This window comes from Pleurodeles waltl, chromosome 4_2 (assembly GCF_031143425.1).
Source record: "Pleurodeles waltl isolate 20211129_DDA chromosome 4_2, aPleWal1.hap1.20221129, whole genome shotgun sequence".
Taxonomy (NCBI): Eukaryota; Metazoa; Chordata; class Amphibia; order Caudata; family Salamandridae; genus Pleurodeles; species Pleurodeles waltl.
The window spans coordinates 1,039,611,783-1,039,755,961 of NC_090443.1; the positions used below are offsets into that span (position 1 = coordinate 1,039,611,783).

Below are 144,179 nucleotides of genomic sequence, written 5' to 3' on the forward strand. Positions count from 1 at the left end.
ACTCAGACGCTTCACGAGGCGATGAAATCAACAGACCAAGTGGATCCATAGACTCCACAGTCTCAAGAGACTGATAACCATCAATTGAGTGATGCTGTGTCCTCCTAAGGAATCCTAAAGCCAATGTAAAAGGGGGAATGCGTAGATTCTCAGCCCTGTCTAAGGATCATTAATAGAATGGAGGGATCTACAGACTACGGGACCTCTATACAATCTACACAATCGTGTTCAGATGACGGGTTTTGTATATAACCACAGCATCAGCAGACGTCTGCAATCCAGAGTGCCAAAGTGCAGAAACATCACAATTGCAAGCCTTCGGTGACAAAATGTCATGGAACTGACCTGCAAAACTAAGAAGATAGAAAATTACCTTATAGGGACCCTAGAGGACACCACCGCTGCACATGATCCATCCACCATAAAAAGAGAGACAAGCAACCTTCAACTCTAAATACTTTCTATAGCCTCTCAGAAAAAAGAATTCCCAACACTACAGTTGCAAGAAAACCATGAAGATCACATTTAGATTCAACACCTTCAAACAATTGTAAAGACGCCCTTCCCACACCCTGTGCAGGGAGGTAGCTAGAACCTTACTACAGAAGACGGTTCGTTCTACTCAAGCTGAAAACCTCCTGTCTATGTGACTCAGGAGACTACAGAGTAATGTCAAATGGTCCATTACAAGAAAAAAAATGGAAAGAGCAGTGTTTACTCATCTTTCAAAATTGACAAAAAACAATTACCACATCTCAGACCAGCAATCAAGCCTCAGACCAGGCAGAGACTCAGAATCAACCATCATTTCAACTTGGAGTGACCTAAACCTCAGAGTGTACAAGAATCGAGAGGGCATTCTATTGCTTCTGGAACAACCAGCAGCGTTTGACGCTGTCCACCACCACACGCTACTACGGAGACTCCATCCTTTCAGAGCAGGTGAAAATGCTCTAAAATGGATTGCTTCTTACCTCGAAGAAAGACAAAGTGTGATACCTACCACCTTAACATCAGCTCCTAACACCGAACACTGCAGCATTCCTAAGGGGGGGGGTCATATCTCCTCTATTATTCAACAAATGGATGGCCTGAAGACCTCTACAACTAAAAACTCAATGATTGCCATTGTACCATAAATACATGGATGATGAGTAACTAACTAAAGCTCAACACCGCAAAGACAGACAACCACAAAAATACCAGCCTACTACAAATGGCCCAAGGATCTTGAGGTGCCCCTACCCCCAACATCATCAAGACAAGTTTGAAACTTAGGGGTAACCATAGATTCAGAGCAATCCTTGATACTACACGTCAACAAGGTAACGAGGAGTACCTGCTACACAGTAAAAACACTAAAACACTGCAACGCATCTTCCCATGACTTGGACACCAACAAAAGCTACGACCTTTCTCACACTGAAAAATTCTGAGCTTGACTATGCAAACAGCCTAAATCTTGGTGCATCCAGTTCCATTACACAAAAAATGCAATTAATCCAAAATGCTGCCGCAAGACGTCTTGTCCACCCTGACCTGAGAGAACGCCTGACTCCAGTCTGCAATCCCTCCAGTGGCTACCGGTAGCTAGAGAGGCAATGTTCAAGGCCCTCTGCATCGTCCGCAGAGGAAAAGGATCAACATGTCTACAAGTTAAATTCAAGCAACACAAACCAACAGGACACTGTGCTCTGGGCTTCCACTACAGATCGTCACACCACCTTCCTACAAAGAATCTATGAGTCACTCACTGCTTTCTCAGCACAAGCTGCCAACCTCCGAAACTCGCTACCAGCCAAGATTTGAAGCACTCAGGAGCATGTACACTTCAGAAGAGAGTTGAAAACATGGTTATTTCCAAGATAACTACATCATCCTACAGCCCTGGAATCGAACCAGGAAAGATAATTGCACCTTGAGGTACAATATACAGTTCCCAGCCCACCGATATGCAGACGCCCACCCAGCATTCTACAATCTATATCCAGGTACGTTAAGAAGTGCGGACCTATGGCTGGCTCAAATGTAACACCACGAAATAAAATGATGGATGGTGTGTTGAAACTTTTAAAAAACTCACCCCCAGTCACAGATCTAGGTTTAATCCATCGTTAGTTTGCTTGCCACGTCACCTCAGTGTGGACCCAGCCACATGCAAATCAGTCTTGACCCTGCTCCCCATGGGAACAGTCCAGCCCGCACTGCCAAGCCAGGTCCTCCCTGGACTGGAAACAAGCATCCTGGGACTGGTTTTGGGGTATCACCCTTTATCAGCCAGGCTAGCTTGAATCCAGTGGCACAGCAAGCAAGGGACCCACGTCTGGGCATACCCTAGCCACTTACAGCGCACATAGCAACACCACAAAATAAAATGATGGACGGTGTGTTGAAACGTTTCAAACACTCACCCCCAGTCACAGATTAGGGTTTAACCCATTGTTATTTTGCTTGCCACATCACCCCAGTTTGCAAATCAGTCTTGACCCTGCTGCCCATGGGAATAGTCCAGCCTGAATTGATAAGCCAGGTCCTCCCTGGACTAGAAACAGGCATCCTGGGACCGGCTTCTGGGTACCACCCCTCATCAGCCAGGTGTAGCATAACATAACATAGCATAGCATAACATAGCATAACATGGCATAACATAGCATAACATAGAATAGTATAGCATCATAGCATAGTATAGTATAGCATAACATAGCATAACATAGCATAGCATAGCATAACATAACATAGCATAGTATAACATAGCATAACATAGCATAGCATAACATAACATAGCATAGAATAGCGTAACATAGCATAACATAGTATAGCATAACATAACATAACATAACATAGCATAGCATAGCGTAACATAACATAACAACATACCATAGCATAAAATAACATAGCATAGCATAGCACAGCATAGCGTAACAAAACATAACAACATAACATAGCATAGCATAACATAGCATAACATAGCATAGCATAGCATAACATAACATAACATAACATAGCATAACATAGCATACCATAACATAACATAGCATAGCATAAAATAACATGACATAACATGGCATAGCATAAAATAACATAGCATAGCATAGCGTAACAAAACATAACAACATAGCATAGCATAGCATAACATAGCATAGCATAACATAGCATAGCATACCATAACATAACATAGCATAGCATAGCATAGTATAAAATAACATGACATAACATAGCATAGCATAAAATAACATGACATGGCATGGCATAACATAACATAACATAACATAGCATAGCATAGCATAACATAACATAACATAGCATAACATAGCATAACATAGCATAACATATAACATAACATAGAATAATATAACATAGCATAACATAACATAGCATAACATAAAATAGCGTTACATAACATAGCATATCATAAAATAACATAACATGACATAACATAAGTTCATTGAAGTGAATGAAGTGGTGGCAAGCCCTAATCACTGATGGAGGCAGCTTCCTTCCACATTACAGAGCTCAGCTGCATTGGCTCAGTCCTCCCTCTGGGCCTGCAGTTGTGAGTGGAGTGAGAGAGGCACAGGCTGTGCTCAGAGGAAGAGGAGCCCCCTTCTTTCTGCCACTGTCATGCAGTGTGACAAAGGATGCCATAGGATCCCATCCCAGCCTCTCTACAGGAGCAGATCCACTTACTAGAGCTGAGGGAGAGGCAGGGACTGTCTGACCTTCATCCTCCCAATCTCCCACAATGAGAGCAGCTCCCGGGGCTTGCACTCTGACTTCCAGAGCAGAGAAGGCGGAAAGTGTCAGTCATTGGCAGCTTGGTCTGAGCAGGCAGTGACTGCCAGGAGCTGCCTGTCTTTGAAACCTCCTGGGTCTCTTCTGGAGCCTACTTTCAGTTCACTCATCTCATCCTCATTCTGCAGAGTGCTTCTCTGGCCTTGGAGGGCTAGGCCAGTCATGAACGTCCAGCTCCATGTTTAGTGGCCCTTCAGGGCAGATAACGCGGGTGCATACCTGTACCGTCAGTACTGCCCTTCGTGGTGGGTACAAGTCCACATAAAAACCCTGTCCCAATCCATTCTGTCCACAAGAACTACAGTTCCCAGCAGGCAGAGCGCATAACATCCTGTGCCTCTGGGTACTCTCTCTGCCCTGGTTCATCAGTGAGCAGCTCTCTCTCTCTGCCTACAGCTGGTCAAAATATACTGCCCATGCCTCAGGGCATTGCCATCAAGCAGATCATAAAATACAGAGATCCGCTGAACCTCAAACCAAAGGATCTACTGAGGATGTCTTCTCATCACATCTTAAAACTAACATGAGATACCTGCAGTCTCGATGGGGCATATTTACAAGAAAGCGGCGTATCGGTCCCAATGCGCCACTTTTCTTGCGTCGCCCCTGTCCCACCTAACGGCGCCACGGTTGCCCGTATTTACAATATGTCGCACCATGTTAGTCGTTAGGACAACAGTGTCAGAAGTTTTGATGCTAATGTCGTGCTTTGCTGTGCTATTGTCAAACGCTACACAGCAAAGCACGGGGGCCACTGATTAGATTGGGTGCGTCGTTTCCACACCTGCTGTGAGCAGGCGTTAACAATGATGGAAAAATTGGCGAGGTGAAATGTAAATTTCACTGTGCCGTTTTTGTGGCCTCCCTGCGTGGGAACGCCCCCCCCCCTGCATACATTATGCCTGGCACAGGCATAATGTGGCACAAGGGTTTACAAAGTGGCGCAATGCATACATTGTGCCACTTTGTAAATACGGAGTGGGAGAAAGGCCTCCGTAACACCACCTTTGCTTAAAGAAAAGTTACCCTAGGGCGGCACAAGGTGGCACTAGGGGCTTGTAAATATGCCCCAATCTTTTCTAAAGACCCAGGAACCTCTTTCAAAGTAAACAAAGTATGGGCACTAATCCTCTCACAAGACTAGGAGGGCAACACAGAAGGGAGAGATTTCTAGACACACCTTGCCCTCCAATCACCCTGATTTCAGTATAAAACACAGAGACTGTGGCTGGTAGTCTCTCTCATGAAATCATGAAACCAACATAAAATAGAAGAATCTATGGAGAGGGAACTCTCTCATGAGACTGAAATAAAACTAAGAGGGTGGGGTCTATAGTAGGCCTTGGGGAACTTCAATTATAATCTGAGTTATTACGGTAATTCTGTATTACTCTTTGACGCAGAATTAACGATAGCAACACAACTACTCCTCATTTCATTGTTAAGAGTAATTTAGGTGAAAAACTCCTACCGCAAGAGCACATTTAGCAAGTGTGAGTGTCCATTTGTGCTCGCTATTCGTGTTCTGCTGCATTTAATGCTATTTCCTAGTGTAAAATGCATCCTTGCATCCATTTTGGACATGAGGGTGCATTTTGTGGTAAGAAAATAGTGCTAAATCTCTGGGAGTAAATTAGGAGGAAAATTCAACTCCAAGAGCACATTTAGTTCACACGAGTGGCTGCTCACGTGACTGGTTCCTCACATGAGTGGCTGCCCACGCTCGCTATTTGAGTTCTATTGCATGTAGCACTATTTATCAGTGAAAAATGCCTCCTCACGTCCGTTTTGGTTGTAGTATGCATTTTTGTGATAAGAGACACAGAATTACTCTTCTCACGTAATTCCGCGTAATCCTACAGAATTCTAAATTCCACAGGATTACACACACAAAATTACTCGAGTTATGCCCACCCCTAGTCTAGAGACTCTTTGTGACCTCGCAAGATCAAACAAAAAAACCCAGAGATCTATAGATCCCGTATCCTCTCACACACCCATGAGGCCACGGTAGAAGCGAGAGATATAGAGATGCTGTGTATTTCAGTGAGACCACAAAATCCACATAGTGCAAAGAGAGCAAAGTATTTTAGATATCGAACAGACAGATCTATAGATCCCATGACCTCCCGCACAACCATGAGGCCAATATGGAACAGATCTAGAGATATTGGGCCCGATGTACGACCATCCAGATTGCGACTCGCAATCTGGAAAGTACAACAGTTTTAATCTCACTGTTTGCGATTCCCAATGGGATCGCATATGATCTACCTCATCAGTATTAATGAGATAGGTCGCATTTTGCGACCCCATTGGGAATGGTCGCACTCACAGAGATGGTGGCCTGCTGGAGACAGCAGACCACCATGTCTGTGACTGCTTTTTAAATAAAGCAGTATTTTTTTTAAATGCAACCCATTTGCCTTAAAGGAAAACTGGATGCATTTCAAACAAAAAAATTAAAAGTTTTATTTTCCTTTTTTCAGAGTAGGCAGTAGTTCCTGGGACCACTAACTGCTCAGAAAAAATATTTTTGCTTCTATTCAGAAAGGGGAAGGGATCCCATGGAGACCCCTTCTTGTTTGAGGATGGATTACCACCAATTTAAATTGGTGGTAATTGCAGTTGTTTTGCGACCGCAATTGCGGTCACAAAACAATTATACATGCCACTGTGACTCGCAATTAGGAAGGAACTCTCTTAGAACGCCCCTTCCTAATTGCAAGTCGCAAGCTTTATTTTGAGAGTCAGTAATTGCATGCCGGCTCGCAAATTAGGGATGGTATATTGGAAAAGACCATTCCGCAGTTGCAAAAAGTAAAATTCGCCTTATGCGATCACATCGTACATAAGGCCTGTTGTGTCTTTCAACAATACCATAAGGCAATATAGAGCAGCATGATCTAAAGATTTTATATCCCCCTAATTAGACCATGAGGTGAACATAGAACAAAAAGATCTATAGATTTTATACCACCTAATAAGAACACAAGGTCAACCTGGAACTGGTAGATCAATAGATCCTCATAACCTCTAACTGGTCTATGAAGCCAACTGACAGCAGATTAATCTATAGATTTTGTGTTCTCTAACAAGACCTTAAAGCCACCATAGAACAGAGGTCTTTAGAGCGAATATCCTCTGAGACCCCAAGTTCATCAAAGAACTAAGCAAGCTGTAAAACCTACGTCCTCCAGTAAGACCATGAAGCCAAAATAGAAGCGAGATCTGTAGATTACACATCCCCTCTCATGTCCATGAGGCGTCTACAAGAAAGAGTGATTCATAGACAATGTACGCCTCTCAAACAATTATTCCAGCATGAAAAGGGAATGAGTAATGACTCTCCTTGCCCTAAAATGACCATAAACTGAACACAGCATATCTGTTGCAGAGTTTCGGAAACTTGTAGAATGGACTCCAGTCTGGGTGATTTGTGTGAGAAGTTTACAAGTGAGTTTATTTAATACTTTATTAGTTACTGAAAGTCAGTATGAATATCAGAGATCTTTATTAAACAAGTGTGCTATTTACTCAGCAATGCATGACAATGTTACTAAATTGGAAGATGACATTTTGATAGAATTGTGAGAGTTAGTTATGTAGACATTCCTGCTGATGAGCTAAGGTTTGCCTTTCTGAAAGGCCTTAATCAGTGGTTTAGTGCTCAAGGACAGTGTTAGGAGGGAAATGCTCCCTACATGGCTTTGGGATCATGAACCCATGTCCTAAGTTACTCAACTGTTAGTTTCTACCGTAATCCTGATTTTTTGTGATCAGCATGTGCGACAATATGCGAGAATCCTGAGGCCTGCTACCAGTAAAGGTAATGAGATCCAGAGCGGGTCTGGAGAAGCTAACCAAGGGTGTCTTCCTTAATGCATGGGACTAGTGTCCCTGAACTGGCCTCTAGCCTCTTAGCAATGGTGGCAGCAAAGCATTTCTGAATCAGTAGTACCAGGCAGGACCTCTGTCCTTGCTGCTGGTGGCAAGTAAATAAGCTACAGGTTTGGTTAGTAAAAATTCCATTAAAGCGCTATGACTGGGTTCTTGTGCTGACATTCCGTGTGCGTGGCATGTGAGTACAGAGAGTACAAGGTGACCAGTGAGACTGGGCTGCATGGCAGGTAAGTGACAGTGGGATCAATTTCAGATTGCGGAAGCAGACACAAGATGAAGGCCGGACCACTGCCCCGCCCAAGTAGCAAAGTGTATTGCTGGCCTTCCTAGGCTTTGAGATGCACTAGATCCATGTGCAAGGTCTTTACTCCTCATTGTGCTCTTGCTTGGGGGCCACACTTGCAAACGCCCCTCATCATTCCCTGCTGTGGAACCATCACCAGTGAATAAAGATGGCGTCTGCCCTGATTAAACTTCCTCAAGCCAGTTCCAGAACAGTGACAGTGGGATCAGCATTTCCTGTCTAGAGAACTAGTAGAAAGGGACTCAAACCGCCAAAAGAGGATTCAGAAATCTTGAGTGATCTGAGGTGGCATTCCACAGAGTGTAGGGAATTCTTGTGATCCAAGGCAGGTGATGCTGACAGTAATTATCCCATAGATGAGGGGACATCTCCTGGAAGCCTGCATCTGCTGCATGAGGAGAGTTGGGAGCCCCCCTTGGTGTGCTGAGAGAGCAGGGTGTGTTTGTGCCTCCATAGCTCGCTGCTGTATCTAAAGACCATTCGCAACACCGAGAGCATTCCTGGCCCCATTAGGAGAAATGTAGGGGACCTCAGGCAGCACGCCATGGCGAGGATCTCGCACCGGGTTCGACTGCCATGAAAGCAGGTAAACCGGAAGTGATTTGGGTCTAAGCTTACATGTGGGCCTAGGACTGAGGGATAACTGCAAAGTGAACTGAGATCAGGTGCCCCTGGACACTGACCTACACATCATAGATATCACATTTTCGTGTACTTTCACCATAAACCTGCACATGTGTACACCTTTTTGTGTAGTATTGCATAGTGGATAACAATGGATCTTTCTGATCTATATAAACACTTGATTGGACAGCTGTTAATTTGCTATATTGGGAGATTGTTGAATTTGGACACTAACTGCATGAGAAGCCTGCTTGTTCCTCCACTGTGAGGGTCAGTAGCTGAAGAGGATTCTTGGAACCCAGTTTTAAGCGCTATAGTAGGTCTGGTCATGGACTAGCAGTTGTAGAATGCCCCACCCACCATGACTGCCCCCAGGACCCACACAAAAGGGTTCTGACAAACCATAGCTCTTTCCAACTGCACTTGCCAAAATGGATCACAAGGTCACATCCTTCTACCAACTTGTACAACTCCCAATAACTTTTGGTTCTTTCTTTGCAGCCTTGGGCCAGTGCCACACGTCGCTGTGCCATCTCCCAGAGTGCGTTTTCCGGTACCCGAGACCTTATCTTCATCGACTATCTTGATCTTGTATGTAGACCTCAGCCCGTCAACGGCGACTTCTGATACTGTTTCTGGTTACTAACTTTTTATCACTTCTGTGTTTAGCTCTCGCTTGTGGGTAGCTTTGTAGGATGTTACTACCTCAAACAGTAGGAGGGTACTACAATGGGACCAGATGTGATGTAGGTTGTGCTCCTCCTGCACTACTCAAATCAACAATGCCTACACTGAAATCTTTTATGCTCCCCTCGGGTAATATTAATTTTCACCAGTAGCTTGTGATAGAAGTGATAGAAAGTGTTGATTATATATTACTCTCGGCTCTCACCTAGTATCAAGAGGAGTAATGTCAACAGATGTAGATACAGCGATAGCTAAGAATAACCATGAAGACCTGGTCCACTCTAGGATGTCAGGATGGGAATATGAAAGCTAGAATAAGTTCACTAGAATGGTGAATTTCACAGTGAACAATCCTTCTGGCATCTAGAGGCTTTGTATACCCAGAGCTGCGGCTAAGAGAAATTATTGATGAATGGATGAGCAATGATGGATGATGGATGGGGCGATGGATGACAGATGACGAATAATGATGGACTAGGGAAGATGGATGAAGAATGATGGATGATAAATAATGAATGATTGATGATGGATGATGATTGATAGTGGACAATAGATGATGCCTGAAGAATGATGGATGGTGGACAAGAAACGATGGCTAGGTCATGAAGGGCGATGGATTAGCAATGATGAATGATAGATAGTGGATGACAGGTGAGGAATGATGGATGTGAAATGATGATGGATTAAGGATGATGGATGAAGACTGATGGATGATGGATCAGGGATGATTGATGATGGATAGTGGATGATTGGTGATGGACCATGGATGATAGATGATGAATTAGGAATGATGGATTGTGGACAAGGAACAATAGACATATCAAGAAAGATGACGGATGAGGAATGAAGATGGACTAGGGACGATGGATGAAGAATGATGGGTGATAAATAATGAATGATTGATGATGAATGTTGATGGATGATGGACGATCGATGATGAATGATGGATGGTGGACAAGAAATGACGGATATGTCACAAAGGGTGATGGATTAGCAATGATAAATGATAGATGGTGCATGACAGGTGAGGAATGATGGATGTGAAATGATGATGGATTAATATTGATGGATGAAGACTGATGGATGGTGGACCAGGGATGGCTGAGGATGGATAAAGACTGATGAATGATAAATAATGAATGACTGATGATGGATGATAGATGATGGATCATGGATGATAGATGATGAATTAGTAATGATGGATTACTGATGAAGTAATGATGGTGGACAAGGAATGATTGATATAGCATGAAGAATGATGGATGAGGAATGATCGATGTCATAAAATGGATTCTGAACTGGAGAACTGGCAAGTACCCTGCTCTATGCTAGTGATGCAGCCCTACTGTCTAAACCCCAATCTCACAAAACCCTGTGTGACCTTTAAGAGAGATGCATTATCTTCAGCAGAGAGAGAGGTTCTAATTACTTAACGTTAAGACTACATATATTGCTGACAGGCCCTACAAGCCCTCCATGTCCAATATTCACCCCACAGAGAGGATGTCTGTTTTTGATTTCCTAGGGATGTGATTAGGGTTGACACTAAGGTGGTCATTCCGACTCTGGCGGGCGGCAGTTGCCGCCCACCAGGCGGGAACCGCCATTTGGCTGCTCCGCGGTCAGAAGACCACTGCCGGCATTCTGACCTTCCTGCTGGGCCGGCGGGCGCTAACTATGTTAGCGCCCGCCGGCCCAGCGGGAAGGAGGGCCGCAACACAGAAGCCGGCTCCGAATGGAGCCGGCGGTGTTGCGGCCGTGCGAAGGGTGCAGTTGCACCCGTCGCGCTTTTCACTGTCTGCTAGGCAGACAGTGAAAAGCCGGCCGGGGCCCTGTTAGGGGGCCCCTGCACTGCCCATGCCAGTGGCATGGGCAGTGCAGGGGCCCCCAGGGGCCCCAAGACACCTGTTCCCGCCAGCCTCTTCCTGGCGGTGACAACCGCCAGAAACAGGCTGGCGGGAAGGGGGTCAGAATCCCCATGGCGGATTAGCCCAGACGGGGCAAAATCGGCGGGAAACCGCCGGCCCCGGTTTTCTGACCACGGCTTTACCGCCGCGGTCAGAATGGGCTAGGAAGCACCGCCAGCCTGTTGGCGGTGCTTCCGTCATTCGTGGCTCTGGCGGTCTTAGACCGCCAGGGTCAGAATGACCCCCTAAATGTTTCAAACTATTCATTAGGAGTTATTGTAGATTAACAGAGTGGGAGCAACTTTTAGAAGTGTCTATTTAGACTACCTACACATACATCCCCACAATTACCCATCTTTTAAAGAGGCCACCAGTCATTTGCCTCGTTGGTGATGGCTGCTGTCTAGGAGGAATGCCAAACTCTTTCATTCATAGTAAAAGTTTCCTTTTGAATCTTGATCCATTGAAATTCACTCAATGTATTTACCAGGGTTTCTGGTGGTTCACAAGGTACTTCCTGTCCCTCCCATGGAGCATAGCATGTTTACCATCTCTCTGACTGGCTGGCTTTTTATCAGCCCTTGCGTGCATTTTTCTTTTTGATTAGGAATTCCCTGACAGTGCGTGGCTTTTCAGCTCTCTCCCTAGTATGCTTCCCATCACCAAATAATGTTGCTGTTTCTTTTGTTTTGAAGCTCTCTTTTGTGTGGTTCTCCCCCCACCAAACACCTGCCTGACCCGCGCTCTCTGTTGCTCATCATGCTCATGTTTTTTATCTCCCCGCTGTGTGTTGCTCTCTTGTGTGCTGCTTTATTGCACCCTTTCCGCTCCCTGTTGCTCTACCCACCTGCGCTTCTGTTGCTACCTATGCCCCCAGTCTTGTTTTAAATTTTTTTGAGTGGGAGAACCAGGTAACAAATTACTGCTGCCCCCTACATTTAAAAAAGGCCTTTCACACTACTTCTTTTTCATTTGTTTTTATTTACAGATCCATTTTGGATAGTTAAATAACAAAAAAAAAATCTGCCTGTGTCATTTTGGAAGCGAGCAAGCATAATGACCCGTGGGTATGCATACACAAAGTCATGGCTGATGTTGTACAGCCGTGGTTCCCAATCTGTGGTCCGGGGCCCCCTGGGGGTCCGCGGAGCCTTCTCAGGGGGTCCGTGACTGCTTAGAAAATAAAAAAATATTAACAGATTAGGTCCCCAGCTTTAAGTAATGACTCAGTGGGGGGTGGCGGGGTCCCCGAATTCCAATAATGATTCAGTGGGGGTCCCTGGGTTCCAGTAAAGATAAAGTGGGGGTCCACAGAAGTGAAAAGGTTAGGAACCACTACTGTACAGCATTGCCAAAAGATAATGGGAGACCTATTGGCTTTGCCAATGCTTATTGTTGGTGTGCAGGTGTAGCGGGTAGCGTAAGGGTTGAGGTAAGTGTTTGAAGGTTATAGGGAAGTTATTCAACAGTCCACTTTAAGGGGATTGGAGGTTTCCATCTGAACTTTCACTGCAAAAATCAGGTCCAAGTTCAAGGCCTTGTTGAGTAGGAGAGATATAGGGGGTCATTCTGACCCTGGCGGTCTAAGACCGCCAGGGCCACGAATGACGGAAGCACCGCCAACAGGCTGGTGGTGCTTCCTAGCCCATTCTGACCGCGGTGGTAAAGCCGCAGTCAGAAAACCGGGGCTGGCGGTTTCCCGCTGATTTTGCCCCGTCTGGGCTAATCCGCCATGGCAGCGCTGCAAGCAGCGCTGCCATGGGGATTCTGACCCCCTTCCCGCCAGCCTGTTTCTGGCGGTTGTCACTGCCAGGAAGAGGCTGGCGGGAACGGGTGTCTTGGGGCCCCTGGGGGGCCCTGCACTGCCCATGCCGCTGGCATGGGCAGTGCAGGGCCCCCCTAACAGGGCCCCGGCCGGCTTTTCACTGTCTGCCTAGCAGACAGTGAAAAGCGCGACGGGTGCAACTGCACCCGTCGCACGGCCGCAACACTGCCGGCTCCATTCGGAGCCAGCTTCTGTGTTGCAGCCTCATTCCCGCTGGGCCGGCAGGCGCTAACATAGTTAGCGCCCGCAGGCCCAGCAGGAAGGTCAGAATGCCGGCAGCGGTCTTCTGACCGTGTAGCGGCCAAATGGCGGTTCCCGCAACGGTGACAAATATCCCGTCCACTGTAATTTAAATCCACTTATATCCGTTGTGACGAAGTGACCTGTCTGCCAATATCTATGCAGGCCCTTAATCGCTTTGCATGTATTGTCACTTTGTGCATACGGACAAACCCCGCACCACACACCCGCATGCTCAGTTCTATCTAAGGGGAGAACGTTGTATCCTGGTGGTAGGATCACAACAAACAATATGATGGCAGATGGCTTGAGCCAGGTTTCTGTGACAGCCACAGCTTCACGTTATGGTCCTGAATATTGTCAGATATGAAGACGGCGCTGGGAACGTCGCGCCTTCAGCTGAGGCAACAGCTTTAATGTCCTGAGAGGGTTCTATGTCTCTTGTGTAAGAGGAAGTGATGCTTGAAAGAGAGGGATCTCAGAATCCGGCTGGGGCATCTCTGCTTCTTCGGTAGGTGGGAATGGGTTGTTGCCCGAGGCCCAGCTCTCCCCGGGCTGCTGCACAGCTCTTGCTCCTGTCTTCTTGCTTTTTACCTCACCTTTCCCTCGTTTTCCCTGCTATCTCCTTCCTTTTTCCCTGTTTTTTAATGTCTTCTCCTTGCTTTTACCTTATTCTTCTGACGGGAGCTAAAGACCTGGCTATTCGAATAAGTCTCCGTGACCTGCAAGCACCTGGATACCCTGTTGGGTGATTACCTGTGCTTTAGAAATCCAGATTGACTGCTTGATTGATTGACTGTAGTAGTAGGCAGTTCAGGTGTGAGTAGTGAGCGGCAGTTGTGTATGTACGTGGTGTGCTCAGAGATGCCAGAGTGGGCCAGTAATGACTGTCAGAAGGTCGGCTGTGGCACAGCTAGCAGCCGTCGAGTCAGAGTCTCAGAAGGAATCCTCCTGATGTAAGTCATGACATCACGGACTGGGACCCGGGTGATACTTGTCTGGTCCGGCTTCAGAGCCCAGCGGGTGAGCCGGAGGTAGGAATCATCACCCTCGCTGACAGACTTCAGGAAGAGACTCAAGACCTGGCTCTTTGGTTAAACCCAGCAACCCAGCGCCTGGATACCCTCCCGGGTGATAAGCTGTGCTTTACAAGTACTGAGTGATTGATTGATTGGTTGATTGATTTGGGTGTGGGGGGAAGGACATTGAGTTAGTGATGCTGTCATCAGACACAATGGAAGACATTATTTCAGTGCTTGTTTCCTGCGGTCCTGGTGAAGGCTCTCGGGGCCTTGAGGGCGTGAAACGGTGCGGTGTTAATGAGTAGATTTGTAACAGACCGTCTCATTAGCATATAGGTATAGATGCAGATCACGTGTTGTTGTAGTCAGTGAAGGGTAGTTTATGGCCATAGCAGATTTTAAAGTTCTTTGTAACTAAGAAGGAGCACATTGTATTTCATGCCACAAATGTGTCATTTGTAAAAAAAAAAAAAAAAACAGTAAGTGAGTTTTTATAGTGCCCAATTTAGGACGGTGGTATTTATTTATCACTGTGGTATCAATCTTGTATTTATAACCTGCACAGTTCATGTGGGGTGTCCTGAGACTGGAGGTAATGGCTCTCACAGGATGGCTGTTACAGAATCGCTCTCACAGGACAACTGTCACAGGGCGGCTGTCACAGGACCACTGTCACAGGATCGCTCCCACAGGACGGCTCTCTGAGGATGGTTCTCACAGGACTGTTCTCAAAGGATAGATGGCTCTCACAGGATTACTCTCAGAGGACGGCTTTCACAGGTTGGCCCTCACAGGGCAGATGCATCTCACAGGATCAATGTCACCGGACATCTCTCACAGGATGGATCTCACAGGACTACTGTCACAGGATCGCTCTCACAGGACGGCACTCTGTGGATGGCTGTCACACAATGGCTCTCAAAGGATAGACAGCTCTCACAGGATTACTCTCACAGGACGGCTCTCACAGGGCAGATGTCTCTCTCAGAATCAATGTCACAGGACAGCTCTCACAGGATGGCTCTCACAGGTTCACTCTCACAGGATCTTCCGTCCACAATAATGCAAATGAAACGAGAGTTTGAAAATATTTTTTTGATGTCCTTTCGAAGTATATCTGCCTCACATCTTGTGCACTCTGAGGCTTTTTCACGGTTTGTATAATTTTCTCCTATATCAACACCAGCTTTCTTCATAGCCCTACATATGGTTTCCATATCTGAGAGTGGCTTACCTTGTTTTGTAATTAGGTAAGCATTGTTAAACAAGACGTCTCAGTTTCTTTCTTTCTCTCTCCTTCAACTTTTGCAGTGCTTGCATGATGAGGGGCTGCTCTGTAGGGGGACTGGAGTTTGAGGTACTCGCCCTAAGAGTCTGAGACTGCAATGCCGTTTCTTTCATTTCCTGGGGGTACCACGAAATACATGTCATATGTGCCTTGCTAGTTTCATGAGCTCTAATTGGTTCAATGCGAAACTGGTCACATCCACTTAAGGATGCATTTCTACCTGAACCTAAATAGCTGACCGCTACAGTAGGATATTTTTGGCAAATAGTGCGGAACATATTTGGTCCTTCCCTTTCCTGGCTTTCCTTCAGGGCTAGCCAGGGCCAGGATTCCACCCAGTGAGCCTGAAAAACTTGTTTTCTTTTTCAGCCTCATACTGTTTGTTCTTGTTTAGGTTAGGATTATGTGGGGTGGTAGAACACCGAACCGCAGTTGGTTCTTTTTGGTTTTCTTTTCCTGGCTTTTCTTTATCAGTGTCTTTACTTTTTTTGAATCCAAAGTTGAAAAGACTTTACTGAGACATATTGCCTGTCAGCAGGACAAAGTGATCAAGTCTGAGAGTACTCGATTCAGTTTTATACTCACAGTCCAGAAATGTAGAGCCAGTTGCAACAAGCCTTTCACATAGGAGACACCAATAAATCTAGAGACAGTTTTCCAAACTCTCTGAGAATAAGGGGCCGAGGCAGCCTGCTGCAATGAAGCTTTATGCTGCTATGGTTCGTAGTGATTCTGTTTCCTGCCAAGTTGTGAGAAAAGATTTACACTAAGAGCAAGGATGTGGGCTTTGGAAAAGGACAAGGTTACCTAAATGGGATTGAAAGCTACCATCCATGTTACTATAAAAGAAAATTGGAAAGATGAGGGTGGTAGTGAGGGAATCCGAGGTGGTCATGGGGTGAGGGGAGCAAAAAAGTCTGTCGCACAGGGCATCACCAGTGCTAAAGCCGGCCCTGAACTGACATCACAAGATGAACGACAACAGTGCAGACAAGGTCAAATGGAGGCAATTGAGCAAATCCCAGCAGCACTCTCTGCTCGGATTTTCACATTTCCTGACATTCGTCATTTCAAATGTGTGCGCAAGCCCACTGTGATGTAAAAGGAACCAAATTTTTACATAGCAGAAAAATAGCATTAATTATTCAATATATAAGCAGAGGCAATACAAAACGGACGCTGAACAATCTTCTCTGTGCACCTACTTGTTGGAACAGTTTACCATATATTTTATGTCCAAGATGAAAGGCTGAGTCGGGCTTGCAGGAATTTGAAACTTTGACTTCCAATCAGAGACAAGCGGGCATCTCACTGAGCAATATCTGTAAGTTAACTCTGTCTGAGAGCCATAGTTCTCTTGTCTGCAAAAATAAGGAGCGCTTAGAAGCTGGGTAAATGATTCTGTGTTAAAAAACGGGACTTGTTATGTATAACCCAGAATGGAATACCAGTTATAACCATAATGGACAGAAGCACCAGGGGGAAGTGTCCAGCGCCTCGACTGCTCTTTCTCATCTACTTCCATGTGTTTGGGCCTGATGCTCGTTCAGCTTTGTCTCCCTCCGCCTAACATAGTATATTCAGGATCCTCTTTTATATCTTTTTCTGCTTAAAAGAAATGAGCAAAATCATAGTATCTCCTAAATGTAACGTCGTTTTTATGAGGGTTGTACACAAATTACAAATGTACTGGTGGCGCTAATGACTGGGTTTATCAAACATTAAACCACACCAGTAGATTAAATCAAAGTGTATTTAAAGTAGAAAATAGTTTGCAGCTTTCTGTTTTAATGAGACGGGCAGTAGCTGCCTTCGTAGAGTGTTCTAGCCTCCCTGCCCCATGAACAGGAGACTGTATGATGCTCAAAGGAACATTATCCAAGTGGACGCATACGTTTAAACTAGGGTCTTGCTGCCCATGTGATCGCTAGGCGGAGCAGGCCATCGGCATTACACATATGTACTACTTGTAATGACGATGGCCTGCCCTGCCTGATGCTCACACAGGCAGACAAGTAAAACACAAACAGCCTTCTTTTTTTCCACTCTCCCTGCAGCCGTTACCTCAGTCTCCTCTGGTGCGTTGCTTGGTCGTGGCAGCCGCTTGCTCTGTTCCTGTTTACCCGCGGGGGTGGGGCCACAGATTATTCGAGCGCATCCCCGTGGGGGGAGGGCAGCGCAGATTGACAAAGCCCGGGCGCTCACAGCTAATTACTGATTTAATGTCTACTTGTCCGTCGAACAAAATAGACATTAGATCTTATTGCCCGTTGTAAAAATCAACGTGCTCGGGCGATATGATTTCCCCATCCCTGCCTCTTTACTGCAGATATGTGCATTACAGACACTGACAATAACTGATCCTCAATCTGTGCCCATAAGAATAAGATTATCCTTAGGACTAGCCCCGACGTCCTAGCAAAGGTGGCGTCTCATCTTGATGTCAACGAACTGTTGAGCTGCTCCTCTTCCCACACCCAGGCCATGGAGCGGATAGGTTATTACTTAGATCAGATGTTAAGAGGTTGCCAGTGTAGTATTTTTATGGAACCAAGTCCATCTACTCCTGCTAGGCCTCACATGGACACTCCATCTCTGAAGCTGGTATTGCTGGGGTATGTTGAGTACATCAAAACCTGCTATGCGAAAGCTAAGCGCACACTACCTGTGCCCCCCACCACCCAAAAGCACATTCCAAATATTAAAAAAGCACCACTATTGGCTTCTTGACAAACATCACTTTAGCAGACATTAGCAAAGCTACCACTTGTTCAGCATCACACACGTCGTTTGGCAGGCTATTACGAACTTTGCTCCAAACATCTGCACTATCTGTTCGTTAACCACCGCATTTGGTGGATGGGGACTGTTTTACAGTCTGTGCAGAGCATGTGTATCTACAGCCACACGTGCTAGGAACAGGAAGTGTTACCCTGTAAAAACGTGCAGCGTGTTGTGCTACAGATTCACGTGCGGACAACCACCACTGTGTAAGTCAGCGATAATTAGAAGTGTTTTTCTTCCAGCGTCACTAGGTTCCACACTGCACATTTTATGCAATCTTTGCCTTTGACACTCCACTGACTATCCACCTGCTGAGTGGAAAACAATCTCTGGTGGAGACTTTGACCTGGTGCATTCTGGATCGGAGGTGGAGCCGCAACATGATGTGCGACTCTGAAACTACTTTTAAGAAAAACAATTTGCAAACATTCAGGCCCAATGACAGAGATGTGCAGTGCAACTAAATTTACTACACTAGACTGTAACAGAGCAACATTTTTATTTTCATGCAAAAAGCACTTCCTGTTTGGATTCCTGTCTTACATCTTGTCCCTCCTTGGACCAGCTGATTTGTCAAATTTCAAAATGTTTTTCAAAGAATGTTTCTGATTTTGGAAGTGAAGGTTCACTGTTGAAGGATACAAAAACAGGTTTTTGATCGGAATGTTGTGTCATTCTTTCCAAAGGTAATTAATTACTGCATATTAACTTATGTGATTTTTTTCGTTCAGTTGTTTGCAATTCCCAGCCCACTGAAAATCAAAGAGCACACGCCCTTGTGCTTTTCTCAGTACTATGGGAAGAGCGCAGCAAGTGATATGAGAATCAGAGCCCTCTCCTATCACTGTTTGCTGTATCACATGGCCTGCCTGGCCGTCACAGAGAGAGAGAGAGGGGCCAAGGTTTGAATGAGCGCCAGCACTGAAATTATTGTATGCCTTTGAAGCAGCACATCTTGAATTAAACCAACTGGTAATTCATTTTCAGGGATCAGTTCTGTGACCCAAAAACAGAAACACTTTAGCCTGAAATGAATAAAAATACAGTTCTTTATTTTAAAGCAGAATACATTGAAACTTGATTGTCTTATTTTCATGAAGTCATCTCAAATATGGAAGGTCACTTTTTCATTTATCAAACTGTGGAAGGCTGATGTGTGTCATTAACTTAAATATAAGGCGTAGGTAATGGAAAGACAGTAGGAGGAAGTTGCACACATCCCCTTAAATGCTGCACTGCCTTAAATGTGCACTCGTGCCCTGATTTACTGAGGGCTTGCGTTGCCCTTATGTCACGCAAGGCGATGGAAGGGCAAGGCAAGCCCTTAAGTGAGATTTACTATACCATGCAGAGCCACCTTGTGTGGCATGGTAAATCTGGAGTAACACAAGTTGCTGCCCTGCGCTACTCTGCCCTGAGAAGGCATTCTATGGGTGGAGTGTGGGTGTTTCCACTCATCCACCCAGGGTTTTTGGCGCATTCCCAGATTTACTAACAGTAGTAGTCTTGGGAATGGAGATGTTCCTTCCTGCACAAAAACAATCCTGCCTGCAACACAGGCACCCTTTCAAGGGTGTCTGTACTGGCGCTTGCCAACCACGAGTGCATCAGCACAGAGAGAGAACAGGAATGTGCCATGTGTTAGCAGATATGGCGCATTCCTACCCTCTCCGTTTGACGCAGCACAGGAAGTTCTCTTGCCGCATTGCATCAAATGTTAGTAAATCTTCCCCAGGTGCATAGGACACCATTTTCATGTCACACAACTGTACTTCACTTCGTGCCTCGAAAGATCGTAAGGCACGCAGGAATGTGCACTTTTATTATGAGAGCTAGTGCTGCCTCATGTCCAGTATTCTTTTAAAATGCCCCCTCATAAACCCATAAATCCGATTAATAGAAGCCCGAGGAATGGATGCTGTAAAAGCCTTGGTCAACAAGGCTTCCTGTTTCTTCCAGGATAATATTTTAAAATGGCTGACACGTGGACATTCCTCCCTGTAAACTATTTTAAAATGGCTGACCTGGGGCCATTTTATATTTTTAAATTGGCTAACCTGTCTACTGTTTATTGCCATGATTATCCCTGAGAAGAGGGCTGTTCAATTTTCTTGCATCAACTGGAGAAAAAGCACCTTGTAAAGTTATACCAACAGAGATCGGTGATGTCAGCAGAGATAGCCATCGCATGCACAGTGCACAGAAGTGTTATTTTCAGCGGTCTTGAAAGCTTTTCATGGAAGTTGCCCTCATGAAATCTTGAGGTGCGAGAAGGGCTTCATCTCACTAGAGTTTTGCATAGATAACTGCAGTTTGTTGAATACTCAATGAGAGAGCCTTTAATTTAGGGCAGATCTCACTTCTTGTTACTCATCCTGGTTGCTTTGTAAGTGGATGGCTGGAAGATGCTGAGACAGTACCTGATGGTAGCTGTCCATGTGCTCCTCATCTAGCCTTCTGTTTACTGTTGCTTTGTTTCTTGCTTCCATTCCACTCCGTCCTTGATGCACTTTGGCACTTTCCCTCAATTTATCTCTTCCTCTGTTCATGTTCTTCTCCCTCTTGCCAATGAAGTCACAGCAGAATACTTTTGTTGTCTGGTCTCCCTACCCTGGCTCTGGTCACCTCATCCATGCTTCTCAGATATTCCACTTAGTAAAGTTCCTGCTCCTTTCTTTCCTGTTTTCAAACTATATCCCTCGATCTAGGTGGCCACCTATTCTCTCCTTCAATTCCCACATCTCTCCTCTCCTTTACTTTTCCTTCTGCTTCAAGCTCTTTCCTGTCTCCATTATTTTCCATGCACCTTTCATTTTGTGTGTGCATTCTCTTTCTTGTGTCTCCAAGTCCTTCTTTCTCTGAGGGATATAGACACCCCTCTTTTACCCTCCTCTTCTTCCTTTATTGTGACTCCCCTGCCACCTGTACCCCATCTTCCCAGACTGCACTGCTGTCTGTCCGCTTTCCCACCTAGTGGTTTATTATATGGTCGGTCGGGGAGTATTCAAGGTCCCTATCAGTTCCCCAAATAGCGGCAAACCTGTTAAGGACACCTGCCCACACAAGAAGCATCCTGCATGACAGTAAGCTTTGAACTCAGTCTTTCTCTTGCTTGGCCACCCCCTTTTCTCATTCTGCCCTTAGGTGGAAGCTTTTGGTAACTGTATTGTAGATCTCCTGTATTCCTTCTCACAGACCCCCTTTATGTGCCTATTAGCAGCTGTTTGTTACTGTGGTTGTGGTCCAGTTCTCTTAGTTTTGTCTGTACCCCAATAGTCCATATGTATTGCAACCCTGAGCGGTGTGTTCCGAAGGGCAGCAGGGGTCTCCCCTCTGCAGTGTCTCCCAGATTAGTCCAACTTTAGTTGAATATCAGGGATAGAAAACACTTTCTTCTCCATTTTGGCGAAGGCGATTTTCTTCTCGTAGTATGCGGCCTCATTGATGAAGGCAGGGTAGATGGTTGAGTCGCCTTCGTAGACCACCTCGTTCCCATCCAAGGTCTGGAAAATGGGGTCTCCGGGGTTCAGAGGGAGGAAATCCTTATCCTGGAAACCAAACATAATGAGGAGGTTATTTCTTCACAAATCTTAAGATCAGCTCAAAGAGAGTTAGAATTGGTTTTGCAAGGAATACAGCCACTGCATCAGTGCGTAACAGGAAGTGACATCATACACCAGTTTCAGTAGGTAATGTAATGTAACATGGATTTGTAGAGCGAAAAGCTTATCCCCTGTGAGGGTATCCAGGCACCGAGTAGGTGACTTATTTCCTGTTTCAAAGAAGCTATAAACATTACCCTGCCTTACCTCACTAATTTATTTAGGGCAGCTAGAGGCTACAGGGAGACGTTTTGCATTGCATTTTTGTAAATGTCTGAAAGCAGAACGTACCCTACGACCTGTCAGTCGTGTCATGGGTCTGCACATGGAAATGATAGTTGCCTGTGGTAAAGACAAGTTCCCCTTTGGGTGGAGCCCTTTCTCCAAAAGAGAGAGCACTTATGGGGAGTGATATATCCCAGAAACTTTGCAGAGCACCCAGAAACTTTCAAGAGCACCTGACGGGACTTTTGAATCGAGTTCCATGAGGAAGAAAAATAAGTGGGTGTTCACAAGTGGTTAAATCAGGAGCTGCAATGCAGAGGGTTGCTGCATTCAAGACTTTCACCCCTACACTTCAGCTAAGAAATATGAGCTACAGCCCTAAATACAGTCTGGGTGGGATGTGTGTCCCAATAAAGTAATCTATAATGTTGGCCATCACTATAGAATATTATTCATGTTATGGGCTGCACTGATACTTTGCAGCTGGACTGCATCGCAAGAGAAGTCCTCTGGGATCTAGTTGGCTCCTTTAAATGTTGTAGTGGTGCGCGAGATTCAGATGTCTAGGTGGCCTGGCACAAACTATCTCAATTTAGATACAGGTTGTCACTGTGAGACAGAATGTCAGTTCACTTTTCCAGTTTGACCTAGCTCTGTCTGCTAAGATAAATTGATTGTACTAGGGACAGAACTTTATTTCTACAGGTCAGCCGTGTACTCTAGGGCTGAGGAAGAAAGTTTGCTGGCACACGGATCTGAGGCCAAGTTTGCAGCCTAATTTGTGAATCTCAAGAAACGTCAAGGCTTAGCTACTCCGGGATGAACCACTACCATTTGGATAATTAACTGAAAACCTGTACCTACTGGGCAGACTTAGGGGGTCATTCCGACCCTGGCGGTCCATGACCGCCATGGCCGGGGACCACGGAAGCACCGCCAACAGGCTGGCGGTGCTTCCAGGGCCATTCTGACCGCGGCGGTAAAGCCGCGGTCAGAAAAGGGGAACCGGCGGTTTCCCGCCGGTTTTCCCGCCATGGGGATTCCGACCCCCTTCCCGCCAGCCTGTTTCTGGCGGTTTTCACCGCCAGAAACCGGATGGCGGGAACGGGTGTCGTGGGGCCCCCTAACAGGGCCCCATAAAGATTTTCACTGTCTGCTTTGCAGACAGTGAAAATCGCGACGGGTGCCACTGCACCCGTCGCACCCCTGCAACTCCGCCGGCTCCATTCGGAGCCGGCTTCCTCGTTGCAGGGTCTTTCCCGCTGGGCCGGCGGGCGCTCCTTTGGGGGGCGCCCGCCGGCCCAGCGGGAAAGCCAGAATGGCCTCCGCGGTCTTTTGACCGCGCGGCAGCCATCTGGCGGTTCCAGCCAGGCGGGTGGCGACCGCCGCCCGCCTCGGTTGGAATGAGGCCCTTAGTGTGCTTTTCTTAAAATGCTGCCTACCAAACTAGCTTGAACGCGATGATTCCCATACATCTGGTGACTGTACCATCGCTTATTTTGTGGAGCAGACCAGTGTGTAAGCAGTTCATCACAATCTGCATTAGTGTTCCTTGAGTGTGGAAACCAATGCCTTTAAGAGCTTCACCTGTTCGATAAACCTGATGGGTATGCCTGATGCTCTGACCATATGCGCCCAAGCCTGGCTTTCGTAACCAGAGAACTCTCACCAGACGTGCAGGTTTACCACTGTCGCCATGACATCAGAGACTGCATATTCCAACACTGATGCCTTCTTGGAGCACAGTCCTATCTCCATCTGTGAACCATTTGGACTAACAGACCTAAAACAATGATTTGCGGGTAACAGCACCCAGTTGTCCAAGCTCCATATTAGTTCCCACTGAGCGACAATATAGGTAGAGATACTTCAGACTGACCTGCAGCTTGGGGTGGATGATTCCTGACATCTCTCCATCTGCGTTTCGAGGGTAGTCCTCACGGCTGATGAGCGTGTGTGCTTCAATGTCAAAGGCTGGGAAGGCTGAGCCTGGAAAAGGGATCAGAGCAAAAGAGACTTATTAAATGGTAGTTGGAAAGGTGGGGGGATGAAGACCGCGCAGGAGAGGGAGTGGTAAAGACTGGGAGATAGCAAAGAACTAGGAGAGTGAGATGCTATAGAAAGAGAACAGAAAATGGAGATGGGAGAAGAGCGGGAGGGAGTAAATGGGAGCGCAAGATGGTTGGAGAAAAACAAGACAAGAGTTTAGGAAATCCTTTTTTATACGTTATCACCCCAGATTTTTCACCTTTTTCTGGACCCTATATTTCTGCATTCTTTGCTGGCTTTGGAGCTCTGCATTTTACCCCTGCTAAATAGGAGTAAAGTGCCTGTACTCTCCCTCTAAGCATGGTTTAAGGGGAATATTCATAATCTGCATATTTAACTTGCCAATAAGTTGACTGGAGTAGGGTACAAAGTGTAGCTAGGGCTTGGACGTTAAAGGCCACCAGTGGACTGCAGCACCTATTGTCCCATTGACGACGGTGACAATGCAAACACAGCTGAAGCCAGCCCTATGTAGCCAAACTGTAGCAGTGTAAAAACTGCAATTTGATCTGTCAAAATAAACCCTTGTGACATGTTGCAACTTCCTTTGTAAATAATAATGTCACCCCTGTGTGGGCCTTGTAGCCCACAAAGCACGATGCATGGTATTTAAACATAGGAGGTGTAGAAATTCAACTTGAAAGTGTCCTTAAAGTGACTAGCATCCAAAACTTGTTTTCACTGTCGCAGGCCTAGCTGTCCTATGTAGAAAAGCAGAATACAAATTAAAATTCTAAATCTGTATCTCAGGAATGGGACTAGATACAAAATAACTATTTTTAAGAGTTGTTGAAAATCCAATTCAATTCGTGAAGTCAGATTTTTAATAAATATTAAGGAAAACTAACTTTTAGAAAATTACCTTTTCTGTGCCTGAAGTTTTTGGGGGTTCATTTGCATTTTCTCTTCCACTTCTCCCAGCCAGTGATGAGCATTTGAATAAGTGTGATTGAGGTTAAATTCCTCGCGGGTGCTACACAATACGTCACTATGATTTACAGGTTCACCTGGATAGGCGGAGGTGACTCCGCTGAACCTCACAGAATATGCAGGGTTGGAGCTGTGGGCAACCTTTTGGGCATTAGAGTGTTGATTCCTACTGTGGTATCAAATCCTGCATGACAGGTCTGCTGGGGTTTATATATAGCACTTGTGGGGCACTTGAAAGGAAGGAAACAGACTGCCAAGACAAATTTTTTGTATGGTTGCTGGAAAACCCTGATTTTGCCCTACTAGACTTCTGTCCATGTTTATTGTGGGGGTTGTGGGGGGTGGAGGGAAAAGGTGGTTGCCACAAACTGGAGTTAAGTGGTAGATTTGGGGGGACTCTAGGAATACTATAGTGCACTCCACACACACATCCTCAGCCCTCAGAATCCAAGTTAAGTGTGGCCGAAAACTTTATCCATCTTGAAAATGCGCTAAGTAGATAGGGGTAGCAAGGGGAACTTTTACCCCATGGGTTAGGGTGTGCCCAGGAGTCTTTCACGTCCTACAGCCCTTGCGAGTCATAAATGTTGCATTTCCAGGCACTTCAGAAAACTCCTGGACTTGAGAAAGAACCGAAGAGGAGTGGCCTGCTCTCTGAAGGACTGGACCTGCTATCTCTTGTTCCAAGGACAAAGAGATGGATTTCAAGGGTCATAAGCCTGACCTCATGTTCAGGCTACATGGATACTACAAGCCACAAGAGACCTTTCCTGCAACTGACAAGTGGCAATTGGACCTGGGCTATACCCTGCTGTTGTCCTCTGCCTGACAGCCTGTGAGTGTCTATGTGCCTCTCCTGTGAGGCTTTACTCCTGTGATGGATTTGGACTTAAAAGACTCAAGTCAGTGGGTAACATCTATGACCAGGGTGTACCTGGTTGGTGTATCTGACCTGCTCTCCTTCACGGTCAGCCTCAAACCGCAGGTAGGTCCAATCTACTGCGACCAGTGAGTATCATTGACCCTTTGTCCTTTTTGATGCTGTTTCTACTTAAAACTTCATGTGTCCGGTTCCTCATATCAGATTGTTTTGATGTTGTTTTGTTTGTTGCTTTTAACGCTATTTTTCTAATTCAGTTTTGATTTTTGTTGGTTAGGGTGTTGGCTTTGTTACTGTTTTGGTACTTCATCAATACTTTACACTTTGCCCGACGTTGGACCTTTCTACTCTGTCCTACAGATACCCGGGTGTTCAGCCCAGGCTCATTAAGTGACTTCCAGGGCTTACTTTAATAAGAGTTGTGATATTTCCTGGAGGTGGGGAGTCACCCACCCTAATTAATAATCTAATTTCTTACAAGAAGCCATCAAACTGTAGGAAAAAGAGGTGGGTAAGTGAAAAAGAGAGTTTGGGATACATTTAGATGGAGATTTTGCCAGAGATTTTGTCGCAAGGGAGGAATAGAGAGGTAAGGGAGAATAGAGTGGAGTCAGCAACAGACAGCGGAGAAAAGAATGGAACGGTGCATAGAGTGATGAGTTGTAAGAAGAGCGAGGGGAATAGAGAAGCACAAGAGCAGTGCCAGCATCATCTGCATTCTGACAGTTCTCCTCCTCTGGGACCTTTCTTTCCCGGGCCAATGGTTGGTGATCCAGTGTTTACTCCTTCGGTGTCTTTCTGTGGTGTTTTGCTGGCTACTTCCCACCATCAGGAAGCTCCACATTGGCTATTCGGTATACAGCGCTGCCTAACTTCTGTACCGGCACACTGCATCTGTGACGTGCACTTGTGAAGGTAGGGCTGGGGCGTGAGTGGAAGACGGGCACTGTCCTAAGTGGCACCAGGTTCTGAGTGGACCATGCCAGGGAGGGGCATTGTTCCAGTTGTTTCCTCCTGGTGCAAATCACACCATGGTAAGGACTCTCGCCCAGTGCACGCGGGGCTGAGCGGCCGCTGGGGCACTGCCAAGCATCCAGAACCTCTGCTGTGGAGAAATACTCTCTCCTCAGATCAAAGTTCAAGTACTTAGGCCTAGGAGAGTCCTCCTCTGCTCCAGGACAAGGTGCAGAAAGAAGGCAGCCTGCAGTGTTGATGTTCTGATGTGAAGGGATTTAGAAGCAGAGGAAACCAACACTGACAATAAGAGGGCGACAGCCTATGCATGGGTATAGACTGAGGAATGACGTGTAAATCCCTCTTGATGGCAGGTTCTGGTGTCTGTAAGAAACATGATTACCAAAATTACTCCGATTACTCCAGCGTAGTTAAATTATGCCCGGGCCTAGTCTGGACTTGCAAGTCTATATTAGGAAAGCCCGGACCAGTCCGACAGCTGGATAGTAGCTTGGCCATACAGATCATCCGAACAGCATAACATGAGATCCAATTCATATTGAAAGTAAGTCTCTTGGGGTGGAAGGAGCTTTGTTCACTCCACCTCCCAACTTAGGAATGGACTGCCTAAGTACAGAGGATGTCAATCCAATATGACGAGCCTTTGGAAAGATCTGAAATCCTGGCTGTTTTCTCTTCCTTTGTAGCCCTCAATCCCCCCACGGCTTCAGGTCAGGGAATTGGTAAGTGTTAGCGCCAGGATGTCCAAGGGTATAAAATAAATCAAATTCATCTAATTAGAAGGTTGATTCGCCTTCTGACATCTCCACCGTGAGTGCCTATCTGGGTGCCATAGAACTCTAAGCTGCATCCTCGCTAGTAAAGCAATGTTAATAAGAGCATTCTCACTCATGACCTCAGATGACTCTTTTTATGTCCATGGAAGTTTAGAAAGAGTTGTAGTTCAGAATGAGTAGTAACATACTGAGAGATCCTTCCCTCTAAGGAGCAATGAGGACAAAGTAAACATGCTGCTATGGATCTCTCCTCTGCTGACTTTGACTGATCTTAGTTTTTGTTGTTTCACCTGCAGCTGCAAGGACGCTGTGTGATCTGCCTTTCAGGTTAGCTGCTGGCTCCGGCTGGGATTATGATGTCACAACTCTACTGTAACATCTTATTACAGGTGACTACAGACGTCATACCTGTACTGCCATTTGATAAGTTTTGTTTTGACCAATGACTTTGTGTTTCACCACTGCGCATATTAGTTGCTCAATGTTCACATTGTATGTTTTGTTCAGTTTAGCCGCCTATGGGCTTTGACATTGCATTAGTCATTACATTCTGTATTCTGCCTATTGGCTTTGACATGGCATTAGCCATTACTTTCTGTATTCAGTTGAGCCGCCTATGGGCTTTGACATTGCATTAGCCATTACATTCTGTATTCTGCCTATTGGCTTTGACATGCTGTATCCAGTCTAGCCGCCTATTGGCTTTGACATTGCATTCCTATTGGCTTTGACATGATGTATTCAGTTTAGCTGCCTATTGACTTTGACATGCTATTAGATATTCTGCCTATTGGCTTTGACATGATATCATATATTACATTTTGTATTCAGCTCCGTTGCCTATTGGCTTTGACATGATATCATATATTACATTTTGTATTCAGCTCCGCTGCCTATTGGCTTTGACATGATATCATATATTACATTTTATATTCAGCTCAGCGGCCTATTGGCTTTGACATGATATTATACATTGCATTTTATATTCAGCTCAGCTGCCTATGGGCTTTGACATGATATCATACATTGCATTTTGTATTCAGCTCAGCTGCCTATTGGCTTTGACATGACACTAGACATTGCATTTGATATTTAGGTTAGCTGCCTATTGCCTTTAACATGACATTGCATTTGATATTTAGGTTAGCTGCCTATTGCCTTTAACGTGGAGTTAGACATTGCAGTTGAGAATCCAAGCTGTATTTTTCCAAGCTGTGTTTTTGCACAAGAGAACCAAGATGTTTTTCTCACAGTAGACTAGACCTGATAAGAGAGGGTACATGGGTGTTGTTTTTCTTCGCTTGAGCTTGGGAACAGGAGTAGTCTTGGAGACCTGGCCAGTCTCCAAAAGGCTTGCTCAGTTTCCCAGGTCTGAGAGGAGGGGGCACACCGTTGTAACAAATGTAACAGGCTGCAGAGATTCAGATTCGAATCTGCCGGACCTCGTGCTGGAGCTTGGCGCCAGCTGCCAGCAATCCCGTGTGGGTAGATGAATCTCTTTCTCGCGGCTGACAGGGGGTCATCAGCTTGCAGACCTTAGAAAGATGAAGCTGTAAATAGTTTCCCACACGGTGAAGTATTTGTTTTGCTTTGCATTCAATATCTTATAAATATAACCTGCTGTGTATATTGCAAACTGATATATTTTGTTTGATTAACGCGGACTTGAAAGCTACTAATTCGTCATACATAAAAATTGGGGTTGGGGAAGAATTAACAACAATAAAAGTCTTCTTTGACCTCAGAAGTGCATTTCTGGTGTGTTATGTTAGTGCTTAGAAACTAGATAAGAGAAAAGCACTACAATACCTCAGCAGGAATAAAAAAGTTTTCCATACATTATAAATGGGCTTTTTCACTTTACATTGGATTCCCACCCTTCTAGGCACCCACCTCGAGTACCAGCTTCATAACCTAGTTACAATAAAAATCACTCCTTCCTAAAAATAACTTCAGGGCTATTGTGCATTGCCCACTGACTGACTCGTTCCATTTATGACATGCGCAGTTTGGGTCTCTTGGCAAACATCTTGCAGAACTATCTCTGCAGCTGGAGGCAGGTTTCTAAAAATGAACTGCAAGGAAAAGACTCCTCCTAAATAAAGTAGTTTGGTGTGTGGCTTATCCATCTGACAGGGATGAGAACTTCCGAGGCCACTGGTGGGCGAACATGAATGTGGCTGGCACCATATCATTGGCGCACCTATGTACTTATACCCAGATTTACGGGGATTTGGCGTAGGGCAGCATAGCAAGTCACCTTGATGCGCTGCCCTACGCCAAAGTGAACAGGGAAGAATGCACTGTATCTGTGCAATACAGTGCCGTTCTGCCCTTTCCCCTGCACTGGTGCCAGTTTGGCATCCTAGCGCCAATGCAGGCACCCTGGCACCGTGGTTCAAGGGTGGCTGTGTTGTTGGCAGGATTGTTTTTGTCCGGGAAGAGGCCAATCCTGAGAGGTGTCTTCCTGTTTCTATGTGTGCTGCAGAAGACAGCACATGTAGAAAGAGGAAACAAAAGGAGAAATAAGAATATTTCTCCTAATTACGCCTCACCTCGGGAGGCGTAAGGTTTTGGTGCATCCCAAGGTTTATAGGGTCTTCTAAATCTGAGGATGTGTCAAAATCCATGGTAGTTGCATCAGCAAACCCATTGCAATGCCTATGAACGACTCTGGCACAGAGTAAGGCAACGCAGCAACTTCCAAAGTAACAGTGTGGGCTCGTAGATATGGTAAAGAGGTTTGTTCCACCAGAGCATCACAAAAAGTGACGCAACAACGGTGCAAACCCCTTAAAAATATGCCCCTAAGTATCCAGGTTTAAATGTGTTTTGGAACCCTACCTTTTTTCTTTGCGCCACCTTAACTAATCATCACAAATCTTTGCATCATCAGTCAATGTGGAAAAGGATAGGTCTACAAAGTTTCGTGGAGGTTCGTCAAATGGTGGCAAAATTATTAGCAAGCAAAAATCAGAGGAATTTCTATCTGTGGGAATCCTAACCATAACTACAGGGTGTCTACTGTGACTCTGTAATATGTATTAAAAAACAAAATTACAAACATCTGCAAAGTTGTGAACTAATGGTATTCCTGATGTTGTGATTCTCGTATAGTGGCCATGATATAATGACTCCTGATTTAAAAACTGTGAAGTAGTTATCTTATTGGTAGAGAGTGGTGCGTATGCACATATATTTAATATATTGGTTTATGCTATATTTAGTTTTTAGTTTCAGGAATAAGAAGTGATATATAAAAGTACAGGGAGTTGGTTACACAGAGATATCACAAAGGTATATCCATTCACTGGTAAAGTTAAATGAAGGGCTGTTGTCTACAGTTTCTCAAGAGATCTCTGAAACCCACTATGTCTTGTAGACCTCAGTACCAAGCAGAATCAACGAGTCACAGTGGTGCAGTTCAGTGACCCTGTTTTTTTCTCTTATCTTATTCCCTGCTTTTAGCACTGGTGCACATATCCTTGAGTATGTGGCCATTAGTGGAGGCTGTGAGAGGCAGGAGAGTGCATTGCTCTTCTTGGATCTCCAGAACATGGTTGGTGCTCTCTCAAGCAAGATGCAAAGTAACAATTTTAAGTCCCAGAGTCACACAGAGCTAGTCTGTACCCAGATGAAAAGCAAGCGTTTATCTGTATTTACAGTTTCAAACCTTGGTTGAATTTTTCGATGAAATCCAGCCCATGTCTGACGAGAGCTCTCATTTGTGCAAGACAATCTGCTCTGACAACACCCTGTGGCTGCGGCCCAACCTCCATCGCTGGGGAGAGAAGATTGGAAAGTATGAGGTGAAAGACTGATACCCTGAGAGACCTCACCCACAACACAAAATACCTTAAAATCCACTTGAGGTAACTTCTCATGCACCACCAGGCATTCCTCAGAGAGCATGTAAACTTGTACTGAGTGTGAGACAGCATGTCTCACAGTAAAAGAGACATCACATACCATATCAATTTGTAACCATATCAGATAATGTCTCTCGCAGTGTAGGAGACATCACACACAAGTTATCAACTTGCAACCAGTATGAGTTAACGTCTCTTGAAGCATGGGAACATCCACACAAAACCTTTTCTCTGTGAAGTGACCTTCCTAACATCACCAGACATCTATCACAGACCCAGTTAATCCATTTTCTCTTTGAGATAACCATCCCTGTTGTATTGGGCACATAACATACCCACATATACTACCTCATAGCCAGTGTGAGAAGACATTCTATTCCAGCACCCACCACTCAGAGTCACAGATAGCTTGCATTCTGTGTGAGGTGGTCCTCCTTACTCAATAAAAACAGAATAGGGAGCACTCTCCAAACATTCACTGGGGCATCAGAATAGAATCCATACTAAGGACAGAAAGATAATGTAATCATATTAAAGTCCATCCAGATGGGTAAAGAGATTCTTCCATTTAGTTCATAAGCACATGACTAGACATAGACATGAGTATTCACAACACTTTATTCTTCACATACTGAACATCCAGGTCAGCCAACGCGTTTCGTCCTTGAACAAGGGCTTCATCAGGGAATTTACCTCACAACGTCATACACCCGCACATCATCCATTGAGTCATGCACGCAGTTTAGGGCCCAGTCACGCGATTGCAGGACTGCTTTGAGCCAGACTCACCCACGCCGTTCTTGCAGATGGAGTCGATGGTGTACGATTCTTCATCCCCCTTCTTGTACACATAGATGGGACACTTTTGCATATAATTGGTCTAATGGAAAAGATAATTAAAGAGATCAGTGACAGAGCAGGAACCTTAAGACATCTAAAAAAGGGTGATACCTCAGCCGTCAGCGATGGCCAAGATCCTGGCTTTCTAGGAGATTGGGCCATTCATGACAATCCCAGGGATCACAATCCTGCTCCGACAACCTTTAATTGTAGGGATTATTTTTAATCCCTCCCATAATAAGACACAGGTGGACAAGGATTGATTCCATATTTTGTTTCAACTAATATGTATAGGTCACCTTTAGCACTCAAAGTTGGAAAAGGATCCTTACATTCTGTGCAAGTATCATTAGCATCTTTTTTCTCAGGGGTATTAGCACAGCGAGGGAACAGGTGTATTGCACCTGAGGAAAAGATGTAGCTGAGGGATTTGAAGTGACACTGAAAGGAGGTAAATACTCATAAATTACCTTAGTAGTGAAAACTCCTATGCTGGATTTAAAACATCTTTTTAACTACTGGCCTATATCAACGTAGCATTTTTAAAATAAATCACTGGGACTATTGTGGTGGAGGAAATTCAAAAAAAGTTGGAGAAAGTTTTTGCAGATTTCTAGTAACGTTTTTGTCCATGAAGAGAAGCAGAATATGTCTTTTGTCAGAAAAACATGCATTAACTCGGAGACATTTTAAGTTAATGTATCTGCTCAAGACGCCAAAAAAAGTGCACAGATACCTGTTGTGCCTAGACTATGCAGAAAAAGGGACCTCGACGCAGCCCTACATGTTCTCTTTCACTGCAATATCTTTTGGTAATTAAACAGCTGTGGTCATTGAAGCTACTTCCCTCTTGCAAAGTGCACATTTCATGTAATGACAAATAGAGTCGTCTTTTCCAAGCTTCTATAGTGCAGTTCAGAACTGGGCAGTCAGGGTTAGGATTGTGAATTTGAGCATTTGACAGAAGATCACAAGATGTTAGGCTGGTTCTTGTTGAAAGAATTTGGAAAATTGTACATTGCCTGGATAATAAATGAACTATTTTCATGTAAAGCAATGCACCAGGAAGCTAGACCCTGCGTTGGACCCTTAGATGGAAATAGTACGGGACACACTGACCAGCGTAACTAGCGTGAGCTTGTGGAATGCTTTAGTTTCAAGCTTGTTCTACGTCACTCTAACTTAACTTTAAAAGTATATTGCAAAAATATTTCTGCTGTACTACTGGCTCTTACCTATATATATTACCTGTTCTGTGCACACACACATACACACACACATATATATATATATATATATATAATGTTCAGCTACGTTACTGTACTAAATACTAAATCCTGTAGTACAAATTCCTTTATTTCACAGGGTCTCTGAGAAATGTCATCACAATGACAAACTCCAAACCACTCTGCAGAGCTTTGTTTGTGAAATTCACCAGTTATGGGGTGCAATTCACAATGTTTTGCCCTTATTAGACAGCCTTTTGTTTTTTCATGTGTTCTCAGCATTGGGGTGCTGTAATCAACGTATATATTGTTTTTTTACTTATCCCCTTATTGAATTTTATGTTTGATTACTTAGGTAAATGGTTCAAACATAATTGCATATTCATTAATGTTCTTATTCAGTGCAACATGATACTTCAGTTTGCTTGAATATATTCATGTGTTTTCTGTGTGTTAGTTCCAGCGATTATTTTAAATAATGAGTACGTTTTTGTAGAAATTGATATCTTAGCTTCTAACTTATTGGCTTTAAACAATAATCAAGGCTTCCCAGAATGTAAGTAAGTGAAAAGTTAAAAGGTCTTTACTACTACTTGTTTATTTTGAAAGTGTTCACAGCGTTCAGACAGAATATATGTAAACTAGATCAGAGCGTTATTAGAGAGGGAGGAATTTCATCCTGGGGACTCGAGACTGAGGTGCAAACAGAAGGGGTAAGTCATCTTGCCTTGCTGAAACTCGAAGGAGGCCTCTTCTGGTGCTAAGTTTAGCTCAGGTAGCCGAGAGCAGGGAGAGGCTGGGAATATTGATGTAGGTAAGCTGTATGATACCAGCATAATGTTACAATATTGTCTTTTCTCTGCTTCCTAACAAGTATCATTGCCACTGTCTTGTTTATTTTTACAGTAGTTACTATTCATATTGTGTAGACTTGTCTAGCATTTTGATATTAATTATTCTTGATAATATATTCCTGGTTTTCTAGTGTATGTGAATGTGTCCCTGTATGAGGAAAGTGGGTTTTGGGCTTTCACTAGTGACCGCTTTGAAATCTCACGGGACTGATTGTTACATAGAACACATCGCACTCAAGTAATTCTCAACCCACCGGGTTATTTGTCTCAAATATTGGTTATGTCCTTAGTGCTAGATGGTCTAAAAACCCATTTCTGGTCCCTGTTCCGGAAAGAAATTCAGAAATCGTGTCAGGGGTGTACTGAACATGGTGGGGTGTTGTATTTAGAGGGCTCTTCCATCGAGGAACTAAGGAAGGGGAATGGTGTTAATTCCCCCTCCTGATGGTTGAGTCCGTGACGGCGGTAATTAGTGTCTTAATTGTTTAATGGTTTGATTGTTTAGCTAATAAATAGGCAGGGGAGGTTTTCCCCAGTGTGTGGAGCAACTAACTGTTTCTGAGTGTGTCTTGTTTATTGCTGCCGTTCCATGTGGATACACAACAGTGGGGTGCATGACTTATGGTGGGTTTTGCAATTTGCGGGGTTGGCCACAGGCCACCTACCTGTGACACGACAACTGTCTGAACTCAACCACAGTCTTGATGTTTCACCCTTTGTTAGAAATATCATGAAACTCTCAAATTCCAAAGTTCATAACTTCTATGAAATTCGCAGACTCTGGAAATGACGCGTCAAAAACCCTACCATCACCAGAACCCTGGCATCATCACATTCTTCACACAGTCACTCCAGTTTTCTAAACCACCATCCACCCAACATCTTATCTCAGCACAACCACACTTACATAGCCATCAGCTCAACATCGTCAATAACCGCAGAGGCACCAATATATGTGTATAGAAGCACCAGTCTACTACCACACACTCCTACTATACAACCACACACCTACATTCATTCTCCCACACTAAGCAAAATACAACACAAAATGGCCACACTGCCACCAATTATATGTCAACACACCCAAACACACACAAAAGTGCACAACAACCATAACACAGCAACACACACCGCCATGTGTCAACACATGACTGGCATAGATCCAGGCAGCCACCATTTACCCATGCTCCACCACATGAAGGTAATAACTTAGAGCCTGATTTTGGAGTTTGGTGGACGGGTTACTCAGTCACACACATGACGGATATCCCGTCTGCTGTATTAGAATTCCCGAAGGGTATAACGGGATTGTAATACGGTGGACGGGATATCCGTCACATTTGTGACAGAGTAACCCCAAACTCTAAATCAGTCCCTAGTTACAGAATCAAATATTGTTTTTATACAATCACAAACTGATTTGTTTCAACACATCACTTTGCATGCTTCTTCAGGTAATACCAGAGGTAACTATCGCCTTTGTGCTAGCATAATTATGACAATTTCGGGAATTGCTAAGTTCATTTGTCATGCGATTTTTTTCATGCTTCTGTGATCATATCTAGTGCTTTGAACCAGCCATCATGCCTCTCCTTCTCTCTGTGAACTGTTTTTACATAGCAGAGAATTTACAAATGTTGACGATTTATTGACTTTTTGTATTGTGTAGTGTGTTACTTGTTGTTTGAAGAGTTGTGTGATTTACCAAATACTATATATACACCAACCTTACTTCACTATCAACTTTGTTTTCTTTTCAGGTATTTTTTGTTTTTTCAAATCTTCCCCTCGCGTCTGAAGCCCTTCAGGTTAATTTAACTCCCATCATTGATATAACTTGAAAAAGCTTACATTGAGATGTGTTTGTGAGAATCGTTGATTCTCTCTACATGTTTATAGAAGGGTGCGTGATGGTCCTTGGAGTGACATGTTACAGTATCGATAAATGGTTGTATGGTGCATGAGGTTTGGTGCATTGGCTTCTGATTGTGGATGTATGATATCGGATGTGAGCATGTATGATGGTTGTAGTTGGGGTGTGTTGGGTCTGCTGTTGGTTTTTGTACATACATGTTTTGATTCACTAATGACCAAGCTGAAACACTCATGCACTGACAAAAATCTCTGGTATGCGCTTCATAGTCCAAAGAAAACATTTATTATTTCACTACACAAGGTTCCTAAAAGGAGATTAGCATGTTGAAAGCACACGTTTAAAAATGGTCACAGCAATGAAAGGAAAGAATGTACAAATCAAATCAAATCATTAGCATTTATAAAGCGCGCTACTCACCCGTGCGGGTCTCAAGGCGCTAGGGACAAAGGGGGTGGTTATCGCTGTTCGAACAGCCAGGTCTTTAGGAGTCTCCGGAAAGCGGAGTGGTCCTGGGTGGTCCTGAGGCTGGTGGGGAGGGAGTTCCAGGTCTTGGCCGCCAGGAAGGAGAAAGATCTCCCACCTGCCGTGGAGCGTCGGATGCGAGGGACGGCGGCGAGTGCGAGGCCAGAGGAGCGGAGGGGGCGGGTGGGGACATAGAAGTTGAGCCGTCTGTTGAGGTATTCCGGTCCCTTGTCGTGGAGGGCTTTGTGTGCGTGGGTGAGAAGTCGGAAGGTGATCCTTTTGCTGACTTGGAGCCAATGCAGGTGTCTCAGGTGTGCGGAGATGTGGCTGTTGCGGGGTACGTCGAGGATGAGGCGGGCTGAGGCGTTTTGAATGCGTTGCAGGCGATTTTGGAGTTTGGCGGTGGTCCCAGCGTAGAGGGTGTTGCCGTAGTCCAGGCGGCTCGTGACGAGGGCGTGGGTCACGGTTTTTCTGGTGTCGGCGGGGATCCAGCGGAAGATCTTGCGGAGCATGCGGAGGGTGAGGAAGCAGGCGGAGGACACGGCGTTGACTTGCTTGGTCATGGTGAGAAGGGGGTCCAAGATGAAGCCGAGGTTGTGGGCGTGGTCTGCGGGGGTCGGTGCGGTGCCGAGGGCCGTGGGCCACCAGGAGTCGTCCCAGGCGGACGGGGTGTTGCCGAGGATGAGGACTTCAGTTTTTTCAGAGTTCAGCTTTAGGCGGCTGAGCCTCATCCAATCTGCGACGTCCTTCATACCCTCTTGTAGGTTGGTCTTGGCGCTGGCGGGGTCCTTGGTGAGGGAGAGTATAAGTTGGGTGTCGTCGGCGTAGGAGGTGATGATGATGTCGTGCTTGCGTACGATGTTAGCGAGGGGGCTCATGTAGACATTGAAGAGTGTCGGGCTGAGTGATGAGCCTTGAGGTACGCCGCAGATGATCTCAGTGGGTTCTGAGCGAAACGGAGGGAGGTAGACTCTTTGGGAGCGGTTTACGAGGAAGGAGGCGATCCAGTCCAGGGCCTGGTCTTGGATCCCGGTGGAGCGGAGGCGGGTGATTAGGGTGCGGTGACAGACGGTGTCAAAGGCAGCCGAGAGGTCGAGAAGAATGAGGGCGACTGTTTCACCGTAGTCCATCAGGGTTCTGATGTCGTCTGTGACTGAGATGAGGGCAGTTTCAGTGCTGTGGTTGGTTCGGAATCCGGTCTGTGAGGGGTCGAGCAGGTGGTTGTCTTCCAGGAAGGTGGTCAGCTGTTTGTTGACGGTCTTCTCTATTACTTTGGCTGGGAAAGGCAGAAGGGAGATGGGGCGGAAGTTTTTCAGGTCGCTCGGGTCAGCCGTAGGTTTCTTTAGTAGGGCGTTGACTTCGGCGTGTTTCCAGCATTCGGGGAAGGTAGCAGAAGAAAAAGAAGAGTTGATGACGGTCTGGAGGTGCGGGGCGATGATGAAATGAGATGAGATGATGAAATGATTCTCCACTGCAATATACACATCAAATATATGTATCTATATTATAATGTAAAGCAAATAATGAACTAAAAAAATATGCATCACCAGGAGAAAAGGGCATCACTGCTTCATCTCCCTCCTATTCAGCATCAGATCGCCAGATCCCAGAATCGATCGAGGAGAGAGAGATCAATTATCCTCACGGGAAAGATGGCACACCCCAGTGTCCTGGATGTGCCTGAGATCTGCAAACACTCTCTGTCCCCGGTCCATCTGGTCTAGGCCTCTTTTACTTGGAACAAACAAGAGAGGAAAATTCTAGAAATTCCCTCTCCTGCAGAAGTTTATTATTCAAAAAATGCTGATTGCTATAGTCCTACTTTGAAAATAACACATCGGGACGTGGCCACAATCCAAAACAAGTCTGTTCCCTGCCGTCTGAGTACATTCTTATCAGGCTAAGCCCTTGGAGGGGAAAAACACAAAGAATAAAAATATGTGCACATTGTACAATGTGGAAAACTACTTGCAGCTTTTAACGTGGCAGTGGCTAATGCTAAAATAAAGCCAATAGGCAAAATTAAGCTGGTGGTCACTAATGTGACGGTATGCTGCTAAGCTAAGCGCAACGTGGAGTCAGTGGTCAAAACACACATATCATTACAATACAGTGGTGTGGGCGTGGTGGTTGTGGCAGGTAAGACCTTTTGATGGGTGTATGGAAGAATGTTGGTGGAAGTGGGTGTATAAATATAGGTGTGTGAATGTCTGATGGGTGTGTTTTGTTGTGTATTGGCGGTTGTGCAGAAATGTAATGGTAGGAATATTCTTCTGTATATGATGTTGGGTCATGGTTGTATGGTGGAGGTTGGATAGCCATATGATGGTGGGTGAAAATACGTTTGAAGGTGGATGTACTGGCATTTTATGATAGGTTTAATAGCAGGTTTGTTGAAGTGTGATATTTGTCTGGATGTATAATAGTTGATGTGTTTGCGTATAATGGTGGGTGTGTGGATTTATGACGGTGGCTGTGCTGTGTGCTGATGTATGATGTTGCCTATGTAGATGTCTGATGGTGGGTAAATTGGCATATGATGGTGGCTGTGCTGTGTGCTGATGTATGATGTTGCCTATGTAGATGTCTGATGGTGGGTAAATTGGCATATGATGGTGGCTGTGCTGTGTTCTGGTGTATGATGTTGCCTATGTAGATGTGTGATGGTGGGTGCATTGGCATATGATGGTGGCCGTGTTGGCATACGTACACCTCCAGCATCTTCACGCATCATTGCTCATGCTGCCCCACGTCTACCCTTGGCCTTCTCCCTGCGGCCCAGTCTCCTGCAGCCACTGTGTATGGCCCTGACCCACTGCTCCCCATGTGCTGCCCTGCCCCACCACTTTTGCTTTATTCCTCCCTCTGTCTGTCCGGTGCCTCCCCTGAATATTTCTGTTGTGCTGCCCAGGCCCCTGCAAACCCTGTGTTTTCCACTGTCCTCCCTGCTGGCCTTATTTTGCCCCCATCCCAAAAAGGATTGTCGCACTGGGCGCCACCAGTGCTAAAGTTGCGCATGGATACTAACTCTAGGAAACCATAAGGAGATGGGATGTTTTGTCCTTGATAATGTCCTGCAAAGAAAATGTGCACAATGGAAAAAGAAGACCCACCATGCTGGATTTTACATCCTTTGGAAATACCTCCATTGGAGGGTGACCAGCTGCTTATCCTTACCTGAATGTAGTTTGCCATGTGCATGGCGAAGGAGTTCTGGGGGCTGTCCACAATGATGCAGGCCCCCATGTTGGAGGTGGTGTTGTGCATGTCAAACATGAAGTCATAGGCCTCCGGAGAGCCCTTTGGACCGTAGATTTTGTTGAGTTCCTTCGCTCGTTTGACCTCGTAGGGCTCTTCTTCGGAGTCCAGAGCACTGCAAAGGAGGTAAGGGAAGATCAGGAGCTAGAATCCTCAGAGGTACACCTGGTTTGGGAGACCACTTATGAGGTGCAGATGCTGCAGGAACTGAGACACCAGGGTTGAAATGCACAGAGGACTGTGTTACCATTGGAAAGGTAAACCCCTAATCGACTGGTGACTCGTGGTGGAAGTGTGTGTGCAACTTTGTGGGTATTTGTGAGATGGTTGCATTGATGGAGATTGTGTGGTTGTGTGAGCGTCTGTGTTTGAGTGAAGTGGTTTCTCTAGGTTTGGGCCCTATTAGTAGAGCTTTGTGTCTGTGTGTGTGCCTAAGATGATGGTCCCAACAAGAGTGAACCATTGTGCTGGAGGTTTTACACTGTGTGCTTGATGGTGGTAACTTCCCCTATTGGGCCTCTTTTTTATAATTGTTTATGAGATTTATAATCAGGAAGTAGTGCAATAATACAAACCATGACATAAGAACAAAAATATTTTTTTTAAATCCTCAGAATGGTTAATGGCAATACACATGTTGCACTGAGAGGGTGCACAATGACTTCAACAAGATACGAAACATAATGATGTCAACTTAAGAGTAAAAGAAAAAAAAGAAGAGGACGAAGGAAAGGTGTGAGGATGGGGTGGGAGGGAACAGCCTCAAGGGAGGCGGGATCAAGGAAAGTGGTCCGGTAATCTTCAATCACGAATCATTGCGCAAGAAGGGCGATCATGCCTATTGGCCCTGCTGACGTGTGTTGTGTTTGTGAGTCTGATTTGCAGAATCGGGCCCTTTGCAACCAGAAAAAAGCATTTTTGAATGTACAAGACCATATTTTGCGATTTGGTGATCTATTACTTAATCGCAAAGCGGGTAGCAAATCATATTAGGAAGGGGCGTGCCAAGTGCGTCCTTCCTAATAGCGAGTCGCACTGGTATGTAGGAATGTTTTGGAACCGGGGAATTAAGTCGCAAAACATTCAGTTACCACCAACTTCAAGATTGTGGTAAGCCATTCCTCTTTGCGAATGGGAATGCCAACATTTTTTCAGAGCAGGCAGTGGTCCCGCAGACCACTGCCTACTCCTAACAAATGAAAAGAAAACTTTTCAGATGTCTTTTTGTAATGCATCCCATTTTCCTATCAGGAGAACGGGCTGCATTACAAAAACAATTGCTTCACTGAAAAAGCAACCACAGACACCATCCCTGTGATTGTAGCCATTCACAATGGGTCATAAATTGCAACCTTCCTCATGAATATTAATGATGAAGGTCAACTTGCGACCCACTGCGAATTGCTAACAGTGTCAAACACACTGTTGTACACCGCAGTTTGTGATTTCCGAATAGTGAATCGCTAACATTTGCTATTAGGAAATTGCAAACACGTGATTTGGTACATCTGGCTGTTGGTTTCTCCTGCACTGGGTTGCATCAATGGTGTTGTGTGTGAGGTTGATCCTTGTGATTCTGGATGCCTATGGTGGTCCAGTGTGTGAGTTTGCTCAAGGGAGGCCACTCCAGGGGTGATGCTCCAGAGAAAGAAAGCGATAGCAATAAGAGGGATTGAGAGATACTCACACCAAGTAGTCCATCTTGAAGCTGCGGTTCAGGTCCTGCTGAGTGTACCGTACGCACTTCTCCATGGCACGCGGGTTGGCGATGACGGCTGTGGCACTGAAGGTGGAACGGGTCAGCTCGGAAGGGTCTTTAATCCAATGCCTAGCAAGGAAGACCCCCGACATTTCATTGCCATGGGTGGAGCCGCTCACGACAACACGAGTCAGCGGCTTCGAGGGTACTTGGGTTGTCATCCTAACAGCAGGATACGCCCCTGAAAAGAAAAAGTTGCCACCAAGACCACTGGTTAGTCAGCATGATTTGACTCTTTTGCTCATGGACCAGCAGGGAGACAAAGGTGCCTCACCTCTGATATTCTTAGGTGCTCCCCATAACTACCGAGATGGAGTAAAATGTCTGACAAGGGTGACCGAGGGGGCTTTACCAGCTTAAACGGGGGTGCCACTGGAGAAAAATAAATACATTTATGTCCCTTGCTAACTTTGATCTGTCGATTGCAGGGAAATAATAATTACCTTGACAAAGTTGTGAGATTTGGGTCAAAGAGTACCAAAGAAGCCAAAAGGTGATAGACAGAAAGAGAAATCATTTAAATACCAAAGATAAAATAAGTGAGAGGCAAATGGAGTGAGTGAGCTCGAAAATAGAAGGAGGGTAGGATGTCAATGAGGAGAGAAAGATGAAAAGCAAAAAGGAAGCTGGATGGAGAACGGCACAAATGAAAATTTAAATAAGGAAGTAATCAAAAGCAACAAAGATAGAAGGAAATAAATAAAAATGAAGCATGGAACGAAGGACAGCAAAAAGAAAAGGTGCAAGAGCGAATAATTAAAATGAAAACTGGAACGAGGGAAACAATTATGGAGAGCAGGAAAATAAATTGAAATAATGGAAAGAAGAGATGGGTAATGGAAAAAGAGAAACAACAAATGGAAGGAATAGAAAACGAACAGAGGATGAAATGAAGGGGAGAAGAAAGGACAAGAAGATCATGAGAAAGGAAGGAACACGAAAATAATTAAATAATTTAAAAAAGAAGGATGGAAAGAAAATGAAACTAGGATATTAAAAGAACAGAAAGGTATAAAAAATGAAAGATGGTATGAAAGAAAAATTGAAAGATTAATAAAAAGAGAATGGAAAAAAGAAAAGAACAATAGAATGCAGGAAGGAAAAAAGGACACTGAAAAAAGACCAAAAGGAAAAAAAAAAGTACAGAGAAAGAATGAAAGAGGTGAATACGGGTAAATGCAGTTTCTGACCAGATTCCTTTAAAACCATGCCATCAAATGCATTAATATGCACAATTATTTGCAAATTTTCCTTTGGTGAACAATTCTCACCGGCATTCATAGGAAAAATTGAGATCGCTCATTTTGCTCTTTTATTTAATGTCATAGGGCTCAAAGTCGGGGGCATTTTATTTTCCTGGCTGCTCCCTCGCGGGTGTAAGAAGTACATCTCGGTGGTCACTTTGGTCCTCTCAGAGGACCGAATCCTCAATCAAGATCATAGAAAAGACATCAGATATGGACAACACCAAACCTGCTCAATAAAACTGCTTAGAGGTTCTTTAAACCCTACATGAGATAAAGCTTTGGTAGGGCAAACATCTCATAGAAATGTTGCATCACAGAAGTAATGAGACCATGAGGTAGGAGTAAACAAATTTACACACTAGAGTACATGCCTTGGACCCACAGACCAAACACCTAACCGACAACCTTTCCTTCATGCAGAAACCTCACCGGTGGGAGATGGGATCTCTCAGATGAGCTGAAATTTGCCACAGGTTAGGCACAGACTTGTCACCCTGTGTGTTGGTATTTAAAGAGTGAGATCCCAGGTGGGGAGGGGTTCTACCAAAATACTGAGGTTTCGTATCGCTCTGCACTGGTGTCTTCGGCACAATATCGACTACCACTATATCGTCAAGGTAAGTAGATGTGGGGTTAGAAGAGTAAATCAACATTCCTCGGGGATGCTTGCCTTGGTGACGATATCATGAAGTCGCTATCAGTGAAGCCGATATTTTGACGTACGACATTGGGAAAAGAACAGAGCGACAGAGCGCTATCCGACACTGCGCGGAGGTGATATCAGAAGCTTGATAGCAAAGCACCATTGAATCTCATGTGATTGGGTCCTGGATAGGGAAGGTTGCCCGAGTTGAGAAATCCAGTGATTTTAATAGTTCACCACTGAGGCCTGAAGCCTTATAATTACACTGACGTCATTCATAAGTTTTATAGAGTTCTGTATGACACCTAGGTGGTGTGAGGGCACTTCACCAAGAACGAGTGCTAAGATGCCCATTCAATTCTGCAGATTCACGAAGCCGTTTTTACGAGTAAGTTTGATCTACATGCCCAACTATAGTTGTTGAAAGGAAAACAGCTATAGGAATTGTCAAAGTTGGTTTTGCATTGTGCTCCCAGGGGTTTGGTGGAGGTGTCCCAGAGCTGTAAGGCCTTGTGAGTTTGTGTACACACACACAAATTTAGGAGCTCATTTACAAGCCCCCTGTGCCTCGGTGCGTCACTTTTTGTAAGGCACCCGTGGCGCACTGTGCAGGCTCATATCTATAAGGCACGCAAAGCCACTTTGCATGGCTACTCGTGGCGTTGAACATATGGTGCAGGCCAATGCAGAGCAAATCGCTATGTTGCTTCACTGCATCAGGGTGGCATTTCATTGGCATTGCTGTAGGTGTTCACACACAACACCCATGGGTTTTGACGCATTCCCAGATTTCCAAGAATCTGTAAAACTGAGAATGCGTCAAAATCTTACGCCTCCCCCGGGGAGGCGCAGCGAGGAGAAATATCTTTTATTTCTCCTATTTTTTCCCTCTTTGTGTGCTGCATTCATCGAAAAAGGAAAAAGCCTCCATGGATGGTGCCCGGGTGCCTGCGTCTGGGCACTCCATCGTGCACCACCGCAGGGGGGGAGGACATAAATGTGCCGTATCTTGTAGAAACGGTGCATTTCTGCCCGTTCCCTGTGGCGCGGGTAGTTCAGTAACGTCACTTGATGCGCTGCCCTGCGCCACGGCCTTTTAAACACGCCCCCTAGTTCTTTGTGGGTATTCACAAACTTTACTCTGAGCTCTTTTTAATGTGGAAAAAATTGGAAGTGATCTACTGACAAGCACAGGAGTAAATCCCTTTCTGGGGTGGGAAGTGCATTTGTACATCCCCTAAACTGGTGGGAGTACAAAGGAAGGAGTTTCTCCAAAGAGAGAGATGTCTGTCCTGTGAAGAGGAAAAGAGGGAATGTGATGGCACTTTCCATGCCTGCTGTGCACTGTGTAGGGATGTGAGTCTCCCTGAGTCGTTGCTGGGTCAGGAAGGGGGTCAGGGGTGGGCTTGGAACCTCTGGCTGCCACGGGTTTCAGTCCTGACCTGTGGATTCTGAGACTGATTAAAGCCCTAATCCTCAGAGTGTAGATTTACTCATCTCCTTGAGAACAGGGCTCGTTGTGATCTGCACTAGTTGCACATACGTATAACCTATGAATTGTTCATTGTGTGCATTAAAAGTGGTAATTGCGTAGAACAGACATTACTCGTCAAGCATTGTGTGTACCTCAGGGTTCCTCCTAAGCCCTGAGAGTTACTCAGACTAACACTGTGGCAGGGTCACTTGAAGCCCCCACACAGCATCAGGATCACACAGTCATGGCTACAACCTGCAGGCCTGGCCCTGAGACAAGGCAACGCTGCAGCCCAACAGGCCCTCCTGTGTCAACAGAGATGTGTATACATGCAGCCATACGGGCACTGATGCCTGCACGCCAGTATCCCTACAGGGACATATACACAGGCCAACATGCCAACAGATAACCTTACACAGACCAACATGCCAACAGATAACCTTACAGAGGCCAACATGCCAACAGATAACCTTACACAGACCAACATGCCAACAGATAACCTTACACAGACCAACATACCAATAGATAGCCTTACAAAGGTCAACATACCAACACGTAACCTTACACAAGCCAACATACCAACAGATTACTTTACACGCAGGCCAGCATTCCAACTGAAAAACATACATGTAGGCCAAGATACTAACAAATAACCCTACATACAGGCCAACATACCAACTGATAATCTTACACATAGCCCAACATACCAACTGATAACCTTACACAGGCCAACATACCAACTGATAATCTTACACATAGCCCAACATACCAACTGATAATCTTGCACAACCCAACATACCAACAGATAGCCCTACATGCAGGCCAACATACCAACAAAAAACCTCAAACAGGCCAACATACCAACAAATAACTTTACGCAGGACAACATACCAACAGATAACCTTACGTACAGGCCAACATGCCAACAGATAACCTTACACAGAGGTCAACATACCAACTGATAACCCTACATGCAGGCTAACATACAAATGGATAACCTTACACGCAGGCCAACATACCAGCTAATAACTTTACACAGGCCAACATACCAACAGATAACCTTACACACAGGCCAACATACAAACAGATAACTTTACACGCAGGCCAACATATCAGCAGATAACCTTACACACAAGCCAACATACCGACAGATAACCTTACACGCAGGCCAACATACCAGGAGATAACCTTACACAGGCCAACATACCAATAGATAAGCTTACACACAGGTCAACATACAAACAGATAACCTTACATGCAGGCCAACATACCAACAGATAACGTTACACGCAGGCCAATATACCAACAGATAACCTTACATGCAAGCCAACGTACCAACAGATAACCTTACACAGACCAACATACCAACAGATAAGCTTACATGCAGGCCAACATACCAACAGATAACCTTACATGCAAGCCAACATACCAACAGATAACCTTACACAGGCCAACATACCAACAGATAACCTTACACGCAGGCCAACATATCAGCAGATAACCTTACACAGGTCAACATACCAACAAAAAAGCTTACACGCAGGCCAACATACCAACAGATAAGCTTACACGCAGGCCAACATACCAACAGATAACCTTACACGCAGGCCAACATACCAAGAGATAACCTTACATGCAGGCCAAGAGAGCAGCTGGACACATTCACAAAGACCAACAGGAATACAGAAACATGTGCACAGAGGCACACACATATATATGTCCTCGTGCACACAGACCAAAACACACAGTCAGAAACGCATGCATACACAGATGGACCCCAGACACAGAAATTGACATACCAAAACAGCCAAAGGCGTCAACATCACACATGCACACAAACAACACACCTAATCATAGTCACTAGCAACATACGTACAGTCACTAGCAACACATATGGGCACACATGAACGAACGGAATGAAAGGACTGACAGACGGTCAGACAGTTGGCAGAAATACCACAGCTACACACATCCGTGCACACACAGACCATCCTCCAGGGACCCGTGCACGCAGTTCAACGGACATACATAGGCACAGACCACCATGCATCCAGGAATCCAAACCCACAGTCCAGAAGACATGTGTACCTTCATTCATTCATCCATTCATTACTTTACCCATGCACAGGCAGGCTTCCATGCACACACAGAGGGCACACATGCGGACTCACACAGTGACAGGCAGTGCAGCCATACAAGGATGAGTTAAAGAGCAAACGGGCACAGGAGCTAGGTGACTGTGGGATGGATGGATGGATGAATGGATGAATGAATGAAAGGATGGATGCATGGACGGATGGACGGACGGATGATGAATGGAGGGATGGATCGACGGAAGGACTTACCGATGCCTGGACAGATGGACACATGGATGTACGGACGGACGGATGGATGGATGGAGAGAGGGATGGATGGATTGACAGATGGATCAATGGATCAATGGATCAATGGATGGATGGACGGAAGGACAGATGGAAGGAGGGATGGATGGGTGGATTAACAGATGACTCAATGAACGGATGGACGGACGGAAGAACAGATGGATGGGTGGAGGGATGATAAATGGGCGGGCGTGCAGGTGGGTGGATGGACAGATGGATAAAAGCCTGAAATGGATAAATGGATGGATGGACGGACGGACAGATGGGCGGGTACAGCGGTGGATTGATTGATGGATGGGTGGATGGACGGATGGTTGAGAGCCTGAAACGGACGGACAGATGGATGGACAGACGGATGAAAGCTTCACAGGAGGATACATAATTGGTACTGGTATGATACAGGCGCTATCCACACGTCATGTGTAGACCATGCATGTAGACCCTATCATGTGAGCTGAAGAATGGTTTGTCCTGCCGGGTTAGGGAAGTCTAACCCCCACGCCCATGCAATGCCAGCCCCCATGCCCATGCAATGCCAGCCCCCTGTGGACTGACCACGTGAAGGTTCCACACTCCGCATGCCCATTCTGTCATTGGCCTCTTTGGTGTAACCGGGCATCAGTGGCATGGCAACTGAGTATCTGCATCAACAATTAATCACATCCTGGGTGCCGAACACCAGCTGTCCAGCTTGGGCTTTTCACACAGACTGTGACGCTCACACCGCGCTGGTGCACTCACTGGCAGTGCAGAGCTAAGCGCAAAGACGCATTACCCCTCGTTACACACACTGCAGGGCGGATGCCCTCGCCTCGAGGTCTTTAATTAGTCATACAAAGCAAGCATTTAGCGTCTACAATGTTGACAAAACGCACACACACAATATGCATTTCAATAAACCACACCAATAGGACATCCGGGACTAGAAGAGCTACCGACGCCGGCTCTAGGATGGTGCGACCGGTGCAGTCGCACCTGACGCTGTCTGCTGGTGGGGCAAGGGTGTTTAGAAATAACACGGATTTAAAAGCGGCTGCTGCAGAGTTCCTTGTGTGTCCGGCAGTTTTCAGGTAACAATAAAAGTGTCAGGATGACTGTGGTGATGAATGTTGGTGCTAGAGTGAGAGGGATCAGGTTTTGACTCGGGTCAGTTTCCGCTCATGCTGAAGTAGCGCAGAGGGTTAATGTGCCTGCTGCACAGAACGTGTATCACGAAAATCACCCACTGTAATTGTATGTGGGTAGCTCAGTGGGTTGCTGATTTTGTCACAGAGATCCTTTTGGTACCTGCAGTTCCTAAGCTACAACCCTAATATTGCTCAATGAGGTATGAACTGCGTAAAAACTGCCTGGTACAGGTCACTACCCTGCCAAAAACCTCCATACCTATGTTTCCCCAGTCTTTCCTTTTCTTAAAGCTCCTAAAAGGGTCCATTTGGGTAGAAGTACATTCTTGTTTGTAAAACCATCACCTGCCCATTTAAATGCGGAGTTTGCTCTTCTCCATTCCAAACATTCTTAAAATATACTGCCTACTAGTATTGGTGACGTGTGAATCATACACCTTGTAACCCTCATTTTCATTGGCTGTGTATATTGTGTGTGATGTAAGGTGCTCTGACACCCTACACTGGTATGGTAGCGCTATAACACAAACGTAATGCTTGTCAGAAGGAGACTGTGGGGAGATGAGGGGCACTGGTGGAGCGGGGTAGTGAGGGGGATCGTAGAGATGTTTTTTGGGGGTCGGTGGGGGCGCCAACAAAGGTTGTCGCAATGGGCGCCCCCAGCACAGAAGCCGGCCCTGCGTCCAAACACTGTTTGAGCCAGGACATGCACTCGTGTAGAGACAAGCTCTTGCTGTGTAAGAGTTTTGGGCAGTCCACGCAAAATAGCATTTTGGCATTGCAACACAGCCCATCCTGAAATAAAAAAAGCATTCCATTAGGCCTTTTCTTGTAATGTGGTGCCCCCTAGGGGTGGTGTCCTAAGGCTTTTCCTTAACTCATCTTATGGTACCACTAGCCCCGAGCCAGCAGTATGTGGCAGTATAACTTTACCAAAAAATACAAATAATTTCTGTAGAGAGCTCTTTCTGCTATTTGCATGGCTTCGCAGCGCTTTCAACACTCTACTAGGGAGTTTCCAAATGGTTCCGTAGCGCCTACCGCGGTCAGATTGAGTTGGTGCTGATGTTTCACGAATACCCTGCTCTTCCGGTTGAGTGCTACCCACCCATCCTGTTTGAGAGAGACTGGTCTCACGATAACCTTACAACCTCCCGTGCCCCGGTGCAGACCACTAGCCTGGGCACCTCTGGGGCAGGGACCAGGGAAGGGATGCCACAACCCCCACCTCGGTAAAGGCATCCCACACTGAATGAATGAATGAATGAGCTTTATTGTATGATTACTTAAAACCTTTACAAAAGTGGCGAAAATAGCTGTGAAGAGTTAATAAATAGCGAGTGATAAACGTCACTTCATGCGTGACGCTATTTCACCTCCTTTAACAACTGAGCTAAAAACAAATTGATAAAAGTGGTAAAACATTTATGACCCGGTTTGTGCCGCTGGTGCACCACGCACTGTGGTGCAAGAGAAACGCAAACCTTAAGTCATATTTATGAAGCCACGCACGACCACACTTCGTGGCCCTATGAGGCTTCATAAATCTCGAGCAATACAACACAGCGCAAGTCCCCGCGTTACATTAATGCGCGCCAGGGAGGCATTTCCATGGGTTTTGCGGTGGCTGTTCCCACGCAACATCCATGGATTTTGATCCATTCCCAGATTTACAAGAGCTTGTAAAACTGGGAATTCGCTCCCCAGGAGAGGCATAAGCAGGAGAAATATATTAATTTCACCTCGTTTTCCCTCTTTACATGTGTGCTGCATTCTGCAGGATAAATAGAAAGAGGAAAACACCTCTCAGGATTGTCTTTGTGCAGGAAGGTGCCCCCTTGGGGGGCTTGGGGTGACAAAGCCCAGCAATATGTCCTTTAGCAATGTCCATGCCAGGTGTATGAATCTGCTGAATTTGGCCAAGTCTGTCACTGTTTCCACAGCGGGTGCTGATGGCACCGTGCCTGCACCCTGCCCTGCCCAGCCTCCTGTTATACTGACTAGTGGTCCTGACGAAGCTGCTCCTCCACCCACCTCCCTTGGCATGGGCAGTCCCCAAAATATGTGCCATGCACCTTCCTTGGCGTGGGCAGTCCCCAGAATATGTCCCATGCACCTTCCTTGGCGTGGGCAGTCCCCAAAATATTCCCCATCCACCTCCCTTAGAGCGGGCAGTCCCCAAAAGAAGTCCCATACACCTTCCTTGGTGGGGGCAGTGCCCAAAATATGTCCCATGCACTTTCCTTGGGATGGTCAGTCCCCAAAATATGTCTCATGCACGTTTTTTGGAGTGGGCAGTCACCAAAATGTGCCCCATCCACCTTCCTTGGGAAAGTCCCTCCCCAAATGATGTCCCATCCACCTCCCTTGGAGTCGGCCGTCCCCAAATTATGCCCCATCCACCTTCTTTGGCGTGGTCAGTCCCCAAAATATGTCCCATGCACCTTCCTTGGGATGGTCAGTCCCCTAAATATGTCCCATGGACCTTCCTTGGGAGGGTCAGTCCCCCAAATATGTCTCATGCACGTCCCTTGGTGTGGGCAGTCACCAAAATATGCCCCATCCACCTTCATTGGTGTGGTCAGTCCCCAAAATATGTCCCATCCACCTTCATTGGCGTGGTCAGTCCCCAAAATACGTCCCAGGCATAACTACCTCCCTACAAATGTACTGACCCGGATCACATTTCTAACACCAACCAAACTCCTTTCCACATATTTTAGGACTGGGGTAATATGTGGCATATGTGCGGCAAATGCCAAACACGCGCTTAGAAGCACCCAAAACCCGAATTCCCCAAATCTAGAGACCATTTCACGCAGCTCTCAGGATGCTACATCCAATGACATCCACAAAAAATGAGCTGAAAGTTGTTCTCTTCCAATAACACTTCTCCCTTTGAGGGCCCATCGCTGTCCCCTGAAAAAGACCCGGAAACACGTCTTCATGGAGAGAGGTCACCAGCAGCATCATGTATGTAAACATGTTATTTCACCCTCTTGTATGTGCTGTCATGTTATGGCTCTGACTGCACTCACAGCGTACTCTCCCCACCTTTGCGACACCTGTACAGCTGCTCGTTTACCCTGAACATCTGTAAAGCGCCTTGCCACCATTTGGCTATCGTCAGCGCTATATACTACAGTAAATAGTTAACTGTTAATATTTTTGTAAGGCGATAGTTGTGAATTGTGGGCGGCAGTGGATGTTTTTAAGTCTGTCATATCTCCCATATTATCCAATATCTACATCCCCTCTGTTATTCAACATCTTTCTAACCCCCCTAACAGACCTGATTAAATCATTCAATCTCACCATTTACAGCTGTGCAGATGACATGCAAATCTCCCTGTGTTTTCACATGCTACCATACCTAGGTACCAGTGGGGCCTCCTGCAGCCAGAGTTTGTAACACTCAATGCTGTCACTGCTCTTTGAAAGTATAGCGCCGTGACAGATAGCGCCTGCGACCAGCGGCTCCCCTGTGATCGATGAAATGTTCGGATATTGACCACCCTTCCATAATCCCTCGCGCTGATCAAACGAAGCAAGTTACCTTTGGGAAATACTTGATTTAAAACTTCAAAATGGCAATTCTTAATTTTTTCAGTTTTTTAAAAATAAACTACGTTTTATCCAGTCCACCAACTGTGTTTAGAACTGATAAATACCGACCCCCAGAGCCTCAGTTTCATCTCCAGAGTAATTCACTGAAATACACCAGTTACGCTTTCAGAAGCGCCCTACCTGGGAGACATGCCTGGCCCACCCACATGGAGATGTGCTGCCCACCTACATAAAGACGTCCTGCCCACTCACATGAACCCATGCCCTGCCCACCCACAAGGAGATGTGCTGCCCACCTACATAAAGACGTCCTGCCCACTCACATGAACCCATGCCCTGCCCACCCACATGGAGATGTGCTGCCCACCTACATAAAGACGTCCTGCCCACTCACATGAACCCATGCCCTGCCCACCCACAAGGAGATGTGCTGCCCACCCACATGAACACGTCCTGCCCACCCACGTGAACCCATGCCCTGCCCACCCACAAGGAGATGTGCTGCCCACCCACATGGAGATGTGTTACCCATCCACATGGAGACGTTCTGCCCACCCACATGAACCCATGCCCTGCCCACCCACAATGAGATGTGCTGCTCACCCACATGAACCCACGATCTGCCCACCCACATGGAGACGTCACTGCTCACTTACCTTAGAAATAGATGCTCCCCCCAAAAAGAAGGCATTGCCAGGCCACCCATTTGAAGACGTGCGGCCCACACTCAGGGAGGCAAGGCTAGCCCAACCCCACGGAGAAATCAACTGTCCACCAACACGGAAGCGTGCCCGGCTCACACACATGAAGGCATGCCCAGCCCCACAGACACATGCCCGGCCAGCTACCAACATGGACTCGGGCTGGAGAGGCCCCAGACAAACAATGAACTGTCACTATAGCTTGTGCAGGACTCCAATCCAGGCCCCGAACTAGGGTCGCAAGACCCTAACCCACCCCCAAAACACGACTTAAGCTATCACTATAACTTGTGCAAACCCCCAACCCAGGCCCCAAACATGACTTAGGATATCACTATAACTTGTGCAAGACCCCAACCCACCCCCAAAACACAACTTAAACTATCACTATAACTTGTGCAAGACCCCAACCCAGGCCCCAAACACGACTTAAACTATCACTATAACTTGTGCAAGACCCCAACCCACCCCCAAAACACAACTTAAACTATCACTATACCTTGTGCAAAACCCCAACCCAGGCCCCAAACACGAGTTAAGCTATCACTATCACTATCACTTATGTAGTGAGCGCTGTGTTATGCATTCACCACCACTGCAGCACTGAGACCAGCAATTCTTTTTATCACTTTATAACACAAGTAACTGCACAACAGAAGTAAACAGAGTGTGAGATAGAGGTTTAAAAAGCACGGAGTGAAGTAACTAGAAAACACTGCATCAGGATGACTGAGAGATGGAAGGAGGGGTCGGAGGGGAGAAGCGAACGGGGGATGGGAGACACCTGTAAACTAGCTTAAAGGGGTAGATGGGAAAGTTAAAGGGTACTGATAGACAGACAGATAGATAGATAGATAGATAGATAGATAGATAGATAGATAGATAGACAGATAGATAGATAGATAGATAGATAGATAGATAGATAGATAGATAGATAGATAGATAGATATAGAGATAGAGATAGAGATAGATAGATAGATAGATAGATAGATAGATAGATAGATAGATAGAGAGAGAGATAGATAGAGAGAGAGATAGATAGGTAGATAGATAGATAGACACAGATAGATAGATCGATAGATAGATAGATAGATAGATAGATAGATAGATAGATAGATAGATAGATAGATAGAGAGATAGATAGATAGATAGATAGAGATAGATACACAGATAGATAGGGAGAGAGATAGATAGGTAAATAGATAGATAGATAGATAGATAGATAGATAGATAGATAGATAGATAGATAGATAGATAGATATAGATAGATAGATAGCCTGGCATTTCAGGAAGACAGACAAAAGAGACAGAGACTAGTATGAAATACCAGATACAAAGACAGGAACTCAGATGTGAAATTTGGGCAGAGTAACAGAGACGATAGAGGCAAAGAGTCACGGACAGACAGGATGACAGAGGATGGTAGAATGAAAGAAAGGCAGGCAGCACAGATGATTTAGAGACAGATAAAAAAGAGAGATACATCCGAAAGGAGATAAGAAGTCGCAGAGCGGTAGAGACACGAATACAGTGGATGCGAGGACGGAGGCAGAGACTCAGTGATCAGTAGATCTGGACAGACAAGGAGACGCAGAGACAGAGGTGGAGATGAGGATAGATCAGCGCACAGGTGGATGATAAGATGGAGAGTGTGAGAAGATCACGGGAGAGACTTATTAAAAAAAGACAATACTCACTGATCAGAAGCCGGTGAGTGAAAAGACAGAAGACGTTCAACTCTCAAGCAGAGACACCAGAAACATGGCTCGAGCCTACTTATACTAACGCCACATGGAAGTGAAAGCCGAAGGAGGAAGACGGATTGAGGATGTTTCAGCAAATAAGAGGTTACTTCCACAAAGAGAAGCGTGGACCACGAGACCGCGGGTCCGAAATAGAAAGGCAGGAAGGAGCCCATCATAGAAGCGAGTGATGGACAGACTCCTCGACAGCCATGAGGCCAGGTGGGCTGTTACATCACAGGCTTTTAGGGACTGTCCATCGCCTGAGCAGACCGAGAAATCAACAAAACATGCATCCATCCATAGACTTAGCACTGCCTCGCGGGACGATGAAATCAACAAACAACTCTCTGGTCCATAGACTCCATTGTCTCACGAGAACATGAACTCAACAAATCATGCATCCATCCATAGACTTAGCACTGCCTCGCGGGACGATGAAATCAACAAACAACTCTCTGGTCCATAGACTCCATTGTCTCACGAGAACATGAACTCAACAAATCATGCATCAGTCAATAAACTTACCACTGCCTCGCGGGACGATGAAATCAACAAAGAACACTTCTTGCATAGACTCCAATGTCTAACGAGAACATGAACTCAACAAATCATGCATCCATCCATAGACTTAGCACTGCCTCGCGAGACGATGAAATCAACAAACACCACTCTGGTCCATAGACTCCATTGTCTCACGAGAACATGAACTAAACAAATCATGCATCCATCCATAGACTTAGCACTGCCTCGCGAGACGATGAAATCAACAAACACCACTCTGGTCCATAGACTCCATTGTCTCACGAGAACATGAACTCAACAAATCATGCATCCATCCATAGACTTAGCACTGCCTCGCGGACGATGAAATCAACAAAGAACACTTTGGTCCATAGAATAAGTTGCCTCACGAGAACATGAACTCAACAAAGAACGCATGGGCCCATCCACTCTCCATTGCTTGTCAAGACATTGAAATCTACAGCGCACATGTTGATCAATATTTATTTATTTCATGCTTTTCTATAGCATGGGCCAGACCTCTGGGGTGTCACGGTGCTTTACAAAAAAAATTAGGACGTAACCAACATAATGCAAATGAAGACAAGTAAATCAATATAGCATGTAGAAAACCGAAGTGCAAAGAACCTCTGGAGAACACTTGATAATGGGGGAGAAATATTCTAAGATAAATTAGATGGAAGGAATGAGCATTGAAATCCCGGGTGTTAGGCAAAACAGAGAATTCAGGGTTGGCAGATTTTTATTTTCGGGGTGCCCAACAGGTCCTCAGATTAGCGGTACCCGAAAGGAGGTGTTGTTCAAAAAGTAGATTTTTTTAAAAGTCATTATTCAAATACATCCGAGGAGGCAATTACCTTGATCGCTGGAAGGATAGTTACTGGGTCTGGGGGCATTGCCCAAAATACTGTAAAGTCCATTTGGATGTTTTCAGCATTTGGATTCCCAGGACAAGTGACAATAAACTGTTCATTGTCCCGCAAGACCATGGAATCAACAAGGAACCCGTGGGCCCATACTCAGTTGCCTCATGATGAGACCATGAAATCAGCATGGACCCCTAGACCCACATTTCTGATGAGACCATTGGATTGCCAAGGAACAAATGGATGCATCGACTCTCCATTGTCTGGTGAGACTATGAAATCGACAACTCATACTTATCAATAGACTCTGCTTTGCCTCATTAGACCACCGAATCAACAAATAACACATGGACCCATGTCTGATGAGGCTAGAAAATCAACAAACACCTGAAGGCGTTAACTCTAGATTGTCTGAGGAGACCACAAAATCAATAAAGAACACACGGACCAATAGACTCAAATGCTTCACAAGGCGATGAAATCAACAGACCAAGTGGATCCGTAGACTCCACAGTCTCAAGAGACTGATAACCATCAATTGAGTGATGCTGTGTCCTCCTAAGGAATCCTAAAGTCAATGTAAAAGGGGGAATGCGTAGATTCTCAGCCCTGTCTAAGGATCATTAATAGAATGGAGGGATCTACAGACTACGGGACCTCTATACAATCTACACAATCGTGTTCAGATGACGGGTTTTGTATATAACCACAGCATCAGTAGACGTCTGCAATCCAGAGTGCCAAAGTGCAGAAACATCACAATCGCAAGCCTTCGGTGACAAAATGTCATGGAACTGACCTGCAAAACTAAGAAGATAGAAAATTACCTTATAGGGACCATAGAGGACACCACCACTGCACATGATCCAACCACCATAAAAAGAGAGACAAGCAACCTTCAACTCTAAATACTTTCTATAGCCTCTCAGAAAAAAGAATTCCCAACACTACAGTTGCAAGAAAACCATGAAGATCACATTTAGATCCAACACCTTCAAACAATTGTAAAGACGCCCTTCCCACAACCCGTGCAGGGGAGGTAGCTAGAACCTTACTACACAAGACGGTTCATTCTACTCAAGCTGAAAACCTCCTGTCTATGTGACTCAGGAGACTACAGAGTAATGTCAAATGGTCCATTCCAAGAAAAAAAATGGAAAGAGCAGTGTTTACTCATCTTTCAAAATTGACAAAAAACAATTACCACATCTCAGACCAGCAATCAAGCCTCAGACCAGGCAGAGACTCAGAATCAACCATCATTTCAACTTGGAGTGACCTAAACCTCAGAGTGTACAAGAATCGAGAGGGCATTCTATTGCTTCTGGAACAACCAGCAGCGTTTGACGCTGTCCACCACCACATGCTACTACGGAGACTCCATCCTTTCAGAGCAGGTGAAAATGCTCTAAAATGGATTGCTTCTTACCTCGAAGAAAGACAAAGTGTGATACCTACCACCTTAACATCAGCTCCTAACACCGAACACTGCAGCATTCCTAAGGGGGGGGGTCATATCTCCTCTATTATTCAACAAATGGATGGCCTGAAGACCTCTACAACTAAAAACTCAATGATTGCCATTGTACCATAAATACATGGATGATGAGTAACTAACTAAAGCTCAACACCGCAAAGACAGACAACCACAAAAATACCAGCCTACTACAAATGGCCCAAGGATCTTGAGGTGCCCCTACCCCCAACATCATCAAGACAAGTTTGAAACTTAGGGGTAACCATAGATTCAGAGCAATCCTTGATACTACACGTCAACAAGGTAACGAGGAGTACCTGCTACACAGTAAAAACACTAAAACACTGCAACGCATCTTCCCATGACTTGGACACCAACAAAAGCTACGACCTTTCTCACACTGAAAAATTCTGAGCTTGACTATGCAAACAGCCTAAATCTTGGTGCATCCAGTTCCATTACACAAAAAATGCAATAAATCCAAAATGCTGCCGCAAGACGTCTTGTCCACCCTGACCTGAGAGAACGCCTGACTCCAGTCTGCAATCCCTCCAGTGGCTACCGGTAGCTAGAGAGGCAATGTTCAAGGCCCTCTGCATCGTCCGCAGAGGAAAAGGATCAACATGTCTACAAGTTAAATTCAAGCAACACAAACCAACAGGACACTGTGCTCTGGGCTTCCACTACAGATCGTCACACCACCTTCCTACAAAGAATCTATGAGTCGCTCACTGCTTTCTCAGCACAAGCTGCCAACCTCCGAAACTCGCTACCAGACAAGATTTGAAGCACTCAGGAGCATGTACACTTCAGAAGAGAGTTGAAAACATGGCTATTTCCAAGATAACTACATCATCCTACAGCCTTGGAATCGAACCAGGAAGGATAATTGCACCTTGAGGTACAATATACAGTTCCCAGCCCACCGATATGCAGACGCCCACCCAGCATTCTACAATCTATATCCAGGTACGTTAAGAAGTGCAGACCTATGGCTGGCTCAAATGTAACACCGCAAAAAAAAATGATGGATGGAGTGTTGAAACTTTTAAGAAACTCACCCCCAGTCACAGATCTAGGTTTAATCCATCGTTAGTTTGCTTGCCACGTCACCTCAGTGTGGACCCAGCCACATGCAAATCAGTCTTGACCCTGCTCCCCATGGGAACAGTCCAGCCCGCACTGCCAAGCCAGGTCCTCCCTGGACTGGAAACAAGCATCCTGGGACTGGTTTTGGGGTATCACCCTTCATCAGCCAGGCTAGCTTGAATCCAGTGGCACAGCAAGCAAGGGACCCACGTCTGGGCATACCCTAGCCACTTACAGTGCACATAGCAACACCACAAAATAAAATGATGGACGGTGTGTTGAAACGTTTCAAACACTCACCCCCAGTCACAGATTAGGGTTTAACCCATTGTTATTTTGCTTGCCACATCACCCCAGTTTGCAAATCAGTCTTGACCCTGCTGCCCATGGGAATAGTCCAGCCTGAATTGATAAGCCAGGTCCTCCCTGGACTAGAAACAGGCATCCTGGGACCGGCTTCTGGGTACCACCCCTCATCAGCCAGGCGTAGCATAACATAACATAGCATAGCATAACATAGCATAACATGGCATAACATAGCATAACATAGAATAGTATAGCATCATAGCATAGTATAGTATAGCATAACATAGCATAACATAGCATAGCATAACATAACATAGCATAGTATAACATAGCATAACAGTATAGCATAACATAACATAGCATAGAATAGCGTAACAAAACATAACATAGTATAGCATAACATAACATAACATAACATAGCATAGCATAGCGTAACATAACATAACAACATAACATAGCATAAAATAACATAGCATAGCATAGCACAGCATAGCGTAACAAAACATAACAACATAACATAGCATAGCATAACATAGCATAACATAGCATAGCATAGCATAGCATAACATAACATAGCATAGCATAGCATACCATAACATAACATAGCATAGCATAAAATAACATGACATAACATGGCATAGCATAAAATAACATAGCATAGCATAGCGTAACAAAACATAACAACATAGCATAGCATAGCATAACATAGCATAGCATAACATAGCATAGCAAACCATAACATAGCATAGCATAGCATAGTATAAAATAACATGACATAACATAGCATAGCATAAAATAACATGACATGGCATGGCATAACATAACATAACATAACATAGCATAACATAACATAACATAGCATAGCATAGCATAACATAACATAACATAGCATAACATAGCATAACATAGCATAACATATAACATAACATAGAATAACATAACATAGCATAACATAACATAGCATAACATAAAATAGCGTTACATAACATAGCATATCATAAAATAACATAACATGACATAACATAAGTTCATTGAAGTGAATGAAGTGGTGGCAAGCCCTAATCACTGATGGAGGCAGCTTCCTTCCACATTACAGAGCTCAGCTGCATTGGCTCAGTCCTCCCTCTGGGCCTGCAGTTGTGAGTGGAGTGAGAGAGGCACAGGCTGTGCTCAGAGGAAGAGGAGCCCCCTTCTTTCTGCCACTGTCATGCAGTGTGACAAAGGATGCCATAGGATCCCATCCCAGCCTCTCTACAGGAGCAGATCCACTTACTAGAGCTGAGGGAGAGGCAGGGACTGTCTGACCTTCATCCTCCCAATCTCCCACAATGAGAGCAGCTCCCGGGGCTTGCACTCTGACTTCCAGAGCAGAGAAGGCGGAAAGTGTCAGTCATTGGCAGCTTGGTCTGAGCAGGCAGTGACTGCCAGGAGCTACCTGTCTTTGAAACCTCCTGGGTCTCTTCTGGAGTCTACTTTCAGTTCACTCATCTCATCCTCATTCTGCAGAGTGCTTCTCTGGCCTTGGAGGGCTAGGCCAGTCATGAACGTCCAGCTCCATGTTTAGTGGCCCTTCAGGGCAGATAACGCGGGTGCATACCTGTACCGTCAGTACTGCCCTTCGTGGTGGGTACAAGTCCACATAAAAACCCTGTCCCAATCCATTCTGTCCACAAGAACTACAGTTCCCAGCAGGCAGAGCGCATAACATCCTGTGCCTCTGGGTACTCTCTCTGCCCTGGTTCACCAGTGAGCAGCTCTCTCTCTCTCTGCCTACAGCTGGTCAAAATATACTGCCCATGCCTCAGGGCATTGCCATCAAGCAGATCATAAAATACAGAGATCCGCTGAACCTCAAACCAAAGGATCTACTGAGGATGTCTTCTCATCACATCTTAAAACTAACATGAGATACCTGCAGTCTCGATGGGGCATATTTACAAGAAAGCGGCGTATCGGTCCCAATGCGCCACTTTTCTTGCGTCGCCCCTGTCCCACCTAACGGCGCCACGGTTGCCCGTATTTACAATATGTCGCACCATGTTAGTCGTTAGGACAACAGTGTCAGAAGTTTTGACGCTAATTTCGTGCTTTGCTGTGCTATTGTCAAACGCTACACAGCAAAGCACGGGGGGCCACTGATTAGATTGGGTGCGTCGTTTCCACACCTGCTGTGAGCAGGCGTTAACAATGATGGAAAAATTGGCGAGGTGAAATGTAAATTTCACTGTGCCGTTTTTGTGGCCTCCCTGCGTGGGAACGCCCCCCCCCCCTGCATACATTATGCCTGGCACAGGCATAATGTGGCACAAGGGTTTACAAAGTGGCGCAATGCATGCATTGTGCCACTTTGTAAATACGGAGTGGGAGAAAGGCCTCCATAACACCACCTTTGCTTAAAGAAAAGTTACACTAGGGCGGCACAAGGTGGCACTAGGGGCTTGTAAATATGCCCCAATCTTTTCTAAAGACCCAGGAACCTCTTTCAAAGTAAACAAAAGTATGGGCACTAATCCTCTCACAAGACTAGGAGGGCAACACAGAAGGGAGAGATTTCTAGACACACCTTGCCCTCCAATCACCCTGATTTCAGTATAAAACACAGAGACTGTGGCTGGTAGTCTCTCTCATGAAATCATGAAACCAACATAAAATAGAAGAATCTATGGAGAGGGAACTCTCTCATGAGACTGAAATAAAACTAAGAGGGTGGGGTCTATAGTAGGCCTTGGGGAACTTCAATTATAATCTGAGTTATTACGGTAATTCTGTATTACTCTTTGACGCAGAATTAACGATAGCAACACAACTACTCCTCATTTCATTGTTAAGAGTAATTTATGTGAAAAACTCCTACCGCAAGAGCACATTTAGCAAGCGTGAGTGTCCATTTGTGCTCGCTATTCGTGTTCTGCTGCATTTAATGCTATTTCCAAGTGTAAAATGCATCCTTGCATCCATTTTGGACATGAGGGTGCATTTTGTGGTAAGAAAATAGTGCTAAATCTCTGGGAGTAAATTAGGAGGAAAATTCAACTCCAAGAGCACATTTAGTTCACACGAGTGGCTGCTCACGTGACTGGTTCCTCACATGAGTGGCTGCCCACGCTCGCTATTTGAGTTCTATTGCATGTAGCACTATTTATCAGTGAAAAATGCCTCCTCACGTCCGTTTTGGTTGTAGTATGCATTTTTGTGATAAGAGACACAGAATTACTCTTCTCACGTAATTCCGCGTAATCCTACAGAATTCTAAATTCCACAGGATTACACACACAAAATTACTCGAGTTATGCCCACCCCTAGTCTAGAGACTCTTTGTGACCTCGCAAGATCAAACAAAAAAACCCAGAGATCTATAGATCCCGTATCCTCTCACACACCCATGAGGCCACGGTAGAAGCGAGAGATATAGAGATGCTGTGTATTTCAGTGAGACCACAAAATCAACTTAGTGCAAAGAGAGCAAAGTATTTTAGATATCGAACAGACAGATCTATAGATCCCATGACCTCCCGCACAACCATGAGGCCAATATGGAACAGATCTAGAGATATTGGGCCCGATGTACGACCATCCAGATTGCGACTCGCAATATGGAAAGTACAACAGTTTTAATCTCACTGTTTGCGATTCCCAATGGGATCGCATATGATCTACCTCATCAGTATTAATGAGATAGGTCGCATTTTGCGACCCCATTGGGAATGGTCGCACTCACAGAGATGGTGGCCTGCTGGAGACAGCAGACCACCATGTCTGTGACTGCTTTTTAAATAAAGCAGTATTTTTTTTAAATGCAACCCATTTGCCTTAAAGGAAAACTGGATGCATTTCAAACAAAAAAATTAAAAGTTTTATTTTCCTTTTTTCAGAGTAGGCAGTGGTTCCTGGGACCACTAACTGCTCAGAAAAAATATTTTTGCTTCTATTCAGAAAGGGGAAGGGATCCCATGGAGACCCCTTCTTGTTTGAGGATGGATTACCACCAATTTAAATTGGTGGTAATTGCAGTTGTTTTGCGACCGCAATTGCGGTCACAAAACAATTATACATGCCACTGTGACTCGCAATTAGGAAGGAACTCTCTTAGAACGCCCCTTCCTAATTGCAAGTCGCAAGCTTTATTTTGCGAGTCAGTAATTGCATGCCGGCTCGCAAATTAGGGATGGTATATTGGAAAAGACCATTCCGCAGTTGCAAAAAGTAAAATTCGCCTTATGCGATCACATCGTACATAAGGCCTGTTGTGTCTTTCAACAATACCATAAGGCAATATAGAGCAGCATGATCTAAAGATTTTATATCCCCCTAATTAGACCATGAGGTGAACATAGAACAAAAAGATCTATAGATTTTATACCACCTAATAAGAACACAAGGTCAACCTGGAACTGGTAGATCAATAGATCCTCATAACCTCTAACTGGTCTATGAAGCCAACTGACAGCAGATTAATCTATAGATTTTGTGTTCTCTAACAAGACCTTAAAGCCACCATAGAACAGAGGTCTTTAGAGCGAATATCCTCTGAGACCCCAAGTTCATCAAAGAACTAAGCAAGCTGTAAAACCTACGTCCTCCAGTAAGACCATGAAGCCAAAATAGAAGCGAGATCTGTAGATTACACATCCCCTCTGAGGTCCATGAGGGTTCTACAAGAAAGAGTGATTCACAGACAATGTACCCTCCTCTCAAACAATTATTCCAGCATGAAAAGGGAATGAGTAATGACTCCCCTTACTCTAAAATGGCCATAAACTGAACACAGCTTATCTGTTGCAGAGTTTCGGAAACTTGTAGAATGGACTCCAGTCTGGGTGATTTGTGTGAGAAGTTTACAAGTGAGTTTATTTAATACTTTATTAGTTACTGAAAGTCAGTATGAATATCAGAGATCTTTATTAAACAAGTGTGCTATTTACTCAGCAATGCATGACAATGTTACTAAATTAGAAGATGACATTTTGATAGAATTGTGAGAGTTAGTTATGTAGACATTCCTGCTGATGAGCTAAGGTTTGCCTTTCTGAAAGGCCTTAATCAGTGGTTTAGTGCTCAAGGACAGTGTTAGGAGGGAAATGCTCCCTACATGGCTTTGGGATCATGAACCCATGTCCTAAGTTACTCAACTGTTAGTTTCCACCGTAATCCTGATTTTTTGTGATCAGCATGTGCGACAATATGCGAGAATCCTGAGGCCTGCTACCAGTAAAGGTAATGAGATCCAGAGCGGGTCTGGAGAAGCTAACCAAGGGTGTCTTCCTTAATGCATGGGACTAGTGTCCCTGAACTGGCCTCTAGCCTCTTAGCAATGGTGGCAGCAAAGCATTTCTGAATCAGTAGTACCAGGCAGGACCTCTGTCCTTGCTGCTGGTGGCAAGTAAATAAGCTACAGGTTTGGTTAGTAAAAATTCCATTAAAGCGCTATGACTGGGTTCTTGTGCTGACATTCCGTGTGCGTGGCATGTGAGTACAGAGAGTACAAGGGGACCAGTGAGACTGGGCTGCATGGCAGGTAAGTGACAGTGGGATCAATTTCAGATTGCGGAAGCAGACACAAGATGAAGGCCGGACCACTGCCCCGCCCAAGTAGCAAAGTGTATTGCTGGCCTTCCTAGGCTTTGAGATGCACTAGATCCATGTGCAAGGTCTTTACTCCTCATTGTGCTCTTGCTTGGGGGCCACACTTGCAAACGCCCCTCATCATTCCCTGCTGTGGAACCATCACCAGTGAATAAAGATGGCGTCTGCCCTGATTAAACTTCCTCAAGCCAGTTCCAGAACAGTGACAGTGGGATCAGCATTTCCTGTCTAGAGAACTAGTAGAAAGGGACTCAAACCGCCAAAAGAGGATTCAGAAATCTTGAGTGATCTGAGGTGGCATTCCACAGAGTGTAGGGAATTCTTGTGATCCAAGGCAGGTGATGCTGACAGTAATTATCCCATAGATGAGGGGACATCTCCTGGAAGCCTGCATCTGCTGCATGAGGAGAGTTGGGAGCCCACCTTGGTGTGCTGAGAGAGCAGGGTGTGTTTGTGCCTCCATAGCTCGCCGCTGTATCTAAAGACCATTCGCAACACCGAGAGCATTCCTGGCCCCATTAGGAGAAATGTAGGGGACCTCAGGCAGCACGCCATGGCGAGGATCTCGCACCGGGTTCGACTGCCATGAAAGCAGGTAAACCGGAAGTGATTTGGGTCTAAGCTTACATGTGGGCCTAGGACTGAGGGATAACTGCAAAGTGAACTGAGATCAGGTGCCCCTGGACACTGACCTACACATCATAGATATCACATTTTCGTGTACTTTCACCATAAACCTGCACATGTGTACACCTTTTTGTGTAGTATTGCATAGTGGATAACAATGGATCTTTCTGATCTATATAAACACTTGATTGGACAGCTGTTAATTTGCTCCATTGGGAGATTGTTGAATTTGGACACTAACTGCATGAGAAGCCTGCTTGTTCCTCCACTGTGAGGGTCAGTAGCTGAAGAGGATTCTTGGAACCCAGTTTTAAGCGCTATAGTAGGTCTGGTCATGGACTAGCAGTTGTAGAATGCCCCACCCACCATGACTGCCCCCAGGACCCACACAAAAGGGTTCTGACAAACCATAGCTCTTTCCAACTGCACTTGCCAAAATGGATCACAAGGTCACATCCTTCTACCAACTTGTACAACTCCCAATAACTTTTGGTTCTTTCTTTGCAGCCTTGGGCCAGTGCCACACGTCGCTGTGCCATCTCCTAGAGTGCGTTTTCCGGTACCCGAGACCTAATCTTCATCGACTATCTTGATCTTGTATGTAGACCTCAGCCCGTCAACGGCGACTTCTGATTCTGTTTCTGGTTACTAACTTTTTATCACTTCTGTGTTTAGCTCTCGCTTGTGGGTAGCTTACTACAATGGGACCAGATGTGATGTAGGTTGTGCTCCTCCTGCACTACTCAAATCAACAATGCCTACACTGAAATCTTTTATGCTCCCCTCGGGTAATATTAATTTTCACCAGTAGCTTGTGATAGAAGTGATAGAAAGTGTTGATTATATATTACTCTCGGCTCTCACCTAGTATCAAGAGGAGTAATGTCAACAGATGTAGATACAGCGATAGCTAAGAATAACCATGAAGACCTGGTCCACTCTAGGATGTCAGGATGGGAATATGAAAGCTAGAATAAGTTCACTAGAATGGTGAATTTCACAGTGAACAATCCTTCTGGCATCTAGAGGCTTGGTATACCCAGAGCTGCGGCTAAGAGAAATTATTGATGAATGGATGAGCAATGATGGATGATGGATGGGGCGATGGATGACAGATGACGAATAATGATGGACTAGGGAAGATGGATGAAGAATGATGGATGATAAATAATGAATGATTGATGATGGATGATGATTGATGGTGGACAATAGATGATGCCTGAAGAATGATGGATGGTGGACAAGAAACGATGGCTAGGTCATGAAGGGCGATGGATTAGCAATGATGAATGATAGATAGTGGATGACAGGTGAGGAATGATGGATGTGAAATGATGATGGATTAAGGATGATGGATGAAGACTGATGGATGATGGATCAGGGATGATTGATGATGGATAGTGGATGATTGGTGATGGACCATGGATGATAGATGATGAATTAGGAATGATGGATTGTGGACAAGGAACAATAGACATATCAAGAAAGATGACGGATGAGGAATGAAGATGGACTAGGGCCGATGGATGAAGAATGATGGGTGATAAATAATGAATGATTGATGATGAATGTTGATGGATGATGGACGATCGATGATGAATGATGGATGGTGGACAAGAAATGACGGATATGTCACAAAGGGTGATGGATTAGCAATGATAAATGATAGATGGTGCATGACAGGTGAGGAATGATGGATGTGAAATGATGATGGATTAATATTGATGGATGAAGACTGATGGATGGTGGACCAGGGATGGCTGAGGATGGATAAAGACTGATGAATGATAAATAATGAATGACTGATGATGGATGATAGATGATGGATCATGGATGATAGATGATGAATTAGTAATGATGGATTACTGATGAAGTAATGATGGTGGACAAGGAATGATTGATATAGCATGAAGAATGATGGATGAGGAATGATCGATGTCATAAAATGGATTCTGAACTGGAGAACTGGCAAGTACCCTGCTCTATGCTAGTGATGCAACCCTACTGTCTAAACCCCAATCTCACAAAACCCTGTGTGACCTTTTAGAGAGATGCATTATCTTCAGCAGAGAGAGAGGTTCTAATTACTTAACGTTAAGACTACATATATTGCTGACAGGCCCTACAAGCCCTCCATATCCAATATTCACCCCACAGAGAGGATGTCTGTTTCTGATTTCCTAGGGATGTGATTAGGGTTGACACTAAGGTGGTCATTCCGACTCTGGCGGGCGGCAGTTGCCGCCCACCAGGCAGGAACCGCCATTTGGCTGCTCCGCGGTCAGAAGACCGCTGCCGGCATTCTGACCTTCCCGCTGGGCCGGCGGGCGCAAACTATGTTAGCGCCCGCCGGCCCAGCGGGAAGGAGGGCCGCAACACAGAAGCCGGCTCCGAATGGAGCTGGCGGTGTTGCGGCCGTGCGAAGGGTGCAGTTGCACCCGTCGTGCTTTTCACTGTCTGCTAGGCAGACAGTGAAAAGCCGGCCGGGGCCCTGTTAGGGGGCCCCTGAACTGCCCATGCCAGTGGCATGGGCAGTGCAGGGGCCCCCAGGGGCCCCAAGACACCTGTTCCCGCCAGCCTCTTCCTGGCGGTGACAACCGCCAGAAACAGGCTGGCGGGAAGGGGGTCAGAATCCCCATGGCAGCGCTGCTTGCAGCGCTGCCATGGCGGATTAGCCCAGACGGGGCAAAATCGGCGGGAAACCGCCGGCCCCGGTTTTCTGACCACGGCTTTACCGCCGCCGTCAGAATGGGCTAGGAAGCACCGCCAGCCTGTTGGTGGTGCTTCCGTCATTCGTGGCTCTGGCGGTCTTAGACCGCCAGGGTCAGAATGACCCCCTAAATGTTTCAAACTATTCATTAGGAGTTATTGTAGATTAACAGAGTGGGAGCAACTTTTAGAAGTGTCTATTTAGACTACCTACACATACATCCCCACAATTACCCATCTTTTAAAGAGGCCACCAGTCATTTGCCTCGTTGGTGATGGCTGCTGTCTAGGAGGAATGCCAAACTCTTTCATTCATAGTAAAAGTTTCCTTTTGAATCTTGATCCATTGAAATTCACTCAATGTATTTACCAGGGTTTCTGGTGGTTCACAAGGTACTTCCTGTTTTGGTACACACATTTGCTTGTTCTTATTGCTTGTTTCTTATTTGACAGCTTTCCTTGTCCTAACTTGTGGATCTTGTGTTTGTCCCTCCCATGGAGCATAGCATGTTTACCATCTCTCTGACTGGCTGGCTTTTTATCAGCCCTTGCGTGCATTTTTCTTTTTGATTAGGAATTCCCTGACAGTGCGTGGCTTTTCAGCTCTCTCCCTAGTATGCTTCCCATCACCAAATAATGTTGCTGTTTCTTTTGTTTTGAAGCTCTCTTTTGTGTGGTTCTCCCCCCACCAAACACCTGCCTGACCCGCGCTCTCTGTTGCTCATCATGCTCATGTGTTTCTCTCCCCGCTGTGTGTTGCTCTCTTGTGTGCTGCTTTATTGCACCCTTTCCGCTCCCTGTTGCTCTACCCACCTGCGCTTCTGTTGCTACCTATGCCCCCAGTCTTGTTTTACATTTTTTTGAGTGGGAGAACCAGGTAACAAATTACTGCTGCCCCCTACATTTAAAAAAGGCCTTTCACACTACTTCTTTTTCATTTGTTTTTATTTACAGATCCATTTTGGATAGTTAAATAACAAAAAAAAATCTGCCTGTGTCATTTTGGAAGCGAGCAAGCATAATGACCCGTGGGCATGCATACACAAAGTCATGGCTGATGTTGTACAGCCGTGGTTCCCAATCTGTGGTCCGGGGCCCCCTGGGGGTCCGCGGAGCCTTCTCAGGGGGTCCGTGACTGCTTAGAAAATTAAAAAATATTAACAGATTAGGTCCCCAGCTTTAAGTAATGACTCAGTGGGGGGTGGCGGGGTCCCCGGATTCCAATAATGATTCAGTGGGGGTCCCTGGGTTCCAGTAAAGATAAAGTGGGGGTCCACAGAAGTGAAAAGGTTAGGAACCACTACTGTACAGCATTGCCAAAAGATAATGGGAGACCTATTGGCTTTGCCAATGCTTATTGTTGGTGTGCAGGTGTAGCGGGTAGCGTAAGGGTTGAGGTAAGTGTTTGAAGGTTATAGGGAAGTTATTCAACAGTCCACTTTAAGGGGATTGGAGGTTTCCATCTGAACTTTCACTGCAAAAATCAGGTCCAAGTTCAAGGCCTTGTTGAGTAGGAGAGATATAGGGGGTCATTCTGACCCTGGCGGTCTAAGACCGCCAGGGCCACGAATGACGGAAGCACCGCCAACAGGCTGGTGGTGCTTCCTAGCCCATTCTGACCGCGGCGGTAAAGCCGCAGTCCGAAAACCGGGGCTGGCGGTTTCCCGCCGATTTTGCCCCGTCTGGGCTAATCCGCCATGGCAGCGCTGATGGGGATTCTGACCCCCTTCCCGCCAGCCTGTTTCTGGCGGTTGTCACTGCCAGGAAGAGGCTGGCGGGAACAGGTGTCTTGGGGCCTCTGGGGGCCCCTGCACTGCCCATGCCGCTGGCATGGGCAGTGCAGGGGCCCCCTAACAGGGCCCCGGCCGGCTTTTCACTGTCTGCCTAGCAGACAGTGAAAAGCGCGATGGGTGCAACTGCACCCGTCGCACGGCCGCAACACTGCCGGCTCCATTCGGAGCCAGCTTCTGTGTTGCAGCCCTCCTTCCCGCTGGGCCGGCGGGCGCTAACATAGTTAGCGCCCGCAGGCCCAGCAGGAAGGTCAGAATGCCGGCAGCGGTCTTCTGACCGTGTAGCGGCCAAATGGCGGTTTCCGCAACGGTGACAAATATCCCGTCCACTGTAATTTAAATCCACTTATATCCGTTGTGACGAAGTGACCTGTCTGACAATATCTATGCAGGCCCTTAATCGCTTTGCATGTATTGTCACTTTGTGCATAAGGACAAACCCCGCACCACACACCCACATGCTCAGTTCTATCTAAGGGGAGAATGTTGTATCCTGGTGGTAGGATCACAACAAACAATATGATGGCGGATGGCTTGAGCCAGGTTTTTGTGGCAGCCACAGCTTCACGTTATGGTCCTGAATATTGTCAGATATGAAGACGGCGCTGGGAACGTCGCGCCTTCAGCTGAGGCAACAGCTTTAATGTCCTGAGAGAGTTCTATGTCTCTTGTGTAAGAGGAAGTGATGCTTAAAAGAGAGGGATCTCAGAATCTGGCTGGGGCATCTCTGCTTCTTCGGTAGGTGGGAATGGGTTGTTGCCCGAGGCCCAGCTCTCCCCGTGCTGCTGCACAGCTCTTGCTCCTGTCTTCTTGCTTTTTGCCCCATTTTTTGAGTGCCTTCGCCTCACTTTTCCCTCGTTTTCACTGCTATCTCTGTGGTTTTTCCACGTTTTTTAATGTCTTCTCCTTGCTTTTACCTTATTCTTCTGACGGGAGCTGACGACCTGGTATTCGAATAAGTCTCCGGGACCTGCAAGCACCTGGATACCCTGTTGGGTGATTACCTGTGCTTTAGAAATCCAGATTGACTGCTTGATTGATTGACTGCAGTAGTAGACAGTTCAGGTGTGAGTAGTGAGCGGCGGTTGTGTATGTACGTGGTATGCTCAGAGATGCCTGAGGTGTGTGTGTGGGTCGACTTGGAAGCGCATAGGTCAGGTGAGCCTTGAAGAGGTGTCAGGAGCCCAGGTTCTCAGGTAAGAGCGCGGGAGGAAAAGCTGGGGAGAATGCTTTGGAGGTTTAAAGGTGTTTAGTTGGGGGGGATCCACATGAATTTTCATTTTGTGCAGCTTGTTAGGGGTGAGTGGGACGGCAGTGCTTCAGGGGTGTAGTGTAGTAGCTTGCAAGAAGTCACAACTCTCATCAGAGGTGTGGGTGCAGGGGTCAGTGTGGTACAAGTGCTGTTACTATGCTGTGCCTTGCTGGGGGAGGTAGGCCAACAGGAGGGCTGATGGAGGGAATCATTGTTTGTGGTGGAGCTGGGATGGCTGCGGGGAGGGCTGGGGCGGAGTCCCTTACCGCGGTCACGTTGTTGGTGGTGGGCCAGTAATGACTGTCAGAAGGTCGGCTGTGGCACGGCTAGCAGCAGACGAGTCAGAGTCTTAGAAGGAATCCTCTTGATGTAAGTTATGACATCACGGACTGGGACCCGGGTGATACTTGTCTGGTCCGGCTTCAGAGCCCAGCGGGTGAGCCGGAGGTAGGAATCATCACCCTCGCTGACAGACTTCAGGAAGAGACTCAAGACCTGGCTCTTTGGTTAAACCCAGCAACCCAGCGCCTGGATACCCTCACGGGTGGTAAGCTGTGCTTTACAAGTACTGATTGATTGATTGATTGATTGGTTGATTGGTTGATTGATTTGGGTGTGGGGGGAAGGACATTGAGTTAGTGATGCTGTCATCAGAAACAATGGAAGACATTATTTCAGTGCTTGTTTCCTGCGGTCCTGGTGAAGGCTCTCGGGGCCTTGAGGGTGTGAAACGTGGTGTTAATGAGTAGACTTGTAACAGACCGTCTCATTAGCATATAGGTATAGATGCAGATCACGTGTTGTTGTAGTCAGTGAAAGGTAGTTTATGCCCATAGCAGATTTTAAAGTCCTTTGTAACTAAGAAGGAGCACATTGTATTTCATGCCACAAATGTGTGGTTTGTAAAAAAAAAAAAAAACAGTAAGTGAGTTTTTATAGTGCCCAATTTAGGACGGTGGTATTTATTTATCACTGTGGTATCAATCTTGTATTTATAACCTGCACAGTTCATGTGGGGTGTCCTGAGACTGGAGGTGATGGCTCTCACAGGACGGCTCACACAGAATGGCTGTCACAGGATGGCTGTCACAGGACGGCTGTCACAGGACGGCACTCCGAGGATGGCTTTCACAGGACAACGGTCACAGGACCACTGTCACAGGATTGCTTTCACAGGACAGCTCTCAAAGTATAGACGGCTCTCACAGGACGGCTCTTACAGGGCAGACGACTCTCACAGGATCAATGTCACAAGACAGCTCTCACAGGATGGCTCTCACAAGTTCACTCTCACAGGGTTGCTCTCATAGGAAGACTGTCACAGGACGGCTGTCACAGGACCACTGTCACAGGATCGCTCTTACAGGACGGCTCTCCGAGGATGGCTCTCACAGGACGCTGTCATAGGGCCTCTGTCACAGGATCGCTCTCATGGGATGGCACTCAGAGGATGGCTCTCACAGGACAGCTGTCACAAGACAGCTGTCAAAGGGCAAACGGCTCTCACAGGATCAATGTCACAGTACAGCTCTCACACAATGGCTCTCACAGGTTCACTCACAGGATGGCTCGTACAGGACAGCCCTCACAGGGTGGATGTCACAGGATCGCTCTCATAAGACGGCACTCCAAGGATGGCTCTCACAGGACTGCTCTCACAGGGCAGACGGCTCTCACAGGATCACTGTCACCGGTTCACTCTCACAGGTTCACTCTCACAGGACCACTGTCACAGGATCGGTCTCACAGGCCAGCACTCCGAGGATGGCTCTCACAGGGCAGACAGCTCTCACAGGATCATTGTTACAGGACAGCTCTCACAGGTTCACTCCAAGGATGGCTCTCACTGGACGTCTGTCATAGGGCCTCTGTCACAGGATCGCTCTCATGGGATGGCACTCAGAGGATGGCTCTCACAGGACGGCTGTCACAGGACAGCTGTCAAAGGGCAAACGGCTCTCACAGGATCAATGTTAAAGGACAGCTCTCACAGGTTCACTCACAGGATGGCTCTTACAGGACAGCCCTCACAGGGTGGATGTCACAGGACCACTGTGACAGGATCGCTCTCACAAGACAGCACTCCAAGGATGGCTCTCACAGGACGGCTCTCACAGGGCAGACAGCTCTCACAGGATCACTGTCACAGGTTCACTCTCACAAGATGGCTCGCACAGGTTCACTCTCACAGGACCACTGTCAGAGGATCGCTCTCACAGGCCAGCACTCCGAGGATGGCTCTCACAGGGCAGACAGCTCTCACAGGATCATTGTTACAGGACAGCTCTCACAGGAAGGCTCTCACAGGGCAGACGGCTCTCACAGGATCACTGTTACAGGACAGCTCTCACAGGATGGCTCTCACAGGTTCACTCTCACAGGATGGCTCTCACAGGACAGCTCTCACAGGACCTCAGTATAGAGAGCATCCTCTTGGTCCTTCGGAAGTAGAGAAGTAATTAAAACTTCTTTATGTATCATTGCCCCCCCTGCAGAATGTGAAGAGTGGTCAATGAGTCTCCAATATGTCTCATATCTACTTATTGAAGTTCAGAGGAAATGAGCCAAACTGAAGGGGTAGGGGAACCCCTGAAAAGTTGGGGCCTCCCCTGCGCCTCAGGGTCTGCAGGGGCCTGTGTTACGCCCTGGGTGAGATTTCACCACAAATTCAGTGCTTGGAAGAAACTTCCGAACCGGTTGCCAAATGCCCAAGTTCTGCAGAACAACGCTGGCCCTATTTCAGTTGACTGGGATGTCTTCCTTGGCCCGGCCTCTGCCCAGTGGAAGATGTAAGTCAAAGGGCCACATGAGAAAATAAACCGAAGCAGAACCACAGGTGTGGACAAGATGTGGAGGGGGCGATTGGTGAGGGTGGAGGTTAAGTGGTGCATTGCATGGCTAAATGTTTCAGTTTGTCTTCTTCTAAGCTTGTTTGCTATGGTGTTCTGCTGATAGAGACATCAGACTGTTACTGCCCTGCTCGGAGAGACCTCTCTCGCAGACAAGAGCCTGCGACCCACAGATTATACACAGATTTCTGCAATGGGTGCAGTAACCCACTGAGCTATCCTAGTAGGATTAGAACCTATAACCACCAGGCTACAGACAGCCTGTTAAAGGGGCATTCACTCTCTCAAATAGCTTATTCATTGTGTAGACTGTGACCAGGGTCACTGCAACTATGCCATTCTGCCGCTCTGGCATTTTCCGCATAATTATATATTTGCCACGTTTCATATAAGCCATCATGTGTTGCGTAATTTTCAGATTTTACGAAAAGAAAATAATTCTAGCCCAATGGATCAAATGTCACTAAACACCCGGTAACACATATTGACGCACACTGGGACACCCTTTTCAAAAGTTGACTGCTCACCTTTCAATTGCCTATTGCTGCATTGAGTATTAAACTGTTATTAATTAGGTGGAACAAGTGCAAAAAAGACAAAATAATGCTGGAATGCTGTCGAAAAATGTGCCCTATTACTCCACATTATTTGCCTTTCTTTGTCACATAATTCAATCAACCGTGCCACACAGTGCTTTAAATGGGCAGGTGCTGTCCGGTACCGAGAACCTGCACTTCTATAATTTGAAAGGGACAGTACCTGCACTTCTCAGCACTGGTACAATACTTTTAATGGGAGAGTACTGGCACTTCGCAGAAGCAAAAAGCAGGTATCCTGGACAGCGAGTACCTGCACTTTTGAATTTCCATTGAAATCACTGCTGCCACATAATTTGATCCTCCTCTGCCACATAATTACAGTAGCGCTGTCTATGACTTGCTAGTTACACATGAATTTGTGCAGCAGAGATGTACCAGCTCCATCAGTGGGGTTCCGATCAGTGAACCTGGCTGGGATTAGAATATGTACCATATATATTACACACTATTTTCTGCAGTAGGAACATCAGGTGAATCACTAGACTTGGAATCAGTGCACGTGCCACATAAATCTCGACACCTGAAGCCCGTGACCTGTGCGTCTCTGCAGTAAGTAATGTAACTCGCTGAGTTATCTCAGGCGCATTCTATCATTTCGCGCACATTTTAGATTCTTTCCTAGTTTATATCTTTTTTACCCACAGCCTCTCCTCTCACCTTTTTCCTTCGTCATCTTTCATATTATTTGCGTCGCTATTTTAGTTCACTTTGTGTTCACCACTTTCTAGCTCTGCTCTATTTTTGACTGACATTTTTCTCATTTCCCATTTTCTTTTGGTCATTTATTTACCAACTTGTTTCCTTCCTCTATTCATTGCTTCCTTTGTTTCCCCATTTATGTTCCTCATTTACACCGCTGGCCTTTGTTCTTCATTTACACAGCTGTTCACCAGGCTCAGTTTATTTTTGTTTCATTAAGTTTTTTTTTCGTATTCTTTTTAATCAATTTCCTTTCTGCTTCAGTTTATTTTTCTGTCATTACTTACTCTCTCCCTCCTTAGGTTCCCTCCCTCTTTGAGTATTCTCTGTGCACAGGTGCTCCGTCTGCCCTTTGCACTGGGTGTTTGCTGCACACTGAAGGCCAGACTTACGGACATTTGTCGCAGCGCAACACAGCAAGACAACTTTCTGCACAGTGTCAGATGGAGAGGGCAGGAATCCCCCATATCTACTAGGACAGTGGTTCCCAACCTTTTGACTTCTGTGGACCCCCTTTATCATTAGTGGAACCCGGGGACCCCCACTGCATTATTTTTGGAATCCGGGGACCCCCCACTGAGTCATTATTGAAAGTTGGGTACCTAAAATGTTAATATTATTACATTTTCTAAGCAGTCGCTTGAGCCTGAGGAGGCTTTGCGGACCCCCAGGGGTCCCCGGACCACAGGTTGGGAACCACTGTACTAGGATAGAGCATGTTCTTGCTATCCTGTTGTGCAGGCGCACTGTGTGCTGCCTTGCGCCTACGCAGGCACTCTTACGCCATGGTGCAAGAGTGCTTGTGTTGCAGCGCGGATTGTTTTGCGCAGGAAGGTACCCCTTCCTGCATAAAAACAATCTTTAGAGGATTTTTCCTCTTTCTACATGCGCTGTAGAATGCCAATTTGTACTGAGATATGGCACTATGTGCTGCTTAGCACCAACGCGGGCATCCTTATGCCATGGTGCAAGGATGTCTGTGTTGCAGGACAGATTGTTTTTGTGCAGGAAGGGGTCATAGCTGAGACTACACAAAATGTCTTTGAGGGCTTTCAATTCTAATTTGAAGACAGGGATCGAAGTAGTCGTGCGTAGGTTTGGAGGTAAGGAGTTCCATATTTTGATTTTGCTTCCTGAGAATGATTGTACCATGAGTCATTCCATTTTAAAGTTTGGGGGTACAAGTAACAGAGTTTTGGCATTTCACGATGGTCTGGTGCCCCCGGAGAACTTGGGTTTGCAGCCAGGTAGCGTGAAGTGGACGCACGTAGGGCCTTGTGCGTGATACAAGTAGTCTTGTGTAATGCCCTGCCTTCAATGGAAAGCCAGCTACTCACTGAGTTCCTTGAGACACACCATATCCTAGACCCTTTCCAGTCCGGATTCAGAAGCAACCACAGCACCGAAACCGCACCGACATAGGCATCATATGGGGCAGCAGAGGCAACGCAGCACTCATCCTCCTCAACCTCGCCGCTGCATTTGACACCATCCCCCTCTGCGACAAACTACATTTGACACCATCACCCTCTGCGACAAACTGCATTTGACACCATCACCCTCTGCGACAAACTGCACGATGCCGGCATCCGAGACAGAGTCCTGAACTTGATCAGGTCCTTCCTCACGGGAATAACACAGAGGGTCAGACTACCACCGTTCACATCAGAACCTAAAGACACTTGCTGCAGAGTGTCACAAGGATCCTCACTCAGCCCGACGCTTTTCAATGTCTACATGGCCCGCTCGCTAAGATCACCAAAAAACATGAGCTAAACACAGTCTCCTATGCTGACGACACCCAACGAATCCTCTCCCTGTCCAAGGACTCTTCGCAAACCAAGAGGAATTTCCACAAGGGGATGAGAGCAGTCGCCGCCTGGATGGAGACCAGCTGCCTCAAGCTCAACTCGGGACAAGACAGAGATCCTCGTGATCGGCTCCACCCCTTCTGTCTGGAATGACCCCAGGTGGCCCACTGCTCTGGGTTACGCACCCGCCCCCACTGACCATGCACGCAACCGGGGCATCATGCTGGGCTCCTCTCTATCAATGACCGGCCAAGTTAACTCCATCTCCTCATCACGCTTCCACACCCTCTGTCTCCTGCAGAAGATTTTCAAATGAATTCCCTCCCCAACATGAGGAAGACAGTCACCCACGCACTCATCACCAGCAAACTTGACTACGGCTCTCTGCCGGCAATACTAAGAAACTTCAATCAAGATTATAATGAGTGCAGAATGCAGCAGCCAGACTTATCCTGGACATCCCCCGGCACAGCCGAATCTCCTCCCGCCTCAGAGACCTACACTGGCTTACAGTCAACAAGTGCATCATATACAAACTCCTGATGTACACCTACAAGGCACTGCACAACAAAGGACCGGCATACCTCAACCACTGTCTCGCCTTCTACGTACCCAACAGACGTCTGCGTTCCTCCCAGCTCGCCCTTGCAGCCGTCGCCAAGATCTGAAAAAGTACAGCCGGAGGAAGATTCCTCTCCAACCTTGCAGCGCAGACATGGAACGTACTTCCCCTCAAGCTAAGGCAGACGCATCACTGAAGCAGTTCAGAAAGGACCTCAAGACCTGGCTCTTTGACTGAACAACACGCCTACATTCAGTGCCTTGCGATCCTTTGGGTGATTAGCCACGATTTACAAATCCTTGATTGACTGATTGTAATACAGCGGACGGCATATCTGTCACATTTGTGACAGAATAGCCCCAGCCTCCAAAATCGAAATCAGGCCCTAAGTCTTCCTGTCTAATTTAACCAAGCAGCTGCCAATTGTTCTTGGATTTCCTCAGAGTAGAGTGATAAGGGCATTCGTCTTGTCACAGAAGTGATTTTGTTTTAATGTCAAAGAACTGTACAAATTCTTCAGCTTCCAAGGTTGGGTCGACAAGTCCGGTGGACAAGAACATTGAGTGAGAATTGATGGTTTGACTAGATCATAGAGTTGTTTTGGCCGTTTTTTGCTGAGTCAAGGAGTGTTCTGAAGTAATTGATTTATCACAGAAAATATATTTTTGTAGAGTGATATGCATATAGGGAGGGACATTGTTGGAACCATAGTTGTGTTAAAAGTTAGAGGGCTTAATATCCAGCATAAGACTTGTCTCACTGCCAAGCTCTGAAAACTGAAATGTTTCACAGTCGAACCCTGAAATACAGGCCTGGTCTTCACTTCACTCAGATAAGAAAGTGGTGTTATCGACCACCCAAGAGCCATAGTAGGCAACCCCTTTACAATGCTCCTTCTACAGCCTTTGTGTAGTACCCTCAATTGACAGTGACACTTCTTCCACAGCTCTGTCCACAGCCATGATGCAGGATCAGAAAGATCCGATTTCTATAAGAGAGCTTAATCCACAGCTTTAGCGCACTTTTGAAACCACTGAGACTTACTATTGTTGCACCACTCACAACCCACGTCTCTTGCACAGCAGCCCTAATGCACTACTGTCATTGTGAAGTGACACTCGCTGCACAGAGCCAACCATCCAAACATAGAGCTAATGCACCATTCACGTACATCACTGAGACTTAACTGTTATTGCACAGCAGCATCCACAGGCCAGAGGCACCACTCACAACCTGCGTCTGGTGCACAGCTCCACGGCAGCCCTAATGCACTACTGTCATTGTGAAGTGACACTCGCTGCACAGAGCCAACCATCCAAACATAGAGCTAATGCACCATTCACGTACATCATTAAGACTTACTGTTATTGCACAGCAGCATCCACAGGCCAGAGGCACCACTCACAACCTGTGTCTATTGCACAGGTCCACGGCAGCCGTAATGCACTACTGTCATCGTGAAGTGACACTCGCTGCACAGAGCCAACCATCCAAACATAGAGCTAATGCACCATTCACGTACATCACTGAGACTTAACTGTTATTGCACAGCAGCATCCACAGGCCAGAGGCACCACTCACAACCTGTGTCTGGTGCACAGCTCCACGGCAGCCCTAATGCACTACTGTCATTGTGAAGTGACACTCGCAGCACAGAGCCAACCATCCAAACATAGAGCTAATGCACCATTCACGTACATCACTGAGACTTAACTGTTATTGCACAGCAGCATCAACAGGTCAGTGGCACCACTCACAACCTGCATCTGGTGCACAGCTCCACGGCAACCCTAATGCACTACTGTCATTGTGAAGTGACACTCGCTGCACAGAGCCAACCATCCAAACATAGAGCTAATGCACCATTCACGTACATCACTGAGACTTAACTGTTATTGCACAGCAGCATCCACAGGCCAGAGGCACCACTCACAACCTGTGTCTGGTGCACAGCTCCACGGCAGCCCTAATGCACTACTGTCATTGTGAAGTGACACTCGCAGCACAGAGCCAACCATCCAAACATAGAGCTAATGCACCATTCACGTACATCACTGAGACTTAACTGTTATTGCACAGCAGCATCCACAGGCCAGAGGCACCACTCACAACCTGTGTCTGGTGCACAGCTCCACGGCAGCCCTAATGCACTACTGTCATTGTGAAGTGATACTCGCTGCACAGAGCCAACCATCCAAACATAGAGCTAATGTACCATTCACATACATCACTAAGACTTACTGTTATTGCACAGCAGCATCCACAGGCCAGAGGCACCACTCACAACCTGTGTCTGGTGCACAGCTCCACGGCAGCCCTAATGCACTACTGTCATTGTGAGGTGACACTCGCTGCACAGAGCCAACCATCCAAACATAGAGCTAATACACCATTCACGTACATCACTGAGACTTACTGTTATTGCACAGCAGCATCAACAGGTCAGTGGCACCACTCACAACCTGCGTCTGGTGCACAGCTCCACGGCAGCCCTAATGCACTACTGTCATTGTGAAGTGATACTCGCTGCACAGAGCCAACCATCCAAACATAGAGCTAATGCACCCTTCACGTACATCATTAAGACTTACTGTTATTGCACAGCAGCATCCACAGGCCAGAGGCACCACTCACAACCTGCGTCTGTTGCACAGCTCCACGGCAGCCCTAATGCACTACTGTCATTGTGAGGTGACACTCGCTGCAGAGAGCCAACCATCCAAACATAGAGCTAATACACCATTCACGTACATCACTGAGACTTACTGTTATTGCACAGCAGCATCCACAGGCCAGAGGCACCACTCACAACCTGTGTCTGGTGCACAGCTCCACGGCAGCCCTAATGCACTAATGTCATTGTGAAGTGACACTCGCTGCACAGAGCCAACCATCCAAACATAGAGCTAATGCACCCTTCACGTACATCACTGAGACTTACTGTTATTGCACAGCAGCATCCACAGGCCAGAGGCACCACTCACAACCTGCGTCTGGTGCACAGCTCCACGGCAGCCCTAATGCACTACTGTCATTGTGAAGTGATACTCGCTGCACAGAGCCAACCATCCAAACATAGAGCTAATGCACCCTTCACGTACATCATTAAGACTTACTGTTATTGCACAGCAGCATCCACAGGCAGGAGGCACCACTCACAACCTGCATCTGTTGCACAGCTCCATGGCATCCATCCAAACCATCCAAACATAGAGCTAATGTAACATTCACGTCCATCATTGAGGATGACTCTTGCGACACTAAATACTCCACAACCATGGTGCACCATCCACATCCGCTACCTTTTACAGAATTCCACCCGCAGGCCTGGTACACAATCCACACCCCAAAATGACCTTGTTCCAATGTTCCGTACATAGCACCCACGCGACACGTCCACCCACCGGACCTAGCTGCCGTATGGGGCACAGTCAATCCACAGCCTTCCTGTACTATTCACAGCCCACCGCTCACACTGCCCATCTACATGTCACAGCTGTTAGAGTCCATCAGCAGCCATTATACTCCAGTGACATACCACCCGTAACGCGCAGCTCCATCCACAGACCTACCAAACCACCCACATCCAAACCCTACAGCCCATTTAAGCATCTACATTGCAGACAGAGATCCCTATTGTCTTTGGAGCAGGCAACACTCTTTTCAACTGCACCACACTGTCCTACTCAGCAGCACTGCCCTCCTCAGCAGCACTGTCCTCCTCAGCAGCCTGCACTGCTTTCATCAGCTGCTCTGCTCCCTTTGCATCATTCCCTCTCATTGCCAGCACCTCACATTCCTGAGCAGCTTAGCCTCCCCTTTAGATGCACTGCGCATCCCTCCCCAGCAGCACTGCACTTCATTGGCAGACTCTCACCGGTGGCACTGATGTCCCCTGAGCAGCATCACGTCCTTTTCAGCAGCTCTGCCTTCCCTTTAGCTGCAGTGCATCTCCCTCCCCAGCAGCACTGCACTCCCTTAGCAGCCTGTGCTCGGCAGCACTCCTTTCCTCAGCAGCACCACACCTCACTCCCCAGCAACACTGCACTCCTTTCCTCAACAGCACCACACCTCACTCCCCAGCAGCACTGCACTCCTTTCCTTAGCAGCACCGTACCTCCCTCCCCAGCAGCACTGCACTCCCTTGGCAGCCACTCCTCAGCGGCACTCCTTTCCTCAGCAGCACTGCACCTCCCTCCCCAGCAGCACTGCACTCCCTTGGCAGCACTGTTGTCCCCTCAGCAGCACTGCACTCCCTTGGCAGCCTGTCCTCAGCGGCACTCCTTTCCTCAGCAGCACTGCACTCCCTTGGCAGCCTGTCCTCGGCGGCACTCCTTTCCTCAGCTGCGCCACACCTCACTCCCCAGCAGCAGTGCACTCCTTTCCTCAACAGCACCACACTTCACTCCCCAGCAGCACTTCACTCCTTCCCTCAGCAGCACCGCACCTCCCCAGCAGCACTGCACTCCCTTGGCAGCAAATCCTCGGCGGCACTCCTTTCCTCAGCAGCACCGCACCTCCCTCCCCAGCAGCACTGCACTCCCTTGGCAGCACTGTTGTCCCCTCAGCAGCACTGCACTCCCTTGGCAGCCTGTCCTCAGCGGCACTCCTTTCCTCAGCAGCACTGCACTCCCTTGGCAGCCTGTCCTCGGCGGCACTCCTTTCCTCAGCTGCGCCACACCTCACTCCCCAGCAGCAGTGCACTCCTTTCCTCAACAGCACCACACTTCACTCCCCAGCAGCACTTCACTCCTTCCCTCAGCAGCACCGCACCTCCCCAGCAGCACTGCACTCCCTTGGCAGCAAATCCTCGGCGGCACTCCTTTCCTCAGCAGCACCGCACCTCCCTCCCCAGCAGCACTGCACTCCCATGGCAGCAAATCCTCGGCGGCACTCCTTTCCTCAGCAGCACCGCACCTCCCTCCCCAGCAGCACTGCACTCCCATGGCAGCACTGTTGTCCCCTCAGCAGCACTGCACTCCCTTGGTAGCCACTCCTTGGCGGCACTACTTTCCTTAGCAGCACCGCACCTCCCTCCCCAACAGCACTGCACTTCCTTGGCAGCACTGTTGTCCCCTCAGCAGCGGGCACACTCAGGGTGACCAGCCTCTTACTACATTTATGTTTGTTCAACGAGAAATGTTCCGTCACAGTCCCCCCCTTGGGGGATTCTTCATAACCAGGGGGACTCCTGCCTCCCTCCCGTCCACTCTCTCCTCCTCCTCCGGTCTTATCTCTGTCCGCCACTCCCTTCCTATTCTTCTCTCCACCCTCTGCCCTCTGTTCACACCTCGGGTCTTTCGACATTTTTTTTTGTTTTTTACACCTTCCCCCCGTTTCCTCCCTTCGTTATTTCGCCCTCCTGCATTTTTATCATTGACTATCTCTTTCGTCTTCCTCTACTACTTAACCCTTCTCCTTTCACATGCTTTCCTCCTGAAACTCTTTTTTTTCCATTTTATCTCATCTCGCTCCCTTTATCACATGTAGTAGATTTATGAGCGTGGTGAGTTTTTGACAAAGCCAATAGGCTTGCCTTTTATATATTGATGTGGTGACAGAAGGTCGTGCCTTATTTAAATGACACCCCCTTAATTGTGATGTTGCTCCAGTTGGGAGGGATTGTTATTATGGGGCTTGTGGGGCTAGTAGTGGTCCAATCTGATTTTGGGGTGTCAGTTCAGATATTTCCATCTACTGGGTGCTATCATTGTGTGCCAGTGAATCGGGATGGTTAGCCCGGATCACCTACGCTTTGGGCTGCCCTGCTTCGCTCCCGTGAGAGTGTCAAGTACTACTGTGAGGTATCTGGTTCTGAGTAAGAGGACAATTTTGGACTTATTACTTGTACTAGAATCTTACTTTATGTTAAAAAAAACTAGAAATTCACAGAAAAAACAAAGGTTAAAGTGACGTTATAGTTAGGTATGGTAATAAAATCTTTCTTTACATAAAAAAGAGAAATTCACTGAAAAAACAAAGGTTAAAGTGATGTTATAGGTAGGTGAAAACATCACTTCAAATAAAATGTAACGTTTTGAAGTCAAAAGCCGCTGAAATTCACAAGAGTTTACTGAAGTAACTAAAACTTGCAATTGCCATGCACTGCTCAGGAACCCTCACATACTACATCACTCAACATGTTCTATGACACTAACGTGCATGGCGAGGGAGGTAGTTAAAGTTACTTCGTAAAATGTGACTGGTGAATTTCAGTGTTTTTGTGAGTCTTAAATGTTACGTTTTAACTAACATTTCCACATAAATATAGTACCACTTTAACCTTTGATTTTATCAGTGAATAGTTTATACATATATATATATACATATATATATACACACACACACACACACACATATATATAATCCAACAAGAATTGCTGCACTCCCAGAGGTATGGATTAGCAGATTCCATTTATTCACAGAGCAGCACATCAAACACCACAACGCAGTTCAACTTTCTGTCTTCCTTAGGTGGCTTTAGTTTGTATGCACACATGGTTCTCATTTATCTGCCTTTTATACTCACAGGGGCATTCTGGGAGTTATAGTTCAAAGTGCTGCTTTCAGAGTCCTTATTTCACTGTGGCTAATCAGTCCAACATCTGCGTTCTGCTGATTTCAAAAGCAAACAAACTATGAGAGGTCGTAACAGTCTCTGTATTGTTTATGCTCAGTGCTTTTATACTCCTACTTTTATTAATAGACCCTGACATAGAGTTGACTTCTCAGCAGAACGTGTGTTTAAACATCTTAGTAAAGCTTTCTCTGCAGGCACACTGTTCAAATTCAATCTTCACAAGCCCCTTTAACTCCGTCCCTGTGACAATAAAGATTGAGATTTACTGCATTGCATCGGGCGCTTTACCCTGAATCAATATTCAGTCAGCGCTGCATCGGTGTTGTGGCACAATAATTGCATGACATCAACTCACCAAACCTCTTGATAAGGATGGCCCACTGATTTCAGGATGGCACAAGGCGCATTTGAAGTTTATATATTTATCCGTCTCCAAGTATATAGTACACACGCAGGAATTTAGTATTTCCTCGCTACCTGTATCCTTCCGTGATGTTTCCAGTCCACAAAACCGGGAGCATCCACTTATAATTTGATTGCACAACAAATGGTCTAATTATTAGACCATTTGTTGTGCATATATATGTATCAAAAATAAAACTGCCAATTAAATATATTTAACATTAGTTCCTATGAGGTGTAAGTTTAATTCCCTGTTTTCTATGGGAGTGTGCTGCAGTACCGCAGGTTGGCCATGTGTGGCGCTTGAATTACTGTAAGGCTGGGCCGGAGTCATTTAAATCTTGTTTTGACACTTAATTTGTGACCTGCTATGGCCTTACTTTTGTGTGGCGTGTCTTTGTAGTTGCATTTCCCTTTCAAATCCCTCCTCAAACTTGTTTCTCCTAACGCCATCCTCTGCTTTAGTAAATATTCCCCACTTTCCCACCGGACCCGCTGGGCCCTCCCACATTACTTTGAACTAGTATACTTACAAGTGTGCTCCCTTCCCTCCACCTTGGAAAGGGATTTTTATCCAGTGGAGCAAATATCTAACCGTGTGCAGGATGCCAGTATCTCTAACTCAAGCAAATGCGAGACCTATTGCATTGCAAATGCTTGTTCTGCACGTAGAACCCCGAACTTCCAGAGGGTGAAAGCTCTTCAGGGCAGAGTATCCGCCACGCTGATGACCCTTCAGGCGATGCAGACCATCTCAAATTCCTGGACGTTTATGCCACCCCTCACCGTGGAACCCCAGAAGGTGACCCCAGTTCTGCACCCCCTAGGGGAGTGGAGGTATCACTGTGCGCCTTTAAAGCACCCCACCATTTACGGTCACACGCCCACCACCCCAGCGATTCAAAGACTACCTGCGCTAGGGACTGCCCGTTTGACCCAAGACAAGCAATAATTGTTGTGGCCCACCAGGTGGCCACCTATTTGACTGTTTGAGTCATTTGTCCAGTTTAAAGAAATTTGGAGGGGATGTGGTGTGTCACGTGACACCACTGCTGATATTACATGCATGCACGCATCTTGGCGCTGGGTCTGGCGTCAGGGGGAGGACTCATTAAAGATTAAGACTGCAGTGTGCACGGATACAGACCAATAGTTTTTCTTAAGACTGTGTTGGCCTCCTTATTTGTGCGCCGCCTGTCGCTGCAACAAGAGGCGCATGCATGCTGCTGTATGCCTACAAAATGACGCGGTGACTGCATCATAGCGCTTTAAAAAAACAATTAGCCATGTTGCACCGTATCTGCGCTGCTATAAACCATGGCTAAATATCGTTGGCAAAGCCAATAGGTCTCATTGGTGACACCTGTTTGCTTTGCCAATGCTTGTCAAGGTTTGCCTTTGTTTGAATCAAGGCTGTGGCATTTCATGGATGGTTACAATGTTCCGTGTGTATTCCCATGAAGTGGTCCTTTCATTACACCAGTGCCTTACGTGGGCAAGTACTTGTCCAGTACTGAGTACCTGCACTTCTTTAATTTGAAGGGGAGAGTACCTGCACTTCTCAACACTGATGCAATACATTGCAGTGGATGAGTACCAGCACTTTTCATCAGCAAACTGGTACTCTAACTGGAGAGTACCTGCACTTCTATATTTCCATTTAAAGCACTGCATTACACTATGGATGTGACGACGTTCAGCTTGCAATTGAGGCCAATGTATGTTCTTTAATAGCACAAGTTGAGAGTTCCCCATGATGACAACATTGTAATTAATTATTGTTAGACCTGACAGCCTTAGGGTAGTCACCCCTAACTTTTTGCATGCCTCCCTCCATTTTTTTTGGACACTGTTTTTGCTGGTTTATAGACTCTGCGCACTTTACCACTGCTAACCAGTGCTAAAGTGCATATGCTCTCTCCCTTAAAACATGGTAACCTGGAATCATACCTGATTGGACTATTAATTTACTTATAAGTCCCTAGTAAGGTGCACTTTATGTGCATAGGGCTGGTAAATTAAATGCTACTAGTGGGCCTGCAGCACTGGTTGTGCCACCCACTTAAGTAGCTCCTTTTTCCTTGTCTCAGGCCTGCCATTGCAAGGCCTGTGTGTGCAGTTTCACTGCCACCTCGACTTGGCATTTAAAAGTACTTGCCAAGCCTAGAACTTCCCTTTTTCTACATATAAGTCACCCTTAAGGTGTGCCCTAGGTAACCCCTAGGGCAGGGTGCTGTGTAGGTAAAAGGCAGGACATGTACCTGTGTAGTTATATGTCCTGGTAGTGTAAAACTCCTAAATTCGTTTTCACACTACTGAGAGGCCTGCTCCCTTCATAGGCTAACATTAGGGCTGCCCTCATACACTGTTGAAGTGGCAGCTGCTGATCTGAAAGGAGCAGGGAGGTCATATTTAGTATGGCCAGAATGGTAATACAAAGTCCTACTGACTGGTGAAGTCGGATTTAATATTACTATTCTAGAAATGCCACTTTTAGAAAGTGAGCATTTCTTTGCACTTAAATCCTTCTGTGCCTTACAATCCACTTCTGGCTGGGCTTGGTTGACAGCTCCTTGTGCATTCACTCAGACACACCCCAAACACAAGGTACTCAGCCTCACTTGCATACATCTGCATTTTGAATGGGTCTTCCTGGGCTGGGAGGGTGGAGGGCCTGCTCTCACACAAAGGACTGCCACACCCCCTACTGGGACCCTGGCAGACAGGAGTAAACTGAAAGGGGACCTGGTGCACTTCTTAGCCACTCTTTGAAGTCTCCCCCACTTCAAAGGCACATTTGGGTATAAAACAGGGCCTCTGCCCTACCTCATGAGACACTTGCTGGAGAAGAACCCTGAACCAGAAACTACATCCTGCCAAGAAGAACTGCCTGGCTGCTCAAAGGACTCACCTGTCTGCTTTCTACAAAGGACTGCTGCCTTGCTGTTGCCCTGCTGCCTTGCTGAACTCTTGTCTGGCTGTGAAAGTGCTCTCCAAGGGCTTGGATAGAGCTTGCCTCCTGTTCCCTGAAGTCACAGGACCAAAAAGACTTCTCTCTTTTACTTGGACGCTCCGTGCGCCGAAAATTTCGACGCACAGCTTGTTTCGCGGCGAGAAAAACGCCGCACACCGACGCTGATCGACGCAACGCTCTTGGGACGATCGAAGATCCGACGCACGGCCTCGCAAGGACAACGCCGCCCGACCTCTAGAGGAGAAATCGACGCGACGCCTGCCGTGAGATCGTAATTTCAACGCGCAGCCCCGCAGATCGAAGTCTAGAGGAGAAATCGACGCGACGCCTGCCGTGAGTTCGTAAATTCGACGCGCAGCCCCGCAGATCGACGCACAGCCGGAGAACAAGCAGGAGAATCCACGCACAGACCCGGGACATCTGGTAATCCCCGCGATCCACAGAAAGAGACTGTCCACGCGCCGGAAAACGACGCCCGACTTCCCCGCGTGGAAAATAACGACGCAAGTCCGTGTGTGCTGGGGAGAAATCGACGCACACACCCTTTTTCCACGCACCTCTTCTCTTGTGGCCCTCTGAGGAGATTTTTCCACTCCTAACCAGGTACTTGTGCTTGAAAGAGACTTTTGTTACATTCTAAAGACTTAAGACACTTTATATCACTTCCCTGTGATATTTCTACAATTTTCCATTGCAACTTTATTCTTTTTGACCTACAATTATCCTGATAAATATTATATATTTTTCTAAACACTGTGTGGTGTATTTTTGTGGTGCTATATGGTGGTATTGTATGATTTATTGCACAAATACTTTACACATCGCCTTCTAAGTTAAGCCTGACTGCTCGTGCCAAGCTACCAGAGGGTGGGCACAGGATAATCTTGGATAGTGTGTGACTTACCCTGACTAGAGTGAGGGCTTTTGCTTGGACAGAGGGTAACCTGACTGCCAACCAAAAACCCCATTTCTAACATTGGTGATCAGCGGTGAGGATAGGACTTGTATTTGTGCAGTGACATACAGTAGCTAAGTATTTCACTACCTACCCACAGTTGAAGGTCAACTTGGTTTTTATCTCTTTTTGAAAATCAGTTTTTTCCTGACAATTTTCAAAAACTAAATCCTCACTCAACATGTCTCTGACTGGGTCTCAGACAGGGGACTTTGATCTAGTCCAGTTGGATACATACACGGTCAAACAACTAAGAGGATTCTGCAGGGCATTAAGGGTACCCACCCAAGGGGCCTCCAGAAAGGAGGACTTTCAAGTGGCGCTGAGGGCCTGGGCAGAAGCCCATTTAGAGGATGATGAGGAAGGGGAGCCAGAAAATGGCCCCTCAGAAGGATTTTCACTATCTATGGATGGTGTTACCACTGCAATTGTGCACCCTTCCAGACCAGGGAGCAGTGTCTCCATGCAAAGCCTGACCGCAGAGGAAAGGAGAGAGGAAAGGGAGTTCCAATTGCAAATGGCAAAACTGAAAATTGAGGCGCAACAGGAGGAGAGGAGGGCAGAAAGAGAAGCCAAACAAGCTGAGGCTGAAAGAGCAGCCAAACAGATTGAAGCTGAAAGAACAGCCAAACAGATTCAAGCAGAAGCTGAAAGGGCAGCCAAACAAGCAGAAGCTGAAAGAGCAGCCAAACAAGTGGAAGCTGAAAGAGCTTTGGCTGAAAAGAAACTATTGTTGGCTCATGAACTGAGTCTCAAGGAGCTGGAGATCAAGGCAAGACAGTCTGAATCCAGCAATAATGGTGGCAGCATACAGACAGGACCTGCTGGAGAAAAGAAGGTTCGTATACCCAAAAATGTGGTGCCCAGTTTTGTGGTGGGAGATGACATAGATAAATGGTTAGCTGCTTATGAAGTTGCACTAAGGGCTCATGAGGTTCCTGAAGGGCAATGGGGGGTAGCTATGTGGGGTTATGTGCCGCCATTGGGGAGGGACACACTTCTCACATTGGATCCACCGGATCAAAACACATACCCACTCCAGAAAGCCACTTTACTTGCCAAGTTTGGGCTGACCCCTGAGGGATACCGTCAGAGGTTCAGGGACAGCACCAAACAAACCACACAAACATGGGTAGATTTCTTTGATTTCTCTAGTAAGGCACTGAATGGATGGGTGCGGGGCAACAAAGTAGCAGATTATAAAGGTTTATATGACTTGATCCTGAGAGAGCATATGCTTAATGTTACTTATACAGATTTGCGCCAGCACCTAGTGGATAGTAAGCTGACTGATCCCAGGAAGCTTGCTGAGGAGGCGGACCTCTGGGTTAGCACCAGAGTGTCCAAAAAGGTACCTGGGGGGGACTCCCACAAAGGTGGTCAGGGTTCCCAACAGAAGAAAGAGGGGGGAGATAAACTTACAGATAAGGAACTCTCTAAAGGCCCCCAAAAGAATTCCCAGGGAGGGGGTGGCAACCCTTCCTTTTCCAAATTTGGGAAAAAGCCAGGGACATTTGACAAGTCAGGAAAATCTAGCCCCAAATGCATGGAGTGTTACCAATATGGTCACTACAAAGGCGATCCACAGTGCCCCAAGAGGGCACCGTCCACTACCGGACAGGCACCTGGGTTGACTAGTGTAGCACTCGGGGGGAGATGGACCCAACTAGCTTTGGGGAGCAGGTAGAGATTTCCCTAGTGTCCCTGGCAAAAGGAGAAATGGTGCCCAAGGCCCACATGCCCAGAAATACTTCCAAGTACCGGCAGTGGGTCACCATTGATGGGCAGAGGGTGGAGGCTCTGCGTGACACAGGAGCCAGTATGACTACTATCAAGAGTCAGCTGGTGTCAGCAGAGCAGATAGTACCTAATACATTCCACCAGGTCAGAGTCGCTGACAATCGCGAGAGTCACCTACTGGTGGCTCTGGTTCCCTTTGAGTGGGGGGGGTCTCTGGTACTCTGAAAGTAGCTGTGAGTCCTGCCATGCCTGTAGATTGTCTGTTAGGCAATGACCTTGAGCACACTGCTTGGAAAGAAGTGGAGCTCAGGTCTCACCTGGAGATGTTAGGGTTACCTGAGTGGGTCTGCATGACCACACGGTCCATGGCTGACCGAGAGGGAAGTCAAGGGCATCTGGAGCCTGGAACGATGGCCCAGAGAGCTGCCAGGAGGAGGGACCAGGAGTGCGGGAAACCGGCCCCAGCTGTTCCCACAGTGGCTGACGGGGCTCCTGAGGAGGAGGCTTCCGAGCCAACTGGGGAAGACATTGCCGCCCTAGGGGACTTACCTGAGCTTGCTGGCTGGCAAGTTGAGGGTGGAACCACCAGGGAGGAATTCTGCAAGGCGCAGAAAGAATGTCCCACTCTAGAAGGTTTGAGGAAACAAGCCTAAAACCAGGCAGCCGGCGACGCCTCTGGCGATCACCACCTATATTGGGAGAATGATCTCCTCTACAGTGAGCCTAAGGTTCCAGGCTTTGGGGCAGCACGTATGCTGGTGGTCCCCCAATGTTACCGAACCTTCCTACTGGGTCTGGCTCACGACATTCCCCTGGCAGGACATTTGGGGCAGGGCAAGACCTTTAACAGGCTTGTCACCCACTTTTATTGGCCCAAAATGAGGACACACTCAGACAAGTTCTGCAGATCCTGTCCTACCTGCCAGGCCAGTGGTAAAGCAGGAAAAAGGGTTAAAACCCCCCTGATTCCACTTCCTGTCGTTGGCACCCCCTTTGAAAGGGTGGGCATCGACATTGTTGGTCCCTTGGACCCCAAAACTGCCTTAGGCAACAGGTTCATCCTGGTTTTGGTGGACCATGCCACCCGTTACCCAGAGGCAATCCCTCTGAGGACAGTAACTGCACCGGTGGTGGCCAGAACCCTGATGGGGATATTTACCCGTGTGGGATTCCCCAAGGAAATAGTGTCTGACAGAGGCACTAACTTCATGTCTGCATACATGAAGTCTCTGTGGGATGCGTGTGGTGTAACTTACAAGTTCACCACACCCTATCACCCCCAGTCGAATGGTCTTGTGGAGAGATTCAACAAGACCCTGAAAGGCATGATTGGTGGCCTCCCTGAGGCCATGAGGCGTAAGTGGGACGTCCTCTTACCATGCCTTCTCTTTGCTTACAGAGAGGTCCCCCAGAGAGGGGTAGGGTTCAGTCCCTTTGAACTTCTCTATGGGTACCCTGTCAGGGGACCCTTAAGCATTGTCCAGGAGGGATTGGAGAAAGCTCCAAAGACACCCCCTCAGGATGTGGTCAGCTATATGTTGGCCCTCCACAACCAGATGACCCGCTTCTGGAAAGAAGCCCAAGATAACCTTGAGGCCAGTCAAGAGGTGATGAAACAATGGTATGACCAGAAGGCCACCCTGGTAGAGTTTCAACCTGGAGACAAAGTGTGGGTAATGGAGCCAGTAGAGCCCAGAGCTCTCCAGGACCGCTGGTCTGGCCCATTTGAAATAAAGGAGCGGAAAGGGGAGGCCACTTACCTAGTGGACCTCAAAACCCCTAGGAATCCCCTAAGGGTGCTCCATGTGAACCGACTAAAAGCTCATTTTGAGAGGTCGGAGATCAACATGCTTCTGGTCACAGATGAAGGAACGGAAGAGGAGAGTGAACCTCTCCCCGACCTCCTCTCTGCCCAAGAAGGTGATGGGTCAGTAAGCGGGGTCATTCTGTCTGACTCCCTGACTCTAAATCAGAAAGGAGACTGTTATGAGCTGTTGGAGCAGTTCTCCCCCCTGTTCTCCCTTACTCCTGGGCTGACCCACCTCTGTGTTCATGATATTGACACCGGTGACAGTCTCCCTGTGAAAAACAAAATTTACAGGTTGTCGGATAAGGTGAAGGCCAGCATCAAGGAGGAGGTCTCCAAGATGTTGACTCTAGGGGTCATTGAGAAATCCAGTAGTCCCTGGGCCAGCCCCGTGGTATTGGTCCCTAAGGCTACTGCCCCAGGTGCGAAGCCAGAACTCCGGTTCTGTGTGGACTACCGGGGTCTCAACTCAGTCACCCAGACTGATGCTCACCCCATCCCCCGAGCTGATGAGCTCGTGGACAGGCTAGGCGCTGCCAAGTTCCTGAGTACGTTTGATCTTACTTCAGGGTACTGGCAGATCGGCCTAACTGAGGGGGCCAAGGAAAGATCCGCATTTTCAACCCCGGATGGCCATTACCAGTTCCGGGTGATGCCGTTTGGGTTGAAAAATGCCCCCGCTACCTTCCAACGGTTGGTTAACGGGGTCCTAGCTGGCAAGGATGCCTTCTGTGCAGCCTACCTGGATGACATAGCTGTCTACAGTTCCAGCTGGGAGGAACACCTGCTTCACCTCCAGGAGGTGCTTCAGGCCCTGCAACAGGCAGGCCTGACCATCAAGGGCAGTAAGTGCCAGATTGGGCAGGGTTCCGTGGTGTACTTAGGACACCTAGTGGGTGGTGGCAAGGTGCAGCCACTCCAGGCCAAGATTGAAACTATCAAGGCCTGGCAACCACCCCGAACACAGACGGAGGTGAGAGCCTTTCTAGGCCTCACAGGATACTACCGCCGATTTGTCAAGGGCTATGGTACCATTGTAACACCCTTGACAGAACTCACTTCCAAGAAGCAACCTAGGTTGGTGAATTGGACAGAGGCTTGTCAGAAAGCCTTTGACGCCCTGAAGGAAGCCATGTGCACGGCCCCCGTACTCATGGCCCCTGACTACTCCCAGGAATTTATCGTGCAGACAGACGCTTCAGAGCATGGCATAGGGGCAGTCCTAGCACAGCTGAATGAGGAGGGCAGAGATCAACCAGTAGTCTTTATTAGCAGAAGGCTATTACCACGGGAACAGAGGTGGAGTGCTATTGAACGAGAAGCTTTTGCTGTGGTCTGGGCACTGAAGAAGCTAAGACCCTACCTGTTTGGGACTCACTTCCGGGTTCAGACAGACCACAGGCCCCTCAGATGGCTCATGCAGATGAGGGGTGAAAATCCAAAACTCTTGAGGTGGTCCATTTCCCTACAGGGGATGGACTTTACGGTGGAACATCGCCCAGGGGTTGACCACGCCAATGCTGATGGTCTCTCCAGGTACTTCCGCCTTAGCGATGAGAGCTCCCAGGAGGTCGGGTAGCTCTCCCCACTTTCAGCTGGGGGGGACACATGTTAGACCTGACAGCCTTAGGGTAGTCACCCCTAACTTTTTGCCTGCCTCCCTCCATTTTTTTTGGACACTGTTTTTGCTGGTTTATAGACTCTGCGCACTTTACCACTGCTAACCAGTGCTAAAGTGCATATGCTCTCTCCCTTAAAACATGGTAACCTGGAATCATACCTGATTGGACTATTAATTTACTTATAAGTCCCTAGTAAGGTGCACTTTATGTGCATAGGGCTGGTAAATTAAATGCTACTAGTGGGCCTGCAGCACTGGTTGTGCCACCCACTTAAGTAGCCCCTTTTTCCTTGTCTCAGGCCTGCCATTGCAAGGCCTGTGTGTGCAGTTTCACTGCCACCTCGACTTGGCATTTAAAAGTACTTGCCAAGCCTAGAACTCCCCTTTTTCTACATATAATTCACCCTTAAGGTGTGCCTTAGGTAACCCCTAGGGCAGGGTGCTGTGTAGGTAAAAGGCAGGACATGTACCTGTGTAGTTATATGTCCTGGTAGTGTAAAACTCCTAAATTCGTTTTCACACTACTGAGAGGCCTGCTCCCTTCATAGGCTAACATTAGGGCTGCCCTCATACACTGTTGAAGTGGCAGCTGCTGATCTGAAAGGAGCAGGGAGGTCATATTTAGTATGGCCAGAATGGTAATACAAAGTCCTACTGACTGGTGAAGTCGGATTTAATATTACTATTCTAGAAATGCCACTTTTAGAAAGTGAGCATTTCTTTGCACTTAAATCCTTCTGTGCCTTACAATCCACGTCTGGCTGGGCTTGGTTGACAGCTCCTTGTGCATTCACTCAGACACACCCCAAACACAGGGTACTCAGCCTCACTTGCATACATCTGCATTTTGAATGGGTCTTCCTGGGCTGGGAGGGTGGAGGGCCTGCTCTCACACAAAGGACTGCCACACCCCCTACTGGGACCCTGGCAGACAGGAGTAAACTGAAAGGGGACCTGGTGCACTTCTTAGCCACTCTTTGAAGTCTCCCCCACTTCAAAGGCACATTTGGGTATAAAACAGGGCCTCTGCCCTACCTCATGAGACACTTGCTGGAGAAGAACCCTGAACCAGAAACTACATCCTGCCAAGAAGAACTGCCTGGCTGCTCAAAGGACTCACCTGTCTGCTTTCTACAAAGGACTGCTGCCTTGCTGTTGCCCTGCTGCCTTGCTGAACTCTTGTCTGGCTGTGAAAGTGCTCTCCAAGGGCTTGGATAGAGCTTGCCTCCTGTTCCCTGAAGTCACAGGACCAAAAAGACTTCTCTCTTTTACTTGGACGCTCCGTGCGCCGAAAATTTCGACGCACAGCTTGTTTCGCGGCGAGAAAAACGCCGCACACCGACGCTGATCGACGCGACGCTCTTGGGACGATCGAAGATCCGACGCACGGCCTCGCAAGGACAACGCCGCCCGACCTCTAGAGGAGAAATCGACGCGACGCCTGCCGTGAGATCGTAATTTCAACACGCAGCCCCGCAGATCGAAGTCTAGAGGAGAAATCGACGCAACGCCTGCCGTGAGATCGTAATTTCGACGCGCAGCCCCGCAGACCGACGCGCAGCCGGAGAACAAGCAGGAAAATCGATGCACAGACCCGGGACTTCTGGTAATCCCCGCGATCCACAGAAAGAGACTGTCCATGCGCCGGAAAACGACGCCGACTTCCCCGCGTGGAAAATAACGACGCAAGTCCGTGTGTGCTGGGGAGAAATCGACGCACACACCCTTTTTCCACGCACCTCTTTTCTTGTGGCCCTCTGAGGAGATTTTTCCGCTCCCAACCAGGTACTTGTGCTTGAAAGAGACTTTGTTTATATTCTAAAGACTTAAGACACTTATATCACTTCTCTGTGATATTCCTACAATTTTCCATTGCAACTTTATTCTTTTTGACCTACAACTATCCTGATAAATATTATATATTTTTCTAAACACTGTGTGGTGTATTTTTGTGGTGCTATATGGTGGTATTGTATGATTTATTGCACAAATACTTTACACATTGCCTTCTAAGTTAAGCCTGACTGCTCATGCCAAGCTACCAGAGGGTGGGCACAGGATAATCTTGGATAGTGTGTGATTTACCCTGACTAGAGTGAGGGCTTTTGCTTGGACAGAGGGTAACCTGACTGCCATCCAAAAACCCCATTTCTAACACCTACCCCTCTCCGCACCAATCTACTCCACTTCTTTCAAACCTACCCCGCTCCACACCAATCTACTCCACTTCTTTCAAACCTACCCCGCTCCACACCAATCTACTCCACTTCTTTCAAACCTTCCCCTCTCCGCACCAATCTACTCCACTTCTTTCAAACCTACCCCGCTCCGCACCAATCTACTCCACTTCTTTCAAACCTACCCCGCTCCACACCAATCTACTGCACTTCTTTCAAACCTACCCCTCTCCGCACCAATCTACTCCACTTCTTTCAAACCTACCCCGCTCCACACCAATCTACTCCACTTCTTTCAAACCTACCCCTCTCCACACCAATCTACTCCACTTCTTTCAAACCTACCCCGCTCAATCTACCCCAGCTACCCCACTCCACTTCAATCCACCTCACTCCACTCCAATCCAATCCAATCTAAACCTATCTACCCCAATCTACCCAAATCCACCCCACTCCAATCTACCTCACCCCACCTCAGTATACCCCAGCCCACTCCACCTCAATCTACTCCACCCAGTCTACCCCACCCCAATCTACTCCACCCAACTCCAATCTACCCCATTCCTCTACCCCAGTGTACCCCACTCCACTAAGATCCAATCTACCCCACTCCACCCCAGTCTACCCTACTCCACTCCAATCTACCCCTCTCTAATCCATCCCACTCCACTCCTCTCCAGTCTACCCCACTTCACTCAATCAAACCCAATCAACCCCACCCCACGTCAAACCTACCCGCTCCACTCAATCTACCCCACTCCAATCTACCTCACTCCACTCCAATCCAATCTACCCCAATCTATCCTACTTCATTCCAATCTACCCTACCCTAATCCACCTAATCTACCCCTACAATATAATTGACTCCAGTCTACCACACTCCGCCCTAATCTACCCTCTCCACTTTGCACAATCTACAGCACTCCACTCAAATCTACCCAACTCTGCTCTAATTTACCCCACTCCACTTCAATCCACTCCAATCTACCAGCAGGAGCGTAGCTTCAGGAGGGTAGTTTGGGGTGTCACCCCCACCCCCAATAAATCTATTCTCTAGTAAATAATTTGGTATAGTGAGGAGTCTGTTGGATTTCACCTGGGACATAAATGCACAAACAAAAACACACATGCACACGCTCATCTCTGCTGTATGAGGTCTTAAAAATGTTGATTATTTTACAAAATATTGTATTTTACATACTCCTTACAATCTGCGTTCTGCTCCCTTTCCTTCACCCCTTATACTCCCCTTCTGCATGGCTTCTCTTGTAATGTATTTTAACATGATATGCCACCATGGTAGTTGGAAAACCTGAAGCTCCCCCCAATCTTATCGACCAAGCTACGTCCCGGTCTACTCCACTCCAATCCACTCCACTCCCCTCCAGTCTATCCAATGCACCCCACTTCACCCCAATCTACCTGACTCCACTCCAATCTACCCCATTCTACCCCAATCTACCCAAATCCAACGTACCCCACTCAACTCGTCTACTCCACCCCAGTCTACCCCATTCTACCCCAATCTACCCAAGTCCAATTTACCCCACTCAACTCGTCTACTCCACCCCAGTCTACCTGACTCCACTCCAATGTATCCCATTCTACCCCAATCTACCCAAGTCCAATTTATCCCACTCAACTCATCTACTCCACTCCAATCTACCCAATGCAACCCACTCCACAACAATCTACCCCACTCCAATCTTCCTGACTCCATTCCAGTCTACCCCACTCCACCCCAATCTACCCCACTCCAATTCACCCCACTCCAATCTACCCCACTCCACCCCAATCTACCCCACTCCAATTCACCCCACTCCAATCTACTCCACTCCAGTCTACCCCACTCTACCTCACTCTTATCTACCCCAATCTACACCAGTCCACTCTACCCCACTAGAATCCAATCTAGCATGATCTACTCCATTCCAGTCTATCCACATCAATCTACCTAACTCGATTCCAATCGTCCCTACTCCATTCTGCCCTAATCTATCCTACTTCATTCCAATCTACCCTACTCTAATCCGCCCAATCTACCCCTACAGTATAACTGACTCCAGTCTACCACACTTCGCCCTAATCTACCCCACTCAAGTCTACCCCACTCCACTCTATCCAATTACACTCCAATCTACCACACTCCACTCTACCCCAGTTTACGTCACTCCAATCTACCCGACTCCAATCCACAGCAATCTACCCCAATCCACAGCAATCTACCCCAATCCACTCCAATCTACCGGACTCCAATCTACCCTACCCTGTTCTACCCCACTCCAATCTACCATAATCTACCCCAACCTACCCCAATCCACATTGCTATGCCCTGTTCCAATCTACCACATCTCAAGATAACCCACTCCAACCAATTCCACCGCAGTCTACCCCAGCCCACTCACCACTAACTTCTTGCCATGCTTAGCAGCGGCCACACTGATGTACAGCATGGCTAAAAGGAATTGCCAGTGGCTTTGCCAATGCTTGTTTACTTTGCTGTCATGATAACATGTCTTTGGATTTACGTTGTTTTTCTTTGCACAAATGCTTTCACAATACAGCAAAAAGATCTACTATTCAATATGTTGCTGCGTTTGTATTTCAATCTCAGCCCTCAAAGAGTAAACAAACGTTTTACTAAAGTTTAAAAGACCCTTTTGGGGGGGCAGTTTAACACAGCAAAAGCAGAAGGGTCCTGTTTCAGATTCCATATCTGCATAGCCAATAATGGGATTTATTTCAGGACTGCTGTTGCAACACACAGATATTACAAAGCACTTTCCCCAACAAGAATCCATGGATGCTGGCTTTAACAGCGGCTGTTTACAGCGCTGCGGAACTGCGGATGCAAGGCAGCGCTAGATGAAAAAGATGCCGGTTACTTGCCCACGGCCCGGTGAAGAATCTGTTCTCGGGCGGGGCAGGGTGTGCCAGGGGGCGCAGGACCCCGTGCGCTCACCGCCCTAGTTCCCCACAGCTGCTTATGCCGACTCGTGGCGCTTGGCAGAGCACTGGCGTCCTCAAGAGGCGCGGCTGTCCCGCCTTGGCCCCCCGAGGCGACCAGGCAGGCCTGGGAGTAAACAGCACTTACTGCAGCTTCAGAGGTGCCGCTGGCAGAAAGGCAAAAACTCTAGAAATCAGGGCTCAGGCTGACACGTCTGAGATGGAAGAAAATACCTTTGTTGCAAATATGTCACAAACCAAAGACCGCATCCTGGCCCCATCACCAGGTCTAAGTTAAACCTCAACCACTGCCCCTGAAAACCACCCCAGCTCACAGGTATGAGGGCCACACCCAGAGGCCCCCAGGGAACCGCACCCACCTCTCCAAGCCACCCATCCCCCCTCTCAGCAGGGGGCTGGCTATCCGGGGTGCAGCAGGCACAGTGGCATCGGACACCACAGGCCAGGGGGACCACTGAACCCTGATTACGGCTGTATTTTACTACCCGAGCTGTGAGGGTGGTTTGAACCAGGACCCTTGGCCCCTGCTTTCAAGACCTCACATGCATCATAGCGCACAGAAGGCCGCAGCTGTCCAGCTCTCTTCTCACACCTCTTGGGCTTCTGACCTTCATAACGCCCAGAGCTGTCGACTTTGGAGCTGGGGAACCAGGTTCGAGTCTCGGCGTCTGCACAACATGCTGTGATCCTGGGCAAATCACCCAGTCTCCCCGTGCTACCTAAAATGAATATGTCCTTGTGTAATAGTGACTGGTGCCCGTGTAAAGCGCTCCGATACCTTCGGGTCGAGCTAGCGCTATATAAAACTGCAAATATAAAACAGAAAACCGTGTAGTTAGAAAAATTCCGAGGTGAGCCACGGTCTGAGGCACAACATATGGATCACAACAGAAACAGGTTTTGCTGGTTTATCGACGGTTACTCGGTCCTGTTGACCTTCCCTGACCTTTTCATTGCAGCTGCAGGTTATACAGAGCTGGAGCAGTATTATGGTGTTAAAAAGGATACAAAAAACGCGGCACATTAAACACATAACAAAATGAAAGACTAAAGCTCCTAGCTGCTTACTCCGCCTACTGGGGTAGCGCTGTGAAGTGGCTTCGAGGCCACACCGAAGCACTCTACAGGGGGCGTAAAATAAACCGACAACCATCCCATGACTTTTTACAAATGGAAAGATGTTCTAATGCACCAACCGGGTCCTGCGCTGCCACTCACACTTCAGGTGTGACGTCAGCACTTCCAAACTTTGGGATTTCTGGAAAGAACTTGAATCCGACCATCAGAGGCCAAGATGGGGCTTTCAATCAATCCAACATTTATAGAGCGTGGCAAATCACCCACGAGAGTCTTTGGAAGAAGATCAAGCAAATGTGACTCACTGAAAGCAGTGCTTAATTTGAGCCGGTGGTTTCCAGTGCGGGCGCTGGCACTTTTTTTTTAAGGGCCGGCACTGAGTTGTCTGCATCAGGCATTTACTGTGAGCAAAAGCCTTGTATGGGAAAGACGGAGGAAGAGAAAAACTAAAGAGCGTCACTAAGGGAGAAAGCTGCAAGAGTGAGCTGGTGGGGCAGGGAGTGGCTGTAAATGGATTAAAGAGGCCCGAGATGGCTTCAGAATTACTCTGCCTTAGTATTTCCTGCATGCACATTTAAATGCAGAAGCCACATGTTTCAGAGGAGACCTTTGGGCCCGGCATGTTTTTATTTACAAGTTAAGCACTGACTGAAAGTGTTTTTCCCCCCCTAACAAGCATTGGTGTTATAGGCCAATAGGAAGGGGGGGGTGAGTCGAACACACTATAGCTAATGTGGTGCAGCAGTGCCCTGACCAAACATGCTGTAAGTTTTTCTTTTCTCTTTGTCCCCTGGGTTTGCAGTGTCTTGGAAGCCGCTGCAAAGGAGTTATCATGAGGAAGCTTGACAGTGCTGAGGTCACTATCTAATTGTGAGGCTGTTTCTGCCTCCTGGACTTTTCATTACAATCTCAGGACACGCCTGGGTCCGCTAGAAAATATTGAGCCACATATACTATCTACTGGTCACATAGTACATGCAACCAGTATTTTTGTGACTGGTTGCGCACTAATAAGTCACTTATTAAAATTGGGAATTGTAGTTGGATGGAATTCGAGCTACCTCATGCATATTAATAAGATAAGTTACAAATTCGGACTCGCTAAGGTCTGAGGCCGTCGCAGGGACCGTGGCCCGCTGGGGTCAGTAGACCACTGTGTCTGCATTTGTTTTTTAATAAAGCAAACTTTTTTTTTTTTTTTTTTAAATGCAGCCCACTTTTCCTTAAAGGAAACACGAATCCGAGTATAACAAGCCAACAGCCATGAAGGGCACGCAGAGCTGACCAGAGCTGCTGGACTGAAGCTGTCCTTATGGAGGCTGGCTCTCAAATAGGGTTGTTTCTAGCACACTGAGTGGAAACTCTAAGGGCATATTTACGAGAGCCTCAAACACGTTTGCATCATGCGAAGTGGCACATGCATGACGCAAGGCTCTGAGCCAGACTGCATGGCTTTAAGTGGCCTCATAAATCTAGCGTAAGGCGACTAGCGCAAATCGCTGCGTCGCCTCACTCTGCGCTAAGGATGCGTTCCATGGGCGGTGCGGTGGGTGTTCCCATGCAACTCACAGGGGTTTTGACGCATTCTCAGATTTACAAGGACTTGTAAACCTGGGAATGCGTCAAAATCTTACATCTCTCCATGGGAGGCGCAACATGGAGAAATATGTTTATTTCTCCCCCTTTTTTCCTCTTTCTATGTCTGCTGCATTCTGCACTCTACAGCTTAGCCAGTCGAGGTGGGCAACCCGCATGGCTCAGCTGTGAGCCCCACTTTATAACACTTGTATGTGACTCCGGTGGCAAAAGTGACTGAGGGCTAAGGATTGATGCTCGCTTACGCTGATGATACTCAGTAGATCCGGAGTTTGAGAATGACTGGTATATTTGACTGGATGAGGGCAAACTGGCTTACACTCAATAGCAACAAACCTGAAGTGATCATCTTCGGAAACCAGACAGTGTGAGCTGATAAATTGTGGTCCTTCTGATACGGTCAGCTATCCATCCAATATGGTCGGCTAAGTATCTTATTGTATTTGACTCAAAGCTCTCTCTCCCCCGGTGTGTAAGTTGGCAGCCACCTATATGGTACTACTGAAGGCTACTCAGAAAATTCTTCTACTGCTCCCGGCTGCCTCTAACGAGATTATGTTCATGCACAATTCTGTCACATCCTGATTATGGAAACTCCTTGTTTTTAGACCTCTTAAAATATGCCAAAGTAAAAACAACTAGATGAAAGGTCTATTTGCACCAACCAGATCTCCTCCGTCCTCCTCCCGGTTTCAACTAGCCATTCCCAAATTCAAGAAAACCAGAACTGAGGGGCAGATGGTGGCTGCTTTCATCTCCTAATCATGGAACAGAATCCATCTACCCATCAGTCTAATCTGGTGCAGTTTTGAAAAGATCTTGAAACCTACCTATTTGATGCTAATACCTAAGGCAGTTCTGCTTTGGACTAGATCTCCTGGGTGTCCTATGTCCTATGTGGACAACATAACACATAAATCCGAATCTAATTGGAGGGTTCAGGATGGAGGATGAAATGGATCTGGCTGTTCGAGCAGTAGCAGCACCTACCACCCCTCCCCCCCCCCCCACTCAGCGCCTTGAGACGCTCACGGGTGAGTAGTGCACTTTACAAATTCCTGATTGATTGATTGATTGATTGAAATGGAGAAGCAGAGATTCATGCAAAGGTAAGAAACAGGCAAAGGGAAACTGCATTTTCTGAACTTCCAGTACGGGCTATGACTTTCTTTCTAGGGAAATTGTACTGAAATGTACCATTCTGCCACCAGGTACTCGCAGGTATCTTAAGGTGAGAGAAGCTGCTTCACTCAGGAAGAGGGTTGCGCCTAGTTCACCCACACAGAGCCTATCGTTGGAATGTTTCCTAGGGAGGGAACCTTCTGAGCCCTCCTGGTGACAGTAAAGCTTGCGTCACTCACCCGCTCTCTGGGAGGTGGAACCAGCCTCACACCTCACCACTTGCAAAGACCACCAATGACTCTGCCACTGAGCGCTGTCCCTGGTGGACATGGTCATTCTGTGAGTGTACACCCTGTACACCATGAGAAGTGATGAATATCATAAAAGTCACCAGGCGCCATCTGGGGAACAATGTCCGAGCGACACATCCTCAAATCAAGAATTGGTGGTTTCTGAAATGGCAGCGCCCCTCCCCCCCCACACACTTTGCACAGTCTTTCTCAGATTTCTCTGCACTATATTCTTAACTTCCCCAAATACCCTTCCATTTTATAAACATCTGTCTTTGGACTCTTGTTAAGAATCCATGTTGAAACCTTGACATGCTCATATGTGCTCTGACCCTATCCCGGTGGTAAGCTTACCATCTCCCCTTCTCACTCAGTCTCACCTGTCTGCGTACTCGCCATCACCTCACAACTCTCTTCTCTGTGCATCCCCTACTTGCTCCTGCAAAGTTCTCCCTTGCATCATCAGGCGGCCTGGGCGGTTGGAGCACTGGTGCCTAAAGTTGCATGGTGATCTGAAGCACCCACCTTTGTTAAAGGCCCACCACACTAATCTACCAGCCACTCTCCTTTTTGGGTCCACACCCCTGCGAGTGGTGGTGCCCTGGAGAGGTGGTGTAGGGGACCAGGAAAAGGTTGCAAGACTACACTACCACAGTGGACCATGTGGGACATATGGACTTCAGCCACAGCTCAGTGTTGCGTTCCCCCATACCATCATCATCCATGACTCGACTTTAATGGTAGGTTTGCGGCATTACCTACATGTGGCACATTCATTGAAACATCTGTAATGTGAGAAATGCATTTAAAATTCATAAAGTGATGCATCCAGAAAGCAGGAGGACAGCAAAGCCCACTGTCAACACGTTTCGGCACCTCTTATCTCATACATGCTGACAAGTTATACATAAAATTATATTTTACAATCATTGTCAGTCATAACGATAATATTTCCTGTAGCAAATGTTATTTGGAATAGTTGCTGTTTATGAATGTTTGAGAAATGTCAACATCTCTTCCCTCACTGCCTGCCTCTCATGGCCTTCTGCAGGTGAAAGCCGACTGACGAGTCTGTGCTTCAGAACTCACCATTTATTAATGACCCTGTAAAGTCATATGTCACCATGTCAGTATTGTTTAATATATGCTAAAATGCCAATAATGACAGGGTTAAAAGAAAATACACCATTTTAATTTCCCAGACTACAACTTCAGCAGGCAGGGCATGGCTTTGTTCTCCCTGTTCTCCCTTTATTTTATTTTACTAGTCGCCAATCTGGTTTACAGCATGGAGTCTTTATTTACATTAGGGAAGCAACTTAAATAAACAAAAGGTATACAGCAAGAAGAAGACAGTCCAAGCCAAAGCAAAGTAGGAAGCTCATCTGCCCTTTATTCTTGTTTGTTTTTCAATTTATACAAAAGCGCAGCCGACGCGTTTCGCCCTATCATAGGCTTCCTCAGGGCATCTTCCAATGTAACTGCAACAAGACCTGAATGACACCATGAAATCCCACAAGAGCAGCCAGAGTCCAGGGTATACTTATTCTTGGCAACGGGTCTCAAAGCTCAAGGAGCGAAAGCAGCGAAGTTCCCAGGAATGACTGATTGTGTATCCAGCTTAGTAGTCCAGTGAGTCCAGTTCTGCAAATGTTACCGCGTTCTGAACCAAACAGTGTAATGAAGCCACCATGGAGTCCAAAGGCACACTAAAGGGCAGCCTTAGAGCTCCTGTGCAGGAGAGTACAGGACAGGTACAGGGTGGGCCTAGGACCCACCTATCCTTCCATAGGACTATCCATCGGGGCATCTGGGGTGGTTCCACTATCCTGGGGGGTTGGAAAAGCATGAACGGATTAAGCCCCAGCAGTCGAGGGGCAGCTTCCAGCTCCCCTGGCATTCCTTCTGTCCAATAACACCTTTCTCGTGTGCATACAGTCTGAGTGTGCCCAATGGCAGCTCTCCTCTGTGCATATTCAGAGAGATACAGTGCTTAATTTGTGCTTGTTATTTCCGGTGCCGAGCACCAGCACTTATTTTTGAGGGCCGGGGCTTATTCTTCTGTCTCAAGCAATTGCTGCGAGCAAAAGACACATATGGGACAGACGGAGAAAGAGAAAAACGAAAAAGCGTCACAAAGGGAGAAAGCAGAAAGCTGCAGGAGTGAGCTGAAGGGGCAGGGAGTGGCTTTAAATGGATTGAAGAGGCCCGAGATGGCGCCAGGATTACGCTGCCTCAGTATTCCATTCTTGCACATTTAATTGCAGCAGCTGCGTGTTTCAGAGGGGAGCTCTGAGCACCGGCACGTTTGTATTTACAAATTAAGCACTGGAGAGATAGCTGTTCTAGATGCAAGACTTGCAGGATAGGGGTCTATTGAGGGATAGCCCTTCTGAATCACATGCTTATTATAGGAGATAGCTCTGCTGTCTGTACCTGGAGTCTATGATATCTGTCCTCAGTACTTCTCTTGTAAGGTCTGTGGATGTTCAGAGATAGCTCTGCTGTCTAGGGGCACAAGTGGTGAGATAGGTGAATCACGAGGGACAGGTCTGCTGTCTGTACCCTGCGTCTATGACGTCAGAACTTCTCTTGTAGTGTCTGTATATGTTTAGGGATAGCTCCTCTGTTTAGGGCCTCGAGCGGTGAGATACGTGTATCTTGAGGGACAGTCCTGCTGTATGTATCCTGAGCCTATGACATCTGTCCTCGGGACTTCTCTTGTAATGTCTGTGTATGTTCAGTGGTAGCTCTGCTGTCTAGGGGCACGAGTGGCGAGATAGGTGTATCTTGAGGGGCAGGCCTGTTGTTTGTAGTCTGAGTCTATGATATCTCTCCTCAGGATTTATCTTCTAAGGTCGCCATAAGTTTCAGTGATAGCTCTGCTCTCTTTATGTCTGAGGTGGGCAGATATGTGTATCCGGAGGGACAGCCCTGCTGCCTGGACATTACGCCTGTGACATCAGTCCTCAGGGACAGCTGAAGCCACAACAGTCCTCTTATTGCGCACGGTAGCTCTGCTGTCTGGTTGAATGAACATGAGGTCCTGTTTGAAAGATGCTCTTCCCTGGCTGTAGGCTGGTTTCTGAGGGTCCAGAAAGAGAGGATGCGACCCTACAGTCGTCTGACCCCTCCCCAAGGAGCCCCCAGCCCCCAGCCTCCACCGCTTACCACAGCACACATTGCACAACCCTAGCCCTGGCTTTTCACAATGCCGTGGTCAGGCAGCTGTGGTCGCCCCAGCCCCTCCGCCCCTCACCTCGCTTGCACCGGCTCAGAATGAGGAAACGGCGGCCCAGGCCGCGCAGATCCGGCTTTTGAAAGTGCCCACTCGGCAGAAAGGACTTGACCACAGGGGGCTCCGGGTGGGGGCAGTGTCAGCCCCCAGCTGCCCCGAGTGACCTGCTCTGGGGTCACAGCACAGGAGAGACACCGGAGAGACACCGGAGACACCTCACAGGAGACACCTTACCTCGCCACTGCAATGATACTGCAGTCAGACCTCAGCTCACCACTGCAGTGATACAGCAGTCAGACCTCACTTCTCCTCTGCAATGATACAGAAGTCAGACCTTAGCTCACCTCTGCAGCTATGCAGCAGACAGACATCTCCTCACCTTACTTTACCCCTGCAGTTATACAGCAGTCAGACGTCACCTCTGCAGTGATACAGCAGTCAGACCTCACCACTGCAGTGATACAGCAGTCAAACCTCACCTCAAGAGAGATACAGCAGACAGACCTCATTTCACCTCATTCCTGCAGTGATACAGCAGTCAGACCTCACCTCTGCAGTGATACAGCAGTCAGACCTCACTTCTCCTCTGCAATGATACAGCAGTCAGACCTCAGCTCACCTCTGCAGCTATGCAGCAGACAGACATCTCCTCACCTTACTGTACCTCTGCAGTGATACAGCAGTCAGACCTCATCTCTGCAGTGAGTCAGCAGTCAAACCTCACCTCACCTCACCTCACCTCTGGAGAGATACAGAAGACAGACCTCACCTCACCTCACCTCACCTCACCTCATTCCTGCAGCGATACAGCAGTCAGACCTCTGCTCACCTCTGCAGAGATACAGCAGACAGGCCTCACCGTACTTTACCTCTGCAGTGAGGCAGCCGATAGACCTCGCCTGTGCAGTGATACAGCAGTCAGACCTCACCACTGCAGTGATACAGCAGTCATACCTCACCTCTGCATAGATACAGCAGACAGACCTCACCCTACTTTACCTCTGCAGTGATACAGCAGTCAGACCTCACCTCACCTCTGCAGAGATACAGGAGACAGGCCTCACCGTACTTTACCTCTGCAGTGAGGCAGCCGATAGACCTCGCCTCTGCAGTGATACAGCCGTCAGACTTTACCACTGCAGTGATACAGCAGTCATACCTCACCTCTGCATAGATACAGCAGACATACATCACTCTACTTTACCTCTGCAGTGATACAGCTGTCAGACCTCACCCCACCTCTGCAAAGATACAGCAGACAGACCCCCTGCTCACCTCTGCAGAGATACAGCAGACAGACCTCACCTCACCTCTGCAATGATACAACAGCCAGACCTCAGCAGCAATGCAGCAGACACATCTCACCTTACTTTACCTCTGCAGTGATACAGCTGTCAGACCTTACCTCACCTCTGCAAAGATACAGCAGACAGACCTCACCTGTGCAGAGATACAGCAGACAGACCTCTGCTCACCTCTGCAGAGATACAGCAGACAGACCTCACTGTACTTTACCTCTGCAGTATTACAGCAGACAGACCTCACCTTACTTTACCTCTGCAATGATACAACAGTCAGACCTCAGCTCACCTCTGCAGCAATGCAGCAGACAGACCTCACTGTACTTTACCTCTGCAATGATACAGACCTCACCTCTGCGGCGATACAGCAGTCATACCTCACCTCACCTTTGCAGAGATACAGCAGTCAGCCCTCACCTTACTTTACCTCTGCAGTAATACAGCCGTCAGACCTCATCTCACCTCTGCAGTGATACAGCAGTCAGGCTTCACCTCTGCAGTGATACAGCAGTCAGGCCTCAGCTCACCTCTGCAGCTATGCAGCAGACAGACATCTCCTCACCTTACTTTATCTCTGCAGTGATACATCAGTCAGACCTCACGTCACCTCTGCAATGATGCAGCAGACAGACCTCAAATTACTTTACATCTGTAGTCGTACAACAGTCAGACCTGACCTCTACAGTGATGCAGCAGACAGACCTCACCTTACTTTACCTCTGCAGTGATACAGCAGACATACTTTTTTTTTTTTTTAAATATTTTTATTGATTTTATATAATACAATTTGTTCAATTTGCAACCACAGGATAAACCAATACAATAACTAATATCTAGATCATTTAACAATCACCCCCCCCAATATGCACTTCACGGAACACTTCTAGTTTTACAGTATCATTCCTGGCTGCACCCTCCATGGGTTTATCCTTCATTGTTTATTTTATATAGGCGTTCGCTCGTGACCAGTGTGGGCCTTGTTTTGCATGCATGAGTTCCCTGGCTGCCTGAGGAGGGCACCATCTGGATTAGTGTATGCAGATAGCAACCCTGGTTTCCTGCTCCTCACGTGTCGCTGGGACTGTGGTGACGAAAATTTGATGAACAATTATTACTAGAGAGATGGGAGGAAGTGATGTGTGTGCGCTATGATGCCTGGGTGCCCTATGAATTTTGTTTCCGTAATGGGGGATGCAGGGGAATTTATGTCGTGATTATCGCGATTATATGTGCCCCAATTCAAGGAGGCTTCTCATAGTTTTTGGCCTCCAATTTTGTTACCAAATCATCCCAAGTGGAGCATCCTGTGTGTTGTCGCCCTTCGCGCACCATTCTTTTTAGTACCTGGTATTCAGTGCGAGCCCAGCGTATTATTAGAGAGTACCAGGATTTCAGATCGGGAGCCTTAGGGGCTTTCCAATGCATTGCTATTAATCTTTTGTACATTAAAAAGGCCAAGTCTATACATTTGTGCAGGTGTCTTTGTTTTATCGGTCTCTTCCTCAGTCCCAGCAGGCAGGACCCAGGGTCTGCTAACAGTGCAAGTCCCGTTAGCCCAGATACCTCCCCTACCACCTCCGCCCAGGCCTTTTGTATATTAGGGCAATCCCATACCATGTGGTAGAAGGGTGCTGACGGTATTTTGCATCTGGGGCATGTTGGTACTGAATCAGGGAACATGCGCTTTATTCTGGCTGGGGAAAGATATGTTTGATGCGTGTAATTGAATTGGGTATATCTAAATCTGGGATTCCTTGACACGCCTCTGATGTGAGACAAGGCCTTGGGCCAGTCTTCCAGTGGGATCGGGGTGGGGAGTACTGCATTCCATCTACTCCATGCTTTCCCTGCCTGTGCATCAGGAGTCTTGTTGAGGATTCTATATAGATTGGATATTATTTTTGTTTGATCACTGTGTTGTAGAAGCTGGTGGAGCACTGGGGAGGTCTCTGGTTCCGAAGTGCCTATTCCCCATATTTTTCTGATTTCATGACATACGGCATGATATGTCAGGAACTGACCCGAATTTATCTCTGTGAGGGCCTGGAGAGCCTCGAACGTCATTAATTTGCCGTCTTCAAAGCAATCCCCTACTGTCTGTATTCCTGCTTCTTTCTACAGCTTTACAGCTTGCATTCCAGCTGCAGTCCCCGCCAATAGATAATTTAGCGGTATGTGTGGGGAGTAAGGAAGCTTATCCGCTCCTTTTTGCACATATTTAACCCAACACGCATGCGCGGCTGCAAGCAAAGGGTTAACCAGTACCGCTTTGGGGGGCTTTGACGTCAGCCAATTTAAAAGGGGGGTCCCGTTCCGCCGAGGCTCTAGGCTCATGGGTTCCGCTTGCTCTGGTCTGTGGATCCAATATTGGACCCACTAAAGTTGTCCGGCAGCATAGTATCTTTCAAAATTCGGAGTTCCCAAGCCACCGTTATCCAACGGGCATTGCAATGTGGATAGCGCCACTCGCGCTCTACCACCTCCCCAAATGAGCTGCAGTAATGCTGTGTTTAAATTGCCGAAGAAACTTTTGGGAATGGTTATCGGCAGGGCCGCAAAATAATATAGGAGCCTAGGTAGAATCAACATGTTAGCAATCGCCACCTTACCGGGTGGCGAGAGCGGAAGCTTGTTCCAAAATTGTAGGGAGCCTTTCATGGAAGTTAGCGCCTTCCCCAGGTTCCCGTCTCTTAAGTCTTCTGTGGCATGATATATGTTTATCCCAAGATATTTAAATGTTGTCGGGCACCACTTTAGGTGCCCTACCTCTGGGGGGTCTTGGTTGTTGGGGGCCCTTTTTGCCAGGGGGAACAAACAGGACTTCTCCCAGTTTACCACAAGGCCAGACAGGCCTCCAAATTCAGCCAATAAAGATATTACAGGTGGGATAGCTGCACAACCGTTCCTGATATATATCAAAGCATCATCTGCATATAATGAAATCGTGTGATGTAACCCATTCCTAATAATTCCCCATTCGTGTTCCATGAGGCGTACTTTTGCCGCTAACGGTTCCATTGCTACGGCAAACAATAGCGGGGATAGGGGACATCCCTGCCGTGTCCCCCTGGAAATCAGGAAACTATCAGAAATCACCCCGCCTGTCTTCACCCTCGCGCTTGGATTAGAATACAATGTCCGGACCCAACGAATGTAATTAGGGCCTATTTCCATACGGGCCATCGTAGCCATCAGGAAGTCCCATTCCAGCGTATCAAAGGCCTTTTCTATGTCTAGTGAGAGCACCATTTCCTCCTGTGCAATCTTGGGGGTGTCTCCTATTATACTCAGCAATCTGCGAATATTTAGGAAGGTGTTACGCTTTGGGATGAAGCCATTTTGATCTGCATGAATCAATAAGTGCATGAGGGGGGCTAACCTATTAGCCAATATTTTGCCTAATATTTTGCAGTCTGTATTTAACAGCGATAGTGGTCTATAAGATTTAACATCCGTGTGGTCTCGACCCTGTTTAGGGAGTACCACTATCATAGCTTCCCTTTGAGATATAGGTAAGCTTTCTTTAGTCCACGCCTCCTGGAACACTCCTAGCAGATGGGATTTTAGGCTGGGTAAATAGGCTTTATAATACTCCGAGGGGAGGCCGTCTGCACCCGGCGCTTTGTTCCTGGGCAGCTGTGCAAGGGCTAGTTCTATTTCTTCTGTTGTTATGGGGGTTTCAATTCCATCTCTATCTGTTTGTGGTAGTTGGGGTAGGCAGGAGTCCGCCAGGAAAGCCTCAAGTTGTGTAGCTGTGCACGAGGTACGTTTAGTGTATAAGTTTGAGTAGTAATTCCTAAACGTCTCGTTTATTTCTACTTGTGTAGTAGCCATCTCATGCGCGCCCACCTGGATGGCACCTATCGGAGCTTGGTGTCTATCCTCGCGGAGTAGCCACGCTAGCATTCTACTTGATCTGTCTCCTTCCGTTTGCAACCTGGTTAAGTAATAGTTGTAGTCGTGGCAGCGGAGCCTGCTATCTTCCTCATTATATTTTGAGCGCTTTTCTTTGAGGACAGTGCTAGTGATTTCCCCCCGTGCTACCGCTTTTTCCGCAATCCTTAGCTCCTTCTCTAGTTTGCTAATTTCCGCCTGTAAAGAGCGTCTCACTCCCCACGTAGTGGACATGCATACTCCGCGTGCCACTACCTTGTGGGCATCCCATTCTATCACCCGGGTTGTTGCAGACATAGCGTTTGTTTCCTAATATTGGCCTATAGATTTCCCCAATGTTGCGGCGAATGCTTGATCTTGTAGAGCCTCCGCCTGGAATCTCCAAGTGGGAATTGCCTGACGTGCCCTGCCCCAATTCAGTGTTACTCTCAGAGGCGCATGGTCCGAGACTGTCTTTGCCAAGTATTCAGATTCAGTGATCAGCGCCCCTATTTCGCGGGTGCCCCATACTATGTCTATTCTAGTGTGGGTGTTATGTGGGACCGAGTAAAATGAATATTCTTTTTGCTCTGGATGGCCTAATCGCCATACATCATATAGACCCATAACATTTGCCCATTCTTGCAGGGGACTTACGGGCTTCCTACTAGTTGGTGCGCTCGGTTGGGCACTGGTTCTGTCCAATGCTGCTGATGGGGTACTGTTAAAATCACCGCCCCAGATGGCTAGGGGCATGGGGTGGGACAGCAACGTTGGGGTGAGAGTGGTAAGAAAGCCCGAGATGCCACTGTTGAGGGCGTATACCCTGATCACAGCCATTTGTCTGCCGTCTAGTCTGCCCTCCACTACTACGTACCTCCCTCCCTGGTCTATCTTGTGTGCTGACATGAGGAATGGAACTCCCGCCGCTATCCAAATCAACACCCCTCTCGCAAAGGCCGAGTATGTTGTACCTATCAACTGGCCTCCCCACTTCGTGCGCAGGTCGCGTAGGTCCCTCTCTAGCATATGTGTCTCTTGCAGAATAGCGATATGCACTCCTAGTCTTTTAAGTCGAGCGTGCACTCTAGCCCGTTTGCTCAGCATCCCAAGGCCCCTGATATTCCATGTTAATATAATATACTGGTTTTTCGTATTATTTCGGGAAGACATCATATGGGGTACTGGGGATATGTTGCTGTGTTGTGGATCTGGGCTTTAGTGTTGGCCCACCTGGTCTCTGCCTTTCTGTTGCTGATATTTAAATATAGCGGGTGCAGATCTATGTTTTGTGCGTTAAGTAATTCCGATTCTTCCATTTCTGCTGAACTGTTAGTCCCCACCCCCCTAATTAAACCCCCTATACTACTTACAACTACAGTGAAACTACAAAACTTAAAAGTGTGTGAAATAACTCTTATCCGGTTGGATTTGCATAGTGGGATTCTCATATCGTACAGATGTGGCTCTTGTAAGGGGCTCACATCGTGCCGCAGACTTAGTCTGCCAATATCGTCAGGCGCCCCCCCTTGGCATAAATCCGTTCCCTCTGGCCCCGCCCATCCGCCATGTACCACCTACTTATGCCCCCAATCACTTAGCTTAGTGTTTATATCAAAGATGCATATTGTTGAAGGCACTTTATCCCCACGTCTCGGCAGTGTCGCAGAGTCTCTGTAGATTTTCAAGTTTCAAGCATCATCCCTGGTAGTCTCTCTGGGCCTGAACGAATAGTTTACAGTTCGTCGGCAGTTCTTGGGGTGACCTTCGGCCCACCTAGTTCTCCTGTTACCGTGGATGCGGAGCTGGCTGTGTCTGAGTCCGATCCCTGCTCCTCAAGACCACTGGCAATTGTACTGCGGCTTTGCATGTGTAACGGCGTCTCTTTTAGCACTTTTGCTCTTTCCTCTGCTGCTTGCCAGACATTGGGCTGGCCTCTGGTGCGCCGTTTGGATCGCTTCCTTGCAGCAGGTTTTTGCCATTTCTCGTCCCCCTCTTCGTCCTCCCGGGGGTGTGCAAGGCCCTTGGCGTGGAGCCATGTCCAGGCATCCTCGGGGTTGGTGAATATATGGGTACGGTCCTCCATCACTACCCTTAGCTTGGCTGGGAAGAGCAAGGCATATTTTATGTTCTGTTCTCGTAAGCGTTGCTTGATTTTAACAAAAGAATTGCGTTGGTTCTGCACCTCTTGCGTAAAGTCTGGGTAAGCGTTAATGTTCGAGTCTTCATACTTGAACGGGCCCTTATTGCGGAATTGTTGCAATATTGCGTCTCGGTCTCTATAGTTCAAGAACCTGGCAATCAATGGCCTGGGGGACTGGCCGGGAGCCGGAGGTCTGCCCGGGACTCTGTAAGCCCTTTCAACTGAGAAAAACTTGGATGGAGCCCCATTTAACACCTCCTTGATTAGCCACTGCTCTAGGGAAATTTCTGATTCCGGTTGACACATACTTTCCGGAAAGCCCAGGAATCTCACGTTATTTTGGCTCGCCCTACTCTCCATTTCCTCCGATCTTCTCCAGAGTATCTTCAGCTCCTCGTCCATGCGCTGAATCTGTTTTTGGTTCCCTTGTGCTATTGGAGTTAGATCAGCTATTTCAGCTTCCGTTGTTTTCACTTTTTCAGCTAGGCTTCGATGATCCACTCGTAAAAGATTCAAGTCTTGCGCGACTGCATCAATTCTGCCTTCCAAGGATGACTTAGTGTCCAGTATTGCCTGCAATACTTTCTCGAACTGAGCAGAATGCGCTAGAAGTGTGCTTTCCAGTGACTGTAGGGATGGGCCAGATTGTTGGTCGGTAGGCGTTATCGCTTGGGTAGTTCGATCTGGATTCTTGGTTGACTTGGCTCTGCCGGACATTTTGGCTGTTCTGAGATTACCTCCCAATCTGCAGAGATTACGCACTTTTAATCTTCCTGATTCATTGTTTTAAACTTTTACTGAGTTGCCTGGGCATGGAGCGCACATCCGGCGTTGAGGGCGTGAGATTAGGCAGCAAAGCAAAGGGGACATTTAGTCTTATTCTGACTTATTATGGCCTGGATATTCAATGACAAATGCTGCAGTCATTAATGGATTCAATGTTCCAGCTATGAGTTCTTGTGGGGCTGTCCTCCGGGCCCACCGGAATATGCAGAGGGTGTAAATGCTGGGGGAGAACACTCGTTTCTTCTTGTGTGGCGGGAGGGCTTGGTGTCAGAGGCTCCCTCAGATAGAGGGGAGAAGTGCTGGACAGCTGGGAGAGGCGTCGACACGCGGGAGAAATCGCGGGTCAGGGCGATCGCAGAGCGCCGCAAATAAACTTTGTGCAGCTAAGGACAGTCGCGGCAGGGACCCATTGCAGGGGAGTCCAGGGCAGACCACACGCCTGCGGTCCAACCCAGCCGTCCGCTCTGCGTTGGTTGAGTAGTCCGAGCTCGCAGGAGCACGCGGTCCACATCCATCTTGCCTTTTTGCGTAAATGGGGAGGTGGGGTGGCGGGGGGGGGGGTGCTTGTTGCTCCAAGGGTTTTTCCCCCTCAGCTTAGTTTTGGTGTTCCCCCCCCTCGCAGGTGCCCTCCTCACCTCGTTTTTTAAAAATTCTGCTCCGGGAACCCCCGCAGCCTGCTGGGCCGCCGCCGCTGCGCGTCTTCTTTGCCGGGCCTCTTCTTTGTCCCTCTGCAGCTTACACACGCGGCTGCTGTCGCGGCAAAATTCAAGATGGCGCCCCAGTTCCTGAAGCCGGCTTCACGCGTCCCGGGGCGCCCAGTGAGATCAGCCGTGCGGTCCGCTTTTGGACGCGTCTCTTCAGCCCCCCGGCCACGAGCAGGCGTGGAAGCGGGAGGCGGCCGCGCCCGGCGAGAGCGCGATCGGGGCCGCAGCTGCAGCTCCTCCCGCTCTGCGCCACACCCGGCGCGGACTCGCGAGTCCCAGCCCCGCCTTGCCCGCGCACCGAGGGGCGCTCGCGGCACAAGTTGGGTGCCCCGGTCTCCCCCGGTCAAGCCGCCGTCCCGGCCGCCGCTACCAGGCCGCGGGGGGCGCCTTCCAGGATGTTTCGAGGTAGCCGGAAACGGAGCGCTCAGATCAAGCGACCGTCCCGGCCGCCATCTTGGCTCCTCCCCCTACAGCAGACATACTTCACGTCACCTCTGCAGTAATACAGCAGTCAGACTTCACCTCGCCTCTGCAGTGATACAGTAGTCAGACCTCAGTTCACCTCTGCAGTGATGCAGCAGACAGACCTCATCTTACTTTACTTCTGCAGTAGTACAGCAGCCAGACACCTCACCTCTGCAGTAATACAGCAGTCAGACCTTACCTCTCCTCTGCAGAGATACAGCAGACAGACCTCACCTCACCTCTGCAGTATTGCAGCAGACAGACCTCACCTTATGTTACGTTACCTCTGCAGTGATACAGCAGACAGACCTCTCCTCACCTCACCTCTGCAGTGATACAGCACAGAGACCTCACCTCTGCTGTGATAGAGCAGTCAGACCTCAGCTCACCTCTGCAGCGATGCAGCAGACAGACCTCACCTTATTTTACCTCTGCAGTGATACAGCAGTCAGACCTCACCTCTGCAGTGATACAGCAGTCAGACCTCAACTTATCTTTGCACTGATGCAGCAGTCAGACCTCAACTTACTTTACCTCTGCAGTGATACAGCAATTAGACCTCACCTCTGCATTTATACAGCAGACAGACCTCTCCTCATCTCAGCAGTGATACAGCAGACAGACCTCACCTCTGCAGTGATACAGCAGTTAGACCTCAGCTCACCTCTGCAGCAATGTAGCAGACAGATCTCACCTTACTTTACCTCTGCAGTCATACATCACCTCTGCAGTTATACAGCAGTCAGACCTCACCTCACCTCTGCAGTGATACAGCAGACAGACCTCTCATCACCTCACCTCACCTCTGCAGTGATACAGCAGTCAGACCTCAGCTTACTTTACCTCTGCAGTGTCAGACCTCACTTCACCTCACCTCTGCAGGGACACAGCAGTCAGACCTCACTTCTCCTCTGCAGCGATGCAGCAGACAGACCTCAACTTACTTTACCTCTGCAGTGATACAGCAGTCAGACCTCACCTTTGCAGTGATACACCAGTCAGACATCATCTCACCTCTGCAGAGATACAGCAGCCAGACCTCACTGTACCTTACCTCTGCAGTGATACAGCAGTCAGATCTCAGCTCACCTCTTCAGCGATGCAGCAGACAGACCTCTGCTCACCGTACTTTACCTCTGCAGTGATACGGCAACCAGGCCTCAGTTCACCTCTGCAGTGATGCAGCAGACAGACCTCTGCTCACCGTACTTTACCTCTACAGTGACACAAAAGTCAGACGTCTGCCCACCTTAACTTACTTTACCTCTGCAGTAAAACAGCAGATAGACCTCTCCTCACCTTACTTTACTTCTGCAGTGACACAGCAGTCAGACTTCTGCTTATATTAACTTACTTTACCTCTGCAGTGAAACAGCAGACAGACCTCGCCTCACCTCTGCAGTGATACAGCAGTCAGTCCTCGCCTGACTTTACCTCTGCAGTGAAACAGCAGTCAGAAGTCACCTCTTCAGTGATACAGAAGAAAGACCTCACCTCACCTCTGAGTTATACAGCAGACAGACCTCGCCTAACCTTACTTTACTTCTGCAGTGATACAGCAGTCAGACCTTACCTCACCTTACCTCAACTCTGCAGTGATACAGCAGTCATACCTCAGCTTACCTTACCTCTGCAGTGAAACAGCAGTAAGACCTCACCTGTGCAGTGATACAACTGACAGACCTCGGCTCACCTCTGTAGTGACACGGCAGACAGACCTCTCCTCAACTTTGTAGTTATACAGCAGTCAGACCTCGTCTCACCTCTGCAATGATACAGCAGCCCAACCTCATCATACCTCTGCAGTGATACAGCAGCCAGACCGCTCATCACCTTACCTCACCTCTGCATTGGTACAGCAGTCAGACCTCACCTCTGCAGTGATGGAGCAGTCAGACGTCTCCTCACCTTACCTCACCTTATAGTGTAAGGAAATGCCCTATTCTTGCATGTTCACCCCCACATTTTTGACTGATGCTGCGGGTTTTTCGACTCTGAGAGTCCACTGAGGCCTGCAATCCAGACCTCAGTGCATGTGTTCTAACCCTATGCAAATTACATTGCAAATTGGATACGCCTAATTGGCAAAGACTGACTTACTTATAAGTCCCTAGTAGATGGAACCCAGGGCATGTAAGGGAGATTGTCTGCTCAGGGCTGCAGCACTGTGTGTACTATCCTTTGTGTGACAAGGTACAAAATGGCCCCCAGTCGGCCACTGCAAACTGGAAGGACAGTGCCAGCACCGCCAGTTCAACTTTGCCATTCACTTCAATGGCAAAGCCATCCTAGCCCTTAATACTATATGCAAGTCTCCCCTAAGGAAGGCCTATAGAGCCCTGTGGCAGGTAGCTCTATTTTGTCAAGTAGGACATATATTTTTCATATGTCTTAGCAGCAACACTTCCAAGTTATCATTTTGCTGTGGATAAAGTTAGTAGCACCATTGGCTAACATGGTGTACCCAGTTGGCATTCCAACCTGGCTAACTCCTGAATGAGACTATCAAACTGGGCCATGTAAGGTATCAAATTAATTGTGGCATTAAACCCAACCTGATGCCCAGGTTAAATTTAATATCACTTTAAAAGGTAAGCAACCTTTAGAAAGTTGCCAATCTGTGCTCCAGCTTTCCCAGCAAGCTCACAAAGGCCCTGGCACACAGACAGGTTTCTGACCGCCTGGTGAGACATGTGAATGACTCCCCAGCACAGGAACAAAGGTAGTTGCCATGAAGAAAAGTGTCACCTCCTTCCCCAGGGTGGCTACTCAAGGGTGTTGGCCCAAAGGGTGAAGTTCAAAGGTGAAGCCGCCTTTGTGAGTTAAGTAGTTCCAACACCCCTGGGCAGGATGCCTTTTGTTCCTGCGGGCAAAGTGGTGACAGGGTCAAGGAATGAAAACTCACTCCCAAACCGGTTCTACTGTGGACGTTTAACACTCTGGTAGCCACACCTCTAGGGTGGGCTACCAACCTCCTAAGGAAGAGTCGTGCCATCTTCAAAGGGGCAAGAATGTTGCGCTTTGGGGTAGCCAAATGCTACACATCACAGGAACTACGTCACTAGATAGCAGGAGCCCCTGTAGCCCATTGGCTAGTGACTGTGTGGTACCCTCAGTGCACTTTCCTGGGATAAATATGGCACCCCTGGCACTCTGACCTTCAGATTACACTTCAATCAGAGAGAGGACTGAAGAAGGACTGCCCAGCTGCCTGTGAACCTGCACAAAGAGAGGCTGCAGACTCGGAAGGACTGCGCCTGCTGCACTCTGGGCTAGCAAGATTTGGGCTGTCTTTACGGCTCCTGGCTCTGGGAAAAGTTGATTCCTGGCATCCAACAATAGCAGTGAGCCCAAGGATTAGTTGGTTGATCTCCTGGAACTAGCCCCAGCTACACAAGAGCTGAAGTTGCCCAAATCACCAAGTTGGTAGCCACCACAGATGTTTTGCCACTACCAGTCGCTGGGCACCCAAGAGGACAAATCCAAGACAGCCAAAAGTTGCACCTGAGTCTGCTTGACATGGGATGCTATCACAGTCTGGATTTCTTGCACCCAAGGGTCACTAGCCACCATAAAAGGATTTTGCCCCAACTGAGATGCAGAGACCAGTAGCCTAGTATCGTCTGGCCTGCTACTGCAACGTAAAAGACTTTGAGGGACCCTGATCTCTGTGGCCAAGTTTGCCCACTTCACCCATAGATCGAGGAGCACCCACAAAGACACCCCCGTGGACTGCACCACAACCGGAGCATCCTTTGAGCATCTTTTGCCTACATCCCTGAGCATCTAGACCACTCCGTTGTCGTGTATGGCAGTTGTCCTGTAAAGTTTCGATCTTGCTTCAAAAATGCTTTGGTGGCCTAGCAACTGTCCAAAGTGTCCACTCTAGCCCCTTTGAGCTCTGTCCTGCTGGAATTTGCACTAAATTGGGATCAGAGTAGTCAAATTAACTGTTTTAAACTTTTCAAAAGTTTCCAAAGTTTTTGTTGACCAAAGCTTGTTTGCGGTTGAATTTAAAAGTAATAATATCTTTACAAATCTGTAAACCCAGCAATTCTCTGATGGATTTTGTTCATCAAGGTCTCTAAAAATTCATAGAAATATAATCTATTTTTATAAATGTGTGTATTCTTTCTTTTGTGTGTTTTTGCTTTCTTATTTCATTGTTTGGTGCTGTTAAATGCATTACACATTGTTCCTTTACTGATCCTTACCGCTCACAGCCACAGCTACCCAGGGTTGAGCTTAAGGTTAAGTAAACGTACCAAACTGGACCTAAGATGGGATTTGAGCATTTACTGCAATGACGGGACCCTTTGGTTCCTGATGGACTCTGTAGAACTGTGACGCACATGTTTGGGTGTGGTGAATAGATTCCATGTTAGAATGTTGAGTTTGCGGTTACACACAGAGCAATAAAGATGTGTTAGACCAGGCACTGTGTGTGGAGTAGTTATTTACAAGTACCCAGGGCTGAGGAGGACACTACACCATTGTCTTACAAACAAGTTTAAAATCGCTGATACACATCACATCCGTACACTAATCCCATGAAAGACTTTTACTGTAGAAGCACTATATGCACTGTCTTTGCAAACGCTTGTTAAGGAATGGTGTTGCACATAAGAAGAAGTAATCCATGCATTAGCTCAAAGGAAGGTTTTATACAAATAGGAATGGGTGCCACTAGCTAAAACTTGATGGTCAGAGCTATATTTGAATTGAGTTGTACAGCTCGGAACCACCTTCTGAATCTTCAACTTGCTTTATGTCGAATCAAGAGTTATTTTACCCTGTACAGCACTTTGCTGTCTTTTGGTTGGGTTTGTGTTATAGAAATACCACATACATAAATTTACCAGATACAAGCAGAAGGGGCTGAGGAGGAGTACTAGCTCAGAATCCGTAGAGCCCTCGCCACATAGACATTAATGGTCTGATACACAAAGGTAAACTTACATTCATGTGTGAGTTTACGATTGTTTGCTGTACACAAAGGGCTTTATGAGTAATATCTTTATGGGCAGGGAGAGTCTGCACTCATAAAGATACTACTCGTAAATACCTTTGTGAATAGCAAACAATCGGAAACTCACACAAAAGTGTAAGCTTACCTTTGTGAACAGGCCCACACTAAGGCTTCAATCTTTTGTCTACTCGTAGAGGTAACAGATTGTTAACTAAAGTTGTAGCCTTTGCACCCCGCTCTTTCAGATCCCCCCCAGGTAGAATGATTATTCTTGAAAGTGAACCCTAAGTAGGTAAACTCATCGACTTCAAGGGTTTGACTTTATACAACTGACGTACAATGATTGGTGTTTGGTGGTGAATACAATAGTCTTTTCCACATTTATCATCAGGTGCAGATTTTCTAAAGAATTTGTAAAGTAATTGAATTATTCTATGTATCCCCTGGATTTAAGTATCTGTAGCCCTAATGCCCACAGCTGGCAGTTTCACAGAGAACTGTCTATAAACCTGTAGAAGAGTCTCACTGCAGACTGTCCACCACTGCTTTGAGGTTTTGTCCCAAAATGTCTGGGATGAGCTGCACACACATACAGTACTGGACCAATGTTGAATTCTGGAACTTTTGTATTAACTTGGCACCCATGCTGCCTTACCTCACCTGGTGGAATCACTGGTCACATAAAGGAGGGATTGAAACTGGATTCAGTAATTTAAGGGGCCGGAATTCTATTCTATTCTATTCTATTCTGTTCTATTCTATTCTACAGAATTTCTAAAGTGCCTGGGTACCAAATGTATCACCCAGTGCTGGTAACAGACAGGAGGCACAGGACGTCTTTGCGCGCCTCAGCGAGGAGTAGAATAAGGAGGTTTTAAGCTGCTCCCAGAAGCTGAATTCGGACTTTCATTCTAATGTTCAATGGAACGGCATTCCAGAGTTTAGGAGCCACATAGGAAAAGGAGCTACGCCCATTGCTTGCCAACTCGATACTGGGGTCCGGCAGTAACTTTTGATCCCCGGAACGTAGGATGTAGGGATTCAGCAAACGCTGCTTTAGCCGAGGACCCGTATTATGTATAGCACGGTGGGCTAGACAAAATGGCCGGAACTGGATTCTTTTATGCACCAGTAGCCAATGCAGATCTGCTAGGGCTGGAGAAGCAGAATGGTGCTTAGAAGCTTTGTAGACAATCCGGGAAGCTGCCTTCTGGACTACTTGCAACCTCCTTGTCACGTATTTGGGACTGCCCAAGAAAGGGGAGTTCCCATAGTCCAGGCGTGAGTTGACCAACCTTGTACTACAACTCTTTGCGTTGGGGCAGGAATCAAACTCAACAATTTTCTCAAAGTACTCAGTATTCCAAAGCAACATCCTGCAAGTTTCTGGCATGTACCTCCACATAGAGTTTATTGTTGATCCAAAACCCAAGGCCTTTGACTACGGAGGTAGGAGAAGGGTGTGGGCTAAGGTTGTCAGGCCAAGTTTCAGCCAGAGAGAGGGATTGCTGCATACAAATAGGACCTCTATTTTTCTCCGTTTAATTTCAGGCAGCTGGTGGACCTCCAGTTTGGTACCCATTTCAAGAAGGCATTTAATTGGTTAGAAACTTTGTTAGTGTCCGTGGCGAGGGAGATCACAGTCTGTGTGTCGTCTGCATAGGAGACCAGTGCAAGGTCATGTGCTCGCACTATCTCAGCCAATGGGAGCACATACAGATTGAATACCGTAGGGCTCAAAGTCGGGCCCTGTGGGACCTCACACTTTAAAGGGTGGGTTGCTGAGAACACAGAGACTTCATGTACCTGAAAACTGCTGTTTTCGAGAAAGGCGGCGAGCCAGTAATTCCTGCCTTCTCCAGCCTTTGTATTAAAACAGGGTGCTAGGCGGTATCAACGGGTGCTCTCAGATCCAGCAAAATCGTCACTGCTGAGCTTCCCTGATCCAAGATTGCTCTCAATGTGTCTGTGGCTGCTTGTATTGAAGTCTCTGTGCTACTACCAGTCCTGAACCCTGTTTGCTTTGGGGGTAGTATGGCATGTGTCTCTAGAAAAGAGGACAGGTGCTTATTGAAGCCCCCTGGGTTAGGAATGCTCCGGCATTGCCCATGCACCTCTGGAAGACTACAGGGTTCTTTCTTATCCTTGCTGCTGTTCAATATCAAAGTTAACAGCAGCTTCATACTAGGTTCAGGAACAACACAAATGTACACAGGTCTTCAAAATCCAAAATACTGACTTTTTACACCCTACCTTTATGATGGAGCCAGGAATAGTTAGGCCTCCCCTGGAGCTGTGCATGGACAGAGAAAGGGGACTGGCTACTCAATCCTGATTGGCTCCAGTAGTCAGGTGGTCTAATGACGTCACAAAATTCTTATAGATCAGAGAAGGGCCGTCCTACTTCAGAGTCATGATTTCTGCTCAGATTTAAAGGGCATCAGCCTTTGTATTGCTCAAGTATCATCCTGGCTGGGAGACATCTGGAAGCCAATGCAATGGAAGAAAGAACGGTGCACGCCCTTCACAAGTACTTGAGAGAAACTCCTCATGTAAGAGGTGCTTGCACTGCTAAACTGCAAGATGTAGTTGTCTGTATGCATAATTAGACACGCATTGATTTACATGGCACCTACTAATGACTAATTATTGAATTATTTTATAGCGCTTCTCATCACAATATAGGGCGTCAGAATGCTTTACATCACACACAAACGCATAATAAATCATAAAAGTGTGTAATTAATGTACAGGAAATGTTGCATAAGACAAGAGGAGGAGGGTTTTAAGGTGTAGGAATCACATATGATCCATACTTCTAAACATTATGGGCCTGATTACAACTTTGGAGGAGGTGTTAATCCGTCCCAAAAGTGACGGTAAAGTGACGGATATACCACCAGCCGTATTACGAGTCCATTATATCCTTTGGAACTCGTAATACGGCTGGTGGTAAATCCGTCACATTTGGGACGGATTAACACCTCCTCCAAAGTTGTAATCAGGCCCTAAATGTAAAGAGTGAATCGTCGGGAGAAACGGTGACGGTGGTTGTCTGTACTTAGAAGTCTTTATTGCGTCCCAAATGAACCCTTCTTAGCAATCTTCGAATAAGAGAAGAATCTAAACCCAAGAGTTACAGTTTGCCTGCAGCTCCATGATGCTGATTAATAGATCACTGCGCTATCCTAGAAGAACTGCAATTTATAAACTGGAAGTAACAAAATGATCTTGGTCTCAAAGCAGTAGCTTTGAGAAGCTGAATAAATGGATCACGTCAAAACAGGCAGCCGACATTGCATCCAAGGTACCATCTGTACTAGAACACTGGGACAAAATCCTGACTGACCTTCCCACCATCCTTGGTGGGGGATATGGGGTGGCCTAGAGAAAAATTCTTCTTTCTCAACCAACTGCTCTCCAAATGAACCCCAAGGAACTATCCATCAGCAAGTGCAAGGTTCAAAGAGCTGTAGTGGGTCACAAACGAGGGGAGAACCATAGCTCAGATCAGACTGTCAGTACATACACAGGCAGATTATCTGGCGTCTGAAACATAAAATAGCTGAGTAGCAATGGCCCAAGATATTTACACCCCTGCAAAAGAGGAATCAAACCCACTTCTGGGACCACCTAAAGAAACTCAACAACTTCTCCCAGACCAAGGAAACTGGAGTGGCAGAAAAGGAGTGGATAATGCACGTAAAGAAATTATATACTGATGAACAAGCAAATGACCATAATCCTAACCAGAGTGATACAGTATCCAATTCTTCTGATCAGCCAATTCCCCCATCACAGAAGTCACTGTTTTAACAATAACAAGGAAAATGAGCAGCGATGGCAATCCCAGGCCCAGCGCCTCCCTCAGTAATATTGAAATCAGTGCGCGACTCCTGAAGAAGGCTATTGACTCCGCTCCTTCATTTCTCGTTCACCACCTCCTCGACCCCCGACTCATGGATTGGCTCCATCCTCTTCCCGATACACAACAAGGGAGGCTGCTCCAACCCCGCTAATTATCGGCTCATCGCCCTACTCGATCAGGAAGCACAGGCGCATCAGGAAGAAACAGCCGCCGCTGTTCGGCTGCTTCATTGGCTGCAGCGCCGCTTTCGATAGGGTGGACTGGGGAACGCTGTGGAAAAAACCATTGGCATCCCTATCCCTGTACCAGGGGACCTGGGTTCCTGCAAAAACTGGACGCTCCACACCTACGCCAAAGTTCCAACCAATAGCGGCCTGAAACAGGGGTGTGTGCTGGCTCCCCTCCTGTTTAACCTTTACATCACTGACCTCGGAAAAGCTCTAGAAGGTGCCGGAATAATCGGAGTCCCCACCCTGCAGTATACAAACGACATCGTGATCTTGGAGCATAGAGAGTCAGGCCTGCAGAGAGCCCTTAAAGCACTTCACAGGTTCAATGAGGCCAACAAACTTCAGGGGAATCAAGGCAAAACGAAAGCCATCGTCTTTATCAAACACCCACAAAAGACACAGGCTCACTGGCGGCTTGGGGAGATACAAATAACCACAGTAACAAAATACAACTACCTAGGTATCTGGCTCTCAGAAGGGGCCAATCAACGCCACACTTGAAGCACTTAAAGACAAAGGGCGTACGAGTTGTCCACAGCCGAAACCACCTGTTCAGCAGCTGGCTATGCCCATCTCCAGAACCCATGGTAAGAGTTTTAAAAGCCAAATTGATTCTGTCTCTAAACTATGGTAATCAGTCTTTCCCTGGTGTGCTACCAACGCTCCTGGACAACATCCAAACATGGCATATAAAAAAAGCTTCCACGTACCCCGGCAGGTACGAAGAACGAGGCTCGGACTAGAGTTAGGCCTTGTGAGACAGGACCTTGAATGTCATGGGAACCTTTGAGATATTATATCAGGATCTTGCGGGCCCAGAGAACTCCCTCAATGCTCTTCTCAAAGCAGTATTTGAGAGTGCGAGCAACCCCTGGCAGGAGTACCTGGCACAGGCAATCAAAAAACTTAAAAACTGAAGCTTGAAACCTCTATCATCCTGACATCCCATTCACCACATGGAAAAAGCAAATCAATTCTCAGGTCATTAACATCTCATTAAAACCGGACAAGAGCAGCCTACGTCGTTCCCTGTACAGGGCGGTACTTGATGCTTCTTACACGGCTGGAAAAGCGCAGCCCTACTCGCACCAAGCTCTAGTTGCTCGTACCACCAGGAAAATCTTATCCATGCGTCTCGTACCAGTCATGGATTTCAATCCTTCTTAGGCAAGGGAAGGTGAGGAAAGATCTTACAGGCTGTGCAGTGCTTAATTTGAGCCAGTGGTTTCCGGTGAGGGGCACCAGCACTTAGCTTTCTGGCTCAACCGTTTACTGCGGGAAAAAGACACACATGGGAAAGACAGAGGAAGAGAAAAACGATAAAAGTGTCACAAAGGGAGAAAGCAGAAAGCTGCAAGAGTGAGCAGGGGGGGCCCGGAGTGGCTGTAAATGGATTGATGAGGCCCGAGATGGCTTCAGGATTACGCTGCCTCAGTATTCGGTTCTCGCACATTTATTTGCAGCAGCCACGTGTTTAAGAGGAGGGATTTGGGCACCGGCACATTTGATTTACAAATTAAGCACTAAGGCTGTGTCACTATTGCAACAAATCTTGGCCCCAATGGTTGTGGTGCTGCCCCAAGCTTGATTGTGATTGCTCAAGGTATACGCGCTTGCAGAGCGGCCATGGATCTGTGTTCTTCGAACTCCACTCCTGCGACCCTGGCAAGGCTGGGTACACTCACAGATGCCATTCGCTCAGCACTTCACCAGTCAATGCCTGGCCCCTTTCGCCCAGCTTCCACCTGATTCTTGCCCAGCTTTCTCTGAAAGCCAATAGTGTGGACCTTGGTTAAACCTGCAATGCCTTTTCTTAACACAACCACTTCTTAATGCAACCACCACACTTTTTCCTGCTTCTAAACAGTTGAGCACTTATTTTGGTTAAGCAACTCTGCACATTTGTAGCTCACACAGGCGTTTCACAGTTCTCAGCACCAGCACCTTCACCAGATTTCTTTTTTGTTTTTGTTTTAGGGTCAAGGGCGTAAGCACTGCGGCCCCTGTTGTAATCTCTCTGTGGACTTTTAACCACACCCATCAGTTTGGTTGGTTCGTGGGCTTGGCTTTTAAAATTCACTTGATTTCATTAGTGAAAGGCATGCATACATCATGGCTTTTCCGTTGTTTAGCCCTCCTCGAGCGCACTGGCCAACTACTGAAAACATACGATTCTCCATGTTTTCCATATGGTTTCCGGACTACTTTTTCTTTTTATTTCCAATGAAGTGCGATCTCGCTGGGCAGTAGTCGAGCACTTTGCATGACATCGGCCCTGTTACATGGATAACTGCACTTTTGCCAATACGTCTGATTGTGAGCGAACTTCTGTTTCCTTTTGTGTGTCTCCTTCACGCTCATGGTGGCAGTCGGCTCGCTTATGTGAAACTGTTTTACTTTTCATTATCAGTTTATGTGGCAAGAAAAGTTCAGTTAGGAGTTTCCAACGCTAATAGCTCTAACTCGAGCAAACACGAGATCCAATGCATTGCAAATGCTTGTTTTAAATTGAGGCTCCTCTTAATCTCCCTGTTGTCTGCCCAGGAGGTGTTTTAATTGCACTCAGCACTTTGCAACACATAATACCAATTCTCTCTCTTTTTTTCCTTCCTCTTTCAATTTGTAAGCATCAGCACTTTAAAGAGAGATGCTTATTCAATAAAATTACATAAATACTGTGTAAATCATGTTCAATACATGTTTTGCTGGGGCTCAGCTTGTGTTTGGCTCTGAGATCTAAGCCGGCCCCTGGCTCGGCTCTGGCTCGGTCCTCCATGAATTCTCAGGCTCACCCACCTCGACACATAAGGTCGCATGGCAAGCACCGTCAAGCCGGATCTAAAAACAAGATATTGCTATGCCATAGCTCAAATGTGAAGACTGCTGCAGAAAGGGCAGTGACACAGAGGGCATAAGGCGAAGGCTCCCTGGCACAGTGCTGTGCCCACATCAGTTCCAGAAGTGTGCCAACCTGCTCAGCACCTCCTTCTCAGGTAACCGGACCTGCCAAACCGGTTAACCAGCTTCCATGGTTTATGTGCGCTCCTTGCGTCTGAGTAAACACCCCAGGTGACTGTAAACGTAACACTGCTCGCATGGTGTAATAATGTAATGCCAACTGCTCGGGGTAGTCTGACAGCCAGGCCTGGCACAAGTACTGGCACAGTGAGCTGTAGAAAGGTAAAGGGAACATGACCTGTACTTGTAAAGCAGCAATCTTTCACCTCGAGAGGCTACCTGGCACAGATTACTCATTTTATTAACTTCAGAAAGATGAAAGGTTGAGTCAGCGCACCAGAATCCAAACTGTGACCCTGGGGTCAAACACAGAGGTCTGCACTGGGGACATTAGCTCACCGAGCCACCAGACTCTGGCTTTTCTTGTGGCCTCTTTGCTGTCACCGGGCACATTAGGAGCTGACGGGAAAGGAAGGGGCGGGACTTCTGGGGTGGCCAGTTAGTGGGGCAGGAGACCTGGCCAGCTCTCCTTACGTCATCCTCTGATATATGTGAAACTGCAACACCCCATCCACAGGGTGTACACAACACCCCGTCCACAGGGTCTACACAACACCCAATCCTCAGGGTGTACAAAACACCCCCTCCACAGGGTCTACACGACACCCAATCCTCAGGGTGTACACGCAACCCACCTTCAGGATCCACACAACTCCCCATCCACAGGGTGTACACAACACCCCGTCCACAGGGTGTAGCCAACGCCCCATCCACAGGGTCTACACAACACCCAATCCTCAGGGTGTACATGCAACCCACCTTCAGGATCCACACAACTTCCCATCCACAGGGTGTACACAACACCCTATCCACAGGGTGTACACAACACCCCGTCCACAGGGTGTAGCCAACGCCCCATCCACAGGGTGTACACAACACCCTATCCACAGGGTGTACACAACACCCCGTCCACAGGGTGTAGCCAACTCCCCATCCTCAGGGTGTAGACAACACCCCATCCTCAGGGTGTACACAACACCCCGTCCACAGGGTGTAGCCAACGCCCCGTCCACAGGGTGTAGCCAACGCCCCATCCACAGGATGTAGCCAACTCCCCATCCACAGGGTGTACACAACACCCAATCCACAGCGTGTACACAACAACCCACCTTCAGGATCCACACAACTCCCCATCCTCACGGTGTAGACAACACCCCATCCACAGGGTGTACACAGCACCCCGTCCACAGGGTGTAGCCAACGCCCCATCCACAGGAGTGTACACAACACCCAATCCACAGCATGTACACAACAACCCACCTTCAGGATCCGCACAACTCCACATCCTCACGGTGTAGACGACGCCCTGTCCACAGGGTGTACACAGCACCCCGTCCACAGGGTCTACACAACACCCATCCTCAGGGAATTCACAACAACCCACCTTCACTCTGTCGGTAGCTACAACACCCGACTCTTAGGGTGTACATCTATGGCTGCAACACCCCATCCTCAAAAGTGTACACTAGACCCCATTTGGCTACAACACCCCATCCCGAAGGGTGTACACAACACCCCATCTTGAGGGTGTACATGAGACTCTGGTGGTTATTTTGAACATGGCGGGCCACACCGACTACATAATGAACACTATGAGGGCCGCCATCAGCGGCCCTCACTCACTGCCAGGCTGCCTCCGTCAGGCAGCCTGGCAGAGGTCGGAATCATTATCCGACAGGGCAGCGGAGCTGCCCCTCAGATAATGATCCCTAATCCTCCAGCCTTTCCCTGCCGGGTCTCCCCACCAGGGAAAGGCTGGTGGAGGGGGTGCACCGGGGCACCCCTGGGGGCCCCTGCACTGCCCATGCACTTGGCATGGGCAGTGCAGGGGCACCTGTGCAGTGCCCCATCGCGCAGGTCACTGTGGAGCTGCCGTCAATGTCCCGGCCAGGCATTTCCGCCAGCCCACAGGAATCTTCATTATATGGTCGGCGGGGATCCGGGGACGCGGGCGGTCAGTAGTTTGACCGCTAGCATGAACACAGCGGTTTCGACCGCCGTGTTCATAATGAGGGCATCTGTCTGTGGCTACAACACTCTACGCTCATGGTGTGAATGAGAATCCATCTGTGGCTACAACACCCCACTCACAGGGTGCGTATGGTAATTTGCCTGTGGCTACAACACTCCAACCTCAGGGTGAACACAAGACTCCTTCTGTGGCTACAACACCCTTCCTCAGAGTGTACAGCAGTGGCAAGTCTGGAGGCCAAACCAAGGCATGATGGATACCTCTGCTGTGTATGATGTGCTGTTTGAGAAGGTGGACATAGACATAGTTGGTCTACTGAAAACACTGAAAAACATATTTTTTTTTTAAAGAATGTGGCAGGAGGTGGGGACAGCAAGGAAGAACTGTTGGGAAAAATCCACAGTAGATTGAGGGAAGCAACAGGGAGTCAGGGGGAAGAAAGAGCCACAGAGGCAGTTAAGGCAGCAAGAAGGGGAGGAAATAAAATGCAGAGATGGGTAGGAGAAGCAATGAACGATCTGTGGGTCGGGGAGGATAAAGCAACACAGTGAGTGGTATTTGATGGGGGAAATCAAGTAAACACATGCACTTTCATGGAGTGCTGAAGGAAAAAGGAAAAAAATGTTAATTGAATTAACCAGTAGGATTCAAGCAATCCAACTGCAAGAATGCTAAAGGTTATGTTCCAGGAGAGGGACAAACACATAAAAGGGCAAGAAAGCCACTAAATAGAAGCAAGGAAATGAGAGTGAAGAAAGCCAACCAGTAGTAACGGGCAGGCCCAAAGCACACAAAGTTGTGGTGTGATCACCAAGAGGTCTTCTAACAACAGGCAGCTAAACCCAAGTGTAGACGGGACCAACGAATTAGCTACAAGTCCGTGCCTTACAAACCCTGAGCTTTGGCTACAGGGTTATATTTGTGGCTGGAACTGTATCCTCGTCACAAAAGCAGACAAGGTCCTCAAGAGGCCAGATTAGGCCACAGAGTTTACGCAGCCCTTAACGTAGAGGATTGTTACTGCCGTAGGACGTCCTGATGATGCTACACGTTTTTGCTTAGCGTGAAGGTGTCGTTTTTATAAAAGAATAACACTGCTTGGGCTAATCCCTATGGTGAGTGACACATGTGTTGACTGAACTACGTTACACCACACCGCCCTCCAAGAGTAAGCTTTGCCCATCCAACCTTTGCTGCCCCCTGCAAGGCAAAGCCTGTAAAGAAGACAATTCAGTGAGCCTGCAGCAAGAACTGGCCTCTGTGGTTCCAGGGACAAGAGCAACACGTGTTACTAGGATTGAGAAAATGTTAATATTAAAAAAGCCAATGTCAATGTGCACAATGATACATTCACAAATAAAAAACGCCTCACTATTATCAAATTCAGCCATCATGAACTCTCCATCAACCCTGAGTCCGAAATGCGTGGTCAGGCAGGCTCTGAGACCTAGGCCTGAGGTTGCTGGTTGACAGGTCACAGGTGGGGTGGCACGTAGCCGGCAGACAAACGCACAAACAGGAAACTCAAATCAATCCCACAGATAGGAGCAGCAACACCACAATGGTCCCAGGAGATTGGCCCCGATAAAGCACACACGGCTGGCAGGCTGCGCGTGTTACCAAAACACCATAAAGTCAGATGTCACATGAAGTTAGGAACACTCAGCCAATCAGAACACAGCACACAGAGTAACATGCAGCAAGCACGCGCCCCTCAAACCCGACATCTGGACACGTTGCCCACTAGCTGTCATTGTGGCCACGCAAGTTCGAGGCCCACCTACATTTCTTTTCAGGGCCTTAATTATAACTCCAAGACAATGGCCCACATTCTCTACCTAAAATGAACTACTGAAGTTGTTTTATGATGCCCAGCGAAAAATGTATAAACACCGCTCAGATCGATTGTACTTTGAGACAGTCCTCAGACCCCGTTTCTGTAACTGTTCTTCCAGCCGTAATGTTTAATTAAACCAACTATTCCTGTTTTGCCAAATGCCTCTTGCCTTTTGTTTTTTAAGGTTGCAAGCACCCCCCACCCCATATCTCTTTTACAGCAAAATTGTGAGGATATTGCTAAGTTCTTTTACAAGATTGCCAATGTTTATTTTTACTTGACTATTTCTGGTGATATGGGGCAGAGGTTATCCAAGTAACTCGCAGACCTTAGCCTTGACTGAGTTTTGTCTAGTGGATCCGACTCTGCTCGAGTCTTTGCTGGATTCTATTAAAGCCGTCTCTTCTTGGGATCTTCTTCCTCCAGAGGTTATGAAGAAGATTAAGTTTGTGCTTTACCTCCATTTACTCGACCTTTAAATTTACCTTTGAAGGAATGCAGGGTTTTCATGATTTGGAAACAAGCTATGGTGGTCCCTTTACTTCAAAAGTCTACTCGATGCCATTGTGTGGGCATATTTTCACCCCATTTCTCTTTTGCTAATTTATGCTAAGATTTTTGAAAAGTATATTAGTGGTCAGCTCTTGACCTACCTGGAGAACCATCATTTGTTACACCCTTCCCTGTCGGGCTTCCGTTCCGGCTTTAGCACGGAAACTGCTCGTCAGCGATCAGCAGAGCAACTCAGGTGACAACTAGATGGTGGCGGTTCTGCCCTCAGTCTCCTAGATCTCAGCGCAGCTTTTGACACAGTGTCCCACTTTGTCTTAGTCGGAGACTAGCTGACATTGGTAATCAGGATTCCGCCCCATCCAGGTTTAGCTCCTTTTGTCAGGATCACATATTCCAGGTCTTTTCCAAACCTCATAAGTCCTCAGTACTACATCTGCCGTGCAGTGTGTCTCAGGTTCCTCTGAGCCCGGCACTCTTGAATATTTACTTTGCCCGACCTAGCTGAGGGCCATGGATCGTCTCCGTTCATGTATGCTGATGACACCCAGATCATCGTGTCACTTGGTGCGGATGATGGAGATGGTGCATCTAATTTCTGCCTGTGCCTCACTCAGGTGGCAGGGTGGATGAGATGAAGTTACCTTAAATTGAACAGTGACAAGGCGTAGGTGCTAGTGGTTGGTAACCGGCCTCAACCCTAGGGCGCTCAGTGGTGGCCCGCAGATCTTGGACTCTGGTCCACTCCTTGGAAAGTGGTTAAGTGCTCGGTCGCCTGGCTTGACTCCGAGCTCAGAATGTGTTTTCAAATACCTAAGATCATGTACTGTGGCTTCATGTTACTTACATGTCTTAGAAAAATGATCTGCCTTCACCCCCTCTCTGCTGAAAGAATCATTCATTGATCTCTAAGATGGACTATGGAAATGTTCTCTACGTAGGTGCAGCAAAAAAGTTGCTGAGGAGACTTCAGATTGTACAAAATGCGTAGCACGTTTGCTAAGTCATGTACCTAAACACACTTGAGTTGCCATTCATTGGCTTATAGAGAAGCGTATTCATTTGGAAACGTTGTGATATACAATCAACCACTGAATGGATGTGGCCCCTCTTATCTTAGGATGTTGGTTCATTTTTACTCTCTGAGGCGTGATCTTCGCTTGGGGAATCATCTGCTAGCTACCAAACCTCGCAACAAACTCGCCAGGCAGCGTAAAGGCAGAGCTTAATTTGAGCCAGTGGTTTCCAGCTCAAAGTGATTGTCAACGCCGGCACTTATGACAGCCTGCCTCCGAGTTGTCATCTCAGGAAGCCATGTAAGTAAAAAATATATTGCTTCTCTCTGCATGTGTGAGTGATTGATAGTAACTGAGATTGAGCTACAGTGTGTGTGTGTGAGTGATTGATAGTAACTGAGATTGAGTTAGAGTGTGTGTGAGTGTGTTTGTGAGTGATTGATAGTAACTGAGATTGAGTTAGAGTGTGTGTGTGAGATTGTGGTTGTGAGTGATTGACAGTAACTGAGATTGAGTTAGTGTGTGTGAGTGTGTTTGTGAGTGATTGATAGTAACTGAGATTGAGCTACAGTGTGTGTGAGTGTGTTTGTGAGTGACTGACAGTAACTGAGATTGAGTTAGAGTGTGTGTGAGTGTGTTTGTGAGTGATTGATAGTAACTGAGATTGAGTTAGAGTGTGTGTGAGTGTGTTTGTGAGTGATTGATAGTAACTGAGATTGAGTTAGAGTGTGTGTGATTGTGTTTGTGAGTGATTGACAGTAACTGAGATTGAGTTAGTGTGTGTGTGTGTGTGTGTTGTTTGTGAACGACTGACAGTAACTGAGATTGAGTTAGAGTGTGTGTGAGTGTGTTTCAGTGTCAATGAGAGTGAAAGTGAGTGGGGATCTGAGTTTGTGAGAGTGTATGAATACGTGCAAGGGAGTGGGTGAAGGAGCGTGAGTAGATTATAAAGAGTGAGTGGTTGGAGATTGACAGGATGTTGAAGGGCAATAAGTGTGCAGTTATCAGTGGTGCAGCAGGTGCAGTAACACCAGGGAATAGACTAAGTGACTGTGAAAGGGTAACTGTGTTTGTAAGTGAGACCCAGTGAGTATGAGTATGCTTGTGTGTGAGTGACTGTGAGTGAGAATGAGTGAGAGACTGAGTTATAAGGAGAGGCGGCAAAGAGGGTGATTGCGAGAGCTAGTGAATATGAATGAGTGTGTGAGTGAGTAAGCGTGTGTTTATGATTGAAAGTCAGCCGCTGGCCATGGCACCCAAGGTAACATGCTTCTGCGGCATACTGGAGATCATTCACGCCATAACAAAGGGCACCCATGGCAAAGTGCAGGCTGTGACATACTAGAAGTCATTCTTGGCGTGGCTCCTGTGGAACAATGCGGGTGCTTTCATACTCAAGGACATTCTTGGCATGAAGGCACCATTGGCAAAATGCCCTCGCTGGCACTGTGGCGGTAACTCTTATAAAGGAGGGCACGCAAAGGCAAAACACAGACCTTTCTTTTATTTAAAAAAATGGCATACGCCAAATATTTTTTACTAAACGATGCCTTGGAGAATGGTACTGAAAGTTGCACAGTAGTTTAGCTTTGAATTTGTAGCTTTTGTTAGCAGTTAGTTTGAAAACAATCATCAGTCATGTCTGCAGTAATCTGGGAGCAATCTGGGAGCATTAGAGGAGGCTTCAAAGTGCTACATTTTGAGAACATCTGCAGACACTTTTATACTGGAACATCTGTGAATGAGGCAAGCTGAGCTCAGAGCTCAATGCTTGCCCTTAAAACACCCCCCTAACCCTGAAAGCTTTTGTATTCATAAATCATATAAATATGTTTGTAAGGAAACCTGAGGGGGGCCTCCTGCAAAGTACCCGGAGGGGGCCCCCTCCACCTGGACCCAGACAGGGGCCTGCCGCCAGTGCACAGTACCGTGCTGAGAGGGCCACCCCTGGAGCTCAGGGTCCCCCCTGCACCACGGTGGCCGCGGGGACCCTTGTTACGCCAATGGTTTAAACAACTTATACATACGGATGTACACCTTGCCTTAGTGGCAGGCATTCCCTTTTACATGTCACAAATCCATACTGTGGTACTGTAAAGTGGCAGCCAATGTGTTTGTGTTGCAGAGGCTGGGCATACGTGTCCCCTGGTCAGAATAAACATTAAAAACCTGCTGTCCTTAACCCCAAACAACATGTTCCGGGTCACAGGAATCTACACCCCTGCTTTGACATAGTATGCCTCACTGAGACACCCTCTTCGTTACCTCTGACACTGTATGACACACTAAGATACACATGTAATTACCGCTGATATTGAATGTAACTACGAGACACTCATGTCATTACCTGATTACAATGTGTTACCAACGCACACGTTTCATTACCTGATTACAGTGTGTTACCAACACACACATTTCATTACATGATTACAGTGGCTCAGCAACGCACTCATTTCATTGCCCGATTATAGTGTGTTACCAACACACTCATGTCATTACCTGATTACAGCGTGTTACCAACGTACTCATTTCATTACTGCTGATATTGAATGTAACTACGAGACACTCATTTCATTACCTGATTACAGAGTGTTACCAACGCACTCATGTCATTACCTGATTACAGTGTGTTACCAACACACACATTTCATTACATGATTACAGTGTCTTACCAACGCACTCATGTCATTATCTGATTACAGTGTGTTACCAACACACTTGTGTCACTACCTGATTACAGTGTGTTACCAACACACACATTTCATTACATTACATGATTACAGTGGCTCAGCAACGCACTCATTTCATTACCCGATTATAGTGTGTTACCAACACACTCATGTCATTACCTGATTACAGCGTGTTACCAACGTACTCATTTCATTACTGCTGATATTGAATGTAACTACGAGACACTCATTTCATTACCTGATTACAGAGTGTTACCAACGCACTCATGTCATTACCTGATTACAGTGTGTTACCAACAACACATTTCATTACATGATTACAGTGTTTTACCAACGCACTCATGTCATAATCTGATTACAGTGTGTTACCAACACACACATTTCATTACATGATTACAGTGGCTCAGCAACGCACTCATTTCATTACACGATTATAGTGTGTTACCAACACACTCATGTCATTACCTGATTACAGCGTGTTACCAACACACTCATTTCATTACCGCTGATATTGAATGTAACTACGAAACACACATTACTTCTAACATTCTGTCTGTCACTAAAATACTCCTTTCATTTTGTTTGATGTAGTTTGTTACAGAGACATTCATTTCACTCCCTATGATATTGTCTCACTGAGGCGGCCCTTTCACAGCCTCTGACACTGTACCTAACAGACACACTGGTTTCATCTCCTCCGAGATGTTGTGTCACACTGCCAACTTTCATGGTTACTGATACTTAAATAAACTCCCCTTTCATTACCTCTGATACTGCATGCTAGAGACACTCCTTTCATCCCCGCTTAGACTGTATCTGACTCCGACCCTCCTTTCATTACCTCTGATACTGCATGCTAGAGACACTCCTTTCATCCCCGCTTAGACTGTATCTGACTCCGACACTCCTTTCATTACCTCTCATACTGCCTGCTACAGACACTCCTTTCATCGCTGCTTAGACTGTATCTGACTCCGACCCTCCTTTCATTACCTCTGATACTGCATGCTAGAGACACTCCTTTCATCCCCGTTTAGACTGTATCTGACTCCGACCCTCCTTTCATTACCTCTGATACTGCATGCTAGAGACACTCCTTTCATCCCCGCTTAGACTGTATCTGACTCTGACACTCCTTTCATTACCTCTCATACTGCCTGCTACAGACACTCCTTTCATCGCTGCTTAGACTGTATCTGACTCAGACCCTCCTTTCATTACCTCTGATACTCCATGCTACAGACACTCCTTTCATCGCTGCTTAGACTGTATCTGACTCTGACCCTCCTTTCGTTACTTCCGATACTCCATGCTACAAAGACACTCCTTTCATCGCCGCTTACACTGTATCTAACTCTGAGACACTCCTTTCATTACCTCTCGTACTGCCTGCTACAGAAACTCCTTTCATCGCTGCTTAGACTGTATCTGACTCTGGCCCTCCTTTCATTACCTCTGATACTGCATGCTACAGACACTCCTTTCATCGCTGCTTAGACTGTATCTGACTCTCACCCTCCTTTCGTTACTTCTGATACTCCATGCTACAAAGACACTCCTTTCATCCCCGCTTAGATTGTATCTAACTCTGACCCTCCTTTCATTACCTCTGATACTGCCTGCTACAGACACTCCTTTCATCGCCGCTTAGACTGTAACTAACTCTGAGACACTCCTTTCGTTACCTCTGATACTGCCTGCTACAGACACTCCTTTCATCGCTGCTGAGACTGTATCTCTCACCCTCCTTTCATTACCTCTGATACTGCATGCTACAAAGACACTCCTTTCATCGCCGCTTAGACTGTATCTGATGCTGATCCTCCTTTCATTACCTCTGATACTCCATGCTACAAAGATGCTCCTTTCATCGCTGCTTAGACTGTATCTGACTCTGATCCTCCTTTCATTACCTCTGATACTCCATGATACAAAGACACTCCTTTCATCGCTGCTTAGACTGTATCTGACTCTGACCCTCCTTTCATTACCTCTCATACTGCATGCTACAGACACTCCTTTCATCCCTGCTTAGACTGTATCTAACTCTGACACACTCCTTTCATTACCTGTGATACTGCATGCTACAGACACTCCTTTCATCGCCGCTTAGACTTTATCTAACTCTGATCCTCCTTTCATTACCTCTCATACTGCATGCTACAGACACTCCTTTCATCCCTGCTTAGACTGTATCTAACTCTGACACACTCCTTTCATTACCTGTGATACTGCATACTACAGACACTCCTTTCATCGCCACTTAGACTGTATCTAACTCTGACCCTCCTTTCGTTACCTCTGATACTCCATGCTACAGACACTCCTTTCATCGCTGCTTACACTGTATCTGACTCTGATCCTCGTTTCATTACCTCTCATCCTGCCTGCTACAAAGACACTCCTTTCATTGCCGCTTAAGCTGTATCTAACTCTGACACTCCTTTCGTTACCTCTGATACTGCATGCTACAGACACTCCTTTCATCGCTGCTTAGACTGTATCTAACTCTGACCCTCCTTTCATTACTTCATATACTCCATGCTGCAAAGACACTCCTTTCATCGCCGCTTAGACTGTATCTAACTCTGACCCTCCTTTCGTTACCTCTGATACTCCATGCTACAGACACTCCTTTCATCGCTGCTTACACTGTATCTGACTCTGATCCTCGTTTCATTACCTCTCATCCTGCCTGCTACAAAGACACTCCTTTCATCGCCGCTTAAGCTGTATCTAACTCTGACACTCCTTTCGTTACCTCTGATACTGCATGCTACAGACACTCCTTTCATCGCTGCTTAGACTGTATCTAACTCTGACCCTCCTTTCATTACTTCTGATACTCCATGCTGCAAAGACACTCCTTTCATCGCCGCTTAGACTGTATCTGACTCTGGCCCTCCTTTCATTACCTGTGATACTGCATGTTGCAAAGACACTCCTTTCATCGCCGCTTAGACTACATATCACTCTGAGACACTCCTTTCATCACCGCTTAGACTGTATCTGACTCTGACCCTCCTTTCATTACCTCTGCCGGTCTCTGTCCAGGCTCCTCCTCTGGTGATCTGTCAGCCTCAGGACCTGCGGGTCTCTCCCCACTCCCCACCCTATGGGTCTTGTAATGTCTGCAGCGCCTGCTCCCTGCTGGGTTAATGTGTGAATGAGTTTTAAAGGCCCACAGCACAGCAGTGAAGGGACTGCAGAGTTAGCTGTTCTTTGTGAACTTTGCACGCAATGCCAGCATTGTAGTGGGGCCAGGACCTTGCTTGTGTAGCGGGTGTGGAGGTCATGACCTCTTTGCATTGTATATTAACTGAAGCGATCACTGTGTGCAGGGGCAGCCTGTCCCTGCACAATCACTTGTGAGTGCACTGGTAATCAGACTCCGTGAACTTTAACCAGGGAGGCGGAGTGTCAGCAGAGTGGAGAGAAAGGGACAGGCTGTGGTGTGACCGCCAGAGCTGCCGACCTTGGAGCTGGGGAACCAGGCTCCAGTCTGGCGTTGGCTCAACACCCTGTGATCTTGGACAAATCACTTCATCTCCCCCGCGCCAACCAAAAGTGAATGTGTCCTTGTGTAATGTAACTGGTGCTCATGTAAAGCGCTGCAACACCTTCGGGTGGAGTCTGTGCTACATAACACTGCAAAAACATAAGAGGGAAAGAGAGGGCAGAAAAAGAGAGTCTGGGTACCCAGAGGTGAGAGGGAGGGGTACTTGGAGGGAAGCGGCTTTGGCAGGGTGGAGAGAGTGGAGGAAACCTACTCTGTGGTGGAGAGAGGTGGTTAGGGGAACAGGAAGTGAGAATGTGACTGCAGTGAGAGGGGTTGGGGGTGGGAAGAGACGACCAGAGGGAGAGCGAAATGAGTAGGAAAAGGGGGCTTCAGATAGTGGGGTGTGCATCAACGTCATTTAGGGGTCACCAGGGGTCGCAGCTACAACTCCTGGCACTGTCTTTGCAACCCCTGGCTTCAGACGTGGTGACATCAGTGCCAGGCACAGGAGGGCAGCTCCACCTGCCTTTGTTTTTTATCCCTTCTGTAGTCCACGAACAGTGAACAATATTTTATTATTCACAATTAGAGTAATAATGAAGGGATTACAATATCACCTCCCTGGAAGCTGGGGTAGGCAAAACATGATTTTAAATGGAGGTTGTGTGCTTGTGTGAGTGTGTTTATGTGTAAACGTGTGCGTAAGCATGTGTGTGTGAGCGAAAGTAAAGGTGAAAGGCGTGTGATGTCACTTCCGCTGCCCCAGACCTTTTGGTGACTTGTGTTCCTGGGAGTGAGGGACTTCAGTCAGAGAGAAGAGGGAGGGAGAGGGACAGCAGAGGCCCACACCGAGGGGGAGAGGTGTCACCAGCAGAGGGAGTGTGTCTGCAGATGGGGAGAGGGCCAGACTGCAGCATGTAACAGTGAGAGAAGTGGTGAGAGAGTTGCCAGGGGCATGAGAGGAGGCGACACTGTACACTGATGAGGGAGCAGGGCCGGTGCTGTGTAATATTTGGTGCCCCAGGGGTAACCTGTATCCGCCACCTCTGTCTTCAGAGCTCGGCCCTATTGGACGGCTGCACTGTGACCCCGCCCACTGAAGGGGAGGTGAACCTCAGCTGTCATTGGATAAATAGTAACAAGCATTTGCAATGCAACGGGGCTCGCATTTGCTCGAGTTGGAGCTATTTCGGTGTAAACTCCTAACCCAAGTTTTCTAGCCACACAAATTAAAAGAAAAAAAAAAACAGCGCAATCGCACTATGTAAACCCCAGCGCGATCACGCTGCGGGGAAAATTAACAGATAAAGTAGTCCAGAAACCAGGCTCAAAACATCGAGCCTCGTATGTTTCTAGTAGTTTACCGGTGCTGTGTAGGTGGGCTAAACACCAGAAAAGGCATGAAGTATGAATGCCTTTCACTAATGAAAGCAAGCGGATTTTAAAAGGCAAGCCCACGAACCAATGAAAGTGACTGACGTAACCTGGGCGTGGTTTGAAGCCCAAAGAGAGATTACGTTATGGACGGAGGGCTTTGCGCTCGCCCATAAAAACAGGAAACTCTATCTGGGGCAACACCAAATTAAAACCAGGGGTCCCACAGGGTTCTAGCCTTTCCCCATTGCTCCAAGGTACCCAGGTCCATGTGTGATGTGCTGCTCCAGTCCAGGTCTTTTTCCTCTGAATTCTGGGACTTGTAGTCCTGTTTTATAACGGAATAAACAAAACTATGCATCCCAGAATTAAAAAAAAACAAAACTGGACTGGAGCAGTGTAGGAAAGTACCATCTTGCCTGGCATGTTACCCCCATTTTTCACTGTATATATGTTGTTTTAGTTGTATGTGTCACTGGGACCCTGGTAACCCAGGGCCCCAGTGCTCATAAGTGTGCCTGAATGTGTTACCTGTGTAGTGACTAACTGTCTCACTGAGGCTCTGCTAATCAGAACCTCAGTGGTTATGCTCTCTCATTTCTTTCCAAATTGTCACTAACAGGCTAGTGACCATTTTTACCAATTTACATTGGCTTACTGGAACACCCTTATAATTCCCTAGTATATGGTACTGAGGTACCCAGGGTATTGGGGTTCCAGGAGATCCCTATGGGCTGCAGCATTTCTTTTGCCACCCATAGGGAGCTCTGACAATTCTTACACAGGCCTGCCACTGCAGCCTGAGTGAAATAACGTCCACGTTATTTCACAACCATTTTACACTGCACTTAAGTAACTTATAAGTCACCTATATGTCTAACCTTTACCTGGTAAAGGTTAGGTGCAAAGTTACTTAGTGTGAGGGCACCCTGGCACTAGCCAAGGTGCCCCCACATTGTTCAGAGCCAATTCCCTGAACTTTGTGAGTGCGGGGACACCATTACACGCGTGCACTACATATAGGTCACTACCTATATGTAGCTTCACAATGGTAACTCCGAATATGGCCATGTAACATGTCTATGATCATGGAATTGCCCCCTCTATGCCATCCTGGCATAGTTGGCACAATCCCATGATCCCAGTGGTCTGTAGCACAGACCCTGGTACTGCCAAACTGCCCTTCCTGGGGTTTCACTGCAGCTGCTGCTGCTGCCAACCCCTCAGACAGGCATCTGCCCTCCTGGGGTCCAGCCAGGCCTGGCCCAGGATGGCAGAACAAAGAACTTCCTCTGAGAGAGGGTGTGACACCCTCTCCCTTTGGAAAATGGTGTGAAGGCAGGGGAGGAGTAGCCTCCCCCAGCCTCTGGAAATGCTTTGTTGGGCACAGATGTGCCCAATTCTGCATAAGCCAGTCTACACCGGTTCAGGGGACCCCTTAGCCCTGCTCTGGCGCGAAACTGGACAAAGGAAAGGGGAGTGACCACTCCCCTGACCTGCACCTCCCCTGGGAGGTGTCCAGAGCTCCTCCAGTGTGCTCCAGACCACTGCCATCTTGGAAACAGAGGTGCTGCTGGCACACTGGACTGCTCTGAGTGGCCAGTGCCACCAGGTGACGTCAGAGACTCCTTGTGATAGGCTCCTTCAGGTGTTGCTAGCCTATCCTCTCTCCTAGGTAGCCAAACCCTCTTTTCTGGCTATTTAGGGTCTCTGTCTCTGGGGAAACTTTAGATAACGAATGCAAGAGCTCATCCGAGTTCCTCTGCATCTCTCTCTTCACCTTCTGCCAAGGAATCGACTGCTGACCGCGCTGGAAGCCTGCAAACCTGCAACATAGTAGCAAAGACGACTACTGCAACTCTGTAACGCTGATCCTGCCGCCTTCTCGACTGTTTTCCTGCTTGTGCATGCTGTGGGGGTAGTCTGCCTCCTCTCTGCACCAGAAGCTCCGAAGAAATCTCCCGTGGGTTGACGGAATCTTCCCCCTGCAACCTCAGGCACCAAAAAGCTGCATTACCGGTCCCTTGGGTCTCCTCTCAGCACGACGAGCGAGGTCCCTCGAATCCAGCGACTCTGTCCAAGTGACCCCCACAGTCCAGTGACTCTTCAGTCCAAGTTTGGTGGAGGTAAGTCCTTGCCTCACCTCCCTAGGCTGCATTGCTGGGAACCGCGACTTTTGCAGCTACTCCGGCCCCTGTGCACTTCCGGCGGAAATCCTTCGTGCACAGCCAAGCCTGGGTCCACGGCACTCTAACCTGCATTGCACGACTTTCTAAGTTGGTCTCCGGCGACGTGGGACTCCTTTGTGCAACTTTGGCGAGCACCGTTTCACGCATCCTCGTAGTGCCTGTTTCTGGCACTTCTCCGGGAGCTACTGGCTTCGGAGAGGGCTCCTTGTCTTGCTCGACGTCCCCTCTCTCTGCTGGTCCAATTTGCGACCTCCTGGTCCCTCCTGGGCCGCAGCAGCGTCCAAAAGCGCTAACCGCACGATTTGCAGCTAGCAAGGCTTGTTGGCGTTCTTTCGGCGGGAAAACACTTCTGAACAACTCTCCACGGCGAGAGGGATCCGTCCACCAAAGGGGAAGTCTCTAGCCCTTTTCGTTCCTGCAGAAACCTCAGCTTCTTCTGTCCAGTAGAAGCTTCTTTGCACCCGCAGCTGGCATTTCCTGGGCATCTGCCCATCTCCGACTTGCTTGTGACTTTTGGACTTGGTCCCCTTGTTCCACAGGTACCCTAGATTGGAAATCCACAGTTGTTGCATTGCTGGTTTGTGTCTTTCCTGCATTATTCCTCTAACACAACTTCTTTGTCCTTAGGGGAACTTTAGTGCACTTTGCACTCACTTTTCAGGGTCTTGGGGAGGGTTATTTTTCTAACTCTCACTATTTTCTAATAGTCCCAGCGACCCTCTACAAGGTCACATAGGTTTGGGGTCCATTCGTGGTTCGCATTCCACTTTTGGAGTATATGGTTTGTGTTGCCCCTATCCCTATGTTTCCCCATTGCATCCTATTGTAACTATACATTGTTTGCACTGTTTTCTAAGACTATACTGCATATTTTTGCTATTGTGTATATATATCTTGTGTATATTTCCTATCCTCTCACTGAGGGTACACTCGAAGATACTTTGGCATATTGTCATAAAAATAAAGTACCTTTATTTTTAGTATAATTGTGTATTGTGTTTTCTTATGATATTGTGCATATGACACTAGGTGGTACTGTAGTAGCTTCACACGTCTCCTAGTTCAGCCTAAGCTGCTCTGCTAAGCTACCATTATCTATCAGCCTAAGCTGCTAGACACCCTATACACTAATAAGGGATAACTGGGCCTGGTGCAAGGTGCAAGTACCCCTTGGTACTCACTACAAGCCAGTCCAGCCTCCTACATTGGTTGTGCAGCGGTGGGATAAGTGCTTTGAGACTACTTACCACTCTTGTCATTGTACTTTTCATAAGAGAAAAATATACAAAACAAGGTCAGTGTATATACACATGGCCAAAAAGTTTTGCATTTCCTCTTTTCACTCTTTTCTAAGTGCTGAAAAGTACTTCTAACTTTCTAAAAAGTTCTAAAAAGTTTAAAAAGTTTTTTTCTCTGTCTTTCTAAAAGCTCTGACAAACGTTTTATCTTTTACTATCACTTTAACTCTCTCTAAAAATGTCTGGCACAGGCCAAAATGTTGATCTGTCCAAACTTGCATATGATCACCTTAGCTGGAAAGGAGCAAGGAATCTCTGCATAGAGAGAGGTTTGAGTGTAGGGAAGAATCCTTCCTTAGAACTGTTAA

General features: G+C 47.2%; 1 protein-coding gene across 2 annotated transcripts; it reads right to left on the reverse strand.

Moving 5' to 3' along the window:
* Positions 1 to 19,407: 19,407 nt before the first annotated feature.
* LOC138293679 (N-acyl-aromatic-L-amino acid amidohydrolase (carboxylate-forming)-like) lies at positions 19,408 to 98,853 on the reverse strand. 2 transcript variants are annotated; one of them, XM_069232985.1, is made up of 7 exons: positions 98,729 to 98,853; positions 41,886 to 42,138; positions 40,118 to 40,313; positions 32,472 to 32,562; positions 31,487 to 31,594; positions 24,083 to 24,192; positions 19,408 to 21,924 (listed from the first exon to the last, which is right to left on the reverse strand). In XM_069232985.1, exons 2-7 carry the CDS (start codon positions 42,116 to 42,118, stop codon positions 21,727 to 21,729), a joined length of 936 nt encoding a protein of 311 aa, XP_069089086.1. In that variant the 5' UTR covers positions 42,119 to 42,138; positions 98,729 to 98,853; the 3' UTR covers positions 19,408 to 21,726. The 2 variants fall into 2 exon arrangements, with proteins under 2 accessions (XP_069089086.1, XP_069089085.1); XM_069232984.1 differs by lacking the exon at positions 98,729 to 98,853 and adding an exon at positions 54,795 to 54,880.
* Between the last annotated feature and the right edge of the window lie 45,326 nt (positions 98,854 to 144,179).

Bases quoted from the DNA above. Each gene is read 5' to 3' on its own strand.
- LOC138293679 (XM_069232985.1), bottom strand. From the start codon at position 42,118: ATGACAACCCAAGTACCCTCGAAGCCGCTGACTCGTGTTGTCGTGAGC. The intron at 40,314-41,885 runs GTGAGTATCTCT...CCTCCTTTGCAG, and splicing joins TTCAAGATGGACTACTTGGT to TGCTCTGGACTCCGAAGAAG. The intron at 24,193-31,486 runs GTTTGAAACTGT...TCCCTTTTCCAG, and splicing joins CATCGAAAAATTCAACCAAG to GCTCAGCCTTCCCAGCCTTT.